Here is a 103544-nt window from a genome sequence, read left to right on the forward strand (position 1 = left end):
CAGATAAATATAGATTCTCCTGTCAAATAAACTGCATCTCACTCTGCGATGTAGGTTGCACTATAACCAGACTAGCACCGGTGCCATATAAATAACACCCATTCCACATTTGCAAGAACCTGATCATTTTAGTGTGGCAGTGCTACCACTTTGCCTATTGAGATCAAGCAGGCGCCTTCGCCGTACTCTTTTTGGCACCTGCTAAAAGCTACCCCTGTTTTGGACAAGTCTACCCAGATGCTTAGAAAGCTGAGGCAATTCTAATCTGCTCTAGTATTTTCAACTTTTGTTAATAGGATCATAGATTTGTAGAGTTGGAAGGGGCCACAAGGGATATCTAATACAATCCCCCTGCAATGCAAGAATCTTTTACCCAACACGGGGCTTGAACCCACATGTCTTATGTTTTACTGACCGAGTAAAGGTAAAGGGACGCCTGACCATTAGGTCCAGTCGTGGCCGACTCTGGGGTTGCGCCGCTCATCTCGCTTTACTGGCCGAGGGAGCTGGCGTACAGCGTCCGGGTCATGTGGCCAGCATGACTAAGCCGCTTCTGGCGAACCAGAGCAGCGCATGGAAACGCCGTTTACCTTCCCGCTGGAGTGGTACCTATTTATCTACTTGCACTTTGACGTGCTTTTGAACTGCTAGGTGGGCAGGAGCTGAGACCGGGCAACGGGAGCTCACCCCGTTGTGGGGATTCGAACCGCCGACCTCCTGATCGCAAGCCCTGGGCTCTGTGGTTTAACCCACAGCGCCACCCTGAGTAGGGTTGTTGTGGATTTTCACTTGGTTTTACTGCTTTATCTTTTCATAAGCCGCTTTTATGTTTGCTTTTAAACTACCAAGCTGTGTATAAATTTCATAAAATAAAGCAATACAAATATTTTGTGTGCTGTTGCCGCAAAGAGCAACTTTCACTGTACTCTTTTCGGTGCCTGATGAAAACCATCCCTGTTTTAGACAAGCTGAAGCAATTCCATTCCACTTTAGTATTTTCAACTTCCATTATGCCTTAAAAGTTGGGTTGAGGATTTTCCCTCGGTTTTGCTGCTTTACCTTTTCGCAAGCTGCTTTGGGCGGTGTTGTTGTTTTCAACTATCTTGCGATGTATACATTTTACGAAAGAAAAGCAGAATAAACCAGGGCGTGGCAGGAGGGGATGCCAAACGTGGTGGGAAGAAGATTCAAGGGCAATCCCAGAAACATTCAAACGTGCAGAGCCGCAGTGCCAGTTCACTTGCAGAATATTTTCAAAAAGAGCATCGGGTGAGATTGAGGACAATCCTAGTTAGCGATTAAAAAAACATCCGGTGCGGCGCGGAGAAATTTGCATTCTGAAATGGTGACCCAGAGTTGGGGGTCGGGAATTTGAGAACCACTGAAATAAACGAGATAAATTCCGTGGCGCCGCTTGCAAAGAGCAACCGCGAGCCGCTTCTTCTTCTTCCAGGGCGCCGCCTTCGCGCCAAAATTAATAAAAAAGAAACTGAGGCGGAGAAACGGTCGAGATGCCGCCGGGAGTCGGGGGCGGCTGAGGGGAGTCTCCTCGGGTCGCCTCAGGCGGAGGCGGAGCGGGGGGCGGCGAGGGACCGCAGCAGGCCGGCCGGGCGGGCCGAGGAGGCGAGGCGAGGAGCCCTGTGGGCCTTTGTCGGGCCTCGGAGCCTGCGGCGCCGGCGTCGGGCGGGGCGGAGCCGAGGAGGAGGAGAGGTAGGGAGGCGCGGGCGAGGGGAAGGCGCTGGAGGAGTCCGGCCGAAGGGGACGGGCCGCCCGGGGTGGCGGCGACAGAGAGAGGCTCGTTTCCCCGTGGCCCGGAGGAGGCCCCTCCAGCCCCGCCGAGCATTTGGCATCTGGTTCAGGGAAGCTTTTAAGGTTTAATAGGTTATTGTATTTTAGTGTTTGAGCCGCCCAGAGTGGCTGGGGGGACCACGCCAGATGGGCGGGGTATAATTAATTAATTAATTAATTAATTAATAAATATCTCTGCACATGGGACCGCGCCAGATGGGCGGGGTAAAATATCTATCTATCTATCTATCTATCTATCTATCTCTGCACATGGGGGCTTCTTCCCCCGCCCGCAAAACCCGGGGGGGGGGGTTCAGCAGACTTTACCCCACCCCGGGGGGAGGGGTTCACTTGGAGGCCTCCTCCTTTTAGCCCCCTGGGGTGCCCAGGAGTGGGGAAGGGGTGCTGGGGGTGGCTCAGCTTTTTTTGCTGCTCATTTTACTCCTCTGCACCCATTTCCCACCAAGCTCCACCCTGGTTCCCTGATACAGACCCTCCAGCATTTCTCCAATGAAAATGTTGTTGTTGTTGAGTCATTTAGTGGTGTCCGCCTCTTCGTGACCCCCTGGACCAGAGCACGCCAGGCACTCCTGTGCTCACAGAGCACACAGGAAATTCTCCCAAAGATGCACCATTGACGTGGATGTGCACTGTGCAAGAACGCAGTGATGCTCCCAAGGCGCATGGTTCATGCCAATGGGCCATGCGCAGAACGACTTCCAAGCACATAAGCTTTGTTAAGCTGTTTGCTTTAGCGTTTGGTAGAAGGATTGTTGTTGTTTAGTCGTTCAGTCGTGTCCGCCTCTTCGTGACCCCCTGGACCAGAGCACGCCAGGCACTCCTGTCTTCCACTGCCTCCCGCAGTTTGGTCAAACTCATGCTGGTAGCTTCGAGAACACCGTCCCACCATCCCGTCCTCTGTCGTCCCCTTCTCCTTGCGCCCTCCATCTTTCCCAGCATCAGGGTCTTTTCCAGGGAGTCTTCTCTTCTCAGGAGGTGGCCAAAGTACTGGGGCCTTAGCTTCAGGATCTGTCCTTCTAGTGAGCACTCAGGGCTGATTTCCTTCAGAATGGATCGGTTTGATCTTCTTGCAGTCCATGGGACTCTCAAGAGTCTCCTCCAGCACCATAACTCAAAAGCATCAATTCTTTGGCGATCAGCCTTCTTTATGGTCCAGCTCTCACTTCCATACATCACTACTGGGAAAACCATGGCTTGAACTAGACGGACCTTTGTTGGCAAGGTGATGTCTCTGCTTTTTAAGATGCTGTCAATAACGGGACACGGGTGGCGCTGTGGGTTAAACCACAGAGCCTAGGACTTGCCGATCAGAAGGTTGGCGGTTCGAATCCCCGCAACGGGGTGAGCTCCCGTTGCTCGATCCCTGCTCCTGCCAACCTAGCAGTTTGAAAGCACGTCAAAGTGCAAGTAGATAAATAGGTACCACTCCAGCGGGAAGGTAAACGGCGTTTCCATGCACTCTGGTTTCCGTCACAGTGTTCCATTGCGCCAGAAGTGCTTTAGTCATGCTGGCCACATGACCCGGAAAGCTGTCTGTGGACAAACACCGGCTCCCTCGGCCTGAAAGCAAGATGAGCATCACAACCCCATAGTCGCCTTTGACTGGACTTAACCATCAAGGGGTCCTTTACCGTTTCCTTTACTTTATGCATCCTGCCAACCTAGCAGTTCAAAAGCACGCCAAAGTGCAAGTAGATAAATAGGTACCGCTCCGGCGGGAAGGTAAACGGCGTTTCTGTGCGCTGCTCTGGTTCGCCAGAAGCGGCTTAGTCATGCTGGCCACATGACCCGGAAGCTGTACGCCGGCTCCCTCGGCCAATAAAGCGAGATGAGCGCCGCAACCCTAGAGTCGTCCGCGACTGGACCTAATGGTCAGGGGTCCCTTTACCTTTACTATTCAACAACAACAACAACAATAAGTGCTTTAAAAAAAATGTTTAGGGGCACTCTCATTTTGACTCAAGAAAATCATCATTATATAGTTCAAATCGGAGAAAATAAATGGACAGTAAATGGACAAAAAGTATAAAGACTCACAAAATGTTTAGGGGTATGTGTCCCCCCAGAAAAAAGCACTGATAATAATAATATTTATACCCCGCCCATCTGACTGGGTTGTTCCATCCACTCTGAGCAGCTTCTAACATGCATAAAAACATAATAAACATTAAGCATTAAAAAATTAACTTCCCTGTACAGGGCTGCCTTCAGATGCCTTCTAAAGGTTGTATAAGTTACTTCTCTCCTTGGCTTAGGGGTCACATAACTCAATACTGTCCAAATTTCCATACCCTCCACAACATTTCTCCAGTGAAAATAGGGACATCCTGTTCCAGAATAATGATAATAATACTCTTTGTGGCTTCCAACACATATAAAAACAGAATAAGACTATATAGGTCTGCCTTCAGATGCCTTCTAAAGGTTACTTATCTCCTTGGTTCAGGGGTCACATAACTCCCTGCTGTCCAACATTTCTCCATTGAAAATAGGGACGTCCTAAAGAAAAGCGGTACTTTCCGGGATCAAATCAGACACTGGGACGGCGCTTGTAAATCCAGGACTGCCCCTGGAAAATAGGGACACTTGGATCATCTGCTGTTCTCTCAGCCTGATCCAACAGGATAATGCACTACCACCAGCAGCAGCCATTTCATAAGGTTTTAGGCTGCACTTCTTGTGTCTCAAGACCAGGTCATTCAAACTATATTCATTTATTGCATTTATGTCCCCATTTTTCCTCCAAAGGAGCTCAAGGTGGCATAACAATCAGGAGGAGGCCGATTAGGGGCTGGTGGTTTCTCCTTCTTCAGCCATGGAGGGGAAAGAGGAGGGCAGTGGCAGTAGCAGGAGAGGAGCCACCAGCATTGAAGCTGTGCTGCCACTGCGTTCAGCTCTGTCCCCTGGTTCCTCCTGATATTCCTGTATCACACATATGCCATGTGTGCATCATCATACACACACACCATCTTCTGCTCAAGTTGGCACCTCTGCGCTGAACTGCCTATAATTATTCAATATTTGTCCCACAAGTAACAGTATCTGGTCACTCCTGTTCTACACCACACTTGAGGCTATTGCGTTGTGGGCCCTTCCTCTACAGCAGAGCTTTCCAAATTGTGTGTTGCAACACATTAGTGTGTCGGCTGCAGTGTGTAGGTGTGTTGCACGAATGCTCCCCGCGCTTCTCCCAGGTGTGGAAAGGGGTTAGTTTAACCTCCACTTTCCTAGTGAAACTGAATTACTGCATCGCGGAATGATGCATGTCTAAAAAGTGTGTCACCAACATGAAAAGTGTGGAAAGCTCTGATCTACAAGGAAGAGGGATGGTGATGATTTGCTTAATGCTGAAATTGCACAGTTGTGGGTTTGTATATACAGCAAAGAGTCTCATGGTACCTTTAATAATAACACATATATTTATTTATTTATGCATTTATTTATTTCGTAAGATTTATATACTGCTTATTGTGAAAACCAACCAACCAACCAACCGCAAGGTGGTTTCCAAAGAGATTTTAAAACCTTACTTCCCAACCACTGGAAATGACCACTGGGGGGGAGCACAAAGAGAAGAAACGAGTGAGGCATATGCACCAGCGAAACCAGATACCTTCATCTGCCCCACCTGCAATAAAACATGTCTCTCCTGTATTGGTCTCTACAGCCACAGTAGGTGCTGGAACTCTCCAGCGGTTTGACTGAAACAGATTAAAATTACCTCAGTTTTCTAAGGATCTGGGTAGGTTTCTAAACAAGAACGTTTATCATGGCATAAATATGTGGACGAGTGTCCCTTTTATCAGATACCTGAAATGCTGTCCTTACTTGGCAGACACAGAAGAAAAAATGTAAAAAGTGAGTTCTGAGGAAAAGGGAGGCGGGGACACCAGACTGTGACAATTACATTAAAACCTAAATGTATGTAAATAAGTACAGCGACCATTCAAAAATGAAAAATCCTGGCATTGGTAGATTGCAGCATAATCCATTCCTAACCATGTCTGCTCAGAAATAAATTATTTTGAATTCAATGAGGCTTAGGCTGAAGTAAATGAGATTACAATTGCAGTCTTAATTAGCACCTGTAATGGGATAAAAACCTGTTATCGTGATTCAGGCTGCACACACACACACACACACACACACACACAGTACCCATATCCGTTGTAAAAAAGTGCATTGTGTTTTGCGGGGCAGAAGGGAGGTGTGTTGAAGGGACTGAAAATTTAATAATCAAATTTGCATTATTTCTACTAGCAGATTCAATTAGCAAAATGTCCAGGCAATTGAGTGCAGTTCTTGTTCTCTGTCCCTCTCTCACACTTTTAAAAGAAAGCAATTGTGATACAAAAACTTGTACAATTCTGCACATACCTACCTGGGAGTAAGTCCCATTGAATTCAGTGGAACTTACTTCTGAGTAGACATGAACAGGATCCTGCTGTGAACAGGGATTTTTTAAAAAACGTGCTAGTATACCAGTGAATTCATTTATGATGAGAAATACACCGGATAATTATAAAACTGCTTTGTGGCCAGAGGAATACAGCTTTTTATTTGACAGAATGAATAAAATATGGAATTGGTGAATTGATGTCCACAGTATTTAATACATAAGAAACCCACAGTTTTCTTCATATTTGGACAAATGCAGGTTTTATCCAAAGAGCTCAAGGCGATATACATTGTTATCCTTCATCCATTTTATCCCCACCAGAACCCTGTGAGTTAGATCAGACTGGAGAAAGGAATAATAGGCCCATGGCAATTGCTATCGCATGGGGAAATGGTGATGTTAACCTAGGTCTTCCAGTTAAAGTAATGGATTACTTTGTGTGTGAACTTCAGCAGGTGGATCCATACAATCTTTTCTCACTGCAAAGTAATTTTTGCAGCCACCTTGTGGAGAATATCTGTATTAACATACCCTTTCTTCAGTGGATTGAGTTTACACGGGTTTAGCAGGAAATGGGATCTAAGTAAGGAATTGTTGACACTGTTGGGCAAATGCAGCCATAATCTTTGACTGTTGGTGATCTGTCTTCATGTTCTGCTACCCACACAGAGCTGCTTCAAACCAATAGATACAGTGGTACCTCGGGTTAAATACTTAATTTGTTCCGGAGGTCCGTTTTTAACCTGAAACTGTTCTTAACCTGAAGCACCGCTTTAGCTAATGGGGCTCCCGCTGCTGCCGTGCCGCCGGAGCACGATTTCTGTTCTCATCCTGAAGCAAAGTTCTTAACCCGAGGTAATATTTCTGGGTTAGTGGAGTCTGTAACCTGAAGCGTATGTAACCTGAAGCATATGTAACCCAAGGTACCACTGTATAGGGTGTAGTGTTTTCTACTCTGATGGTGGGCAGAGACTGCCGAGAGGGCTGGGTCTACAACTGCCTTCCCACAATGGAGAAAGATGGGCATCTGTCTGTCTTGGGAGACAACTGGATACAAACTCCACCTAAGTCCCAATATCCTTCAAGCTGCCAGGAATGCCCTTGGCAATAGAGGCTCTCACTTTCCTCCATTTAAATGCAAAACTCCTCAGGACCAGACTTCAGTGGAGTTAAATAATAATAATAATACGGTATTTTTATTTTTTGTATTTGTTCTCAAGACATGACCTGGATGGGAGTGGGATTTGAGTGAAGGGCAAAGAGCACAACAGTTTCAAGCCAAACCCCAGACAGCTTACCCTGGTTAGCCTCCTTGCCGCAACTGCTTTCTCCTACTGGAAACTAGGAGGAAGTGCTTTTTGGTGGGCTCTTTCCTAATCAAACCACTCTCTCAAAGGCACTTCCTCTCAGTTCAGGCATGCTGAGAGTAGGAGAAAATGCAACTGTGGGTAGCATGGATAGGGGGTGGGAGGGAAAAAAGGGAGGTGCTTCCTTCTTTCCTCTCTTATGTCCCTTCCACCCTGCTGTGGATTTTTGATGGACGCCACTAGTAAGTTACCATTGTCATTGTTAATCTCTTGATGTGCAGGGCGGCCTGTTCAATGATCCTGGAATGCAGAAGATGCACGTCGGCAAGACATCCTGACTGAAAACCTACGTGGTTTGCAACAGCAAAGTAAGTCAACCCGTAGACTTGATTAAAATTAAATTACCTGCTTATCCTGCCGCTGTTTCAGGGGACACAAGTCAGTATATACCGGTGTCCCACAACCTTCACAAATTGAGGGGAGCTGGGTGAAGAGAAAAATACTTACTTCTTTGTGGCTTTTATGTCCCACGTCTATCTCTAAGGAGCTCAAGGTGGCATGTGTGATTCTTTCTCCTCCTTATTTAATCCCCACAGCAACTGTCAGGGAACTGCCATCGGCTCAGGGGCGAGGGGGGAAAGACAGATGGATTATGGAGAGCCCCCAAAGATCTTGGGAAGCAGCATGTCCTCAGCAGAGGAAGGAAGCCACGCCTCTAGTGGAGAGGAGATGCAGCGCTCGGAGGATGCAAGGCGGTGCCAAGACACCTTGCCTGAGCAAAGCGGGGAGGAGGGAGGTCCCCCTTTACCCAAGCCTTTCCTGCGCAGTAGGCTTTCGCGCAGAGAGGGGAGGCGTAGGCTGGGGGTCAAGAGACTACTCTGCTGGGGAAGATTTAAGGACCGCCCACTCTCAGATTCTGCCAGTGAATGAGCAAGACGTGGAATAGAGGCACTCTGCATTGTAAAGGTTTTTAGCACCAATAATAAAGCTCTAGAACAGACCAGTGAGGCATCTTGCCTGATTGCTCTCGAGCAACCACCCAATAGTCATAACAGCAACCCTGTGAGGTAGGTTAGCTGAGACGAAGAAGAAGAAGAGTTTGGATTTGATATCCCGCCTTTCACTCCCCTTCAGGAGTCTCAAAGCGGCCAACATTCTTTCCCTTCTTCCCCCACAACAAACACTCTGTGAGGTGAGTGGGGCTGAGAGACTTCAAAGAAGTGTGACTGGCCCAAGGTCACCCAGCAGCTGCATGTGGAGGAGCGGAGACGCGAACCTGGTTCCCCAGATTGCAAGACTACCGCTCTTAACCACTACACCACACTGGCTCTTTGACCAGCCTAGGGTCACCCATTAAGCTTCATGGCCAAGTGGGGAGTTGAACAATGGTCTGTCAGGTCCTACTCTGACACTCTAACCACTACACCACACTGTGCACAGTTGCACAGTGAAGCTGTCGTCTGAGTGTGGATTTAAGCATTAGTATCAGATCAGCAAATGCAGCCGTCAAAGGTATAGTGTTTCTTCCTTCCACATCATTAGCATTCAATAGCTGAGGTTCGGCAATGATCAGCCCAGCTTGGAACCACATACTGAATGATGTATGACAATGAAACTGGGAGACTTGAGCACTCAGACCTTATCATAAGCAAGAGATGGTCGTGAGCTGAGAAGTGATATTGAATATATTATTCAATAGGGGAAACCAGCAGTCCAGTCCTGATTCTGCTAATCGCCACAATTTCAATTTTTTTTTAATCCAATGCAATAAATCATGAGTGGTTAGAACTCCACGGTCTTCTCTTCCTTGACCTCCAGTTCCTGCATCTTTCCAGATTAAATATGAGCTTTTACAAAGGAGAGAAGTAAGGCATCATGTCCCCATAGAACTGTCTTTAGACAGTTGCTTTTTAATGTGTTCATAAAATAAACTGGAATTCGGGCAGAGCAGTGAAGTGGCCAGCTTTGCAGAGGACATGAAACGATTTCTGTTACATAAAGCGAACAAACAATTCAGAAAGGTGACAAAGATTGCAAATGGTTAGCAATGGACTTTAGGCCAAAGAAATAATTTCTCCAGCTCAGTGGAATGAGAGCAGGAGGAGCCCCAAATTCAGGCCTAGCGGAAGCACGGTTCCATTTCTGCCCCCCCCTTTTCCGAAGGATATCTATATTTTAATAGCACATTTGTGTGAAGTGGGGGGGATTCTGTTAGCTCCTAGAACCATCTTGTTCTCGGCTCATTTCCTAAGTTTTTCTGAGTCATCCGGGAAAAGACTAAAACATTGCTGATTCATTTCCAGATGGCAAAAGTTGACGGTGTGATAAATGAGGACGCTGCCAGATTTGAAATTCTTTGGCACTGCTTGGTAAGATGTGTCCATTCCAACCTTGTACGCCTGTTATCATCAGATAAAGAATGTATGGTCTTTCCCTATGCATTACCCAAAGCTCTCTTGAAGTCTGGCACTTTGAAAAGGGCTTTGTGGTTTCCTAGGGTTCTAGGTGCCTAGGTAAAGGTAAAGGGACCCCTGACCATTAGGTCCAGTCGTGACCGACTCTGGGGTTGCGGCGCTCATCTTGCTTTATTGGCCAAGGGAGCCGGCGTACAGCTTCCGGGTCATGTGGCCAGCATGACTAAGCCACTTCTGGCGAACCAGAGCAGCGCACGGAAACGCCGTTTACCTTCCCACTGAAGCGGTACCTATTTATCTACTTGCACTTTGACGTGCTTTCGAACTGCTAGGTTGGCAGGAGCAGGGACCGAGCAATGGGAGCTCACCCCATTGCGGGGATTCGAACCGCCAACCTTCTGATCGGCAAGTCCTAGGCTCTGTGGTTTAACCCACAGCGCCACCTGCGTCCCTAGGTGCCTAGGATGTGGCAAAATGAGCCCAATGTGGACAAGAATAGGCCAAAGTTTTGACCTCTGCATGTAAATAGCATTGATTATAAAACAACATTTGGGAGAATATTGTTTTTAAAGGATAGAAAAGAGGTAATACCAGAAAAATCCAGTCTGCCTAAAAGCATTCTTGGTAATTATTGTAGAAGGTTAAACAAACCTTGTCTTTGCTTTCAAGTTTAAGCTGCAAAGGATGGATAACACCTAAACAATATATTGTCTCCTAGTGTCTAAATCCATTGCTACAAATGCTATATTGAATTCCACCCAAAGTATCTCCAGAAATGTATAGCTGAGGGTAAAAGGCATACAATAATATGTATAATATAATATATTTTCTGTGAACTGCCCTGAGATCTTCAGGTATAGGGCGGTATATAAATTCAATAAATATAATAATAATAATAATAATAATAATAATAATAATTAGATTTAACATTAAAAACCCATTTCCATCTTGTGAAAACAATGTTGGAAAGCTATGAGAAAGGTAAAAACAGAAGTAAGGAGGAGGCAAAGAAACTCATTTGTAAACCTTCTTTGAGAGACTGCTGTTAATTTATAATTTTGAGGCATAAAATGTTCGCATGTCTTGTGTTATTTTCTTTTTGGTTACTGTCTGCATTAATTTTGTATCGAACGAATCCTTGATGTTTACAGGGCCCATGACTTTAAAAATATATTCCTGTGGTAATGGCAGGACTGAAAAAGTGGATTTTGCAAGGCCTTATGCTTTCCAAGAGCCTGGAAGGACAAGCACCAGTTATCTATTACACAATGATTCAAGGACCTTGCTACATTTGAACGTATTTCTTATAAACATCAATTTTGTCTTGATATCTGTCAGGACATTTGGACGGTGTATATTGACTTATGGTTGTAGCCAAGGCAGCACTAAAGTAACCATCCTGTTAGCACAAGGATATCTGCTTGTACAAAAGGGTTTTCCTCTCTTCTCCCAGGCACTCCCTAGTCTGTTCTAGGGGGTCTCCCAACCTTCCAGAGCAAATCTGGGGAGGGCATGGGGTGCACATGGGACAGGCGCCATTGCCCAAGCAGAAATATTTGCACTAAAGGGGTGTGCTAATTGAATACTACTCATCGCATATATTAAAACTGAGATTGCTGTATTGATGGTTACTGGATTACTAATGTGAGCTGATGTTTTCTTTTTCTCTTTTGCCTTGTTTCCCCCCATTTGTTTATTTTTTGTTGTTAAATTTGCTATAAAAATATCCCATTAAATCTTTCATCATTATAAAGGTAGGCATTAATAGTATTCTATCTTATTTATTTGTTTGTTTGCTGGTTTGTTTGTTTGTTTGTTTATTACCAATGCCATATTGCAGATAAGCAGCTCCATAGAGCCATTACGGTGGTACCTTGGGTTACATACGCTTCAGGTTACAGACGCTTCAGGTTACAGACTCCACTAACCCAGAAATAGTACCTCAGGTTAAGAACTTTGCTTCAGGATGAGAACAGAAATCGCACAGCGGCAGCGCAGTGGCAGCGGGAGGCCCCATTAGCTAAAGTGGTACCTCAGGTTAAGAACGGACCTCCGGAACAAATTAAGTTCTTAACCTGAGGTACCGCTGTACACTAAACAAGGGTTTGCATAAACCGTTATTTCAAACCCAAATCATGGTTTGGGTTTACAGGCACATGAAATAACTATGATTGGGAGCTGCAAGCCTTCTCTTGCTTCCATCTGCTCAACAGTCGTAGTTTAAGAGGAAAAAAACCAATTTGGGATGGGGGTACAGGTGCCCTTATAGATTGAGCAATGCCTGTAATTAGTTTTTCAATTTCAACATTGCTGGACATATATGCACACCACACAAAGTGAAACCCATGGTTTAGTGGAAATGCACAATATATTACTTAACCTTCTAGAAAGGAGACTGCTGCGACATTGCTTCTTCACAGGCTTTTCAGCTCAGCACTGCTTAACTGCTTAGCAGTTAAGCAAAGGTTTTGCTTCATATGAGGCTGATTGTGGTTCAAGTCTCTCTTCCTCATCACAATCTGTAACTGAGCCAAAGTAAAAGGGAGCTGCTCTTAAGAAGCCAGTGCATTTATGTGGTCACAGTAAGCCATAAAAAGGTAAAGGGACCCCTGACCATTAGGTCCAGTCGTGACCGACGGTGGGGTTGCGCCACTCATCTCGCTTTATTGGCCAAGGGAGCCGGCGTACAGCTTCCGGGTCATGTGGCCAGCATGACTAAGCCGCTTCTGGCGAACCAGAGCAGCGTACGGAAACGCCGTTTACCTTCCCACTGGAGTGGTACCTATTTATCTACTTGCACTTTGACGTGCTTTTGAACTGCTAGGTCGGCGGGAGCTGGGACCGAGCAATGGGAGCTCACCCCATCGCGGGGATTCGAACCGCCGACCTTCTGATCGGCAAGTCCTAGGTTCTGTGGCTTAACCCACAGTGCCACCCGCGCACAGTAAGCCATACTCCGGCTTTTTGGGATGTGCAAACCGGGCCACAGCTAGCACCAGCTGTGGCTTGTAACTTCCTTTCAAACTGTGGTTACTGATACTGGTTTGCTCCTGGATTGCAAACCTTGATGTGTCCATTCAGACATCACAGCAAACAATGGCTTTGGTGTGATGCCTGAACATAGTTATAGTAGAACCACTTATATCATGTATTGTTTGACCTAGCTGTGTATACAAATCCTCATGCATTTCCATGCTCTTCATGTAGAACATTGATGGGGGAGAGGGGAGTGGCAGGAAAAGTATTTCTGAGGAGATTCTTGCAATCTACTCCCAAGCTTCTGCTGCTATGAAATGTAAAGATGCATAATAACATTTTTCATTTCCCCCCTTGTCCCTGTATTTTGTTTTAAACAGACTTTGGGGCAAAGTGGAGGAGATTCGAAAGCGGCGCACTCAGGGTCTTGAGTAATTTTCCAGTTTTTGCATGAAGGCACCAGGTGAAAGTTTAATTGTTTTCATGTGTAAATTGGATAAACGGATTATTTTCTCTCTCTGAAGATACGAGGTGAACCGCTCTTCATCTGAGGAAGCGTGTATAGGGATGGTGCCATATAAATACTGCTAACAATAATTTCAGAGAGGTGCATGTTGGAAATGGGTTTGCAGTGAGCTCAGATGGCCATGTTGAAGGTGGGTTCTGACCTGGGAGATGGATAAAGTCCCAGTAAAGTTTCTGTTACTGTGCTAGTGAAGGGGTTGTGTGGTTTGTTATGTTGATTAGTGTATTGCACTTGGAAGAGATTTTACAGACATTTGCAGTATCGTCTGCGTATCTTTCTATATGTCTTGCCGTGAACAGGATTCCTCAGCGTGACATCTGTGGATGGAACCAGTAGAAGAACTGTGTGCATCTGTGCTCTCCAGTTCTACAGAAAGAGAATTTATAGGTGAGATAGAACAGTCCAAAAAAAGATATTTCTATCAAATATCTCATCCTGGTCTCGCTTTATGCACGGTGTGGCTGGAAACACACTTTCTAGCTGGTCTTCACTAATCTTCATCACTAATGGCAGTACAGTGGATGCTCGCGTTGCAAACGTGATCCGTGCGGGAAGCACGTTCACAACCCGCAGCGTCCGCAACCTGCAGCGCTGCATCTACATACGCGCGGGTTGTGATTCGGTGCTTCTGTGCATGTGCAAAGCGTGATTTAGCGCTTCTGCGCACGCAAGCGCCGAAACCCAGAAGTAACCCATTCCGGTACTTCCGGGTTTGGCACGGTGCACAACCCGAAATCGTGCAGCCCAAAGTGTCTGTAACCCGAGTTATGACTGTATAGATGTCCTCACTTTCTCCTTCCTCCTCTCTTCTGCATCTTTGTCTCAGGTGGCCGATTGTGTAGTTGTGCTTTCCTTATGAGGCAACACTGGGGTGGGCGAGTGGCAGCACTGAGCAGCATACGCTTCCTGCCAGGCCCTTCCCTTGAGAAAGATTGGGCAGGGAGAAGACTGGGCAACTCCAGTTTCAAATCCATGTTTCTTTGGTGGGGAAGGATTAGCCCCCTCCTTTCCCACTTCTCACCTTCATGGGGTGATTGCCAGCATGAATTACCTCTCTCCTTGGCTGTTAACTTGCCTGTGCCTGCCTCACACCCATCTCCCCAAAGTCATGCCATGAAGTGTCTTCTAGTTATTCCGCCCTAGCCTGTAGGATTCTTAAAGTCCTCAGGGGGAATGTCATACTTACTTTTCAGGCTACTATTAATATTATTGGTCTAAATCCTCCTATCTGATGCTTCTGCTTTCTAGGAAACTCTGAGATCCCAAGTGTGTACGAGGAAGAGATTCCTCCTGGAGATGATGCAGAGAAGGTGCAGCAAGATGAGCTTCTACTGAGACAAAATGAAGAAAATGCTCCTCAAAGTCATGGAGGAGCCATTGAAGATGAACAGATGCAAGACAATTGTCCTGATCAGCAGCATAATGAATCTGCAGATCGAGGTGGTAGCCTGGGACTCCTCCAGGACATCGTGTCTCCACCTGGGATTCCCTTGGGAGTAGAACCTTTTCGTTACACCGAAGGTGGGGGGAGCGTCCAATATAATTCAAGCCTTAATGTCCAACCTGAGATCTCTCCAGTGGGAGAGAAGCCTCATAAGTGCACTGAATGTAGCAAGAGCTTCAGCTGGCGCTCTGACCTTATTAAACACCAGAGAATTCACACGGGGGAGAAGCCCTACATATGCAGTGAATGTGGGGAAAACTTCACGGTGAGCTCTCACCTTTTTACACATAGGAGAATCCATACCGGAGAGAAGCCTTTCCTTTGTCCCGAGTGTGGGAAATGCTTCAGTCGGAACTCGCACCTCGTGAACCACCAAAGAACCCACACGGGAGAGAAACCCTTTGAATGCAGCGAGTGCGGGAAAAGCTTCAGCGATTTCTCAACCCTGACTCAGCACCAGAGAACGCACACAGGGGAAAAGCCCTATATATGTGTTGAATGTGGAAAAGGCTTTATACAGAGTTCGCATCTCGCAAGGCACCGGAAAACCCACATGGGAGAGAAACCCTACAAGTGTGCCGAGTGCGGCAAAGGCTTCCGATACAAGACGCACCTCGTACAACACCACAGACTTCACATAGGATAGGGAAGCAGGGGGAGGACGACTGCCTTGTCTATAAAAGCTAATGAATGTTGTAAGTTTCATGGGGAAATGAAATAAAGAAGGAACCTTAAGAAACGTAGCGTTTTTAACTGTAGTGAACAGAGGCCAGAGCTGTACTTTAAGTAGGAAACATGTTTGCTGTGTGTAAACCATTGCTTGCCAAGTCAGTCTTTGAACTGTGGGCGGCGTGTGTGTCTGGAAAGCCTAGCCAAATTTATGTGGAAGGACTTGTGTGGCCCTGGGGGAACAGCCAGTAGGGTGGCGCTTCCCCAAGCAACAGAGAGGGAGGCTGGATGTTGCAAGTCAGGTAATTTGGGGAAGTGAGTGAGTATAGTTGATGGACTGATGAGCTGGGTTAGGGAAGCAGAGTTCAACAAAGAATGGGAACTTTGGACCTGTAGGGATACAGTCACCAAGACCTCAGCTGATGTGCAGTAAGTGAGAGGAACACTTTGTTTGTCCTTGTTTAGCGAGTGGAAAGCATGCTGTGTTGTGTAGTTGATTCCCAATGGTGAATTTGGAAACCCCTCCCTTTTTCATCTGCAGGTGGGAAAATTCCCCTTCGTCTTTCACGCAATATCTCCCCTGATTGCATTGATGTTTTCTTTAAAAAAATTATATGTATACGCATGCTGCTCTAGAGGCTCAGCTGAACCTGGTGGGGTGGGGAGAGGAAATGGAAGACCCTTTGAACATGTTAACAATGTTTACTTTTCTCTGAAATAAAACCTTGGGGTTTTTTTTAATATAAAAAAGAGTTACTTATTCTTCCATTTTTAACCTGTGCTTGGATTTCTGGTTGAAATTGCATTTGGGTATCTGGAAAGTGTTCAGATGCACTTAACGGGACAGTGAAAAGCTTGCACTGTATACAGTCCCCAGGGTGAAGAGGCACCGTAGGGTAGAAGGATTTGTTAGCTGGCATGACTTGGGGGCCAGAGTATAGAATCAGCAGGATCAGGTGGTAACTATTTTATGGACCATACTAGAGAAAAATAGGAAACTGAGACGAGAACCAGGCCAAGCCCTTCTTTGCACCATATTCTTTAAGAATGTATTTTTTCCTCACCCGCCCTTTTTTGGCAGCACACCTCATCACCCTTATCACAAAAACCATTGCCACTTGATCATGCTGATTCTATAAAATGGCCCTCAATTAAACTCAATTAAAAAAACCCCACACACAACACCTGTTGCACAGGTCACGCATGTCCTGCTGATTTTATATATGCATTGCTATTATTAACATTTCTCTGCTAGGTGCTTGCAAGTAACCTGTATGTGACAAATCACTGCTGTCCTTGCAGTTTTGAATGGTGACAGGAGCAGATGGCGGCCCATGAGAGCTGGTGAAGAACTCTGCGGGGATCTGCTTGATCATTAATGTCCACAGTGAACAAAAGGGTTCTTGTACTTCATTCAGGCATTACAGAAAGTGGGTTCCACACTTTGGCTGCTCTGTTGCCTCCCGGCTGACCCCCACCCTCCTTACTTCCTGCCTCCTCTTCATCCTGCCACAGAGGTCAACTTTAGAGGGTCTTGTTTTTCAGGTAGGCCCTTCTCAGTGGAGCTACTTTGGCAATCCACTGGCTTGTAAGCTCCTTGGCTTCTTCCCATTTGTAGCGAGGTGCATAGCCAAAATCCCATCGAGCTTTTCTGGAAGAAAAGCTAAAAGGGGTATTGACCAAGGTCACAAGGTGAGTATTGATGCGGGGAATGTATCTGGCAAAAGGCCGGAGTAAGAAACTCACAATCTCCAGCAGCAGACTATAGTAATAGAACATTGTCAAGGGCATTGGTAGTTTGGGTTCAATCCCAAACCCCAGCTCCTTGCTCAGCTCGTAATTTAAGTCCGAATAGCTCATGTGGGGAGTGTCATCTGTGATGTAATAGAATTTTCCTCGGATCCGCTTGACCTTTTCTGGATCCCTCATGGCTTTCGCCACTTGAATGTGAGCCGAAGCAATGTTCCCTACGTAGATGGGATTTACGAGAGCCTCCTTCCTAGATAGCCTTATAAAGACATTATTGTTTTGGATGCTTTCATCGAGATGGCCCAGAAGGAAAGGACTTCCTTCTCCAAAGATGTACGGGGACCTCAAAGCGCACGTCACAAGACTGCTGCCATCTTTCAGCGGCTGGCCATCCAGCTGCTGCACAAATTTCTCCGCTACTCTCTTTGATTCAGCGTAAGGAAATTTTCTGGTATCGTGGTACACTGTGTCTTCATCGCCATCAACAATGGGGTCCCCTCTTCTGTTTGGACCCATCACTTCAATGCTGCTGGTGAAGACAAAATACTGGACGTTGTTGTGGAAGCAGGCATCCAGGAGCAGCTGCGTACCTTTGCCAAAAAGAAAGACGTTAGCAAGGCTGGCTCAAGTTTTGCTGCCAGAGGTGGAAAAATGAAAAGAACATTTCCCTGCCCTCTCTCACACATGTGCCTTCTGCCATTTTTAGCGATGACCCAAACCCACCAGCTCACATTGCATTGTGCCAGGCCTGTAGAGAACTGCCTGCATGAAGTAAGGTGGCAGGTGTTCTCTATGAGAGGGGCACCTGCTAGGAAGTTGAAAGCCTCTGTAGCTCCTCCCCAGCTTATCCGTTAAAGTGGGTCTACTTACTACACAACATTTCTGGAAATTTTGACCTGAGGCTTAATTTGAGCCCCTTTTCAGTTCAGTGTTGTCCTACCACTCATTCTGCATAACGTACATCAGTGTGCATAAAAATCCCTCAACGTGTACTAAAACACACCAGGGAACGGCCTGTACTAAACCATTCTCCCTGATGCACTGGTCTTCTACATGCAGGGAGGTTTCTTTTTAAAGAAAAGTGGTTATTCAAACATGCAGTCCTGTCCAGAATCCACTGACTTCAGACTAGTCCCTCATTTTGTAACAGGAGACTCTTAGATAGACGGTGGGTTTATGGGATCATTTCATATCAACGTTTAAATGCAGAACATTGTGCACTAAGCATCTGCAGCTGAAACTGCAGTGTAAAGTGGAACAATCTATTCTATCTCAGGACTCTGCCTCTGCGTCCCTACCTCATTCTGCTCTGTGTCACTAGCTTCCCAAGAACAGCTCTGACAGGCTGGGGGGTGGCTGCGCATTCCTGACAGTGCCATGGAAAGGAGACAGCAGAGGCTATATTGTGTTGTAGTACATCAGCAGGTAGCTGAAGGGGGCCTAGGAAGCAGGAGGACTCATGGCAAAAGGTGGACACTGAATATTTGGCCTGTGTGTATTGCTTGTGATACCAGGCCACCCTCTCCCAGAGGTGGTTGTTGCTGCAACAGAAACCACCTTCCCTGCTCTGAATTTCAGCTCCCTGGGGACAGGCTGTGGTTGGTCAGCAGTGAAGGAAAGACATATTCAATAAGCAGAACATATGGTTCTTCATTGTGAACTATATGCTGATCTCCACCAGCAATTTCTAAATAATAATAATAATAATAATAATTTATTTATACTCCGCCCATCTGGTTGGCTTCCCCAGCCACTCTGGGCGGCTTCCAAAAAAAATATTAAAATACTGTAATACATCAAACATTAAAAGCTTCCCTAAACAGGGCTGCCTTCAGATGTCATCTAAAAGTCTGGTAGTTGTTGTTCTCTTTGACATCTGGTGGGAGGGTGTTCCACAGGGAGGGCGCCACTACCGAGAAGGCCCTCTGCCTGGCTTCTCACAGTGAGGGAACTGCCAGAAGGCCCTCGGTGCTGGACCTCAGTGTCCGGGCTTAACCATGGGGGTGGAGACACTCCTTCAGATATACTGGGCCGAGGCCGTTTAGGGCTTTAAAGGTCAGCACCAACACTTTGAATTGTGCTCGGAAACGTACTGGGAGCCAATGTAGGTCTTTCAAGACTAGTGTTATATGGTCTCGGCGGCCGCTCCCAGTCACCAGTCTAGCTGCCGCGTTCTGGATTAGTTGTAGTTTCCGGGTCACCTTCAAAGGTAGCCCCACGTAGAGCGCATTGCAGTAGTCCAAGCGGGAGATAACTAGAGCAAGCACCACTCTGGCGAGACAGTCCGCGGGCAGGTAGGGTCTCAGCCTACGTACCAGATGGAGCTGGTAAACAGCTGCCCTGGACACAGATTTGACCTGTGCCTCCATGGACAGCTGTGAGTCCAAAATGACTCCCAGGCTGCACACCTGGTCCTTCAGGGGCACAGTTACCCCATTCAGGACCAGGGAATCCTCCACACCTGCCCGCCTCCCATCCCCCCAAAACAGTACTTCTGTCTTGTCAGGATTCAACCTCAATCTGTTAGCCGCCATCCATCCTCCAATTGCCTCCAGACACTCACACAGGACCTTCACCGCCTTCACTGGTTCTGATTTGAAAGAGAGGTAGAGCTGGATATCATCCACATACTGATGAACACCCAGCCCAGACCCCATGATGATCTCTCCCAGCAGCTGCATGTAGATATTGAAAAGCATGGGGAAGAGGACAGAACCTTGAGGCACCCCACAAGTGAGAGCCCAGGGGTCTAAAAACTCATCCCCCCCCACCACTTTCTGAACACGGCCCAGGAGGAAGGAGTGGAACCACTGTATGACAGTGCCCCCAGCTCCCAGCCCCTCTAGACGGTCCAGAAGGATGTTATGGTCGATGGTATCAAACGCCGCTGAGAGATCCAGCAGAACTAGGAAACAGCTCTCACCTTTGTCCCTAGCCTGCCGGAGTTCATCAACCAGTGCGACCAAGGCAGTTTCAGTCCCATGATGAGGCCTGAATCCCGACTGGAAGGGATCCAAATGGTCCGCTTCTTCCAGGCGTGCCTGGAGTTGTTCAGCAACCACTCGCTCAATCACCTTGCCCAAGAATGGAAGATTTGAGACTGGGCGATAGTTGGCCATCATGGCCGCATCTAAAGATGGTTTTTTAAGAAGCGGTTTAATAACCGCTTCTTTCAGCGGGTCTGGGAAGGCTCCCTCACGGATCAACTCTGCATCCCCAAATGGAAACCAGAGTTGGAGGTCATACATTTTCTATTACTGGGGAATGATCAAGAGCTCACCAAGTTACTGGCTAAATATCTCTATTTGGTTTTTTTGTCGTCGAAATACACTGCAAACGTCTGATCTCCCTGGAGACCTAGAGATGTGACGATAGACTTCTCTGCCTCCTTTCTTGTAGCAAATGTTTTGTGCCACTGGGGAAGTGGTAATTCTGTATTGATTTGGTTTGGATGTTTGTATGTGATGCCAATAAAAGGTTTGGTGATGAATAAGCAGCACAAATCACCTTGCTGAGGTCATTTCAATCGTCTTGCCAACGTTCCTTTCCAAGTGTGTCCCACCCGGATTTCCCTTTGCACAACCCAGTCTTACCTTTCGTGTTGACATCCCAGAGTGTCTGTTTGTCTATATATCCCAAGACGTCGATGATGCAAGCCGTGTGGATGACAAGAGAGACACCTTGGGTAGCCGTGCGGAGGAACGCTGCATCCCGGATATCCCCTTCGATGATTGTCAGGGGAGTTGTAGTCTTCACTTCTGGAAATTATGACATCAGATAAAGGGGTGATCAGCTGTTTGCCTCCATGGGTTCACTAAAGAGCAGGAGAATCCCTACCGTTTAATCCAGGGGTCTGCAACCCGCGGCTCCGGAGCCGCATGTGGCTCTTTTACACCTTTGCCGCGGCTCCGGGGCGGATACTAGTGAGGGGAGGAGGCGCATTGTGCGCCCCGACACTCCCCACTGTGGCGGGCGCTGTACTGGCTGTGACGTCGCATGGGGGCGGTGCGTGCGTTAGTCACGCACCGTCCCGACGTCACTTTCCCGCCCGCCCGCCCGCTACATTGTAAGGGGCATGTACGCTGGTCACTGCATTGAAAGGGGCATGTACGCTGGTCACTGTTTTGAAGGGGAGTGAAGAACACACACACAAAAAAAGGTAACTTGTTAATTTAACGTTTATTTCTATGAGGAGGAGTAATTCTGAGGGGTCAAACAAAGAAATAATTTTAAAAAGTGCCAAAAAAGTTATTTTTATAATGACGAGTTTTGCGGCTCCCAGTTTTTTTTTCTTCGGAAACGGGTCCAAGTGGCTCTTTTTGTCTTAAAGGCTGCAGACCCCTGATTTAATCTATATCAAGGAGCAGCCAAAACGACATGTTTCTCAAGACTTTGGCTGTGTATATACTCAGGGTCGGATTTAGGTTTGATGAGGCCCTAAGCTACTGAAGGTAATGGGCTCCTTTATATGAGCAAACCAGTGATTTTTTAGGGAGCGGACTGGCAGGCAGGGCCCATTACTTACATCATAGGAGCCTACAACACAACACAAAACACTGTTGCTGTATGTAGGTTTTATTTTATTTGTTTCTTATATTTTGGAAATGTACATCCAGGTTTTTTTCCCTTTAAATTTTTTGGGGGCCCCCAAAAGAGTGGGGCCCTAAGCTATAGCTTGTTTAGCTTATATGTAAATCTGGCACTGTATATACTATACCTTGAAAGCACATTCTTTCCCTCAAAGAATTCTGGGTGCTGTAGTTTGTTAAAAGTTGCCGGGAATTGTCACTCTGCAAGAGCTAAACTACAGTGCCCAGAATTCCTTTAAAAAAAAAACTTTTATTTACACATTTCAATAATTTTACAATCATTTTAACATTTTTAAAACTCGACTTCCTTCCCCCTCTTTCTGTGGTTCCTAAAATTTTTTATATTTTCTGCATATTCTGAATTAACCATTTAGTTATCTACTTTAAATGTATACTCCTATAAAATGGCAGATTATTACAACAATCCTGCCAATGTTCTTATTGTTTAGTTTGTTTGTAAATATTCAACAAGCCATTTCCATTCATTTTTTTAAAGTTTGTTATCTTGATTTCTTATTTTTCTGGTAAGTTTTGCCATTTCTGCATATTCCATGAGTTTTTGTGTCCATTCTTCTTTTGCCAGGACTTCTTCTTTCCATTTTTGAGCAAATAAACATGATTGCTGCTGTAGTCACATACATAAATAAATTTCTATAAAGTTTGGGTAGTTCTGTGCCCAGAATTCTTTTGAGGGAAAAGATGTGTTTTAAAGGTATAGTGTATATGCAAACTGTATGTTAGAGCCAATAAGAAGTAAATGATTCTAGCCGACTTAAGCCTTTTCTAGACTACATGGAATTGGCGGAAATGACTGGCAGAATCCGAGACCAGGGAGAAGAGTCGGTGAATGAAGACTGGAAAAAATTTAAGGACTATTTACAGAAATATTGCAAAATTAAGGAACTTTAGAAGGATGTTGGATAGAAACTAAGAGGTTTTTAGCTGTAATGCTTTAAGAGACATGGGGAAAAAAAAAAGGTTAACAATTGGGTAAAAGATTAATGGTAAGGATTTGCTGAAGCAACAAATTGAATTGGAATACAAAGAAGGGAGGTATGAGGAGGTCTGGGGAAATAAGAGTAAGGAAGATAGGTTATGGAACATTATTGTGTTTTTAACTGTTTTATTTTGTACGTTTTTTCTTATTTTCTACTTTTTTGCTGTATTTTAAAATTTTATACTTTTTTCTTTGTTTTGTATTTTCGTGTATTTTTGTGAAACTTTAATAAATATCATTATAAAAAAAAAACAAAAAACTTAAGCCTTTTCTAAATCTGTGCTGGATTATGACACATCTCTCTTCAGTTCAATTGTATGTATTTTCAAAATGGGGTGTGTGTGTGTGTCTAATTGCCCACGATCAGTAAGAGATGCCCTTGTGGGCAATGTGTCCAAAAAAAAGGGGGGGGAGCAGAGTCCATGATGTCTCAGCATTCTGCTGCACACTGAAGAAGGCAGAAGGAAGCCTGCCTCTTTTTTGAATATTGGTCTTTTTCTTAAAAGCTCATTTTCCTTGCATGACTAACATGACCTTTGTGTAATCCCAAGGAGTCTGTGCCCACGCAGCTTTTCAGTTGCAAGCCATAGGGGCACTGAAAGCTGCCTCCCACAGCTCAATATTGACCAGTTACAAGATTTTTATTAAAGTTTTTCACAATACAGGTACAGTTGTACCTTGGAAGTTGAATGGAATCCATTGCGGAAGTTTGTTCAACTTCCAAAACATTCGGAAACCAAAGCGCGGCTTCTGATTGGCTGCAGGAAGCCCCCGTCAGACGTTCGGGTTCCAAAAAATGTTTGGAAACCGGAACACTCACTTCTGGGTTGGCAGTATTCAGGAGCCAGAATGTCCAAGTACCAAGGCATTCGGGATCCAAGGTACGACTGTACAATAAGATAAGGACTACCAAAAATACAGGCAACTCCCTATTTACATGGGGGTTGTGTTCTAGTATTTTGCATGTCAGCGGTTATGCATAAGCCCATTACACCCCCACCCTGTTCTGTCCCCTTTGGGGGCCAAAAGTGGCACACATATTAGCAGTCACACATCAATCAGACTCGCACAAAATGGTTGCCAGAGTCCTCTCCTAAAGGCAATTCTCAGCCCCCACCTCCCACGGAAGGTAGCAGCTGCCCCCCCCCCCAGCTCTTATCCGAAATCCTTCCTTTCACCCTCCCAGCCTTTCACCCTGGGAGACCGAGATTACCCTGTCCACCACCCGGAGCCCTCCATCAGCCATCTACCACCCCTTTGAGTACACAATCCCTGGATTTTAACAAACGTACGACTTCACAGAAAAGGAGAAAAGACACACAGAAATTGTCAACGCCCTGAACCTCAAATTGTCTACAACAAAAAGGTCTCAAACTGACCGTAATTGACCTGTATGGAGGATCTGGAAGAGACACTGAATGTTGCTTTTGTTAATTATAGAAAACCTTTTAATATTTCCTGAACTGTACTGCTAGGCATGTTGCTGCTGCTATCCTGGATATTCAGGGGACAATGGGAAACTAGTCTGCCAGTGCTCTGAAGTCACTCAATTAGTTTTTAAACTGAAGGTTTCTCTATAGAGAAATATATGAACAGCAGCCACAGGAGGTCCTTCCTGCTTTTCCTAGGACAATAACCAAAGGAACAGTTGTCCCTTATTTAAACCTAACTTCTGAGGTTTAAGTTTGTTGCCCTTACACCTAATGCCCCAGTTTTAATTTTTCGCTCTGGATTGGTGCCCACACATGCCTGCCATCTAGAGACCACCAGCCCTGCTCCCAGCACAGGCACACAGGCAGGAAAAACTCGCATAGCATCTGAACATTCAGCTGAGCATGTAAAAAGGGAGACATCATTCAATTCCAGTTGTGGAAGCCTGTTTCATTTGTTCATCTGAATACATGGAAGTTGTGGAGATACAGCCCACTCCCAATGAACATACATCTTATTTTAATGAATTGACTTTTGCACAACTTCGGAAAGCTTTTACAGAGTTACGACTAAATACAATAAACTCTGCTTATAGAGATGGGAGACACAGAGGCATACCAAAAAACGAATGTGTTTGCATTAGGGGATGTTCTGAAGTAGAGGACCTTATGCATTATATCTGGCGCTGCCCCTTATATAATGAAGCAAGAGAAAGATTTTTAGTACCTATAATGACAAGGTCCCCTGGCCAGAACCCCTCTCATATGATTTCATATCTCCTCGCAGACACAGATAAGTACAGCCCACTCAGGTATTTGCCGGAGACAATGTTTCTGACGAGGCTAAAGGCAGTCTGCGGGGAACGCCCAGGTTTGTGAAGAGACAATTGCAACCTTATGCCAAAGTATTCCTGTTCCACAGTACAACTGCTGCCCCGCTGCTACCCCATTCTACCATCACAGAGCAATATAAAACAGACAACGACCCTCACATTAAAAAAACCCACACCGTCAAAATATTAACATGAAACACATTTAACCATCCCCAAACAGAAAACTAAACCAGTGAAGAAATATCAGGCCTTTTGCCTTTTAAAGAGCCACCTCCTATGTCAACAGTTTAAGGACGGGGCCTGAGGCACCTTGCTTGGTGATGGGCAAACCCCCTGCTGCACAAAACACATTCCCTGCAGGTAGAAAAGTGGCCTGTCAGGGCAAAGGATCCCAGTACACTCCTTTCCTGAGCACGCTACTTTTCTATGTGCATCCTGCGAGCTCCCACCTGCGTTCTGAAATGTTTCAGCTCATGCAACACCTCAGTAAGTGAGGCCACTGTCCCGAAATGACACCCCCCCCATGAGATAACCCTACAATTTGGATCCCCGCACATCTTCTCTAAACTCCAGATCTTCCCCTCCCTTCAGAAAACAAACACAGAGGAACTTACTTCCAAAGCGCTGGAGCGTCTCAGGGCTGAGGGCTTTGTCCGTGGCGCGGACCTCGGCCAGTCCTTCCTCTTCCTCCAGCAACTGGCAGACGATCCTTTGACCAAGGAATCCACCAGCTCCGGTCACCAGGCATTTCGTTCCTGCCAAAGACATGGTGGAGAAGCTGCGGCAGTTGACCCAGGGCAGCTCTTCCTTCTGAGAGACGAGGAGGGGGGAACAGCAGAGCTTAAAAAATAACAAACTCAAAAGGGATGACCAGATTCAGGTACCACTATGACTTGAAACTCTAAGAAGTTAGCTGCTCAAAGAGACCGTAATGATTAATGATCCCTACAATCTCCTCCCTTGTCTGAATTCCTCAGGACAGAGTTGACAGCTCAGGGTTGTTGCTGTTACTGCCTTCTCATCTCACCCTCCTTTTATTCTCTCCCCCGCTTCTCTTTGCCTCCCTCAGATTGGGTAGCACACCCATGACGTTCCCTTTTGATGCACCCAGCTCTCCTCCCTCTTCCTCCACCCACTTTGGGGGGGTGTCCTCAAATTTATTTATTTATTTTTAGAAAAAGCTCACACAACTGGTATCGCTTGCGTCTGGGGGTTTTCCCCCATGCATTTGTCCCGTTCAAGAATTACCTGGTGGCCTCTTGAATGGACGGCAGAAGAGTTACCGTATTTTTTGCTCTATAAGACTCACCAAACAGTAAGGGGAAATGTGTGTGCGTCTTATGGAGCGAATGCAGGCTGCACAGCTATCCCAGAAGCCTGAACAGCAAGAGGGATTGCTGCTTTCACTGCGCAGCGATCCCTCTTGCTGTTCTGGCTTCTGAGATTCAGAATAGTTTTTTTCTTGTTTTCCTCCTCCAAAAACTAGGTGCGTCTTGTGGTCTGGTGCGTCTTATAGAGCGAAAAATACGGCACTTCCAGTCTTGCAGAAGAGGACCGGCACCCGATGAGAACAGATAACAACTCTGGCTTCATCAATTGGCTGAACAGAAAAATCGCACTGGGAAAAAGTTCACGCAACCTGCAGCAGAATCAGGCAGTAAAAGCCTTTCCATGGCAGCTTCCAGGATGGAATGCCTGAATATTTGCTCTTGTTTTTCAAACAGACAAATGAAAGCACTTGTTTAACTAGCATGTCCAGAAGAAAAGTTCATCCAAGCTTTCTCCCAGACATTTCCCCCCCCCCTCCAAGTGCATGGGATTTCCTTTAACCAAAAAACACACCAGAGTGTGTTTGCTACCCTCCACCTGACACACAGCTGCTGTTGTTTAAAATGGTATAATGCAGTAAACATTTTACCATTTCAGTTCAGCACATAGTATAAACGACCTTCTCATTTTAAAGACTACTCCTCAGTTGTTTTTTCGTCTGCTGCTTTGGCAAAATCAAAGCAATGCTAGCTTGTAGCTCCATTTGTAACAAACACTTTAAATAATACATTTAATTATTGACTTGCCCCACCCTCCGGCCCTAGGAGTCCTCATAAGGGAGCCGTCCTGGAGGAAGAACTGTGAGGGGAGAGACTCCATCAGGCAAGGCTTCCTCCCACCTGCCTTGCCCCAATACAATACAAAATAGAATACAAAAACAAGGAAAACAGTCTTACTATGCAAAATTAAGTAACAATTATAGAATCATAGGATTTTTTTAGAGTTGGAAGGGACCTTAAGAATCATCTAGTCCACCCCCCTGCAATGCAGGAATATGCAGCTGTCCCATAAGGTGATTGAACCTGCAACCTTGGTGTTATCAGCACCACACTCTGACCAACTGAGCTATGTTTGTTATAATCAAAGTTGCAGACCTGTGCCCTCGTTCATGGGAGCCAGGCCCATTAGGACTTACTTCTGAGGGGGTGGGCATGTGTAGGATTACATGGGTAATTTCAAAAATCCAATTTACGAACACCATATGTTTTTCCGCGAAACAAACCCCTCTCTAAATTTTGGCATCTTTGCAATATGCGCAATCTGGCAATACATTGGTTGTACAGTGTGGATGTGATCAGAAAAATAAAGTTCACTCTTATGGATATTTACTCTAAAGTAAGTGCCATTTACGCCGGCTCCCTCAGCCAACAAAGCGAGATGAGTGCTGCAACCCCAGAGTCGGTCACGACTGGACCTAATGGTCAGGGGTCCCCTTTACCTTTATGTGCCATTTTAGTGGGTCACGGGTGGCGCTGTGGGTTAAACCACAGAGCCTAGGACTTGCTGATCAGAAGGTCAGCGGTTCAAATCCCCGCGACGGGGTGAGCTCCCGTTGCTGGGTCCCTCCTCCTGCCAACCTAGCAGTTCGAAAGCACGTCAGAGTGCAAGTAGATAAATAGGAACCGCTCCGGCGGGAAGGTAAACGGCGTTTCCGTGCGCTGCTCTGCTTCACCAGAAGCGGCTTAGTCCTGCTGGCCACATGACCCGGAAGCTGTACGCCAGCTCCCTCGGCCAATAAAGTGAGATGAGCGCCGCAACCCTAGAGTCGTCCGCGACTGGACCTAATGGTCAGGGGTTCCTTTACCTTTAAGTGCCATTTTGTTCAGTGGGTTTACTCCCTTGGAAATGGGATTGTGGTTGTTGGGCTTATGGGCTTTGCTCCCCCCCCCTTGTGATGCTTTCTCTGCATCAACCTTGAACTGTCTGCTGGTGGCTTATCTGACAATTGTGGAAGACATCCAAAATTCCTCTTTGTTTACTGCCTTTCGGAATGAACATTTTCTCCCCCGCTTGAAAATACATGGAGTTGGGTGTCAGAGGGCACATTTTTTCTGACGTGTGCACCCGTTTGGCTCATTCCTACCACTGACACAATGTGACTCCAGCACCCGGATGCACAGTGCAATGTACCCAGAATTCCATGTCGACATTTCTGCAGTTTCCCAGTTTTCAGCTATTTTTTGTTGCTATGCTCTCTGCCTCTGTGCGTACGTGGTTTTAGAATTACATCTGCTTCAGAGGTGAAGGATATTGGGATATAAATACATTAGATAAATTGTATAGACCCTGAACTGCCCAAGATCAAACGAAAGCTAACAAGGCCTCTCCGCTCTTTGGAGCTAGTTAATTCGCAGAGCACACAGGAAATTCTCCCAAAGATTCTCTCTCCATTGACGTGGATGTGCACTGTGCAAGAACGCAGTGATGCTCCCAAGGGGCATGGTTCATGGCAATGGGGCATGCGCAGAATGACTTCCTAGCACATAAGCTTTGTTAAGCTGCTTGCTTTAGCGTTTGGTAGAAGGGTTGTTGTTATTTAGTCGTTTAGTCGTGTCTGACTTTGTGACCCCCTGGACCAGAGCACACCAGGCCCTCCTGTCTTCCACTGCCTCCCACAGCTTGGTCAAACTCATATTCGTAGCTTCGAGAACACTGTCCCACCATCTCGTCCTCTGTCGTCTCCTTCTCCTTGTGCCCTCCATCTTTCCCAACATCAGGGTCTTTTCCAGGGAGTCTTCTCTTCTCATGAGGTGGCCAAAATATTGGAGCCTCAGCTTCAGGATCTGTCCTTCCAGTGAGCACTCAGGGCTGATATCCTTATAAATGGAGAGGTTTGATCTTCTTGCAGTCCGTGGGACTCTCAAGAGTCTCCTCCAGCACCAGAATTCAAAAGCATCAATTCTTCGGCGATCAGCCTTCTTTATGGTCCAGCTCTTTATGGTCCTGGTAGAAGGGTTACCAAAATGAAAATGTGCTGGCCGCATGGAAATAATCAAGACTCATGTTGCTCAGCATAGATAATAATCAACCCCCACTGTTTTGGTCTTGCTTTCAGTATGGGCCATACAGCATGGATTGTGTTGGACAAATTTGCCCCCTCAGATCTTTTCCCAGATGGTCTCTAAGTAGGAGAGAGCCCTGATAGACATGACGGCCACATCTTTATACGAGTCAGGGCGGCTGTCCATCAACAGATAAGGCTTGGTGTCATCAGCATATTGATTACAACCCAGCCCAAAACTCCGGACAATCTGGGCAAGGGGGCGCATAAAGATATTGAAAAGCATCAGGGAAAGGATTGCGGCCTGTGGGACTCCACACACCAAGGAGTGCCGCAGCAACAACTCCCTCCCTAACGCCACCCTCTGTCCCCGACCTGAGATAAAGGAGCACAGCCATTGTCGGACTGTGCCCTGAATCCCCACGTCGGCAAGGCGGTGGTCCAAAAGTTCGTGATCGACCATATCAAAGGCTGCTGACAAATCTAAAAGAATCAGCAGTCCCGACCCACCTCGATCCAGCTGTCTACAGAGATCATAGGTTAGGGCAACCAAAGTCGTCTCGGTCCCATAACCGGGGCGAAAGCCGGACTGAAGCATTCTGTAAATCATTATAACCACACTATAAACGTGGGTAGATTTTGAACTTCTGTTGACTTTAAGGGCCCCACCCTCTTTTAGCCAATGGCCTACTTTGTACCAAGCGAAAATTGCGGTTACAGAAGCAGATGAGCAGATAAGCCGATAGCTTGCTCGTTTCTTATGTTTCATTGATCTGCATTGTTAGATTATTCATAGGAAGGGAATGGCTGTATGATTTATTATTTGTCAGCTTTGGCTATTGGCTTTCTGTTAGCCCTGTTTTTATGGGCCTATCACATTTTTCCTACAGATGGCAAGCCTCAGGAGAAGAACCTGAAACCCCCCTTTCCAGTTTTAGGATTGTGTTATGTGCTGCCATGGATGCAGCCAGGGTTTTTGTTGGGGGGCATGACTTTTGTTAGGGGGCGCAGAACTGTCATGATTGGTCAGTTAGTTAAGTATTTCTATTGTTTCAGTTGATGGGGGGGCTGCCCCCCCGGCTATGCCCATGTGTACTGCCATAGCCAGGCCTTACTAGTACATTCATAGCATGTTACAGAAAAAATGGGTTGAATGGCCTCATCTGATGTTCTGCTTCAGTGACCTGTGGTTTAGCCAGCAGGCAGTGAAAATTTGGCTCTTGAGAACTAGTTCATTTTGTACTTGAGCTTCTCTCTGAGATCACTCTTGTTTGTCCTGAGCTTCTATGTCCTTCCCTTGGGCCCTTTCTGCATGTACTGATCTTGTGGAGAGACTCATGGTCATGTAGATAAGACATGAAATAACACTACATCAGCCAGTAAGACAGCTTTCAAGGCCGTTCACTCAGCAGCGTAGCATATACTGCATCACAATGACGGAAGTTGCTTTCCTGGTTCAGCAGGGTTTCCTTAAGTCATGAGGGAACATGCTAGAGACTCTAAAAAGGAGCACAAATATCCCTTGTTTGGGCATCCGTCTGTTTCGAGAGACAATGGAGTGCGCCTCCAAGGTGAAGTCAAACCGCTGGATTAGCAGCGTCAGAGCGACCTCCCCAGGGCAGAAGCCTGGGCAGTGTGTGTGGAGGTCCTGGGCTGCCCAGATGACAAGACCACCCCTCTCAGCCTCACTGATGTGGCCCAAAGGAAAGCAGAGCAATGGTTTGACATCAGCTTGGCTGCAGGAGTTGCTGGAAGGAGGTTGTGATGGCCTGGGAATCTGATTCAGAGACCTAACCTGAAGAATCCCAGCCTGCACAGGAGTCCCCGCCTCCAGGGCCGGCTGAGCCAGGGCAGGGGCTTGAATCTGAAGGGCCTGCACCTGTGCCGGATCCTCAGGAGCAGACACCAGCTGAATCCACTCTGGCTCCGGAGGTGATTGAGGACCCATTGCCTGCAGGTGCTCCTCTCCCAGTCCTGTCAGGGGAAGGTGAGGCTGCCTCTGGGTCCAGTAACCCTCCAGCCTCTTCTGAGCTGCAGAGGCTCAGGGCAGAGAGGCGGAGGGAACTAAGTCCTCTCAGGAGGAGTGCTTGCCTTAAGGCCAGGAGAGGTGAATCACCTGTGGGCCGGGACCACCCTAGGCCCCAGAGGAGATAAGGCCAGTCAGCCCAGTCCCAGGTTGCAGGAGCAACATCGCTGGAAGCCTGTTCCTGCCAGCACCCTGACCTGCTCTTTTGGAATTCCTGACCACGCCCGGCTCCTTGCCTTGGACCCTGCTTTGCCCTTGACAGACAGCCTACTTACCCTCGACCTAGTACTGGACTCAGACCACGACGCACGGTAACCCCCTGGGACGAGCACAGAGGTGTACAAGGCGCCATCTAACCGTCTTAGGGACTCGACTCTGAATTTGTGTAGGGTTTATTCCATAGTCTTATCTTCTCCCAAAGATATCCCGCAAGGCAGTGGAGGTATAGGATCAGCGTGTTCCTTCTTCTAGGTGGGCTACCTTACCAGGTTGACGAGCCCCATCTGCCCCCCACTTCCCTCTGCAGCACGTGCAGACCTGAACTGAACCACACAATTACTTTTAACAAGGTCAGCGCACCCTGTACTCCTTTGGTTCAGCCTATACACAAACTGCCGGGGAAAGCAGGGCTTGCTTCCAACTGCCTTAGCAAAGTCCCAGGGTGAATCTACACTTGTGGTTTATAACGTTAAAAAAGTGTTATTGAAATGTGACCCCAGAGGGCGCTGCAGAGCAGTGAGCCACTGCCAATGGGAAACTGCCCTTAAATGTTAAAAAACATTTTACTTAATAATGTTTAAACAATCAATATAGATCCGCCCCAAGTTCAATTAGCTGGCTTATTTCTCTGGCAGCCCCCCCCCCCAAAAAAACGTTCGTGAAACCTAGGATCTAAGAAAACAAAGCACTCTGCATTTCACAGCTGAAGAAAACTTGTTTGCTTTCTTTTCTGAAGTATTTTTTTATTGGATTTTGCAACATACGCACAAATGAGAACAGCAATACCATCACAGGTCTTTCATTCCAAAATATAGACCTCAAAATAAAACCCTTAAAATAAGTATAATAAGAAAATGAAAACCATATCAAAGAGAATAGATTAAATACAATATGCCAGGTAAAAATCAGGCACCTGGTAAGAACAGAGTAAGTACTATAGAAATCAGGCTAAATTGGAAGTAAATTGGCTAGCTAATATATTCTGATTGTTCAAAGGTAAGTGTGGAAAGGAAAGTGTGCCTACAAATGAAAATAATTGTAAAACTGCTTGCAAAATGCATACATTGGTCAGAACTTCAAACAAAAATGTGTTTATTAGGAGGAATTGACATTAAATGCTGTTGAATTGTCATGGATGATTTTATTTTTTTCTTTCTTAAATGCAGATTGCTGCAGAAATGTGCAAAACTGAATTTAAGATTGGAAAAATGAGAAACAGAGAGGAGGGAAATTGCCGGATCCTTCCATCCCTTGTCATGTGACCAAACAGCCCCATCGCTGCATCAACTGCATTGGCCCCTTCTTCCCCTCTGGGCCCTCTGGTTGTCACTTTGGGGACCAGGGTATTTGAAGGACTGCCTCCTCCTTTACTTCCCACAAACATATAGGGGGCTGTAACGTTGCCAGAGATTGATTGGGGGGTGCGCGCATTTCTGACATGCAGCTGATTTGTTCTTTCCAGTTGCTCTGAGCCTGCTTGTCCAGGGCTGCAGTCACTTCCTGGAACTGATGAACAGGGCAGGAGGGTTCTTCACAACTTGGAATATTGAACAACGTGGCGGCCAATCTCTGAGACATTTCTACAGCCTGCATGTAATGAAAACAGGCAAACTGTTAAAAAAATGTGCTGTCGGCAAATAGAACCACAGAGTCCTCTACTCCAAAGCCTACCGATTTAGGAAACCCCCAACTTCAGCACCTCTGGGAGCAAAGGTTTGGCCAACATGGACGCATGTATGTGCTGGAGCGACCAGCTCAGAGTTCCTTACAAGCTGAAGTTCGCATAGAGAGAAAGAGATAACCAAGGCATGGTGACCGTATTTCCTCTCAAGGTGGGAAGTGATGACATAGGCCAGTGGTTTTCAACCAGTGTGCCATGGCACCGTGGGTCAGGGGTGCCACGGGCAAAGCTGTGTCACTGAAATTCTGCTCACTATTGATCCAGAGTAGATTCCAATGTATAGTTAGCAGAGTTAGAACTCAAACACGTTCCAGGATTCCCCCCAAAATAGACCAGAGGCAATTAGTATTTCATCCAGCAGAGCTTTACTGAAGGCAAATGAGCATAATGGTCACAAATCCAATACATTTAGGATTGGCACAGTCTGTAAGAAATCCAGTTGCAGCAGACTTAACTTAAACTTACAATAACTTATAATAAGTCTAAACCTTGACACTACATACAGAACACCACACCAGACGGAAAAGAGATAAAAAGAGAACGTGAAACCCAGGATCCTTCTGGCCTCACTATTATAATCAGCATGACCTGGACAGAAAGAGATAACAGAACCAGGTTAAGCCAGCTGTACTCAGCTTCTCAGAAGGAATAACCCAAATATCATGGACAGGAAAGATCTCTACACATCAGATCAATACTTTCTGCACTAAGAAATGCAAACTGACAAACTGGCCTCTGTCCCTCTTTCCTTCCCTCCTTCCTCTGATGCCCTCTTGTGTCTCTGCCTCCCAAAGGCTTGCACAGCTGTTTGTTGCAGCAGCCCTGGCTATAAGCTCCCCAGGTGAATGGCGCCTCTGGGGCTGGCTAGGGGGTGCTGGTTGCCAGGAGCTGAAGCGACCTCGGAGTAAGGAAGCAAGCGGGCAAGGGAGCCCAGCCAGCCAGTCCTCCAGCCCTTGCTGTTGGGAATGGACAGACAAGTCCCAGGCCCCTGTGGGACAGTGTGAGAAGGCACCTCTCTTTGGGGCAGAGGGGGCAGCTCAGAGACCAGGGGCAGCAGCAGTAGCTGCCCAAAGGATGCCCAAGGAGAGGGGAGATGAGAGGAGGCTGAGTCAACGCTCCACAAGGGAGGGTGTTTGAAAAAGGGTGAGAGAAGGGGGAGGATTTACCAGCAAGAGCCATCGACAAACGAAATTCCTCTTTCAAAATCTCCAGAACTTTCCGAAGTCCTTCTTCGCCCTGTTCCAAGAAACAGTGATATTGTAAAGTATGGATCCAGCATACACCGAATATGGACAACAGCTTTTGAGAGCTGAAAAGGATCTCAGAATTATTTTCCAACTAGGTTGTACGTATGCTATACTTTAGTCTCACTGTTGTCTCTGTTCAAACGGGTTTTGACGGCATCTGAAACGCTATGAAAGCCCGTACAGAAACTGTTTCAACAAAATGTTAGCAGGAAGGCTGTGGAATGGAAGGCAGGCTCCCACTTTCTCTTTTATGCCACCTTCAGTACTCTGAAACAAACCGTTGCATGGCTCCAGATATCTAGGCTTCAGACATATCAATTATGTTGACTGATATGACAAAATAGAGGGAACAAAATTCTACAAAGTCGTGAGCCTTGTATGTACATATCCATACAGTGGTACCTTGGGTTAAGAACTTAGTTCATTCTGAAGGTCCGTTCTTAACCCGAAACAGTTCTTAACCTGAGGTACCACTTTAGCTAATGGGGCCTCCCACTGCCGCTGCCACGTGATTTCTGTTCTCATCCTGAAGCGAAGTTCTTAACCCAAGGTACTATTTCTGGGTTAGCGGAGTCTGTAACCTGAAGCGTCTGTAACCTGAAGCGTCTGTAACCTGAAGCGTCTGAAACCCGAGGTACCACTGTATTGCTAAAGGCCAAAACAGACATAATCAGGAGATCTGTAAGAGCCACAATATCAGTATAATACCTCTTCCGTAGAGTAAAAGCTCTGGTTTTCCCAGTAGTGATGTATGGAAGTGAGAGCTGGACCATAAAGAAGGCTGATTGCCGAAGAATTGATGCTTTTGAATTCTGGTGCTGGAGGAGACACAAGAGTCCCATGGACTGCAAGAAGATCAAACCTCTCCATTCTGAAGGAAATCAGCCCTGAGTGCTCACTGGAAGGACAGATCCTGAAGCTGAGGCACCAAGACTTTGGCCACCTCATGAGAAGAGAAGACTCCCTGGAAAAGACCCTGATGTTGGGAAAGATGGAGGGCGCAAGGAGAAGGGGACGACAGAGGACGAGATGGTTGGACAGTGTTCTCGAAGCTACAAACATGGGTCTGACCAAACTGCGGGAGGCAGTGGAAGACAGGAGTGCCTGGCGTGCTCTGGTCCAGGGGGTCACAAAGAGGCGGACACGACTAAACGACTAAACAACAACAACAAAAACTTGTGTACAAACCACATTTTATTCTAGAATGGAGACCGAGTACGTACTTCTTTTTCTACATAGTTCACACACAGTCTAGAGCTAGTGCATATTTTAGCTTGAGAAGAGCTTCTTGAGAAACTAGTTTTGTTCTGAAAATAAAAGATCATTGCAGATTGATTCTGCATTGCCCACCAGTGTGTCCATTTGAAGACAAATTAAAACTGATGTGGGTTTTCCCAGCAATGGCTGCTCTAGCCATACCTGCCCAACGGCATTGTGGGTGGGTGCGAACCCAGATCACAACCACCGCTTCATTCTTCGCTCTCCTGGGTCATGTGCAGGGAGGAAAAGGCATGCAGAACCTAATCAAGGGGTTGGTTTTCAAATGTGGGTTAAGCGCAGACGCTCCAAGCGTCTCCATTTCCCAGGGAGAGTCCTGGATTTACAGAAGCCGTCCCAGTTTCTGATTTGATCCTGGAATGTCCTGCTTTTCCTTAGGACGTCCCTATTTCCATCAGAGAAATGTTGTAGGGTATGGAGTTATGTAACCCCCAAGCCAAGGAGATAAGTAACTGTACAATCTTTAGAAAACATCTGAAGGTAGCCCCATATACGTTAGTTTTTTAATGTTTATTTTTTTCTTAATTATGTTTTTATATGTGTTGGAAGCTGCCTGGAGTGGTTGGGCAAGCCAGTCAGACGGGTGGAGTATAAATAACAAAATGATGACGATGATGGAATAGGACGTCCCTAATTTCATCGGAAAAATGTTACAAGGTACGAGATGACCACACCTGGCCTTGTGGACGGCAGGATCTATACTCGATCTAGACTGGAAGCAGAATGTTGAGGATGAATCCTATTGGTTCTGGACTGAGAAAAGCCTTTGCACTACAAATGTGTTGGTGTGTATGCAGCCTTACCAGCAGAAATTCAAGCCAGCGTGGCAAAAGAAGGGAGGACAGTGAATTTCTAGTGTGCGAATAGTAGGGAGGTCCTGGGTAAAGACAAAATTCTGCCTATGGGCCACATATGCAAAAGATCAAATGCTCTTCTGTACAGTGTGCCGGACTCAACTAACTGGTCCTGCTAGCGCAAGCTCATGCAAGGACTTCCATAAGCACAATGGGGCCTCCTCTTCTCCCCTTGCATCCCCAAATTGCCAGGAGAGGGGTTCAGGAAAACCTCCAGGGCAGCGTGCGGGGGGAGAGGCGGTTGTTCCACCAGGCAAGAGGATGTGCTGGCGCCGACCGAATGTTCATAACAGGGCGACCTTGAATTCCTCCCACTGGTTCTTATCCTTCGCTGAAGGAACTATTAACGTTATCTTGGCTTTGAGAACAGCTTGTATGTCTGTCTCGCCCTCTTGCAGCTGGCTTTCCATTGCATTTTTTCCACAACTCCCGAAGATCAAGGAATCAGTGCAGCAAAACAATATTGCCACTTCTTTTGCTGAGGAAGAAAGCTAACTGCTCTGTTAAAAAAAAAGAAAAAGCAACAGAGAAGAGCTATGGCGCATAAGAGACCAGGGCTGCAACCTAGCAGGCCCTTTTGCATCGGTGCAAAAGGAATGAGAATCTACCTTAAGCCTCAGTTATTGTCTGCTGCCTCGTGCTTTGTCTTTACTGATGGCTAACATGTCAACAACCTCAGATATGCAGATGACACAACCTTGATGGCAGAAAGTGAGGAGGAATTAAAGAACCTTTTATTGAGGGTGAAAGAGGAGAGCGCAAAATATGGTCTGAAGCTCAACATCAAAAAAACGAAGATCATGGCCACTGGTCCCATCACCTCCTGGCAAATAGAAGGGGAAGAAATTGAGGCAGTGAGAGATTTCACTTTCTTGGGCTCCATGTTCACTGCAGATGGTGACAGCAGTCACGAAATTAAAAGACGCCTGCATCTTAGGAGAAAAGCAATGACAAACCTAGACAGCATCTTAAAAAGTAGAGACATCACGTTGCCAACAAAGGTCCGTATAGTTAAAGCTATGGTTTTCCCAGTAGTGATGTATGGAAGTGAAAGCTGGACCATAAAGAAGGCTGATCGCCAAAGAATTGATGCTTTTGAATTATGGTGCTGGAGGAGACTCTTGAGAGTCCCATGGACTGCAAGAAGATCAAACCTATCCATTCTGAAGGAAATTAGCCCTGAGTGCTCACTGGAAGGACAGATACTTTGGCCACCTCATGAGAAGAGAAGACTCCCTGGAAAAGACCCTGATGGTGGGAAGATGGAGGGCACAAGGAGAAGGGGACGACAGAGGACGAGATGGTTGGACAGTGTTCTCGAAGCTACCAGCATGAATTTGACCAAAATACGGGAGGCAGTGGAAGACAGAAGTGCCTGGCGTGCTCTGGTCTAGGGGGTCACGAAGAGTCGGACACGACTAAACGACCAAACAACAACAACAACAACATGTTGCTGCCCCTTTAAAGAAAAACAAAATGGAACCATGGGGAGGGGAGCAGCAGACTCCAGGGCGGTTGATGGGGGGGGCTCTGTCAAACAGCTTGGGGGGTTCTAGATCAACCATAGCTTGATTTGTTTGCATCTCCCTGGATAACCCATGTTCCAGGTGTCTATTACCGTCTGGAATGAATAAATGCAGTAGCTCTTGGGGGGGAAATAGCCTATGAGCCTAGTAAAATTATTAGCTAGGATTATGCTTTTATATATTTATCTATATCCCCATCTTTTTTCCTGACAGGAATTCAAGGCAGCTTACAGATAAGATAAGAACAATTAAAAACATAGAGGAAAATAATTCTATCACTACTGATGGTGATGGCTGTCCCCTCTGGTCCATAGACTGGAGTGTAGCCTACGTTGTTTTGCAAGTTGATTTGGAAGCTGCTATTTTGCAAACAGATCTCCCTCATAGATGGTAGCCACAGCCTTATGGGCTTTACAGTGGTACCTCGGGTTACATATGCTTCAGGTTACATACGCTTCAGGTTACACACTCCACTAAGCCAGAAATAGTGCTTCAGGTTAAGAACTTTGCTTCAGGATAAGAACAGAAATCGGGCTCCTGCGGCGCGGCAGCAGCAGGAGGCCCCATTAGCTAAAGTGGTGCTTCAGGTTAAGAACAGTTTCAGGTTAAGTACGGACCTCCAGAACGAATTAAGTACTTAACCCGAGGTATCACTGTATTGTGACATGTGGCTTCAGAGTAACAATCAGAATTATGAAGTGGATTGAGAAAGTGGTGTTATAGCGCACGTACCTGGACTGAAGCTTATTGGATAAATCAAGATTACACTGGCAGAACGATGCACCACGCTGGAGTCCAAAACATGCATGCATTATAAAACCAAAGGCAAGATGTGATGGACCATGTGCAAATGTAAAGGGCAACGTTTCGGTCACTTGTTTGAAAGGGACCGCTGTTCATTTGCAATTTCTTGCTATATCTTATAAGCCCTAAACAGTTGCTCAGGCATACAAACTCTATATTTACTCACCTTATAGGCCAGACCCCATATAGCAGGCCTTCCGATGAAGACGCATTTTGCTCCGAGCGCCAGCGCTTTCAATACATCACTTCCTGTTCGTATCCCGCCATCCAAATAAACGTCAATTTTGTTTTCAACTGTGGCTACAATTTCAACTAGAGCATCAATCTGCAAAGAAGCAAATGCGAAACACATAGATGGGAACTGAGGCATAAATGTTCGAGAACCAAGACTTGCCCTCTGTTATTTCACAGATATCCTTGGAACATGGATCTCTCTTGGAACTCCTATCAGCCACCATCATACCAATACACTGCCAAACATTAATGAAGGCTCCACTCCACCTAGTGTCTGCTCTTTCTATTTATTTTATTGATAGTCTGTCCAGCCAGGCTATTTAAAAGCCAAGAGTATTCTGTTTGGGGGCTGGTCCACACCAGTGTGTACTGTGTGTTTGCAGCTGTTTGTGTTGTCATTTAATTTGTGCAATCCACCCTACATTACCCTCAAACAACACCGATACTTCCCCCTGCAAAATTCAAGTTTGTGTGATATGAGGATAATCCAAAAGTCAGAGAAAATAGGGTTCCAAACTGCTCCACTCAGTGTCACAGATTATTATTATTCGTCAGTGTTTTTGGATGGGTGGATCAACCATCAGTTTCTGCTACTCCCTTTGCTGTGGCCATACACCTTCCCACACCTATCACATCCAAAGGTTGCTAAGCCCTGGAAAGATATAGGCTGCTTCTCTCTGCTGTGTTCAACATGGGGATATAATACATGCACTCCTTTATGCAGCCTTTGGGCAAGAAACCTCAGAACGCAGAATGGTCAGAGGTTGGAAGATATCTTCCCCTATTGAATATGCTGTTGATGGCAAGGAAAAAATAGGTATATAAAAGGGAGAATTCCCTGGCTGCCAGGATTCTGGTTTGGGGCAGGCATTCTTTGGTGAGAGAAGCCCAACAGAGATTTAAAATCACAAAATATGCAGCAAAGCAAACTGTGAAAATACAGGCCGTCAGATCTTTAAATGTGCCCTTCCAAGTTCCTTTCAAAGTCCCTCTCTTCTCCTAGCATAGAAAAAGACCATATGCTTGGTAAGTTTAAAAACTGTTTACTTACGAACTCTCCAAAGGTCAGGTTCATGTACATCAGCTAGAAAAGCTGCACAGGCAGCAAACTGTGGCTTAGTCACAAGTCTCTGAAAGAAGCAATGGGTCAGATTCTTATCTGATGAAAACAAGCAGTTAAAGCTTTGTTTTATGACGTCCAACACTGCCGAAGTGGTCCGCAAACAGACGTAGTGAACAGTGTTTCCGGACATCCCCACTGTTTCACAGAATTCTTCTTCAGCACAGCAGAAGGATACAGAAATGCTTCATAAACTGCAAATGAATTATTGAAATGATGTTCACTACGTCTGTTTCATCAGATAAGAATCTGACCCATTGCTTCTTTCAGAGACTTGCATAGTCTACAAAGACTTTCAGAGACTTACAAGGTTTATTTGGTTCTATATTTTCAAGAGAATCCATCAAGAGTGCACTTTAGTGACTTTCAGAGATTTATAAGATTTCTGTTTATTTGGTTTCTCATATTGTTCCATGTTCCGTATAGACTATATAAAGAGTTTATATTGATATTGCATTGTTGTACTTGGTCATTGTGTTGCCTTGGATATTACTGTTAATTGTTTGCAACACAGGGGTTTAATTGTTTGGTTATTCATTTATCTTTTGACTGATTCAGTTGATATCCTGCTCCTTTGCATCGGTGCACACAACCAAGTAAACCACAGCTGTGGACATGAACAGTTTTGCACATGTTAAGTGTGATAGATAATGACCTGTCCCTTACACTTGCAGGTGCCCCATCCAGCTGTCTTCCTCCATGGTTGGACACAATAATCCCTTGAACTCCACGGCTCACGGCCAGCTCTGCATCTTCCTTTGTCAGAATTCCCTTGATGATGAGAGGCAGGCGTGTCACTCTCCGTAGCCAGGAGATATCATTCCAAGTGACAGAGGGGTCTATACTGCCAGCAGGCACCCCATACTCTGAACAGTCTTTACCCTGAAGGAGAGGAGCAAAAGAGAGCGTCACTGTTGCTCACACGGTTGGTGCAACTCTTAAACAGATCCCTATCCTGCTAGGCTTTCTTATAAACATTTTGAGGTTTTGTTACAATCAAGCACTATGTAAAGGCTGTGAAACAAATATACAGTGCTACCTCGGGTTACAGACGCTTTGGGTTATGCGTTTTCAGGTTGCGGACTGCGGGAAACCCAGAAGTACCGGAAAGGGCTACTTCCGGGTTTCACCGCTTGCGCAGAAGCGCTAAATTGTGTCACGCGTGTGCGCAGACGCGGCGCTGCAGGTTACGATTGCTGCGGGTTGCGGATGTGCCTCCATTACGGATTATGTCCGCAACCCGAGGTTCCACTGTATACCATATTGGCCCGAATATAAGCCATACTTCCCCCAAATTCCGACCATGAAAAGTTAAAGTGTGGCTTATATTTGTGACCTTACGGTATACAGCCAGGAACACAGCAAAGCGGTGCCCGCCCTGCGTATTGTTCCCCACCCTCTCCTCTAAGGCTGAGAAGGGAGAGAGCGAGGAAGGGGAAAGGCCGATGGCAATACAGCGTCGCCCCCCCCCCCCCCGTATGAAGCCAGGAGCAGTGAGGAAGGGAGCAACTTGTATTTGGGTATTTTTTCTCCCCCCCCCTCCAGTTTTAAAGCTGTAGCTTATATTCAGGTATAACATATTTGGGCCAATATGGTATATATATATTGAACTATGGAGCTTTTTGCTGTATGGCCTCTTATTACCCCTCTGGTGGTGAGGTCAGGCTTGGCTATACAGGCATACCTTGGAAGTCGAATGGAATCTGTTCTGGAAGTCCTTTCGACTTCCACAATGTTCGGAAACCAAAGCGCGGCTTCTGATTGGCTGCAGCAAGCTCCTGCAGCCAATCGGAAGCCACGCCGGACATTCGGGTTCCAAAGAACGTTCGCAAACCAGAACACTCACTTCTGGGTTTGCGGCATTCGGGAGCTGAAACGTTTGACTCCCAAGGCGTTCAGCTTCCAGGGTACGACTGTATTCAATATTCTTTCCTTCGGCTGAATTTCTCATTGTACATCTGTTTTGCATGCAGAAGGCACCAGGTTCAATCCCTCGTATCTCCTGGTAGGGTCCCATCTGAAGCTCCGAAGGGCAGCTGCCAGTCAGTGTGAACAGTACTGAGCGATATGAACTGACTTGATCTATGGCAGCTTCCATTGTTGCCTTCATCCTGGGGTGGAGATTGGACGGACGGATGGGGGGGGGGCGAAGAAGAGCAGAGATTGGGGTGGGCGGATGGGATGGTGCAGGTGATGGGCAGAGTCCTGCTTTGCCCTCCCGAAATGTGGGAGGATATTGTGATAGGAATTCTGAGGTCTTAGATATATGTTAAATGTTCATAAGTGTACCAACCAAGCACATACATAGATCAGTACAGGAAGACTGACCTGGAACCATTTTGATTCCCAAACTGTCCCAAACTGACCAAATGTTTTCTCTGCAAGGTCAAAGGAAAATGGAAAAGCCTCCCCATTGTCTTTTCCTTCACAAATCCTGTCTTAAGGGTATGTCTGTGTTTGAATAGGGTGTGAGCCTGTGACCTGGCCCAGGAACTAAGTATTTATCATTACAAAAGACAGGCCAGGCTACCCAGGAAATCCAATCAAGTAACCTGCCAGACAGGAGATAAACAACATTCAAATTTCTGTTTTAAGACCGCCTTTTCTGTGATGTAGGTATGATGTATCTGAGAGTTGGTCTTAGGTTACACCCCTTCTGTGATGTGTGTATGATGTTTCTGTGGTTGGTATTGATCTACAGGGTGGGAATTTCAAAAGTCTTTATAAGGCCTTGCACGCCATTTTTCTGGGTTCCTCCTCTCTCCTGTGTGTGAGGGGAGCACCCTGTTGCAACAGATCAATAAAGATCAAGCTTACTAGCTGCTTTGCTTCTCAATATTCTCTGGTTGGCCTCTGTTATCTTCTCCTACCAATAGGGAACCTATGTAAGGACTCTATATGGGCTCTTGGATATTCCATAAGGGAAAAGGGCAATTTTTGTTTACAACAGTGTGTTATAAGGAACCTGCTCTGTTTGCTTTACAGGAGCAGGAGAGACTGCTATCCAAGACAGGCAGGAAGCTGAGAGCCCCTGAAAGCTGTGGAACACCCTCCCACCAGATGTCAAAGAGAATAACAACTACCAGACTTTCAGAAGACATCTGAAGGCAGCCCTGTTTAGGGAAGTTTTTAATATTTGATGTATTATAGTATTTTAATCTTTTTTGGGAAGCCGCCCAGAGTGGCTGGGGAAGCCCAGCCAGATGGGCGGGGTATAAATAAATTATTATTATTATTATTATTATTATTATTATTATTATTATTATTAACTGAGAAGGCCTCAGAGGCGTGAGCATCCATCCCACCGGGAGTGACAGAAATTTGAGCTGGGGGGAAGCAACGATCTCCCTTCCTCCAGGTTAGAAAATATTTGATTGTATTTCTGTCCCTTGTCCAGTGGACGCCAGCAAGAGTGCAGCAACTCCAAGGCCTCACAGAGCCAAGAAAGCTTCTGTTTGTTTTGGGTTGCATAACCCTTGCCTTGAGCAGATGAGACCAATAGTGGATCCAATGGTCCAAAAGGCAATTTCTGCATGTGGTGCAGAGGGAAGTGAGGGGCAGATGGGGCTTGTCAACTTTAGAAAGGTAGCCCATCTCAGAGAAGGAAAACTCTGATGCTCAACCTCTGCTGCCTTGCAGGGTATCTTCAGGAGAGGAAACGTCCCAGGAGCAAGCCCGGAGTGGAGTCCCTAAGACGGTTGGATGGTGCCCCTCTCGGCCTCCTTACTGCAACTCCTGCAGCCCAGCTGGTGCCAAAAATATTGGTCTGCTTTCCTTTGGACCAAATCAGTGAGGCCGAGAGGGGGAGTCGTATCATCTGGGCAGCCCAGGACTTCCATACTTGTGCCCCGGGGAGGTCACTTTGGTTCTGCTATTGCAGCAGTTTGACCTCATCCCAGGAGGCACACTCCATTATCTCTCCTCAAGCCACACAGAGGCCAACAAACCTCTGTTCCCCCCCCTTTACCACCGTTTTGCGCCATCCCAAACACACTTTGCTGCCTTGTCCCGATGTCCAGCCTGGCACTGCCCACACCTTGCTGGCTGTCTCTTCACAATGGTGTGGATGTCCCAAGTTACTCTGCCCATCCCCTAGACAGCTTTTGTATGGGATTCCGCTAAAGCTTTACAGACCTTGAAAGCAGGGGAAATTTGGGAAATGATCTACAATGAACTGAAGAAAATGTTCAAAATGACATTTGTTAAAAAACCAGAAGCATTTCTGTTAGGGATTGTAGGACAAGACCTGCCAAGGAAAATAAAGAATTTATTTATGTATGCAACAACAGCGGCAAGAGTCTTGATAGCACAAGGATGGAAGAATGAGGAAATCCTGACAAAAGAACAGTGGCAAGAAAAACTGATGGACTATGCAGAACTGGCTAAATTGACATATAAACTGCGAGATAAGGACAACTGTGGCTTTAAACAAAAATGGGAACTTTTCACAAATTAACTAAAAGGACAACAAAATGAATTTGACTCCTTGGCAGTTTTTAATGAAATCATTTTTTAATGAAATGATTTTAGAATGTTGTATTATTTTATTGTTGTTAGCTGCCCTGAGCCCGGCCTTGGCTGGGGAGGGCGGGATATAAATAAATTATTATTATTATTATTATTATTATTATTATTATTATTATTATTATTATTTTGAATAAACATACACAAATTTATTGATTGATAACATGGCAGACAGATAATGTAAGGATTTGTATAATTTTGTAACATGCAGAGAATAACATGTGTTGAGAAATCAGAGAGAGGAACTGAGGGAAGTGTTTGGGGGAGGGGAGGGAGGGTTTGAGGGGTGGGTGGGAAAAAGGGGAGGAAATAATGAATAGGATATGTTTTGACATGTTGTTGAATTGCTAATAAAAATATTTAAACAAACAAACAAACCTCGAAGGCGCCTTCAAAGTTTTTCGGCTTGACGGCGGACAAGAACCGGAAGTTGTTGCGGATGTCGTCGCGCCTCTTCCCCGTGTAGGGCACGTCAGCTGTGAGCACCAGGGCCCGGAAGCCAGCTGCCTCTGCCCTTCGTACCAGTTGCTCCGAGATGGTTCTGTCCCGGTGGATGTAGAGCTGGAACCACCGGAGAGCAGCAGGCGCAGCAGCAGCAATCTCATCCACGGAGCAAGAGGCATAGGAGCTGGCAATGTAGCATGTCTTCATAGCTTCTGCCGCTTTGGAAAAATATGGGGATGGGGGAAGGAAAATCTGAGCCTAGTATGCTGGGTTTGGCTGCTTTGGCTCATAGAATTATTGAACTGTTGAGTTGGAAGGGACCGCAAAGGTTTTCTAATCCAACCCCCTGCTATTCGGGAATCTCAGCTAAAGCTATGATTAGTGGGTCAGTTCACTAATTCCTGTTATTTGTTTATTTTATTTCCTTACAGAGCACGAATGGTGGAATGTTACCGTTGACAGAGAAAAGAGGGAATTTCAAAAAATGTTGTTTATGTATGCCACTAAAGTGGCCCGTGTTTTGTTAGCCCCAAAATGGAAAACGAGCGAGGTCCCAACTAAAGAAGAATGGCATCTTAAGTTGACAGAATATGCACAACTCACAGACTGAACATATAGAACAAGAAGAACATATGTTTAAAGAAGATTGGAAAACGTTTATTGATTATATATGGGAAATAATTGTGTCCAGCTGAAAACGCTGGCAGCATTAAGGTAAATTCAACAGCGTAAACAAGTTTTGATGGATGCAATAACGGAACACTGAATGGTATAGTTTTTGTAAAATATGCAGGGCTTTATGAAATGTAAAATGAACCATGGAAAGAGAAGGGAAGTCATTGATATCTTAAGGATGTAAAATGAGTATTTTAAACTGTAAAACAGAAAATTTAATAAAAATTATATATTAAAAAAGAGAGAGATAAGAGCGAATTAAATGTTCTCAGACATGCGGAAGTATTAGCAGCCAAGTCTCTGCTAAACGGCACTCACTCTGTCTTTTCCATCTTTTGTAATATGGCCTGTGAAAGGCCAAAATTTGGCTCCCCCAAATCGATCTTCTCCGTTATGGATCTTCTCAATTTTGTGCCCCCTTGGCTTGGTGACCTGTGCAGGGGAACCGCCCCACCCTAAATCTGGCGCTGTGGGTGCAATCTTTCTATTGCTGAAGAGAGCTACAGTCTTCCCTACAAGACTGAGCTGTACACATTCCTGACCGATTTCCCTGTTGTGCTCTGGCGAGGTCCTCTCCGGACCTCTCCAAAGTGTTATTTCAGGCTTGCCTTTTTGCAGAGTGTTTTAAAAGCCTTAATACGATCTGATAAACTTGAAAGGCACTTGATTCTAAGGCAAGGCATCTAGCTTGAGGGGAAGGGGAAACCAGGGTTGGATTCAGAGGCAAGTCCGTGTGTGGCACAGCTGCCGCTTGGATAAGGACTGTGCTGTGTGGATGACATGAAAAACATGCACGCACGGGATGATGCGCTAAATCCACTTTCAGCTGCCCTGTGTGCCCAACCATTGTTTCTCAGCAAGAAGGAGATTCCGGCATACCTCTCGCTGTGCTCAGTTCTCCATCTGGCCAAGCCAACCTATGGAAGCCGGTGGGAGCAATTCCCACAGGAAAGCTGATTTCAGTGCCGAGGATGGTGGTCCTTGTATCCATTGCAGACATGTCGCGCAGAACGCGTGGGCGGAAACGAATCCTGAAGGAAGAATTAGATGTGGGATGTAATCCACTGGGAGCAGTCAAGTACAACATTCCTCGTTTTGCTAGAGTGGACATGCAAGGGAATGTTTGGTCCAGCCAGTTGAAACCTCCTGTTCCTCCCAGCCTAGAGCATCCTTCCTTGCATGTGACTAGTGGGTGGGTGTGACCTTTCCAGACCTGGTAAAAGGACAAGTCATGCTGCCACCTTCCTTTCTTCAATCTTCTTTTTTGTTCTGCGAACATCCTGATTCACCTGCCAGCCAGCAGTCCCCCAGGTTATCTCCCATATGGGGTAAACCTGTTTGTACATGTTTGTAAATTTAAGCCTAAAGGCTGCCTTCGGGGATCACACTGTGCTCTGCCTGATCGTGAGTAAACTTACTTTTTATTGTTTATGAATAAGACTGTGGCGTCTTTATTATTTTAGGAGGGATTCAAGGGGTCTTACCAGGAAAATATTAGAACACCTTTCAGTCTGGACAAGCCATATTGAATTCCGTATTGTCTTAAGAAACTCACATGAGTTTGCAACTAGTTTCCTGCCGTGTAAAGGGGAATGCACTCTGCTGAGTAAAGGAACTTGCTAGCGCAAGTTAGGAAGGCTATTAATCAACATTATAGCCTCTCCTGCCACTCTGAACATTCCCACACTAGAAAGAGCTAGAAACAGCAGAGCTGGCAGGTGTTACTTCTGCAGGCGGAAGACCTGTCAGTCTAATCTAATTCAGCCATTCATCCTGACCACTAAACAACTCTGGTATCCCTTTCGATGGAGAATATCCTATATTGCCCTTCCCCTGTTGATGTGCATGCGCAGCCACTGCTCTTGGCTTTTCTTCTTTTGAAAAACTTGCAGCAGAGTTTCCTATTTAATTGAGTATCTTTATTATTTACAATAATTTACATGGGTCTAATACAACACGGGTGGCACTGTGGGTTAATCCACAGAGCCTAGGACTTGCCGATCAGAAGGTCTACAGTTCGAATCCCCGCAATGACGGGGTGAGCTCCCATTGCTCGGTCCCTGCTCCTGCCCACCTAGCAGTTCAAAAGCACGTCAAAGTGCAAGTAGATAAATAGGTACCGCTCCTGCGGGAAGGTAAACGGCATTTCCGTGCGCTGCTCTGGTTTGCCAGAAGCGGCTTAGTCATGCTGGCCACATGACCTGGAAGCTGTACGCTGGCTCCCTCAGCCAACAAAGCGAGATGAGCGCCACAACCCCAGAGTTGGTTACGACTGGACCTAATGGTCAGGGGTCCCTTTACCTTTAATACAAATAAAATAACATAACCCTTTCTTCTTCTAGCCATCTGGCCAGAGACCTAATGCTGACTCATGCTCATTTGCACACTGACTCTTTTCACTCTCTACACTCTGACCCTTGTTAATCATATGCCCTTAATATAGTCTCCTGTTGCTGGGCAGACTTTTCCTGTTGCCTAGCAACCTGCTGAAGACCAATTACCAAGTTTCTGGAATATTCCAACATCCCCCAAGTGAATATAAAACATATATAATAAGCTGGCTTATAATCAGTGCTCAAACAAGGACACTGTGCTCAAATATTTCTAGCATTGTCTTATGTTAAGTTCTACTGTTAATTTGTTAATGTAACTTTGTTTTTTCCCCTGTTTTGCATTCAATTATAAAATCCTCATTATAATTATTATTAAGAGTAATATAAATTAGATAACTTTGTGGAGATCTTTGGGTAACAAGTATAATAAATAACAAAAACGGGGGGAAATGTATTATTCAGGATACGTTCATGAAGATTTCCACATTAGCAAATGCACAAAACGCATGGCTGATTAAATAATGGACATTTTTTTTTTTTTCTATTGAAAAACCAGCAACAAACCATTCTTACGTGTTCTGCTCCACTTGGAAAATGGTGTGATAAGTATCAGTGTGGCAATAAGCATTAGAAAAAATAAGAAAAAAATAGCATTAGCCATTAATGCTTATTACTCCACTATATGTGTGTGTGTTTGTTTTTAGGGAGAATTCATGGAGACTCTGACTGAGGAGTCTCACTACTTGCACATTGCAGTCTTGATAGCAATTGTGTGTGGGGGGGCATCTGTAACAATTAAATACTACAGAGATTGCTAATTATATTGTTACTGTCACATGGAATTAGGTGCTTTGCTGAATGGCGAAAAAGCTATACTGGGGTCAGGGATGAATCTAATCTGTTATGTATTGAAGTTCTCCCCCTGGCCACCAGGGGTATTGTGTATATAGTTTTCACTCAGGTCCACGTAAGTTAATTTAGGCAGGAAACCCTGGCTTGTTGTTCTGACAATGTTGACAGCCGGCTGCCTATAAAAGCAGGCCAGCTGAGCTGTTTGCTGTTCAGTTCAGTTCCAGCTTACTATAAAGAACCACTTGGAGAAATCTCTGTGTCGACTGCTATGTCCAACCACAACTTAATAATAATAATAATAATAATAATAATAATAATAATAATAATTTATTATTTATACCCCGCCCATCTGGCTGGGCTTCCCCGGTCACTCTGGGCGGCTTCCAAAAGAATATTAAAATACTATAATACATCAAACATTAAAAGCTTCCCGAAACAGGGCTGCCTTCAGATGTCTTCTAAAAGCCTGGTAGTTGTTGTTCTCTTTGACATCTGGTGGGAGGGCGTTCCACAGGGCGGGCGCCACTACCGAGAAGGCCCTCTGCCTGGTTCCCTGTAACTTGGCTTCTCGCAGTGAGGGAACCGCCAGAAGGCCCTCAGAGCTGGACCTCAGTGTCTGGGTAGAACGATGGGGGTGGAGACGCTCCTTCAGATATACTGGACCAAGGCCGTTTAGGGCTTTAAAGGTCAGCACCAACACTTTGAATTGTGCTCGGAAACGTACTGGGAGCCAATGTAGGTCTTTCAAGACCGGTGTTATGTGGTCTCGGCGGCCGCTCCCAGTCACCAGTCTAGCTGCCGCGTTCTGGATTAGTTGTAGTTTCCGGGTCACCTTCAAAGGTAGCCCCACGTAGAGCGCATTGCAGTAATCCAAGCGGGAGATAACCAGAGCATGCACCACTCTGGCGAGGCAGTCCGCAGGCAGCTAGGGTCTCAGCCTGCGTACCAGATGGAGCTGGTAAACAGCTGCCCTGGACACAGATTTGACCTGTGCCTCCATGGACAGCTGTGAGTCCAAAATGACTCCCAGGCTGCGCACCTGGTCCTTCAGGGGCACAGTTACCCCATTCAGGACCAGGGAATCCTCCACACCTTGCGATCAAACAAGAGTTATTGAGAGTTCAGCCTTTTTGGAACTTCTCTCATGAGGACACAAAAGGCACAAGCCCTTTCATTGCACTGTGAAAAGGCCCTTTTCAATGTAAACACCATGATATTTCAGGGGTGGGGGGAGCAGTGGTGGAGCCAGCTGATCGGGTACCTGGGGTGGTGGCGGCGCCCCAGCCACCCACAGAACAGGCTGGGGCAGGACACTCCACAGGTCTTCGGAGGTGTCTGCCTGCCTCCCCCCACTCAGCTGCCCTATAGCTGGGGTGGGGGGAGGCAGAGGGCGGACCGTTTGGGGCAGCACGGAGTCTGTGGCCACCTAAGTCACTGCATCACTCCCAGGAGAGACGCGTGTCTCGGGCATGCTACAGGTGAGTGCCTCCCAACATTTTGTCACCTCCCGCAGTGGTGACACCTGGGGCGACCTGCCCCCACCGCCCCTCCCTTCCTCCGCCCCTGGGGGGGAGGCAACTGTCCCCAGAAAGCACCAGGCACTTGGAGAAAGCACTTGTGTAGGTGTTTAGAGGCTTGAAATGCTTGCTATTGTGTCCCCTCCCACCTTCTGCCCATTGGGTAGACGGTATGAGATTTCTTGGGTGTCTCGATGTCAGCGGCGTAGCGTGGGTTGTCAGCACCCGGGGCAAGGCAAGTAATTTGCGCCCCCTAACCGGGGGCAAGGCAAGTAATTTGCGCCCCCTAACCCCTAACCTGCCGCCGCTGCCAGCTTCTTGCTGCTGCCTGGTCTGGTCTGGTGTGGTTCTCTCCCGCGCTCAGCGCTGCGCTGGGTGGCCGCTGCACTGTCCCTCCCCCAGATAGTCCCTCGCTCTCTCTCTGCACCGCACGCCTGGCACCCACCCCCTCCACAGTGGGCGGCGACCCAGCGGCTCGGATCGGATTCGCACAGCCAGCACTGCAGTGAGAGAGAGTGAGTGAGCCAGATAGGGGCAGAGAGCTGCGAGTGTGAGTGCGCCCCCCCCAGATGTTGCGCCTGGTGCGGCCGGCCCCACCTGCACCCCCCACGCTACGCCACTGCTCGATGTGCTCAACACATTTTGTTGCCGTAGAAGTGGGATCTGGCTGCAAGGCGTGGAACAACTCTGACACATCTGCAAGTTCAGATCCAGCCACCCTCCTGCAATAGCTGCACTGTGGCACACAAGTGTGTGAGAACTGGAATGGAGCACTGAAAACAAAACTTTGTGGGATACAGAGGCATCAGTTCTTCCCAATTTTGCTGCAAACGATTCACTTTCCCAGATCAGACTTCTGTTTTGATAGATACCAGATCAGCCATTTGTGACTGAGTTTAACAAAGTCAGTCGGTGGAAAGAGATTCATGTGAATGCTTGCACCCAGTGCTGGATTTACATATAAGCTAAACAAGCTATAGCTTAGGGCCCCACTTTCTTGCCCCCCCCAAAAAAAAATTAAAGGAAAAAAACCCTGGATGTACATTTCCAAAATAAAGATAAAAAACAAATAAAATAAAACCTACATACAGCAACAGTGTTTTGTGTTGCGTAGGCTCCTATGATGTAAGTAATGGGCCCCGCCTGCTAGCCTGCTCCCTAAAGTATCACTGGTTTGCTCATTTCCATGCATAAAGCATATATTCAACACAAAAACAGTGACAATTTGTTGTTGACAAAGGATACCTGGACATATAAAGGGCCCCATTACCTTCAGTAGCTTAAAGGTAAAGGTAAAGGGACCCCTGACTATTAGATCCAGTCGTGGCCGACTCTGGGGTTGTGCGCTCATCGCGCTTTATTGGCCGAGGGAGCTGTACAGCTTCCGGGTCATGTGGCCAGCATGACTAAGCCGCTTCTGGCGAACCAGAGCAGCGCACGGAAACGCCGTTTACCTTCCCACTGGAGTGGTACCTATTTATCTACTTGCACTTTGACGTGCTTTCGAACTGCTAGGTTGGCAGGAGCTGGGACCGAGCAACGGGAGCTCACCCCGTCACAGGGATTCAAACCGCCAACCTTCTGATCGGCAAGTCCTAGGCTCTGTGGTTTAACCCACAGCCCACCCGTGTCAGTAGCTTAGGGCCTCATAAAATCTAAATCCGGACCTGCTTGCACCGCCAATGTCTGGCGTAAGATTTCAATCCAGCCCGATCTGCCCAGTCCACGATGCTTCATGTGAGCGACCATCTAAATAAGAATGCTAACGTTCCACTCGCCAAAGGTGAGCCTTTATCATACCTTTTGAATGCCTTGAGGTTTTCTTCCAGGGTACTACATTCATCAGCGCCAGCAGCAACAAAATCCCAGGCATCTTTGGGGAGATGCTGCTTAGCATATGCCTCAAAGTCTGACAAACAGACCAGGGCCATCTTAAATCAAAGCTGCAGTGGAGAGAAGACAACTATGACAAGTACAGGTTATAAATGAGAGTCATGAAGTTGGCTTGATGGGGAAATGTTCTTACAAACATGCACAGTCTTACAGTCCCCGCCCCTCTTCTCACCTGATCTGTGCAGATTAGCTGGAAGATACAGGATTCTATGTGCTTTCTGCCCGGAGGTGCTGCCAGGTTACAGGGGCCCAAGGCAGCGTACCTTCAGAGAACATTATTTATATCAGGGCAATGAATGGAATAACAAATCATCTATTCCAGCAAAATATTAAAACATAACAAAACATCAAACATTAAAAACTTCTCTATGAAGAGTTGCCTTCATATGTCTCCCAAAAGTCATATAATATAATTAGAACAGAGTCCACTTAGAATACCAAAATTAAAACCCACCTGAACCAAATGGTCTTTCTCTGATAAAACACTGAAATAATTTAAATTACAGCCTTGGAACAAATCACATATGGTGGCAAAGGCAAGGGAATAATTTGCATGTGTGGATGAGTCATATTGCACATCAATTCACACCCAAAATGTAGTGGTGTCTCTTCCACTGCAAATCAAATAATTATCGGGAGAAAGCAAGTGCTGAATCCAGCCATATATTTTTCAATAACAACCTTTATCCACCGCCCACTGCCCACAAACAACCTCAGGTAAAAAATTACTTGCCTTTAGTGTGAGCAACACCAGCTAGCTAGACCATTGCTTCAGTGCGGATTTCCAACTGAAGGTTGTTCTGTCCTTTTGTGAACACAGCCACGCCTTGATTTGTGTTTGGCTGAGGGGAGATAGGGACATTTCAAATTGAATACATCACCGCAAAAGTTTAAAGCTTAACTTTCTAGTAAACTTTGGACTGTTTGTGCTGGTCTGAATGTGCTCTCATAACAAAACAGTTCTGCCATGCCACACACCAGCCTCACATTCCATAGTTCTGGAATCCTTCTCAGATGGTAAATTGTCAAAATAATTCAGGCTGTAACAAAATTATTTACCACAGATATGTCCTTCCTTATTCTCCAAGGAGCTTGAGGTGGCTTATATGGTTCCCCCCATATCATTTAATGCCAACAACAGCCCTGTGAGGTAGGTTAGGCTGAGAGGAAGTGATTAGTCCAAGGTCACCCAGTGATCTTCATGGCCATGTGGGGATATGAGCCCAGGTCTCCCGGGGCCTAGTCTGACACTCTAACCACTGCACCAACACTGGAATGCAGTGCAAAGCACACTGATTTATTTAAACACAAGAATCAGCATAAGAATAGGAGCATAATTCCCCTATGATAATGCACTTTTGCATGTTATTTTCAGGAATATCTGCATTTCATTCCAGCATACACAATTTTGTACACATCACTCGACTTGCAAAATTCAGAGAAGGGCAGATTTCGAAGGATGGTTGTGTTTCGGTTCTCATATTGTTTTGTAAAGTAGGTTTGCCTATAAATGGGAAATGAATCAAAATTCTCCCCCATTGCTAGTCTGGTGTATGTAAATCTAACGGTTTATGCAACTGCTGGTGCATCTGAACTAAGTTTTCATTTCTCCACTACATTTTTATTCTTCCTCTGGCTTGTGGTCTGTGTCATTTGCCTGCCATGCAGCTTCGTTTAATTTCCTGCATCATTAAAGAGGGAATTATTAGGAAAATCCGGGTCTTGCATGCTGCCCCCACTAGATGCCAGTATAGCTCTATAAATCCTTTCATGAAACTGGCATGACCATGTTCCTTATTCTGGTAAGCACATGGGGAAGTTAACAGAGTGACCTTAACCTCAGAGTCTGCTTACACCCAGGGAAATCATCATCATGTACCTCTAGTTTAGTTCTTAAAATGGCTGGGGTGGGGAGTAGGTCATAGAATCGTAGAATTGTAGAGTTGGAAGGGACCCTGAGAGTCATCGAGTCCAACCTCCTGCAATGCAGAAATCTCAAATAAATCGCACAAGACAGATGGCCATCCAACCTCTGCTTAAAAGGAAGGAGAGTCCACTGCCTCTCATTTAAGTGTCTCACTTTCCAGTTGGGACACTCTGGTTTTAATTTTATCAAAAATTTGGGGAAGAAAAGGACAAAGAAAACCCTTATTTTAATACTCAGTCCCTATACACAATTAAATACTAGGGGTGTCACTTGTCTTAGTCGCAGAAGGATCAGTCCAGAGTGGGGACCTCCAAAGTAATTTGGGGAGATTCAGATGTTAAGAAAAGTGTGCAGACAGTGTGTCTGTAAATATTTCTCATCAAGGGAAATGCCAGGGTGGAGACAGGGGGGACGCTGTTGTTATTGATAGGTCTATCTTCTTCTGATCGCCAAAAAATTGATGCTTTTGAACTATGGTGCTGGAGGAGACTCTTGAGAGTCCCATGGACTGCAAGAAGATCAAACCTCTCCATTCTGAAGGAAATCAGCCCTGAGTGCTCACTGGAAGGACAGATCGTGAAGTTGAGGCTCCAATACTTTGGCCACCTCATGAGAAGAGAAGACTCCCTGGAAAAGACACTGATGTTGGGAAAGATGGAGGGCACAAGGAGAAGGGGACGACAGAGGACGAGATGGTGGGACGGTGTTCTCGAAGCTACAAACATGAGTCTGACCAAACTGCGGGAGGCAGTGGAAGACAGGAGTGCCTGGCGTGCTCCGGTCCAGGGGGTCACCAAGAGTCGGACACGACTAAACGACTAAACAATAACAACATCTTCTAACCAGAGGGAATGAATTGATCAGGGCTCACCAGTCACATTGTTCTTGTTTGCTCTGTTCACTTTGCTCCTTCTGCTAGTGGAAAATGCTGGACATTCTAGTTCATCTGCCTCTGTGTCAAATCAATTTTGCATTTATTTTCTGACTTTTGGTGCCAACTGAGCAGAAAAGAAATTTGAAGACCCCACCCCTAATTCACTATACTTCCCCAGCACCTGCACTTCGCTCAAGTACCTCTTTGATGTATGCAGTTTTCATAATAAAAACATTACCCACAAACCCACAGGGGAGGAAGAAGTGAATCCCTATGAATTCTCTCCTGCCACCTGCAAAATCAGCTTTGAATGTGCTTCACATACCCGTCTCCTTGAACTTATTTTTCTGTAATTTGGCAGGTTTTTTACCTCAGAATATTTCTATGGTGCGTTATTTTCATTCAGAGACTAATTCAGCCTACAATTTCCCTCTGCCCTCTTCTTCCTCTGTGTGTTCTGGGAGACCAGGGAGAAGGGGAACTGGTCACAGCAATTGGGGGATCCTCCCTAGATTCTTCAGCAGCCTACCTAATCTCTGTCTTCTCCTGCCTCTGAGTCTGAACTACCGTGTGCCACAGCCTCTTCCTGCTCACTAGACTCTGTTGCCTCTTCTGCTTCTGACACTTCCTCCTCCCAGTCTGCTCCCTCTTCTCCCTCTGACCATTCATCTTCATCCTACCACCAACCCCCTGGCTCTGAATCTTCTTCCCCTGGGGTTCTCTTGGGGGTTCCCCAGCTGCTGCCTCCTGCCACTCCCCTGCATTAAGCCAGTCTATGCCACATGCTTTGAAATGTATTCTGCATTCACATTTTTTTTTCAAAAGCTGGTGAAAGGAAAGACCATTCAAGTTTGTCAAATGCTTTTGTTGCATCAAGTGAAAATACCACAATCGTTGTTCTGGTTTTGACTCCCAAATGCATTACGTTTACTACTCCGCATATGGAGTCTGCTCTGGAGCATTCACAGATGATGTCCATCTGGCTTCCTGCATTTCCCCCAGCCATAGCAGGAAAGGCAGTGCCGGATTTATGTATAGGCTAAGTAGGCTGAAGCCTAGGGCCTAGGGCCTCTAAATCTAGGGGGCCTTGCCAACCCTTCCTCTCCCCAGCGGGCAGTCTCCCCCCCTCCCAAAATTGCAAACCCAAGACTTAATGCAAGGGCAGGGCAACTCACGCCCAGCAACTATTAGACTCAGGGCTAGCCAGTGGGGCGCATCTTGATTTTTTTTTTTTTATAGAGCCCCAGTTCGCAGCCAAAGTCTGCAAAATCTTATAGATATAAATAAAATCCATCTAGATTGCCCTGGTGCAGGGGCCCCCTTAGGAGCAGCCCATGGGGCCCAATTTGGCCCAATTGCCCCTGATGAGACTGTGCAGGGGTTGGACTGACAAGCCCTGCACCTTCTAGGTCCCTGGTGTCACCATTCAGAGTACAGACTCAAGGACTTGTTATGGAAATAAAGGGGGGCACTTATTGGAAATCAGTTTTCTCACCTCTTCCCCCCGCCAAACCCTGAGACAGTGAGCCCATCCACCTTTTATTCACAGTCACATAAGCAGTACACTACAGCATGGCCATAAACCTGTACGTTCAACCACTGAAACATACACCCAATATGTAGCAATGGAGATTTATATTACTGCTTTATGAATGGTTCTGCAACTTCCATGCACATGTCGTGTGATGCTAATTATTTCCCCCAAGAGTTAAATGATAACTACTCAGAGGCAGCTACAGGAGAGCTATGAGATTCAGGTGCGGGTCAGATGCCTTGTCAATCCCAGCAGGTATATAAGAGGACGACTCAGCCTGCTCACCATTCTCCTAAAGAGGAGAAGCCTAGCATGGAAGACTTGTGTACAGTACGCAGATCTGAAAGGGCTACAAAGGGTAAACCACCCAAAAGGTATGCTGAAGAGTTTGCTAAAACAGCCATAGCAGATACAGCTGTTGTTAGTAGCTCAGAGAAGCTTTCAAGAGGTCCAAAGTCCAAAGTTTAACCTCGGAGGATGCTGAGCCATGGTTAAATGCCATGAAGGCTGAACTTGATTCCTTAGAGAGGAACAAGACATGGGAACTAGTTCCAGGCCGGCCCAGGCTACAAAAGGTTTACCAAGTTCAGTTATTGCAAAAGTTTTTCAGTGTTCATTTTATGCATTTTTTTAAAATCACATGGTATTTAACAATAATATCTTATGTCCTTTAGAGGAGAAATTGTGAATTTTAGAATTTTAAATACCCGTCATCATCCCTGGCTTCACCCAATTTTGTTTATAACCCTCTTCCATTTCCTTCTAGTTGTGAAGGTGGGGGATGGGGAGGGGCCTCACAAGTGGAGTAGCCGAGGGCCTCTCTTCATCTAAATCCGGCCCTGAGGAAAGGGTTTAGTAACGTGCCAAATATTTTACAAAATCCCCCAGTATAACTGTCTTTCCCAGAAATTATAACAATTTTAAAATGTTTTACAACTGATTACAATTCCTTTAATGTAAAAGGGCTATTCAGAAAATATTTGTTATCCTGAGAAAGCACTTCCACACCTATTCCACCCAAATATTCTCATAGTTTGGTGGGGCTGGGGTTGAAAGGATTTTTGGAATACTTTGTTAGTATTGATTTTTATACATTTATTAGAAAAAGAAAAAGGAGAGATGTCTAAAGTGTTGAGTAACAGCTGTGCAACTGATTTTAAATTTTCTTTTAGTCCCTGTCCAATTTTTCAATTTAAACTTTCATTTATTTGCAAGGAGTGTAATGTTATTATTGTCATTTTCTTAATAACTTGGGGTGGGGGCTTGGACTGTAAATTGTTCAATATTTTGTTTCAATCCAACGCTTCCATTTAGGTACATTCGTGTTCTGGATCTCAATTTAGAAAATAGAGAAGCAAAGGGAACTCTGAATGAACAGGTTTACACGTAACTGGCATACATCCCATAAAGGCACACAAGGTGGGTGATTCCCCTATTATGTAAACTGATTAGAGGTTTTTGTTGATTAAGCAGTTTACAAATCTTGATAGAAAAATAGCTAAGTAGATAAATAAATTAAAATAAAATAAAATATCCATTCCAATTGTTGGTAGCCCACAGAAATTAGCAGGATTAGACAGGAGGCAGGACTACTCTGTGCAAGATTGCAATGGTAGTGTTAAGTTTTTATTTTCCTTTGTATGCCACCCTGATAATTTTATGAAACGGATGCCTAAATAGTAACATAAAAATATTTTAAATAAATAAACCAAGAATGGCTTTATCAAAGAGAAATTGCTTCATGCTTGCCCAGAGAACCATCCACCAACAGAGAAAGGATGCATTAAGCCATTTTCCCTCTGGAGGGAAAAGCACATTTGGTGTTCCACATGGAAGCTCCCTTAGCTTTGTATCTTACATTCCAGGGCTGTATCTGTGTAGTCTGTTTGTTGTAAATAAAAGGATCAGGCTGGAAGAAGCCCTTTCCAGTAAAGGTAAAGGTAAAGGGATCCCTGACCATTAGGTCCAGTCGTGACCGACTCTGGGGTTGCGCGTTCATCTCGCTTTACTGGCCGAGGGAGCTGGCGTACAGCTTCCGGGTCATGTGGCCAGCATGACTAAGCCGCTTCTGGCGAACCAGAGCAGCGCACAGAAACACTGTTTACCTTCCCGCCAGAGCGGTACCTATTTATCTACTTGCACTTTGACATGCTTTTGAACTGCTAGGTTGGCAGGAGCGGGGACCAAGCAACAGGAGCTCACCCCGTCGTGGGGATTCGAACCGCCGGCCTTCTGATCGGCAAGTCCTAGGCTCTGTGGTTTAACCCACAGCGCCACCTGCGTCCACCCGTAGCCCTTTCCAGTACTATCCATTTATTCTTGCTTATGCATTTCAAGGAATTATGTCATGGTCCAGCTTTCTCAACAGGAGGCCCAGGAGAAAATGCAAATAGCATCCCGTCCGGCTTGCAAGTGGTCTCCTATGTATTAACAACATACAGTCAAGGACGGGAGGTAGGAACTCTCCTCTGTTGCACCTTGAAATTAATCATGTTTACATCTGGCTTGAGACAATGTCAAGCAAAGATGTGTTTCTAGTTAAAAGTTTTAAGCTGCATCACAAAGGCAGAATGTCTATTAGTTAATAGCCGGTATCATTTTTCATGCCTTTTAAAGTCATAAATATTTTAAATATCAAAGCATTTTTCTTTGGTGTGTGTACGTATCTCTTTCTTCTAAGTGCCTTCCTGTAACGGCTTTCCTTTTTTCTCCTGCTTGACTCTGTTTGCCAGAGTTGATGCATGATGTAGTCTGAAACTTGCCATTTAGCTTTTACCTAGGCAAAATATTTCTGGCTACACCTACCCATATGTTTGATTGCTGTGGCTTTTATTTCCAATTTCTTCCCGTTCTTTAAAAGAGGAGACATTTTGCAAATTATATAGCAAACCGATCCTGTGTATGCTTACTTGGAAGTAAGGTAAAGGTAAAGGGACCCCCTGACCATTAGGTCCAGTCGTGGCCAACTCTGGGGTTGCGGTGCTCATCTCGCTTTATTGGCCAAGGAAGCCAGCGTACAGCTTCTAGGTCATGTGGCCAGCATGACTTAGCTGCTTCTGGTGAACCAGAGCAGCGCACAGAAACGCCGTTTACCTTTCCGCTGGAGCGGTACCTATTTATCTACTTGCACTTTGATGTGCTTTCGAACTGCTAGGTTGGCAGGAGCAGGGACCGAGCAACGGGAGCTCACCCCGTCGCGGGGATTCGAACCGCCCACCTTCTGATCAGCAAGTCCTAGGCTCTGTGGTTTAACCCACAGCGCCACCCACGGCCCACCTACTTGGAAGTAACTCTTGCTTATTCAGGGAAGCTTTACTTCCAAGTAACTGTCTATAGAGTGAAGCTTTAATCTATGTGTGATTATTATTTTTTAAAAAATGTTTCCAAGGGGCTATGTTTCCTTAACTACTTTCTAAAGATATGCATCCCTTCTTTGAAATTAAACTTCTTTGAAATTAAAGGGAAATGTCCATATTTAAGACAGACTAGCATGGATTGGGAGAAATTTGCCCCCACCCCCCAAACCCAAAATTGCTGGACTCCTGTAATAAACATATACTGTTATTTTTCTTTCAGAGATCTTAACACTTAGAACACAGCCACTTAGAAATATACCGTATTTTTGGCTCTATAAGACGCACCAGACCACAAGACGCACCTAGTTTTTGGAGGAGGAAAACAAGAAAAAAATATTCTGAATCTCAGAAGCCAGAACAGCAAGAGGGATCGCTGCGCAGTGAAAGCAGCAATCCCTCTTGCGGTTCTGGCTTCTGGGATTCAGAACAGTGAGAAACATGAGAGGTATCCATTGTAACTCTCTCCTACGATGGGATAAGATTTTTCACCCTTCTCCATATGAATTCCAGGGGAGGGAAAACAGAGAAGGATGTGTATTGAAATACAGGTTACAGCGGGACTCCTGTATCAAAGCAGTCTCGAGCCTCTGGGAGCCATTTTGAGTCATGAAACTCAGCACAAAAGGGCTGACTGATTTGTAGTATAAGTTCTAAATTCAGCCTAGTATGTAGCGATAGCACCCAGCCATCTGTTTACCACCTGATGACCACGATGTTGCTCTGTGTTTCCTCCACAAACTTCCATACTGGGCCAATTTGAAGCAGAATTGGTGACATGTAAACATGTACTGTAGCTGGTGCATGCATTGTAATTTTGCATAAGTATTAAAAACACCTAGTCATTGCCAGAGTTCCTGTGAGGAATATCGCGAGTTGGGCATGTGAAAATAATGGATAGGGGTTTGGTTAGTTGAGCAGGAGAGAGTATATCCTGACTGCTGCAGCCTGGCCCAAATGTGATCAGATTATCTGAGCAAGAGGATTGTGAACAATCTGGCACTGATAATCAAAAACATGATTGGGAAACAGATGTAGAGCACTTTGGAGACTCTCCTTGAATATTGAACACAATGGGAAAGGGCTCAAATAATAAAATGGAGAGGATTCTGGCAAGAAATATAGCGTGCTGACACTTTTACGGCCTGAGATGCTTACAATATACAGAAACGGCGTTTTGTTTGCTTTCCATACACAGCTTGATATCACATGCTCGGCTCTCTCCGCTGCCACTTGGAGTCAGGAAGGACAATATATTTTCTTTTCCAAATAGACCTAGTGATTCTAGTCAGGTGCAGAAAGCAAATAAATTACAGGAGACATTTTGTGTCTATTAATCAATTGGTTTGTCATCTTCCAACCCTTGATCCCCATGAAAGAAAGTGGCAAAGGGAAGGGGGAGGCAGGGAATAAGCAAGGAACCAAAGATGAGCTTATATTCGAGGAAAATAGGACTCCAGTTTAGTAACTTCCCTTTCAGGCATTGATGCTCCAGGAAGAAGCAGGACCCATGTGTGCATAACAGTTATCTTTCGTTGCCTTTTTTTTTTTTTAAATGAGATATTGATTATTGGATAGAGGAATAGATAAAACTGGTCACTGGTTTTAATAATGCATGTTAAATTTCAAGATCATATGGTATGGTATGTCAGTTGTGCCCCTGCTGCTTACAGGCAAGGCATCAGTGAGGTCAACACAGTGCTAGCACACTGATAGGAGCACCAGATTTTCTCTATTGGCACATTTGCACCGTGCCAACTTTGCCCCTCCTCCTCTACCTCCTGGTAAGCAGCAGCAACATGGCCCACTAGAGGTGAAGCATTTTCTAGCCTCATGATGGGCTGTGAAAAATGTCTTGTGTTTGGGTAGCAAGGAACAGGCAGACAACTTTTCTCTGGTGCTACATAACACTCCACCACTGAGTCACTGAAGTAGGTAAACTACAGGAGCTCAAGAGGTCCAAAAAGCCCTCTTAGCTAGCATTGTGTATTAATGGAGGGGTACCTTTTCATGAGGCTGCCTCTATGGTTTACTTGTGCATATGACTCCACTTCACTTGCTGGTGAGGGCACCTAGGAAGAATGATGGCTTCTTTCACTTAGAGCTTAACCCACACTTCCCCTTGTCCGAGTTCCGTGCGACACTGGGGAGGCTCGTCATGTACGCGTGACATCACACGTGCAACACACACATGTGATGTCACATATGTCATGAGGAGAGTGAGAGGCCCAACGAGGCCCTCCACTACTATGAGGAGGCCCAGCAGGGCCCACCCCTCAAGAATGGGGGGGGGCTCAGATCCGTGCCCACATACTTTGGAGGGCATAGAGCTGGCATGTATGCTCTTGTCCCACAGCTTTCACTTGGGGAAAACCACTCTTTAGTGCTCAACCAGAGAAAACAACAATGCAGGTCGGCCCCAGATTGCCCTTTGTTCCCATTTATCACCAAAGAGCAGGCTTTCCTTTGGAAAACAGCTGGGCAAGGGGGAAACCTCTTGGACCCATGCCTAGAAAAGGCAGGTCGAGCAGAAAACTGCAGAAGTGTGGACCAACCCTTAGTTGCTCTGGTAACTCAGTAGGAGGTGTATCAAGAACACAAGTGCCAGATCATTCAAGGGGAGGCGTTTCTGATGCTTCTGCTGTTATCAAATCACTCTGGGAGAAATGTCTTCTCAACTGACCATGGCAAAGCCATGCTGGCCAATCTGCACTCTGGATCTTATAAAGTAGGCCCAGCGGCTTCCATAAAAGCGGTCCTGATCCACAGTTCCTAACTAAAGCTCCTCCAGATTTTCTTTTTCACCATGTTTTCCAGGCACAGGCCTGCGCTTTAAAGTTTCTTGTTCAAGTGGTGTTTTTTTCTTGTCCTGGTGCTTTTCCTAGAAAAATAATAATCTTGTTTTACCACTGAATTGGAGCAAATGGCAACGTGGACAACCCAATTGCAGTCAGTGGTAAAATACAGGTTTTCCTGGGGAAAGCGCCAGGATCCCCCCCCCCCAAAAAAACCCATATGTGCTTGGGTGCAGTGTGTTGTTAAGGATATTGAGAAGCTGGAACATGTGCAGAGGAGAGAGGCCAAAATGACCAAAGGTCTGGAATCTAAGCCTTATGAGGAATAGTTGAGGGAGCTGGGTATGTTTAGCCTGGAAAAGAGGAGACTGAGAGGAGATATAATAACCATCTTCAAATATCTCAAGGGCCATCACATGGAAGATGGAGCAAGCTTGTTTTCTCCCGCTCTGGAGGGTAGGAATCGAACCAATGGCTTCAAGGTACAATAAATGAGATTTTATTGTTGTTGTTTTAAAATAATAAATTTTATTAGTATTTTCCACACAAAAACAACAACACGAAAAATATTAAAAAATAACAGTACACAAAACACAAAAACTAGCATACAAAAAAAACACAAATCCATATCTTACAAGTTAATAATATAAACACTAAAAAGAAAAACAAACATTGACTTCCACAGCACCTCCTTTACCTCTCATTGTATCTTCCTGTTTTCCTTATCATCTCTATCCTAGCATCTAGATATAAACCCCTCTTTCTTATCCTTTCACTTCACAAGGTTATTCCACTCAGCCAGATTTCTTTCCTCGAACCTTGGCTTTTAAGGTATTCATTTAGGCAAGAAATGAGATTTTGACTAAACATCAGGAAGAACTTTATTACAGTAAGAGCTGTACGACAGCGGAACAGTCTCCCTCGGGAGATTGCGGATGCCCTTCCTTGGAGGTTTTTAAGCAGAGGTTGGAGGACCATCTGTAGTGGATACTTCAGCTGAGATTCCTGCATTGCAGGGGGTTGGAATAGATGACCCTTGAGGTCCCTTCCAACTCCGATTCTATGAAAGCCCAGACCTGTACCTAGGAATGCAGCACAAAAGGCTATTTGGATGAGCCTCTCTTTCTTGTGCAAAAGAGCAAAGCATAGGTGCTGACAGTAGCATCCAGAGTCTGCTTTTGTTTGCCTTGTAAGTTCTCAGCTATGTCTGGATGAAGACAGTCAAGGCAAGTCTTGGGATGTCGTCCCATTAGTAGCTCAGCAGGAACGGCTCCTGTTACTGAACATGGAGTGAAATGTTGAGTTACGAGGAAGCTGGCAAGCCTGCTCCAATAATCGGCTTCGGGGCATCATTTGCTGTCTGCACCATATCATGTGCTTGAGATGATGAGGTGCAATGGTGACAGCTTGGATGAAGTTTCGGTCCACAAATTTCTTAAGCTCAGCTGACGTAAATGCAGACCCATCGTCAGAACTAGAATACCTGGCAATCTATGTGCTGCAGATAACTGGCTCGGTGCTGCAATTGTTGCAACAGATGTTTGCGATGGGACTACGACTACTTCAAGCCATAGTATTGTAGGAGTCATAGTACTGAGAAGGAACTACTATGTATATGTATCTATAAAAAAAGATCTGCTTTAAAATGGCAGGTCAATGGCACTGGACCACCTAGAAAAGCAAAATGATTAATAAAATAGTGAATGGCAAATGCTGGATTTGTCCATATGTGGTAGTCACGCAGAACGTCAAGAGATTTCCTGACAAATGGTTATTTCCTCCAGTAAAGAAATGTTCTGGGTAGAAATATGCATGAATCCATTACTAGGTATTATTAAATTATACACTAGGTAATACAAACATTGAAATATATCAAGTGCTAAAATTTATTATAATGACTTTTGCAAGAATATTATTTGCAAAGGCTTGGAATTTGAGAGTCATTAAGTTGACTGGTATGTTACAAGCTTCTAAAACAACATGAGGTGGAATGAATTAATGAAATCTACAGTTCAGTACATAAAAAGAACTAAATATATGGATTGATTGCATGTCGTAGGATGTAATTAATCTGAGGGAGAAATTTGGTATAATCAGAAAATATTTGAATGACTATATGAAGTTTCCCCCTTCCTTTGGTTGTTGTTTTCAAAATAACTTAATTGTTTTTTGTAAGTTTCTAAGAGTTTTCATGTTGTGCATTTAAAGAACTGAAAGAACATACATTTTGATATTTATCAGAGGGGGAGGAGAGATAGCTAATTGAATACATTAAAAATAATTAAAAATAAAAATACGTAATTCAATGTGGGTACCATGTTACACTGAAGTGTGGGCCCAGGCCAGGGAAAGTTTGAAATGATTTTTCTATGAGATGATGCCTTGTTCACTGCTAGAACTGCCACCTCCAGAATGGGGGTGGCTGACATCTGGGAGTTCCACAAGCAGGTTTTCCAGATGCTCTTAAATTCAAAACAGCATTGCTACATGTGGTGAGGCATCAAATGTGTGTGCATGCGCACGCCATTTTAATAGGTGTGCAGCAGCTGGCGGGGCATTATCTAAATAGAGTTGCTCTCTGTATTCTAACTCCAGATGAGGAAACAGTCACAGAATACAAGCTTGCTTGTTTAGATCAGAGGTAGCACAGTCCTGGCACCCGAAGCACTTTTAGGGGACCAGCAGTATCCCCGCAAAATTTTAGTAAAGATCTGCCACTGAAATGTAAATTAGTCTACAAGTGTACTTCATGTGGCTTGTACTGTTTTCTCGCCAGTAGTTTGGAAAGGCAACAGGCCGCTATAAATCTGCCTCTTGAGGAGGTCTTTCAGAAAAAAAGTACATTATTTCCTCAGCCAATTATCTCACGTCATCTTAGCACATATGTTCCATATCTTACTTCTAGGTGGTGGCAACTTTAGACCATCTCTACCCCCATTAATCTGCCCGGACACTGAGGTCCAGCTCCGAGGGCCTTCTGGTGGGTCCCTCACTGTGAGATGTGAAGCTACAGGGAGCCAGGCAGAGGGCCTTCTTGGTAGTGGTGCCCGCCCTGTGGAACATCCTCCCATCAGATGTCAAGGAAATAAACAACTACCTGATTTTTAGAAGACATCTGAAGGCAGCCCTATTTAGGGAAGTTATTAATATTTGATGTTTTATTGTGTTTTTAATATTCTGTTGGGAGCCGCCCAACGTGGCTGGGGCAACCCAATGAGATGGGTGACAAGTAGAGAGACAGATAGTCCACGAAGTGGTTGGGTTGTCCCCTGTCCTCAGGTAATGTCTGGATAATATAGTAGGCTCTGAGATTGTAAAAGTTGGTTGTCCTTGTTCTAGATCAAGAGAAAGCAGAAACTATATCAGGATGTGCTGGTGATCTCTGGGTAATTTGTAGTAGATCTTTCTGACTGAACAACCAAATGACTTTTTCTGTTTAAATTAGGCTGCTAAAATAAAGAAAGCTGGCCGGGAGTGGGCTTTTGTATGACAGGCCTATGAACTCAGGTCAGTTGTAGTTCTGAAACCAGTTCCTAGGCTCAGAAAGTTCACAGAGGTGCCCCATTATTTATTTTGAACTGTATGTCTTTTGCACCCAGTTCTATAGTTGGTGGATCTTTGGGTCCTGGTAAAGGACAAAGAAGGCTGATCGCCGAATAATGGATGCTTTTGAATTCTGGTGCTGGAGGAGACTCTTGAGAGTCCCATCAAACCTCTCCATTCTGAAGGAAATCAGCCCTGAGTGCTCACTGGAAGGACAGATCCTGAAGCTGAGGCTCCAAGACTTTGGCCACCTCATGAGAAGAGAAGACTCCCTGGAAAAGACCCTGATGTTGGGAAAGATGGAGGGCACAAGCAGAAGGGGACGACGGAGGACGAGATGGTTGGACAGTGTTCTTGAAGCTACAAACATGAGTCTGACCAAACTGCGGGAGGCAGTGGAAGACAGGAGTGCCTGGCGTGCTCTGGTCCAGGGGGTCACGAAGAGTCGGACACGACTAAACAACTAAACAACAACAACAAAAGACAAAGTAGACCAGACAAGCCCTGGTCTAGATGCTACCTGAGATATTTTATGTTCAGTATTGGCAATGGGCCAGCAAAGTCAGACACGGGTTCATTCCATTCGTTGCTCACTGAGAAGACTGTCCTCCAAACAGCTACACTGTACTTTTGCTGCCATCTTTCTATTCTATTCTATTATACCCAACTTTTTCCTCCTGGTAATCAAGGCTGGGTTCCTGCCGGTTAGCATTGCAACGGACCCTACTTTGAAATAAGATGCCTGAGAGTGGTTGACACCTGTGGTGCTTTGGCTCTTGGGGAAAAATGGTTAACCTTGAAGAGAAGTCTGGGAGAGGGGAACACTTTCATGTTTTACAGGATGGTGGAGTTCCCTTTGGTTCTTCTAAAAAGTATTAGCAAAGGTCAGATTAACAAGTCAACACTGAAACTGGAGATGAGCAAGATTCCTCCAACTGAGGCAGAAAAGAAAAGAAAGAGGGAGGGGATTGGGTGTGGGGATGAAAAGCTCGCAACGCAAGCTGGCTCTGATCCTTTCTCCTTGGTTGGGCCTGGGGCATACTTGATAAGGTGAAGGGAAATTGTAAAATTAGACCTGGCAACCTTCACAGAGAGGCCCAGCGCAAGCCCCTTGGCCTGAGGGAAGCTGAGAAAGTTGAGGAATTGTGGGGGAAAAGGATCTTGGCAGCCTAACTTCCTGTGGCGGCATCCAGGGCTAATTAGTTTTCAGTGTTCTGTGTGTGTTTGAATGGAAACGAGCCAGCACTGAGAGGCACTAGATGAGGAAATCAAAACCACATGGGCTGCAAAAGAATGAAGAAGAAGGAGGAGGAGGAAAAAGGGGGTGTCCTTTTTAGCTACATTTTCCTTTTTCAGGAGGGGGCGGAGGCGGGACTGGTTTCTTTTCATGAGCACTAAATCACCACCGTTCCCCTGTCTATCACATCTCACATCTGCCTCAGAACTCATTAAACATCAAAAGGCGGCTCTATCAGTTCTGCTTAGTTAGAAGTCTGAGTTACTAGAAGCCTAACCAGAGAAGATTTTGTATGTTTTTAATAATAGCTTAAGGAACTTCTTAGCACTCTATAAATTACTTAATGCAACAAACTCTTCCTGTGGACCAGCAAATGTTTTACAGAGAGGGTAAATGCTGCCTTAACACGCTTGTGGTGAGCCCACAGCCATAGATGGACCAGTTCAAATGAAGCTTTAATTCATAGTCATTTCCAGATACAGCATTTTATGCGCATGGGCACATGTGCGTGCGCATGCTCACATCCTTTTCAGAATCTCAGAGGCTGATTGTTATCCACGCTTATTATTATTGTTGTTGTTATTATTATTATTATTATTGGTTTACTTTTTCCTAACTACATGATGATGTTGCAGTTAACATCTTACCTCTCCCCATTCTTCTAAATGCTCAAAGGTAATCTGCAGAACGGGACACGGGTGGCACTGTGGGTTAAACCACAGAGCCTAGGACTTGCCAATCAGAAGGTTGGCGGATCGAATCCCCACGACGGGGTGAGCTCCTGTTGCTCGGTCCAGCTCCTGCCAACCTAGCAGTTCAAAAGCACCTCAAAGTGCAAGTAGATAAATAGGTACCACTCTGGCGGGAAGGTAAACGGCGTTTCTGTGCGCTGCTCTGGTTTGCCAGAAGCGGCTTAGTCATGCTGGCCACATGACCCAGAAGCTGTACGCCGGCTCCCTCGGCCAATAAAGCGAGATGAGCGCCGCAACCCCAGAGTCGGCCATGACTGGACCTAATGGTCAGGGGTCCCTTTACCTTTACCTTTAATCTGCAGAACAGAACTGCCATGATAACACAATGCAGTTACTTCTGCTGGTTAGCAGGCAGGCTAAGGCAGAAGTTACATGTAATACGCTGTTGCATAATCCCCCCCCCCCCCGAAGCTTTTATTCTAAGAGGCTCTAAACTGGGTAGGAGATCTGGGTGAGGAAGAGCTGCACCTTCTCCTTCAGGCATTTCCCCATTCAAGAAGGTTGTCCCACTCCAATCTGCTTTTCCACATTGAAGTGAAGAGATATGAATACCCCCTTGAGGAGCAGAGCAGCTGAGGGATTCAGAGTCAAAAAAATGGCCAGAGTTAAATAGGTAAAGCGGTTCCTCACCGCCACTGGTCCAAAGCTCAAGGCTTCAGCCTTCTGTGGCCACTGTTTATTTAAAAAGAAGTCGGGGGAAGCTTACACATGATTGCTTATCATGTGTAAGGCCAATGAGTATCTATAAATCATATATTAATAATTCTAATATAAAATAATATGTAATGATGTGCAGTGCATGAAAAAGAGAGAGCCTTGTGGCTGTTTAATGACATTGTATTGTTTTGTGTTGAATACAGGCCAGATGCTCATTTTAAAAGTCTAGGAAAGTATTCAGACAATTCAGTATGAATTTTCAGATCGCCCAGTGCCTCTTCTCACTGACGGCAATTTCCGTGACTAAATGCTCGCTTTCCAAACCACAGCTGTTCCTAACAGAGACACAAGAATCGTATTGTTATTTGCACTGACAGCCCACATGCAAACGCCATGGCAAGTTGAGGAAGGAGTCTGTGAATGCAATGCGAGCTCAGCGTCTCTACCATGCCTTATGACTTACCAAAAATGTAATGCAGAGCCAAACCTTGCTCACGTCTACAAAACTGAATTGCTTGATGTGTGTGTGGGGGGGGGGGAGATGTAGGAGAGTGACTTGGGGGCAGTTGCCAGATTATTATTATTATTATTATTAAGAAAATTATGACACAGGTCATTTTCTTTTCTTTTTTCTCACACATGCATGCATTGGGCCATCACTGGTAGGCACTTTACGGGAGATGGAGGCTGTAGAACAGGGGTCGGCAAACTAAGGTCTGAGGGCCGGATCAGGCCCAATTGCCTTCAGGATCAGGCCCGCAGACTGTCCGTGGATTGGTGTGGGGATTCTGTTTGTTCGGGCTGCAACATTTTTTCCTTACGCCATTCCATCCCCTTCCTCACATACACCGTGGCGGCGCCTCCTCCCTCCCTCCCTCCTGGCTTTTCCCTGCCCTGCCTAGAGGAGGAAGGGGGCTGGGCTGAGCTGGCTGAGCGCCATTTTAAGCAGCCCCTCTCCGGAGCCAGCCCTTTCGTGCCGCTCATCTTCCCGCCGCCGCCGCCACTACCCTGGTGCTCCCGTGGGCCAGAGAGCGGAGTGGATGAGCTCACTCTGCCTACCCACGAGGCAGCCCCAGGGAAGGTAAGCACAGCAGCTGGGGCTGGGGAGGAGGACTACTTGCCCCCCTCGCCTCTTCTTCCAGCTCCCTTCCTGGTGCTGCTTCTCCGGCCCGCCACAAGGTCTGAGGGACAGTGGACCGGCCCGCGGCTATTTTTTTTTTACTGACCCCTGCCCTAGAAGAATCCTGAGGGCATTGTGCTGAGTGTTGTACATACAAAATTAGAAAGATGAGGTCAAAGGAGAAGGTGGCTATGACCGAAGCTCCCTTGTGGTGGGTTACTGCACCTAGTTCTCACCGAGGTAGTAAAACTTTATATGCCGGTTGTATCAGTTCAAACTGCAAGTGACTGAATGTTCCTCATATGAAATTTCACCACAGAAAACTGGAATGTGCAGTATTTGATAAGCCCTTCTCCTCTCCTGAAGTGCGTGGCATTTTCCTTTAGCAGACTATTTCAAAGAATTTTAAAAGTTGCTCGAAGTTAGTGAGGTAAATTTTGATATATATATATACAGTAAGAAAAAATGTTTTGAGGAAAATGAAATATATGCAGTGCTTTCTTTCTTCTCAAAGTTAAACATGCTGTACTACTTCAAAACATGAAAGGTATCATATGTAACTCAGCCCAGGCGTGGTAACCGGGGAAGAGGAGAACACAGTTTCAGTCTTAGACAAGTATGTCCAGCGGACCCAAAATGGCCACCCCAAATAGCCATGTGACCCATCTGAGCAGAGGAAACATATACCTGGGGGAATGTACACAAAGTCTGGAGACCTTGAAGGAAATTGTGACATGCTGAGGAAGGCTGGAGCCTACCTGCTCACAAGGAATTCCAACAAGAAAATGTTACAATACTTCTTCAAATGGCACCTTTCTGAATAGTGCCTCATCTTTCTGAATCTGCCACAGGCATATGATGGACACTAAACTCCCTATCCTTACCCATCTCCTACAAGGAAAGCACCCAAGCAAGAAAAGTCCCCAAGTGTACCATCAACAGAGGAGTGAGGGAATGCATCACAGTAACCTGTCTTTCTTGGTCCCACCCTCAGCCCCCATAGATGACTGCAGACATCTTTAGGGAAACCCATATGAGCAAATTCCACCACGTTTGAGAAACACAGCAGGAAAGATAGGTTTGCTTTGGCTAAAGCATCATTTGGAAGGAGGATTCTTCAACACAAATTGCTTTTGGACATGCCTTCACCATCTGCTCTGCTTTCTCCCTGTAAGTAAGTAAGTATGTACCCAAACAATTTAACCCCTGTGTTGCAAACAGTAGTCAGTAATATCCAAGGCAACACGATGACCAAATACAATGATACGATATCAATATACAACTCTTTATATCATATGAAATATATGAAATCACATAAACAGAAAACTTATGAATCTCTGAAAGTCACAAAATATGCACTCTTAATGGATTCTCTTGAAAACATAAAACCGAATAAACATAAGTCTCTGAAAGTCTTTGAAGATTATGCAAGTCTCTGAAAGAAGCAATGTATCAGATTCTTATCTGGTAAAAACAGGCTGCAAAGCTTTGTTTATGGCATCCAGCGCTGCCGAAGTAGTTCGCAAACAGACGTGAACAGTGATTCCGCATATACCCACTGTTTTGTGGAATTCTTCTTCAGCACAGCAGAAGGATACAGAAATGCTTCATAAACCCATCAGTATGGTGAATGGGAAAGTATAACAACAATTGCTATGGAGCAGTGGTCATAAAGTTATGTAGTCACTGCTTTTTCCCTGGACAATATTGGAAAGTTGGACTTACAGCCCAACCAACCCCCAAGTAGATCTAGTTCAAGACTACTGCTAAAAGTCACGGCCTTCACTGGGATGTCCCCTTTCTCTACTGGTAGGACATAGGGATTCTTTCAAGTGAGGAGTTAGTGCTATCTAGTTTTCACTGACTAGAACACTTAATGGTCAGTCCAACTCTCCTTCCTTCCCCATAGCATAATCCCAACCTATCAGATTCAATGTGTGAGCAAATGAGGATTAGGAAAGAAATCCAATTCTGTTCACATTTAAATGAAACTCTATCAAATTCACACTTTCGAAACCATTCAAGAAGCGAAACACAGCCATAATTCAACATCTGTATGTACCCGACTCTTGCGATAGGGTTCTCCAATCCAATAATGTTTACAAAAAAGCATATATTGGGGGCAATGAGTATATTAGCAAAAATATTGTGCACAAATGCATTGTTTATGGAGAAATTGCTTGCAAAAATGTATGTCACTCAAAACTGCATATTTATTAGGAGAAATCTGCACTAAAACTTTGAAGAATTTTCATGAAGATTTAAAAGAAAATTACAGTTTGCTGCAGAGATGTGGAGAGCTAAATTGAAGACGGGGGGGATGAGAAAATGAGAGGACTGAAACTGACAAATCCTTCTATCCCTAGTCACAACCTTGAACAGTTCATCAAATTTAGTTACATGCTTTAAAAACTGTGGTCAGTGCCCTCACTGGGATGGGGAGGGATCCTATCCCTACACTGTTGTGATGCAATTGGGAAATGTTCCATTTTCTCCTGCACTGGGAAAGGCAATGACTCATCTCGTGTGAAATACTTTCACCCCTGTTTGTATATTCCCCAAAATAGCCAGAAGATGGAAGAAGCTTTCTAAGAAGTTTCCACCCACCCACATTTCAACTTAGAATACTCTGACTTTCTTAGAGCAGACCAGAGTCTACCCTTAGTTACATACCTTTCAATGGCCAAAGTTCCACAGATAAGATAGAGGCAACCATTGCTGCATTGTGCTTGCCACATCTGAAAACCTTTGGGCCAAAGAGTGGAGTGTAGATTAAAATAAAATGCACAGGGTCTCCTTGTTGAAGTTATAGTAGAGAAATCACGGCTAAGAAGCTCAAATCATATGTATGACTGACACCCTTCGTTGGAAATTACAGTAAATCAATATCCAGATTTTAACATTCAAAAACTTTACTTGTAGAAACGTATAGTTATAGATGAATTAAAGCATAATTTTTACAGTCACATGCTTCTCCAAGCATGGGCTTGCTGTCTTTTCTTCTAATTTCCAAGCAACTGTATTTTCATCTCTTTCCAGAGCTCAGCACTCAGCCATGCCTTGCAGCTTCTATGAGAGATTTCTACTTTTACCCTTTCCTCCACCTTTGCTCTTTCTTTCATGTAGAGTAGAAGCACTCCAACACTCTATTCAACTTAGCAGTGTTCACAGTGGATTTTGAAAGACAGTCATCTCGTTTCACATAAAATGGAGTCTCTCCTTCATTAGATGCCTCCCTTGTGACCAACGTTAGCCGATCACATGAAAAATGCATACAAGCATTTACAATTTCAGTGAATTAAATTATTATATTTAACACTCCTCCCACTAATGAAAATAGGCTTGGGAGAAGTGCTTCATTGTAGCCCAATCAAATAGGTTGTGTTGTGTGTTTGTTTGTTGCCATGTGTGTGTGAGAGTGTGTGTGTGGTACCCAAGACAGTTCCTCTGGTCTGCAAATGTGTCAATAGGCCAAAAAGATTGGCAACCCCTTGTGTAGATAGGTAAAGGGACCCCTGACCATTAGGTCCAGTCGTGGCCGACTCTGGGGTTGCGGTGCTCATCTCGCTTTACTGGCCGAGGGAGCCGGCGTACAGCTTCCAGATCATGTGGCCAGCATGACTAAGCCGCTTCTGGCGAACCAGAGCAGCGCACGGAAACGCCATTTACCTTCCCACCAGAGCAGTACCTATTTATCTACTTGCACTTGGACGTGCTTTTGAACTGCTAGGTTGGCAGGAGCAGGTACCAAGCAACGGGAGCTCACCACGTCATGGGGATTCGAACCGCCGACCTTCTGATCGGCAAGTCCTAGGCTCTGTGGTTTAATCCACAGCTCCACCCACATCCCCTTGTGTATATTCTATTCTATATTCCATATTCCAATATATTCCATATTCCATATTCTATATTCTACATTCTATATTCTACATTCCATATATTCCATATTCCATATTCTATATTCCATATTCTATATATTCCATATTCTATATTCTATTCTATATTCTATATTCCAAATATATCTTATGATCACATGTGATGGCTCTCTGTACTCCACCAGAGGGGGCTGCTATATATGACTGGCATCATTCTCTGTTATCTCAGGCGGGAGTGATTCTTTTACATCACCTGCTGCTACCTGATTATTTCAACCAGAGATACGGCCGATTAAACCTTGGATCTTCTGTAGACAAAAGCACAAACTTTGGCACTGAGCTATGGACCCTCCAGAGGAACAGCATGGGGTATGATGCTCTTTTCTTGGTAAATTAAGACCTGATTCTAAGTTTTGTATTGGTTATAAAAGCTGCTGAATCTTTACAATACCACAAAATATAATGTTTACATACGCTTGTGTCTCAGATCGATGGGGCTAGATCTGCTGCTTCTTCCACTGGCAGTGGAAATGGAACTTGCCATTGTTCACGTTTTCATCCCAGGTCTTGAATGAAAACAAATCAAGTGAATATGATCAGCATTTGCGCACAACATGTGTTTCTTTGAAAAAGCCGCGCATAGGGCTCATCCACACCTACCTTTTGGCCTGCGCTTTCTGGGCACAGCTCCCGGCTTTCCTGGTTTGTGTCAGAGGCTCCCCACCTCCACTTTTGTTTCACTCTGCCACTTTCCCCAGGAAAATCTGCTCTTTAATGCTGAATCGGAACAAATGGCAATTCGAGTTTTCCAGTGGTAAAGAGCAGGAAACTTGCCAGGGCAAAAAAAAAAAAAAGGGTTCAGAGAGGGAGCTTTAAAGTGCGGACCTGAGCCTAGAACGTAGCCCAAGGGCAAGTCTGGAAGCACCAGGTGTCAATGATTAAAAAAATAAATTATCAACTCTTGCTTTGATGTTTACATTGAAATGAAAGTTGCGGAAATAATGACATCATTGATTACTTAAAATTACTAACTTGTGTACATTATGGAACCGGTTATCTAAGTTGCCTTATGTGAGGCCGATGAGCTTGGCAGCATGGACACGGGACGGGGCTTTCTGGGTGGTGGCCCCATGCCTGTGGAATTCACACCAGCCTATCAAGCCTTTCAATGAGGCCTGAAGACCCATTTGTTTACCACTGTATGGTTGTATCGGTTTGGTGTTTTATATGGTGCTGCTGAGCTCATAATAATTTCATAGAGCTTACTGATCTTAAGAGTCTGGATTCTATTGGCGGCTAGTGTCATTGTTGGGTCTTATGCTTTTATTTATTTATACATACAAACATTTACATACAACCCTCTCATAAAATATCAGGGTGGTGTAGAGAGCACCCTGCCAGCAATAGAACAATGTTACGGTTGGTGTTTTATGGTTATAAATAGATAGTTTATTATATATTTACTCGCTAAAAGCCATCTTGAGAGAGTCTTATATTAAAATCTAGATAGATATATAATATCATAAAAATAATAATGTCAATAATAGGTCATTGGCTGACAAGTAAAGGGCCAACATGCCATGTCTTTCCCCCTAGGGGTCTACTAGGGAGTACCTTTCAGGAGGCTTATAATGGCTAATTTCCACAAGTACAGTGGTACCTTGTGTTACATACAATCCCCCTTACAAATGCTTTGCGTTACGCACTCCGCTAACCCGGAAGTAGATGCCCCTTGTTGCGAACTTTGCCTCGGGATGCGGGCAGAAGTCGTGCTCCAGCGGCGCAGCAGCAGCTGGAGGCGCCATTAGCGAAAGCGCGCCTCATGTTAGGAACGGTTTCCGGTTACGAATGGACCTCTGGAACCAATTAAGTTCATAACTGGAGGTACCACTGTATAATGGAGAGGGTTCGGAACTGTGTGGTGCAGGTTGGGGAGAGATGTTGTGTCTGCTGGGTGAAAATATTGCCCCATTTCTTCCCAGCTTTAGTGATTGTGGCCCATTTCATAATATTCCTTTTTCTGGTGATCTAATGGGGCAAATTCACTTCCTTGCCTTTCCTCATCTGCTCACAGGATTTTGCCACATGCATCCCAGATCACTGCAACGCAGAATATTGACACATCTCCTATCCCCCGCTTTCCCTCCCCATATGAAGTGCCTCACACAACTCACTCATTCAACTTGTGAGGATTGTCTCACTTGGTGTAATTCGTATCCATGACATCATCGCATGCATCATTTATTATGACATGCTTTTTAACCGTCTTTGTTTGTTCTTCGGCCTTCTTGCTTGTGCCCACAGATGATTTTCATATGATAATTCTTTCCTTATTTTCCCCATTCCCCTTTTCTGCTCAGAAATAACTCCCCTTTTCTACCACATCGATGGCACTGGGAGAACAAGCATGATTATTTGTCTTAAGCAGAAACAACAACTTTTGCTAAACCTCACATATACATCATTCATAATAATCATCCATCATAAGGTCTTTACATGTGTGCATGTCACCAGCTAATGATCATCCATGTTTTTTACCCCTCTTTTTTTTGGAAAAAGTGTGTGTACAGAGTCCGAAGTGAGATCATCCCACATGTGTTGTCCCCCAGGTATGTCTAAAATGGAAAGTGAGCTTCACTTGTAATTGTGAGTATATAGGAACAGGCTATTTAATTGTAGCTTGACAATCAACTTGGATGATGTTCTCGCTAAATCATCGCTGACAAAAATATTTTGCTGAAATCCCTAAAGCCAAAGCACAGCTACACAAATAAATACTGTAGCAGAGCCTGACAGAAAGACATCCAGGCCAATCTCTTCCAGATGGCACTGATGGATGGCTTTGTGCTTCTATTTATTTGGTTTCCCAGGCAATGGTGTCTTGCCTTCACTGTCCATCACTTGATTAGTTTTGATCTGGAGGCTGACCTTGCGGTCTTTACAACACTAGGTGGGCAATTTGGTAGGTTTACTTCATGGATTGAGTTGGGTACCAGAGGCCAGCATTTAAACCTTGATAGTTCATCCCCTTTATTGTCAGCATAAAGAGACTTTCTCCAGTTTGTGAGGTTTCTGAAGTGAATGGGACCTTACTGAACTTTGTCTAGATCATGGCCTGTTTTTAAAATTTAACTGATTTGTCAAGATTTTAAAAAATGGAGGGCTTTATTTATATGAATACATCTACACAGAAAGACATCCATGCCAAGTTTGGTGTTTTAAAATGATCGGGGGGGGGGGGGGGCTGAGATACCCAAAACAGTATTTCACAGTGATGGGTTGTATCACATACAGTGGTACCTCTGGTTACAAACTTAATTCGTTCCGGAGGTCCGTTCTTCACCTGAAACCGTTCTTAACCTGAGGTACCACTTTAGCTAATAGGGCCTCCTGCTGCCACCCTGCTGCCATCGGGATTTCTGTTCTCATCCTGAGGTAAAGTTCTTAACCCGAGGTATTACTTCCGGGTTAGCAGAGTCTGTAACCCGAAGTGTTTGTAACTCGAGGTACCACGGTGTACTTGAACTCAATTCATTCTGGAAGTCCGTTCGGCTTCTGATTGGCTGATTGGCCCTGGAAACAATGCTGACAGCCGAAACAGATGTTTGGCTTCCAAAAAACGTTCACAAACCGGAACACTTCCTTCAGGTTTGCTGCGTTCGGGAGCCAATTTGTTCGTCAACTAAGCTGCTTGGGAACCAAGGTACCACTGTACAAGTAGCTGGCAAACAGCCTCAGTTGAATAAAGGGCACCTCTACTACTGTTTATCATTCTCCCACTGTAGACCCTTAGCCCTAGAATAAACTTGCCTTATATTATTTTGAAAGATATGTGACGTGATGTTATGGGTAGGTCTTGTGTCACAACACAAAAAAGGTGGTGTAGACATGATGCTGATCATTTTCCTACCCAAAGTGATGCTAAGGCAGTCCCTCTCTCTCCCGCCACCATTATCCCATAAAGCATTTCTTAGTCGGCGGAGCAGGCACAGGAGAATTTCCAGATGTTGAGTTGTCACACACACACACACACACACACACACACACACACACACACACATTGTTCTTCCCCATGAAAAACCTGCATCCAGAACTTACTGCAGCTGGCATGTCAACAAAGTGGGCTTGTGGTCTGTGTCCACTGCAGTTTTCAAATCATTCAGAGCTCATGCCAGTTGATCGATAAGGAACAAGCAACTTTTCCGAGATCTCTGTCTGCAGTTTATAAAAATGTAAACAAATGAGAAGCAAAAACAACCCAGTGCCATTTGTATAAATCTCCCCGAATTAAGTGATTCTCCTGTCCCCAAATCCTTTTTATCTGGGGCCACAATATGCATAGTTCTGTTTGTTCTAGAAAATAGAAAGTATATTGGATCCGGTTTGTTAGAGATAAGTGTATGTGTAAAGGTATTATTTAAAAATGCAGGCTTCCTGCTTCCAGAGTATCAACGCCGGACTCATTTTAGTAAAGTATGATATTAACTCTGAAGTTAGGTGGGTACAACAGGAGTGAGGGTCTTTCCAGCAGTGGTCTGCTCTCCCAGCGAAGTCCCCCCCCCCCCCAGGCTTTTAAAAATGTCAAGTGACTCTTGATTATTTTGTGGTTGAAATTGTCTCTTTCTTGTTTTGCAATGCTGCTTTGTATGTTCTTCTAACATTATGGATTATCTCATTTTTTGGTAAGCTGATAGGACAGGGCATAATTATTTTAAAACAAATAAAGTAATTCCTTAATGATAAACATATAACATGATGACTGATGTAACAACAGAATTCTCACGAAATATGCTCAGGGATTTCAGATAGCATGAAACTTGAACAGTGTGCTACAGGGTATTTTCTGCATCATATACAGTGGTACCTCGGGCTAAGTACTTAATTCGTTCCGGAGGTCCGTTCTTAACTTGAAACTGTTCTTAACCTGAAGCACCACTTTAGCTAATGGGGCCTCCTGCTGCTGCCGCGCTGCCGGAGCATGATTTCTGTTCTCATCCTGAAGCAAAGTTCTAAACCCAAGTTAATATTTCTGGGTTAGTGGAGTCTGTAACCTGAAGTGTATGTAACCTGAAGCGTATGTAACCCAAAGTACCACTGTATTTCTAAACTGATAACTTGAAGAGCGGGAACATTTCTGTCAGGTCCTTTTCATAAATACAACTGGAATGTTGTATATGAATGAGTAATACCCGCATCATTTTTCTAAGCAGAGACACTTATCATAGAATCATAGAATTGTGGAGTCGGAAGGGACCCTGAGGATCATCTAGTCCAACCCCCCGCAAGGCAGGAATATACGGGGATTGAATCTTCAACTTTGGCATCATCAGCATCATGCTCTAATCCAGGCATGTCCAACAGGTAGATCGTGATCTACTGGTAGATCGCAGAAGCGGTTTAATCATGCTGGCCACATGACCTGTCTGTGGACAAATGCCGGCTCCCTCAGCCTGAAAGTGAGATGAGCGCCGCAACCCCATTGTCGTTCTTTGACTGGACTTATCCGTCCAGGGGTCCCTGACCTTTCACCTTTAGCTTTTTACAAGGCAGTGTATTATCCGCTCTATTTTATCTACAGTGTTTTACCTACTGTCATACTCTGTTGCTGGATTTTTATCTTTTAATTGCAAGATGCTCTGAAAATATTATGTGCTGAAGGTGCAGGATAAAATTTTATAAATAAAATTTGTGGTTCGAGGACCCGATCCCCGCTTTGTGAAATGAAGACACACGGACACGGAATATAAGGTTAATGGGCAAGAAAAGGCCACAATTTTATTGATTACAGCAAGTGAAAGGTATTGGCTTAGGCATTGGACCACGACAGATAGACTCCACCCACTCGGAGAGGGGGTGAGCCCGAAAGGCGGTTTATTCACCAGAAGGTGGAGCCTGTTGATGCTAATACAACTATAAACTCTCCCCTGATGTCACCGAGGGTCGTGCCATGGCCCCCCGCCACACAGGCATCGGACAGGATCCACGACCGCTGGATTCCTTTAACGGAATACCCAAAATTTAAGGGGTAGGCGATGGACACACCTAGCCCTTCCACACACCATGAACACATTCCAATGCCTAACCTACCCACCAATACCGAGAAAGTTGTGACGATTGCTACGAGGTAGGCGAAAAAACCACAAGGCCTAATGCCAGATGGAAAAATTCCTACCAGGCCCCCTGGACAACCTGGGAGACCAACCTAAGGTCCATAGCAAGGCCAAGAGAGAGAAATAAACCCTAAGCTCTAAGGTAGTGGAGGGTGGGTGACTCGCGACAGGAAGGCGGAAAATGAGGCAGAATGGCTGGCGCAGCAGTAAGTTAAACTGCAAACTACGCCCCTCCAAGCTGCCCGATTGGGCGCTTACCTGTGAGCGTGGTGCGCCAGCCAGGTGAGTGGGGGCAGGGGGCGTAACGCCCCCTGCATGAGGCAGAAATCGCGTCCCGCCCATAACACCTCCCCTCTTGCAGGAGGAGAGGCTTCACATGATGGCTGGGCTGAAAGCTCCTACACAGGGAAGTGGTCTGAGCTGTGAACTGGAAGGGGGAAATTAATACTGCTTTCTCAGAGAGATGGGATTCAGCCGGAGGCCAGTGGCTGCAACAGAAAATAATGGCGGTGGACCCAGAAGGGGCAAAGTATATTTCTATGTGGGTGAGCTGTTCCCATATGTTCTGAAACCAGCCCTGAGCACGCACCCTCTGCACAAACCACAGTGAAAAGACTACATTGCAGTTACTCGTGATAGTGCAACCGATTCAACCTTGTCAGGGACCAGAGTTTGGCAGTTGAATGGGGAGAGAGTAACTGATACTTTAAGAATGTTTAAAATCAGCATCATGGACTCTCCAACTTCCTGTGCGGGTGTGCATAATTCTGAAGACGACTTGCATAGTATTTGTTCAAAACAGGTAATATAAGTTCACAGGGGAGCCATTTGAAGTGGGGAGATATTCCAGGTGAAAAGAACTGAGGGATGCATTATTGCTGTTGTTGATATTTTGAGGAGCAGAACAACTTTCAGTATTGTAAGCATGAACACCGTTTTTGTACAGTGACACTGCCTGTTTTATTTTCAGTGTGGTAAAATGAGATCACAAGCAATGCTGGTATTTATTTGGATTTGAAGGCTTAACTGCATGGACAACCTTAGGTTAGCATTAGAGATGGGGAAACAGTTTGATTCAGGTTACCTTTAAAGCTGAATGGATCCATTTTTCACTCTCCCAAACAATCTGAGAACTAAAACATAACCATCCTTTGAAATTCACCCTTATCTGAATTTTGCAATGCTGTTCTTCAGCCAAAGAATGCTTACAAAAATGCAAATATTAGGTAAAAGTGTGCATAAAATGGATATATTACTGGATATAAAATACAAAATGCATTATTTTAGGAGAAATTGCTTCAAAAATATGTAGGTTACTCAAAACTGCATTAAAAATGTGTTTATTAAGAGAACTTCACAGTAAAATGCTGGAGAATTTTCATGAGGTTTTTTTTTTTAAAAAAAAGAAAACCCACAAATTGCTGCAGAAATGTGGAGAACCAAATCTGAGATTGGAAAAATGAGAAACTGAGAGGACTGAAGTGGGGAAATCCATCCACCCCTAATGAACATGAACATTTATTCTTGCCTTTATAATACAATAGACAATGAGTTTGTGTGATTTCCTTGCCTGCAGTTCTGTAATCAGGTGGCAGACTATTCTGCTCTTCAAAGGGGCAAACGTGATTGAAAAGCGATGTCTCCCTGAAGGGACATCCTATTCCCGCCACACTTCCCCAGGCTGGTATTGGCCATCTCAAGATTGTGCTCTGAAGGGCCTTGTGCTGTGAAAGCCCCCTTTCCAAACATGATACTAGAAAAATATAGCTTAGCAGCTCCTGCCTGCATATTTTTCAGATCCTAAATCTGAATTAAATTTCCTGCCACCTACAGCATGTGTGAAATTCAAAGCAGAGCCCTGCAGCTATATTGCTTTGCTCCCCCGTGCTGGAAATGTGAGATGAAATTTAAAACAACAACAACAAAATAGTAGCAATAATGGAGAAGAATAAAGGAGGAATCCGGGCATCAAGCTTTTATTTTTCCCAAACTCAGTGGAATCCAAAATACATACAAGAAAGGCTCAGGAGATGTTCATCTAATGAGGTTACCAAATGCAAACAAGTGCAGGGGGCAGAATTAAGGTTGCTTTCTCTTTGAACATAACTTTGTGGTGGCCAAATAGTTTTAAATCCCCACAACACACCTTTTGTGCTTTGGGGGGCATTTCGCTTGAATGTGCCCCTCCTGCTTTCCCTCGAAACTAAGGTCAGTAAAGAGGTGTTCAGAGGACAGGACCGGTAGGCAAAGTGAGTTAAATCAGGCAAACGAAAATACAGACTAAAATGTCAGCCTAGAAAGGAGCTGTATCAGCTTTCAGAAGGTTTTCTCTATTTACTTAATCAAGCTTTCAGAAGCAAAAAAAAATACAACCCACCTTATACCAGGGAATGGAATTTGCAACATCAGGAATGTATCTGATAATTAAGAAGTACCATCTAAGGCGAGGGTGAATAACCCCCAGTCGTGGACCCTGATCTAGACCCCCAAGCAAATTTTTTATTACCCCCACAACTGCACAGATTTGGGTGGCAGTAAAAAGACAAAAGACAAGAAGTAAGCAGAGAGGGTCTCTGCTCAGACCAGTGCCCTTTTGGGGGAGTAAATCGTGTTGATGTGTGAACTCCAACCCTTGGGTTCCTTTCTTCGTTTCAGCAGTTACCCAAAAAGTCTTCCTGTGTCTTCACAGCAGCAGCAGCAGCAGCAGCAGTAGCAGTCCAGCCCTCTCTTGGTGAATTCCCGTGACAGGCATAACAACCTCATCCATCCAGTTATTCTTTATTATTTGCGATACAGGTTGTATAACACTAAAAAAAAGGTAAAGGTAAAGGACCCCTGACAGTTAATTCCAGTCGCAGATGACTCTGGGGTTGCGCACGCATCTCGCTCTATAGGCCGAGGGAGCCGGCGTTTGTCTGCAGACAGCTTCCGGGTCATGTGGCCAGCATGACTAAGCTGCTTCTGGTGAACCGGAGCAGCGCATGGAAACGCCATTTACCTTCCCGCTGGAGCGGTACCTATTTATCTACTTGCACAGGCGTGCTTTCAAACCGCCAGGTTGGCAGCAGTAGGGACAGAGTGATGGGAGCTCACCCCATTGCCAGATTTGAACCGCTGACCTTCTGATCGGCAAGCCCAAGAGGCTCAGTGGTTTAGACCACAGCGCCACCCACATCCCTAACACTAATGGTCTACATATAAATAAGAAACATAATTATACACAGATCTCTGCTCCCTTCGGCCTTCCGGCCAGAAAGACAGGCTGAGAGACTTTCACATATTCTCGCAGCCACACTGACTACTTCACAGTCCGCCGCATCTCCTCCAGAAAGTCCCTGTTGCTGTGGAGAATTCTCCTTGCTAGGTGGATGTTGCAGTCGCGCCTCAAGGATGTACCTCCTTCAAGGCTGTGCTTCAGGTCTTGTTTCAAAAGCACCTGAAATGGGGCCTGAAAACAAACCAGAAGGATTCACAAGTGAGAAGAGACCTGTAAGATCTGCTTATGATTCATGTTCCCAGTTAACACCTTTGTAGCCATATTTTGCACCGGAAAGGGATGCTATTGGACCCATATTGCATAGCATGAGAGGTGGGCTTCAGTGCTCAAAAAGAGAGAGGTGGGACCATACAAGACTGTTAAAAATGTTCACTGTATATCTAATTCTACAGTTACGATGAAAAGGCTGGTGCACTTCTCCTGTATCTTTTTTTTTATGCTGAAATTACTGAAAAATGTAAAATAAAATGTTGTAAGCCTAAACACATAGGTACATTGTTAAAGTGATTATTACCATTATATTAACAGCGGTTACTTTAATTCTACTTAATATGGTTGGATATTTTATTGTTTTAATACGCTGCAGTCATATTGTATTAGGGTTTTACTGGTCACTGCTTAAACCACCTTGGAAGAAGAAAATATTTAAATGTGTGAGTGTGCATGTCGCAGTCTTGTCTACAAACCCTCCAAGTGTCCTTGATTTCGAGAAACTGTCCTGGTTTCTGAATTGACCCCCGAATGCTCCGCTTTTCCTTAGGACGTTCCTATTTTCATTGGAGAAATGTTGGAGAGTATGGAGTTATCTGACCCCTGAGCCGTCTGAAGGCAATCCTGAATAGGGAAGGGTTTTTTGTTTTTAAAAAAACATTTAACGTTTTATTATGTGATTGTATATGATGGAAGCTGCCCAGATTTGCTGGGTCAACCCAGTAAGATGTGTGGGGTATAAATAGTAAAATTATCATGATGGAACGGGACGTCCCTATTTTCATCGGAGAAATGTTGGAGGGTATGTGTCTATGATTCATTAGAAGTAAGCCCCTCTGTGTTTAAAGGGGTTTACACCATAGCAAGTGCTTTTAGGAGCTGGACTGAGAAATTGTTTGCAGCAGTTTGACAGGAAGTTGAGATATGCAGCCAGAAGGGCCTGTTTGGGACCTGCTTTCATCTGACATCTTTGGCCAGGCAGCTACACCCGCCATCAGACTTCCAGGACCCCTGGAGACCCTGTGTGTGCCCTGACTGCTTGTTCTCCTGATTTTGCTTGAGACGTCTGTTCCAGCATTTTGGCACCTCCCTCTCTCCTAATCTCCTTCCTAGTCATTGTCTTCCCCTGCCTCCCTGCTTCGTTTCTCCTCTCCCCTCTGAAATGGCCAACTCCCCCCCCCCGAAACCCAGCCACATACCGTCCAACATTTCTCAGATGAAAATAGGGATGTCCTATTCTAACAACTGGGATGCGGGTGGTGCTGTGGGTTAAACCACAGAGCCTAGGACTTGCCGATCAGAAGGTCGGCGGTTCAAATCCCCGCAATGACGGGGTGAGCTCCCGTTGCTCGGTCCCTGCTCCTGCCAACCTAGCAGTTCGAAGGCACGTCAAAGTGCAAGTAGATAAATAGGTACCGCTCCAGCGGGAAGGTAAACGGCGTTTCTGTGCACTGCTCTGGTTTCACCAGAAGGCTTAGTCATGCTGGCCACATGACCCGGAAGCTGTACGCCGGCTCCCTCGGCCAGTAAAGCGAGATGAGCGCCGCAAGTCTAGAGTCGGTCACGACTGGATCTAATGGTCAGGGGTCCCTTTACCTTTACCTTATTCTAACAACAACAACAACAACATCCTGTCCATCTGACAGGGTTGCCCCAGCCACTCTGGGCGGCTTCCAAACACATATAAAACATAATTAAACATTAAAAAACTTCCCCATGCAGGGCTGCCTTCAGATGTCTTCTAAAGGTTGTATAGTTACTTATATCCTTAGCTCAGGGTCTCTCAACTCCATACCCTCCAAATTTCCATACCCTTCAACATTTCTCTGATGAAAAGAGGGATGCCCTATTCCATCATCATCATCATCATCATCATCATACTCTGGGTGGCTTCCAACACATATAAAAACAATGAAACTATATAGGGCTGCCTTCAGATACCTTCTAAAGGTTGTAAAACACAGTTACAGTGGTACCTTGGGTTACAGACGCTTCAGGTTACAGACTCTGCTAACCCAGAAATATTACCTCAGGTTAAGAACTTTGCTTCAGGATGAGAACAGAAATCGCGCGGCAGCAGCAGGAGGCCCCATTAGCTAAAGTGGTGCTTCAGGTTAAGAACAGTTTCAGGTTAAGAATGGACCTCCGGAACAAATTAAGTACTTAACCCGAGGTACCACTGTACTTATCTCCTTTCGCTCAAAATCCAGCTATTACCCAGCTATGTGTATCACCTACAAGCATTAAGCACAAAGCAAAAATAATTCAGCTCCCAAACTGCATCTGGCTTTTAAAAAATGAATGTACAAATGAACACAACTTCATTTTCACGTCGTAGCACCAACATGTGTTAACCACATGTTGCCTGGTGCCTTTCCTTCTTTCTTTCCCTTTTTTTGTTTCTGTGTATAGATGTATTTCTGCATGACATTCCAGCGCATGTGTGGCATTTCGAGGTACACTGAAACACATGAGGGATTATGTGTCTCTGTATTATTTGTGCTGCCAGGACATTCAAGGTATATTACGCAGTGTTTGGGCAATTGATTGTGAATATCCCATCAAGGCATGACTTCATTGGTTCAGATTTTTTTTATTTCATACACCTTTTCATTGATATTTTACAGGCTTGATGCTGTAGCTGCTGCTTTTTTACAGCTTCTTTAAACAGTATTATTGCTTACCTATTTTTATGTGTTTCCCTGCAAAAGGCAGGGTCAAATAAATATGATACCCTACCTAAATAACAAGGGCACTGCTTCAGATTACCGGTAAATGGTGAAAACCCAGAGCAGCACAGAAACATTTTTCTTTGTTATTACACAACAATTCACATACAATGCTTAAGGATAATATTTTGCATGGTGAGGACAAGTGGACAGAAGGAAGTTTTTCTCCTTTTGTCGTAATACTATAAGCTTTTTAAGAATTAGTACACAAATTTTGCTGCTGGCCGTCAAAGGCACATCAGCTGTGACTAAAGCAGAACCCAGATAGGGAGGTGAAACCCTGGCAACCATTATAGATAATACTGAACTAGAAGACCCAGTGATCTGACTCAGCTTCATGAAAACCTAAGAAGCAGGGGCTCCATCTCCTAAGTGTCAGGGACTGTGCTGAGGAGGCTGCACTGAGGAAGAATGGTGGGAGCCACCCCCTCTCCCTGATCCTGATCTCAAACCTTCCTAGGAGCAGGAGGACAGTATAGATTTAGAACAGTGGTTTGCAGAGGGGCTTAGTTCAGAAGGAAGAAGCTGGGAAATACTGGATAGGGAACAGCTAGGAGAAGAAACGCTAGAAGAAAGAGGGCTAACAGATTCACAGTCTCTGGACAGCATTCACCCCCCTTCTCCAAAAACACAGAGAGTGTTAAAATAGAAAGTTCAGAAGGTACAAGCTTAGATTATAAGACGTAGGAGTGACGTAGATTAATAGGGACAGAAGGGGGGAGTGAGCCTTAACTGAGAGCACTGCCATTTCTAGGTAGAAGTGTTCTTTTATCTCTCACTGTGATTATTAAAGAATCTAACTGGTAAGACGTTCCTTTCGTTTGATCTTTTTATTTATTGCCACGGGGGAGGAAGCCGATTCCCCAAAGCCTGACACATATTTTTGGGAGGGGGCCAACTCTTCCCCCAATGTTCAAAAGTGGCGGAGGAGGACAAGCATGGAGTTGAGCGCAGTGTGGCTTCAGTGACCGGCTCCTTCTCCTCCTTGTCCTTGTCAGGTGTGTGTGCAGGAGCCAGGCCCTGTGACCAGGACTGGGGCCTTCCTAAGTTTGTTCTGAAGAGGCAAGGCACGGCCTCACAGGTGAGGCCAATTGGTAACTCACAGCACCTGGTGGCAAGAGCTGGGAAGGGATATAAGGTCAGCATGTCCCTTCAGCTCTTTGCCACAGCAACACGCTCCCTGCCTTGATGCATTTGGTTCCTTGACACCTTGCTCCTTGCTCCTCGGACCCTTGACTTCGTGACTCCTTGCTTCCTGACCCTTGGACCCTTGGCTTCTTGACTCCCAACTCTCTGACCCTCGGACTCTTGACTTCCCGACTTCTGGCTTCTGGGCTCCTGTTCCTGCTCCTACCCTGCCATCTAGCCCCCGGTCCTGACGTCCCCAGCTGGGACTTCAGTCGCCCGTGAACCAACCCGTGACAGTCCAGCTGAGGAGGAGAAGGATTGGGGAAGCAGCCCTCAGCCAGTGGCGGCAACAGGAAGAGGAGGAGCAGCAGCTGCAAGCCATTGAAGCTGCACTGCTGCACTGCTGCCACTGCATTTGGCTCCACCTCTGGCTCCTCCAACTTCATGATGTCACCCAACGTCAGCCCCTCTACTCTCCTTTGGAAGCTGGCACCTCTGTTAAGAAGGATCCTGCTGGATGAGGGCAAAGGCCTAGTCAGTCCACCATCTGGTTTCCCACAGTGTCCCATCAGATGTCCACAAGCAAGACATGGGGACAAAGCCCTCCTCACCTATTGTTGTGCTTCAGAGAAGCAGACAGCCTCTGTTGCTGTAGATAGAATATTGACACAACCATGAGTAGCGGTCATTGGTCGCCATGAATTTGTCAGGTGCTGTTCTAAACTGGTGACTGGGAGTGGCCACCGAGACCATATAACACTGGTCCTGAAAGACCTACATTGGCTCCCAGTACGTTTCCGAGCACAATTCAAAGTGTTGGTGCTGACCTTTAAAGCCCTAAATGGCCTTGCCCCAGTATACCTGAAGGAACATCTCCACCCCCATCATTCAGCTGAGGTCCAGCTCCAAGGGCCTTCTGGCAGTTCCCTCACTGCGAGAGGTGAGGTTACAGGGAACCAGGCAGGGGGCCTTCTCAGTAGTGGTGCCCACCCTGTGGAACGCCCTCCCATAAGATGTCAAGGAAATAAACAACTATCTGACTTTTAGAAGGTATCTGAAGGCAGCCCTGTTTAGGGAAGTTTTTAATGTTTGTAATATTCTGTTGGGAGCCACCCAGAGTGGCTGGGGAAACCCAGCCAGGTGGGTGGGATATAACTAATAAAATATTATTAAACCCATAGGGGTTGGTGGCCATCATCACATCTTTTGGAACCAAATTCCATAGTTCAGCTGTTGTATGAAGGAGTTCCTCTTGTTGCTTCAGAATAGGGATGATGAAAGGATCTGCCATTTTCCACTACCCTGAATAATTTGGAGTCATCAGCAAGCCCGGCCACCACACTGCTCACCTCTAAGTTCAGATCATTTAGAAATGAAATTTACAAGCACCAGTTTCTTGGGGAAATCCCATTTCTTGCACCTTTCCAATATGAGAGCTGTCCATTTATTCCTACTCTGTTTCCCGTTCTTTAACCAATTCAGCCAGCTTCCTGTGTCTGAGACCTGAACGGTTATTTGTGATGATTCTCTTAATAGTTCTGAACATTTTCCCAATGTTTCCCATAACCAAGTCTATCAGATGTTAACAAATACAAGGCTACATCACAGTGCTCTTTTGGTGCGGCTTGTCTTTCATAGTTTAGAAGAAATGCAATTGTCAAAAGTGCAGAATTTCATAAATGGTGCTTACCACCATGTATCAAGACCTTTGAGTTCTCAGACAACCCCATCAAACACATATAAAGTGTAATTTGGCACAATGAGAAAACTAATCTTGTCCATTAATTTTCACTACAAAAATGTAGTGGGCAAGCACATCAAAGTCAATACAGCAACAGTCCAGGGCCTGCTTTGTATTAAAAGGGAAATCTTGCATCTCAGTTCTGCTGCTTCAGTCTGCAAATGGGGATTCACATAACAGAATAATTTTCCATTTTTAAAAGAAAAACTTTTTTAAAAAATCCCTGCACATGGAAGACAAGCATGCCAGGGAGAACGCTAACCTCACTGCATACTAATTTTCTGGGCTGGGTGATTTTATTTATCTATTGCATGTGAGTCCTTTACCCTGAATGAACTTGTACAGCACAGAATGAACTTGTACAGCACAAAATTATAATCCAAGTGAGAGCTTGGTCAAAGACCCATTGGTTTAGAGAATGCAAACTTCATGCTCTCTAGGCGTTCAGTATTTATTCTTGGAATTACCCAATGGGGAGGGGGCAGAAAAGAAAAGAAAACCTTTGTTAAATGCTCTCAAAATTACAGAATCAGTGTCCATTTTATAAGGGCAAGTTCTTGGGGGGGGGGGGGCGACAAAAGATGCCAAAAGAAAAAATGACAAGGATTAAGGCCGTACATCTCCTCCCGGGCTGATTTCACACCTTGGCGTCACCCGGTTAGTAAATCCGTTTTATTTTGCTACACTTTTGGCAGAAGAATGTTCTAATAAGATTTCTGCTCTGAGAGCACCGACCACTGACACCCTCAGTATAAGATTACCTCCTCGCCTCCGACTCTTAAGAGCGCCGCATGTTAGCAGAGGTCAGGCACGCAGTCTTGCTACTGGCGAAGTCACAACGAAGGGGCATGGCTCCGAGGCACAATTGTAAAGCTCAAAAGCGTAGCCCCCCCCCAAAGGAAGGCTAGATAACCTATTTACTCAGCTGTCAATCCTACCTGCTTGGGGTAGAGATTGAGAAAATATGTTCAATTTACACCTCAATGAAAAATACGAACACAAATGTACATGTGCAGCACAGGATTTTTTTATGGCTCACGGGAAATCTTCCATCCTACGAAGGGCAGGGAATAAAACAAGGCAGCCTTGTATCTTACATTCCAGTCCTCTATTTGAACAGCTACCTGACTCAAGTATGGTTTAAGGATAAAGAACCAGAAAAGAGAGAGCACGAACCTTTAAGCTGCCCATCTACAGTTAACACCTGGGCAGCAGACAGAGACTACAGGTAACCTTGTCAGCTTTCCTCACTTTGGTGAGATGTATTGCATTTTAATTTAAATTACAATAATAATTTCTGCATTTTATACAGATCATTGTCCTCTTTCTTTTGGCAATATATTGTCAGAGGATAGATGCCCAACATGATTTATTTATTTTTACATTTCTTATGTGGGATCTTTGTTGTTGTTTAGTCATTCAGTCGTGTCCGACTCTTTGTGACCCCCTGGACCAGAGCACTCCAGGCACTCCCGTCTTCCACTGCCTCCAGCGGTTTGGTCAAACTCATGCTGGTAGCTTCGAAAACACTATCCAACCATCTCGTCCTCTGTCGTCCCTTCTCCTTGTGCCCTCCATCTTTCCCAACATCAGGGTCTTTTCCAGGGAGTCTTGTCTTCTCGTGAGGTGGCCAAAGTCTTGGAGCCTCAGCTTCAGGATCTGTCCTTCCAGTGAGCACTCAGGGCTGATTTCCTTCAGAATGGAGAGGTTTGATCTTCTTGCAGTCCATGGGACTCTCAAGAGTCTCCTCCAGCACCAGAATTCAAAAGCATCAATTCTTCTGTGGGAACTAGACAGGATTATTCCCAAAAGCAAATGCCTCAGGTTTCTCAAAACCTATAAAGATACTACTCAACAAGGAAGGTTCTCTTCAAAGCACACCGGAACAAAAGTGAGTTGGTTCTCAAAAGTTCGCTTTATAAAAATTTGTGGCTGTAAGTAAATCCAAGTGATAGCTGCCCTCCAAATCAAAAGTCAGCTATTATATAAAAACACGCAACACTAAATCCCACAGTTCATCTTCTCTGTCTCTCCATCTCTGGCAGGCAGGTGCTAAATCAAAATTCATATCCCAATTCTTATATCTTTTCTGCACAATTCCACCAACAACCTCTCTCTTCTTCAGCCTTTGGGTGTTATCAAAGCTGTCCTCTTCTCAAGGCCACACTGGGACCTTTGAAAAGCAGGAGTCTGGTTAGTTTCCACAGCTGGAGCATCTGGCCGGTTGCTATACAGTTTCCAGGCAATAAGGTTGCCTTGCTTGCTTCCGGCATGGAATATGGCACAACAGAACACAAGATCACCAAACCCAGCCACTTCATCTCATGCCAGTAACAGAATTGATCTTAGTGATGCATAAGTGATCGCCATACAGTGACAGAATTGAAGAGTTGGAATGGACCCTGAGGGCTATCAAGTCCAATCTTCTGCAATGCAGGAATCTCAACTAAACCGTTCATGTTCCAACTTCTGCTTAAAAACCTCCAAGAAAGGAGAGCCCACTTACCTCCAAGGGAGTTCATTCCACTGTCAAATAGCTCTTACCATCAGAAAATAATTCCTGTGGTTTAGCTGGAATCTCCTTTCTTGTAACTTGGATCCATTCATAGGAGCGAACTCTTGGGGGCCGAGGGGTCTTTGGGGGCCCCAATAAAATATTTGAGGGGGCTGCCCCACAAGTTGATGGACATTGCCATTCAAACAGTGTGTGTGTGTTGCATCATGTTATTGATTATGTGGGGCGGGGCTTGCCTGGGCCCCCCAATATTCTATTCAAGTTGGCGCCTCTGAATCCGTTGGTTCAGGTTCTAGCCTCCAAAGAAGGAGAAAACAAGCTTGCTCCATCTTCCATGTCCCAGCCTTTTAGATATTTGAAGATGGCTATCATATCTCCTCTCGGTCTCCTCTTATCCAAGCTAAACATATGCAACTCCCTCAACCATTCCTCATAAGTCTTGGTTTCCAGACCTTTGATCATCTTGGTTACCCTTCTCTGCACACATTCCAGGTTGTCAATATCCTTCTTAAATTTCTTCCCTTGATCTGGTCAGTAGACTTCTGCTGATGCAGCCTGGAATAACATCTGCTGTATCACACTGTTGATTCATGTTAAATTTGTTGTGTATTTATTATTATTATTATTATTACTAAATAAAATTTCTATCCCACCCTTCATCCAAAGATCATAGGTTGGTTTACAGTATAAAAAGACAAAAATACATACTATACTAACAAATGAAAACAATATTCGGACAGTATTATAATTTACTAAATAATACCAAGAACCCTAGATCCTTTTTCACATGTACTACTGGCAAACCAGTATGCTTGTGCAACTGGTTCTTCTTGCTTAAGCATAGAGCCTTACATTTGTCCCTGCTGAAATTAATTTTGTTAGTTTTGGCCCAGTCTCCAATCTCTTAACGTCATCTTGAATCCTAATTCTGTCTTCTGTGGCACTGCATGTCACAAAGCACGAGCTAAATATGCTCATTATTTACTGGTTTGCTGGATGAATGCAAACAGAAAGCATTTCCTTTCGATTCCAAAACACAAATCTCTCTGAAACATACCAGATTGTATTTTAATGGCTCTTTAGCCACTAGGGCGCAGTAATGCACAAACTACTTCCAGGCTTGCCGTATCCTTTGGCAGAAACTAAGGAGTTTATAATGTTGCACAGGTTCCACACACACACACTTTTTTTTTTTTAAATCATTATTTCATTTGTAGAAGAAGAAAATAGCTTGCAAGGAAAGTTGCTGACCAAACTTTGTGAGTGAGATTTGAAAAAAGTCTACAGCTATTCCATCCCCACCCCCACCCCCACAAAACCCACAATCAAACTTAAAAACAAAAGCACAACTTCTGGCATTTTAAAGACTTGCAGATTTATTGTCGCATCAGCTAGAACAACACACAAATCACAGCCATCCTTTCGTTTGTCAGTTTGTATTAAATTCATTTAAGGTCCAGCTCCCACCGCCTTATCTCTCATATCTATGGCCACGGACTTATTTGTTGTGACGTGTTTTGATCCTTTTCCATTTGTGTTACAAATACAGGATGTTAATTAAATATCTTAAGTTTATTCTTTGGTATCTATTGATTGGTCAGGGAATATATTCTTGAGGGAGATTCAGGAGAGCGGAAAAAGTGCTTCTTTGCACAATACAGTGGTACCTTGGTTTGCGAACAGTCTGGTTTGCATACGTTTTGGATTACAAACATGTCAAACCCGGAAGTGCGTGTCCTGGTATGCAGACTTTTTTTGGATTACAACCCCTTTTTTTGGATTACGAACAAATTTTTTTGGGAGGCCCCATTGGCGAAAGCGCGCCTTGGGTTACAACCTGTTTTGGTTTACAAACGGACCTCCGGATCAGATTGCGGTTGTAAACCAAGGCACCACTGTACACAGTTAAACTATGGAATTTTCTACAATAAAATGCATCGATGGCTGCCTACATGAACAGCTTCAAAAAAGAAAAGAAAAAGATGATTTGACAAGTTGTCGGAACATAAAGCTGCTAGGCACGTTGGTTATATATTGGCTCTAGTGTTATATGGTTGTATATAAGGTAAAGGTAAAGGGACCCCTGACCATTAGAATCAGTTGTGGCCAACTCTGGGGTTGCGGCGCTCATCTCGCTTTATTGGCTGAGGGAGCCGGCGTACAGCTTCCTGGTCATGTGGCCAGCATGGCTAAGCCACTTCTGGCGAAACAGAGCAGCGCACGGAAACGCTGTTTACCTCCCGCCGGAGCGGTACCTATTTATCTACTTGCACTTGGACGTGCTTTCAAACTGCTAGGTTGGCAGGAGCAGGGACCGAGCAACGCGAGCTCACCCCGGCATGGGGATTCGAACCGCCGACCTTCTGATTGGCAAGTCCTAGGCTCTGTGGTTTAACCGACAGTGCCACCCACGTCCCTCTGTATATAAGGTAGCACTGAATTAAAGTCACTCAGCGATATCTTTGTTCCTTTGGTAAAATATATTGTGCAAGTGAAGCATTGTTGCTCCCAGGAAATGCATAATAAGCAGATTGCTGGTAATTTTGTGGCACGACAGATTGCGGAATCTGTTGCGGAATGAGTTTCTCCCAGCACAACTGTCGCAAGGGTTTCCTCTGTTATCCACTAGCACAGGCGTAGGCAAACTCGGCCCACCAGATGTTTTGAGACTACAATTCCCATCATCCCTGACCACTGGTCCTGTTAGCTAGGGATGATGGGAGTTGTAGTCCCAAAACATCTGGAGGGCCGAGTTTGCCTATGCCTGCACCAGCACGAGCCCCTGTGCGAGTGGATGGAGAATGTCGGTGCACGTGTTGGAGATGCAAGGTGGTTAATGCAGATATTCTACATATCTTCTGGACTTGCCCTGAGGTAAGTAAGTTCTGGCTTGATGTTATAAAAGAACTTGAACGTCCTATATGACTTGAAAATGTTTAAAAATACTTTTGTTAAATAACCAGTAGCCTTTTTGCTGGGTATAGTGGGTTAAGAGATACCAGGGGAAGATAAAAGACTGTTTATGTATGCAACAACTGCAGCAAGAATTCCTTTAGCCCAGAAATGGAAAGAACAAGAAGTACCGATGAAAGAAGAGTGGCAGATGAAGATGGTGGACTTTGCAGAACTGGCGAAGCTGACAGGAAAAAATCCGAAACCAGCACAATAAAGTATTCTGAATGAATTGGAGTAAATTTATACGATGTCTGAAAGATTATTGTAAGCAATTAACATCACTAGCAGGGTTGTCTGAAGACTTGTAATGAGAAATTTTCTATCTTTCTATAATTATTTAAATTTTGAGCCATTTTGTAATGAGTGTAATTAGAATTGGGAAACGTACAACATGCAATGATATAAAGGTTAATTTTGAAAGACATGAGGTGGGAGGGAAGGAAATCGATAGTCTAAAGAGCCAGGGCGGTAAAGTGGATAATGATGATGTGAATGTATAATATTCAATGGAAAATGAATAAAAATTATATATTAATTAATTTATTTTTTTTAAAAAGAAAGTCCTATATGGGGTGTGTAGCCTATATGGTTCAGCTGATCAGGATGATCCAATTGAGAGAGGGTAGTGACGATTATGAATATGTTGTTTGAAAATTGATGGCTTTTATTATATATATATATATATAATATAATTTATATATATTGCTGCAATAAGGTACAAACACACATCAATTCGTATGTGTTGCCAGGAGCCCTTAGAGATTACTCATCTAACTGAATTTACTTAATTTTAATGGGATTAATGAAGTTTTGAAAAAAGCAATACCACCAAGTTAAAAGAACCAAATTTTGCAAACATCTTTCATCTTGTCACTCTATTTGTGTTAATGAAAATTGTTTTTTTTTCTTCATTTTCTCTCCCTTATTTCATTTTGTTGTTACTTTGACTATTAAAATACTATTGTGGTATTACTGTTTCGTCATGCTTAAAATGTTAAATACTGTACAGTGTCATCACTGATGTATAACGTTTAGAATCTTAAATAAATAAATGTGGGTTGTTGTGTTTTTTTAAAAAAGGAGGAACTGTACTTCCAGTTTTAGGCAATGAGACCTAACTAGGCTAATATATATTTTTATAAATATATAACCCTTTGGTTTTCATTCAGCCAACATAATAATATTATAAATAGATTTTGGCACATCTCGATCATGCATTCTGTTTTAAAGACATATAACGAATTACAATAATCCTGTATTTAAGGACATCTTCCTTGCAAAAGTTGGGAGAAATTGGTAGAATTATATTTGCAACCATCTCATATTTTCTTATTTTTAATTATATCCAGTCTTTTGAGGGTGAGGTACTACTTGTAAAATACTTTATGTTGTCTTTCTTTCAAGATTATAAAGGAGCCAACTAATTGCTTTCCATTCATATTCTGGAATCTCTTCCTCTCACAAGGCTCTCTGCATTTTTCCATGAAATTGTTGCATTAAAACCCAATTTTAAAAAATATATATATATAAACATCATATTCGGTTTTTATTGTGGAGATTAACAATGCACCCCCTCCCAAATTCTCTCAGTTTGTCATGGAAAGCAAATCTCTAGTCAGTACGATTATAATCAGGAAGAAGGGTGTGTCATCACCACCTGTAGCTTAAGGGAGATGATATCATTTCTGGATAAATTGGGGGGAAGAGCATCCTCTTACTCCTCCATTCTTGGCAAAGCCCCTTCCTTTCTTTCTAATTTCCCCCTACTTCCTGCCCCTTCCTACTCTGCTCTTTTCTGTTCCTTCCTTCCTGACTGTCTTTCTTTATTCATTCATTCATTCTCTTCTCTCTTTCCTGTTATCTTCCTTTCAGTAAGAAAAGGTTTGTGTGGGATGGGTGCCCCAACTGCTTGCCATATGCAGCATGAAGAAGTGCTTGGAACATAACCCAGATTTTTGTCACACTTTATCCTTTAGCATTTGAATTCTGGCGCCGGAGGAGACTCTTGAGAGTCCCATGGACTGCAAGAAGATCAAACCGATCCATTCTGAAGGAAATCAGCCCTGAGTGCTCACTGGAAGGACAGATCCTGAAGTTGAGGCCCCAATATTTTGGCCACCTCAGGAGAAGAGAAGACTCCCTGGAAAAGACCCTGATGTTGCGAAAGATGGAGGGCACAAGGAGAAGGGGACGGCAGAGGACGAGATGGTGGGACAGTGTTCTCGAAGCTACAAACATGAGTTTGACCAAACTGCGGGAGGCAGTGGAAGACAGGAGTACCTGGCGTGCTCTGGTCCAGGGGGTCACGAAGAGTCAGACATGACTAAACGACTAAACAACAACAACATCCTTGGGATGGGTAGAAAGGGACAGGATAGGGACTTAAGAGGTTGGTGAGAGAGCATCTTTAGGATGAGAGAACTCCTCCTGCAAAGGACGTTGAGCTCAAGACTCCCACTCTTCCTATGTGCAGAAAGCCTCCATTGCGCATCAATCCGAGGGTGTTGGCTGTAAGCCTCACCAGTTTCAATCTCTCAAACCATTCTACAGGAAAATATTTTATGAAATTCTTTATCATAGCAGCAGTGTACATACACAATCACTTTTCCTCAGCTGTGTACCAACCTGTAAGCAAAAGATTAGCACAGGATGGCAAGACATAGATTTTGGGCTTTTACGAAACTGAATTGGATGCTTCTTGAGCATCTTGCAATATAGTAATATTGCAACTGGTGGGGTAGGAGAGCTGAAAAGAATGCCAATATATTTCACATCTGGCAGCCAATGCACCAGCTCCACCTGGTACGCAGGCTGAGACCCTACCTGCCCGCAGACTGTCTCTACAGAGAGGTGCATGCTCTAGTTATCGCCCGCTTGGACTACTGCAATGCGCTCTATGTGGGGCTACCTTTGAAGGTGACCCGGAAACTACAACTAATCCAGAACGCGGCAGCTAGACTGGTGACTGGGAGCGGCCGCCAAGACCACATAACACTGGTCTTGAAAGACCTGCATTGGCTCCCAGTACGTTTCCGAGCACAATTCAAAGTGTTGGTGCTGACCTTTAAAGCCCTAAACGGCCTCGGCCCAGTATACCCGAAGGAGCGTCTCCACCCCCATCGTTCAGCCCACTGAGGTCCAGCTCCGAGGGCCTTCTGGCGGTTCCCTCACTGCGAGAAGCCAAGTTACAGGTAACCAGGCAAAGGGCCTTCTCAGTAATGGCGCCTGCCCTGTGGAACACCCTCCCATCAGGGAAATAAACAATTATCTGACTTTTAGAAGACGTCTGAAGGCAGCCCTGTTTAGGGAAGTTTTTAATGTTTGATGTTTTATTGTGTTTTTTATATTCTATTGGGAGCTGCCCAGAGTGGCTGGGGAAACCCAGTCAGATGGGTGGGGTAATAATAATAATAATAATAATAATAATCCCTTTGGTTTCAGATAGTACATGGGTAGACGAGTCTACAAAGCCTAGGAAACAAATTTTCATGGTCATCTAGTGGCTATGATGGCTCATTTACCAGAAGTAATATATTTGGCGTTAATTCTGGAAATGTATACTCAATTCTGAGCAAACTGAGCCTCTTAGAGCACAATAAATATCAGGAGGCTTAGTCTGGACAGAATCTAGTATAGTGGTACCTCGGGTTACAGATGCTTCAGGTTACAGACTCCACTAACCCAGAAAGAGTACCTCGGGTTAAGAACTTTGCTTCAGGATGTGAACAGAAATCGTGCGGCGGCAGCGCAGTGGCAGCGGGAAGCCCCATTAGCTAAAGTGGTACCTCAGGTTAAGAACAGTTTCAGGTTAAGAACGGACCTCCAGAACGAATTAAGTTCTTAACCTGAGGTACCACTGTATTCCAGAGTTACTGCTGAATACATTACTTCTGGTAAGTGAGCACCATAGCATATCTGGAACCAAAGGGGCACATTGGTTGCCAGATGTGAATCCCCCCTCCAGCTCTCCTATCCCACTAAACATGCTATTGCAGGCCTGGAGAACATTTGGCTCATGGGTTCCTGGGCTCAATTAGACCCAGCAGGGGTGCTAATTTGGATTGCAAGGCTGTTTCCCACAAGCCATGGCCATCTGACCTACATCTATTGTCATATGACATGCAAAGCACAGCAGCAAAGGAACAACCAGGAGTCTTAATGTGTGTTCCGTGTTGTTTCTTGGAATCGGGGCTTGCTGTCATTCACAATCAGCTGATAGGCATTGACAGCGGGTCCCGGTTGGGTTAGGTTCCAAGAGGGAGGAGTTACTTCTCCATGTACCATTAGGGTCCCTGGTGGTAGCTGGTAGCACCTAGACCTGGTGGGGTGGCCTATGACGATAGAAGTCTCATAGGCAGGACCAATAAGGTCACATGGGTGGGTTCTGGCTTGGACACTGACAACTGTAGTTGTGGAAGTACTTGATGCCCAACTAAACCGAAAAGTGTCTCACCTACTGCCACAATTTCTAGTGTGGGTCAATGTCACAATGACCATGCATTACTCAGAAATAAGCCCCAATAGATAGCATGGGGATGGCTCCCAGATGGGATTGGAACTTGGTTAGTCTTAAAGGTGCCACACAGAACTGCTAACAAGCCTCTCCCAAAAACCTTTCAACCCCATGGAAAAAAGCTTATCTCCACACTCCAACTTATTCCCTTCTGTGCCTCTCTTCCAGGATGTGGAGGGATGTTAAATGGACTAGGCCAGTGTTTCCCAAACTTGGGTCTCTAGATGTTTTGGGACTACAACTCCCATCATCCCTAGCTAGTCGGACCACTTGTCATGGATGATGGGAATTGTAGTCCGAAAGCAGGTGGAGACCCAATTTTGGGAAACACTGAACTAGGGTGTAGGAGACCAGGGTTAAAATCACCACTTATCTATGACTGACTAGGTTGGCGAATAAGGTTAAGCAGGCCTTTCCTGTGGTAGCAACCCCAGTTGTGTCTCCCATAGGAGGCTCATTTGACCTTCCTCTCTTTTTAGCTTCTGCTGCCTGGTGAAGACAACTTTGAAATTTTTCATGCTGGGTCCGATGTTTTACTGTTGAAGCTGGCTTTTACACTGTTGTCAAGTAAGCCACCTTGAGAGAGTTTTCCTCAAAGAGGTGGCCTATAAATATTTTAAAGTCATAAAATGAAAGGAATGTCTGCCATACTGTCTCTTTTGCGGCTCTTTAAAATGATGGTTTAAGAGTTTGAATAATTTGTGATGGCTTTATTGCATTACTTGATGTCTGAGCATCACTTTTATAGTGACAAGGCCACATGCATTTTACCAACAAGCAACATAAAATAAAATGTATACAGTGGTACCTCGGGTTAAGAACTTAATTCGTTCTGGAGGTCCGTTCTTAACCTGAAACTGTTCTTAACCTGAGGTACCACTTTAGCTAATCGGGCCTCCCACTGCCACTGCTGCCGCGCGATTTCTGTTCTCATCCTGAAGCAAAGTTCTTAACCCGAGGTACTCTTTCTGGGTTAGTGGAGTCTGTAACCTGAAGCGTCTGTAACCCGAGGTACCAATGTATTTTGGGGGTTTACATCAATAATCAAATAATAGATCTTATTCTAATTGCCCCCGCAAAAAACCTTGCAGTTTTTGTTGTCACCTGATCATCTTGATCTGCTCAAAGAAAGGGCACAGTAGCAAAGGCTGAGCAACCCGGAATGGACAATAATAGAGGGGTAATAACCTCACTCCTCAAATCTTTATAAAGAGTGCAGGCCAGAAGCACATGAGCCATGGACTCAATACTGCCATCTCCACAGAGGTGGCTATGCCTAAAGATCGACCCCTCTTGCTCTCCTTGCTTCAGCGAAAGCTGCACAGCCTGCATTCGCTCCATAAGACACACACACATTTCCCCTTACTTTTTAGGAGGGGAAAAGTGTGTCTTACAGAGCGAAAAATATGGTAGCTGGTTTTTTTTAATAGACCCTCAAGTACAGCTGAAGGCAGTATATTCAATCCTGCGAAAGTGAAAGCGCGTCTGTATTTTGGAATTGTTAAATTTTGCAGATAGGGTGCCCGAGTGTCAAAATGACTAGGTGGAAAATAATCATAGCATGGACAAAATTTCCTTACTGTGGCCAGATTATTCTGTCGCTCGATATCATATAGGCACTGTCTAATTAAATTATTTGCTCTACTGAAGCCCAGTGTTAGGAACTGTTGAGGTGATAAACCAGAAAAGTAAAGCTTTTGGTTGACAATTTTAGTCCAAGTGCTCTCATGAACCGTTATGTACTGAGTTGAATAGGATCCAAAATGCAGCCGTCTGATTGGTCCTAGAACAGTAGGATCCAAAATGCAGCAGTCTGATTGGTCCTAGAACAATAGGATTCAGAATGCAGCAGTCTGATTGGTCCTAGAACAATGCAGCAGTATGATTGGTCTTCAGGAGCCACCCAATCCAGCTCCAGATGGAAGTGAATCCACAACCTGATTGGCCTACAGGAGAATCCCGGAATTAGCCAATCACGTGCAGCCCATTGTGTAAATAATGTATATAAAGCAGATACTTTGGGGAAACTTTCATTCCTCCTCACCACTATGAGCTGAATAAAGAACATGAAATCCACTCTCGACTCCTAGTATATTTCATGAACTTACATATATGCACTTGGCCGAATTGCACTGGAGCCATTCATTTCCACTGCCCTGTGTTACAATACCTGACTAGATGTCCTAGATTATTTTCTTCTCTGCGTGCAGCTGTGAGTGCTAGTGGTGCCATTCCACACCCTCAGACGATTTCCCAACATCCGTGAGTGAGAGGCAGCTGCCATTCTCCTTGGCGGGAGCTGCAGAAGCTGGAACCGTGTGTGGAAAGGATGTCAGAGGTGTCAGAGCTTTGGGGGTAAAGAAGGCTAAGGGAGTGAAGTCACTGTAACAGGAACTGTTGTCTGCCTGTCCATCTGTCTGTCAGCATGAAGTTCTGAGTCAATAAATACCAGCCCAAAACGTGTGAGTCCTGCTGACCCACAATCCTGCTCTCTGTCTCTGGAGAAAATAAACAGGGATTTGGGAATGCTAAAGTGTAGTGCCGTCTTCAGAGCTGCCATTGTATTTGCGTTTCACTCAAATAATATTCAGTAATGTTAAGTCCCAAGATCTTTTGTGAGTTCCTTAGTTAGGCTGTAATCCTAAACAGACTTACTAGGGAGGAAGCCTCCCTGAACACAGTGGAAATTACTCTGGAGTAAACATGCATAGGACGGTGTAGTAGGAGAGTATAGGATAATAGCTTCACCCACTTTCAAGATGAAATAGGAAAAAGTTCCTTATCTATTCTGGAGGGGTATCTTTCCCCTCATGCTTACATTGTAGGCATGTACATCTCATTTGTGAAAATTAAACTGCAGCCACGCTGCTCTCTCTCCCTAGTATCTGGGGGCAAAATATAGGCTAGGTAGTTTGCTGTTGTTGGTACCACTTCCTTCCAAATGGAATGAAATTGTGACTGATACAGATGAGGAGGTAAAATCAGTTATGATTCCTTGGGCAAAAGACTTAGGATATAATATTCAGTTAAGTGATTGGGTCAAACTATGGAAAGAAGGTCTGAGATTTACTGCATGTAATACATTGAAAGAAAATGTGATGAAGATGATATATAGATGGTACATCACACCAGTTAAGTTAGCAAAAATGTATAAAGTCAGTAATAAATGTTGGAAATGTAAAGAAAAAGAAGGATTATTTTATCATATGTGGTGGGAATGTAAAAAGGTGAAATGCTTCTGGGAGATGATATATAATGAGTTGAAAAAAATGTTGAAATATACTTTTATTAAAAAACTGGAAGCATTTCTTTTAGGTATTGTTGGAAATGATATAAACAGGAAAGATTGTAAGTTGTTTTTATATGCAGTAACAGCAGCAAGAATATTATTGGCCCAAAAATGGAAGCAAGAAGAACTACCAACATTAGGATGAAATTGATGGACTACGCAGAATTAGACAAGCTAACAGGAAGGATCCGAGACCGGCAGGACCAGAGGTTTACCGAAGACTGGACTAAATTTACTGAGTATCTGAAAAGTATTTGTGATGATCAGATTACATTTGTAGGACTACAAGAAGTTCTGTGAGGAGTAATTTAAGAAAGATTGTAAAAATGGAAAGGAAGAAATGATTTGTTAGAAAAGGTAAAGGCAATATTAAGTTATGAATTGCAGGAGAAATAATCAATATGGAAGGCTATCAGAGATGCTGTGAAGTCCAAACAAGGACATATGTATAATAATTTGTGTGGTATGTCTTAAAATATTTGTATGCTAAAATTAATAACAAATATTATTAAAAAAAGAAAAGAAATTGTGACTGATACATAGCTTAACAGACCTATTTCATTATTTCCTATGTATGAAATGGACTTGTGGACCTCAACAACTCGAGGTATCTGGTTAGAGTAGCTCAACAAGCTATAGAAAACTGCCACGCACACATTCCACAATGCTCTACTTTCTAGTACAGTAAGGTCTGAAAATGGGACAATCATT

At 44.9% G+C, this 103544-nt stretch overlaps 3 protein-coding genes and 1 long non-coding RNA gene across 11 annotated transcripts; 1 reads left to right on the forward strand and 3 right to left on the reverse strand.

The window, feature by feature from the left end:
* Nucleotides 1-1611: 1611 nt before the first annotated feature.
* Nucleotides 1612-16596, forward strand: ZNF697 (zinc finger protein 697). 3 transcript variants are annotated; one of them, XM_080987232.1, is made up of 6 exons: nt 1612-1710; nt 7797-7883; nt 9819-9884; nt 13286-13368; nt 13731-13818; nt 14680-16596. In XM_080987232.1, the coding sequence occupies exons 5-6, from the start codon at nt 13755-13757 to the stop codon at nt 15519-15521; spliced, it is 906 nt and encodes a 301-aa protein (XP_080843358.1). In that variant the 5' UTR covers nt 1612-1710; nt 7797-7883; nt 9819-9884; nt 13286-13368; nt 13731-13754; the 3' UTR covers nt 15522-16596. The 3 variants fall into 3 exon arrangements, with proteins under 3 accessions (XP_080843358.1, XP_080843359.1, XP_080843360.1); XM_080987233.1 differs by lacking the exon at nt 1612-1710 and adding an exon at nt 1752-1872; XM_080987234.1 differs by lacking the exons at nt 1612-1710; nt 7797-7883; nt 9819-9884; nt 13286-13368 and having other exon boundaries at nt 13375-13818.
* A 134-nt stretch (nt 16597-16730) lies between these two features.
* Nucleotides 16731-26159, reverse strand: HSD3B2 (hydroxy-delta-5-steroid dehydrogenase, 3 beta- and steroid delta-isomerase 2). Its single transcript, XM_080987215.1, has 3 exons — nt 25757-26159; nt 20887-21051; nt 16731-17883 (listed from the first exon to the last, which is right to left on the reverse strand). Exons 1-3 carry the CDS (start codon nt 25908-25910, stop codon nt 17069-17071), a joined length of 1134 nt encoding a protein of 377 aa, XP_080843341.1. The 5' UTR covers nt 25911-26159; the 3' UTR covers nt 16731-17068.
* Nucleotides 26160-32838: 6679 nt separating this feature from the next.
* HAO2 (hydroxyacid oxidase 2) lies at nt 32839-53520 on the reverse strand. Of its 6 annotated transcripts, none has more exons than XM_080987209.1 (9): nt 53433-53486; nt 52872-52962; nt 52607-52749; nt 46984-47135; nt 45364-45647; nt 41128-41343; nt 39274-39432; nt 34565-34634; nt 33732-33986 (listed from the first exon to the last, which is right to left on the reverse strand). In XM_080987209.1, the coding sequence occupies exons 3-9, from the start codon at nt 52735-52737 to the stop codon at nt 33790-33792; spliced, it is 1209 nt and encodes a 402-aa protein (XP_080843335.1). In that variant the 5' UTR covers nt 52738-52749; nt 52872-52962; nt 53433-53486; the 3' UTR covers nt 33732-33789. The 6 variants fall into 6 exon arrangements, with proteins under 6 accessions (XP_080843339.1, XP_080843338.1, XP_080843335.1 ...); XM_080987210.1 differs by having other exon boundaries at nt 52872-53012; nt 53433-53471; XM_080987211.1 differs by having other exon boundaries at nt 52607-52769; nt 52872-53012; nt 53433-53471.
* A 21320-nt stretch (nt 53521-74840) lies between these two features.
* Nucleotides 74841-76484, reverse strand: LOC308466488. Its single transcript, XR_013980846.1, has 3 exons — nt 76439-76484; nt 75027-75195; nt 74841-74932 (listed from the first exon to the last, which is right to left on the reverse strand). It is a non-coding gene; the product is annotated as an uncharacterized lncRNA (long non-coding RNA).
* Nucleotides 76485-103544: the final 27060 nt, after the last annotated feature.

The sequence above is a fragment of the Podarcis pityusensis genome (assembly GCF_964106645.2).
Source record: "Podarcis pityusensis genome assembly, chromosome: 17".
Lineage (NCBI taxonomy): Eukaryota > Metazoa > Chordata > Lepidosauria > Squamata > Lacertidae > Podarcis > Podarcis pityusensis.

Excerpts from the sequence above, each read along its gene's own strand:
- HAO2 (XM_080987208.1), bottom strand. The coding sequence starts at position 52,737 with ATGGCCCTGGTCTGTTTGTCAGACTTTGAGGCATATGCTAAGCAGCAT. Across the intron at positions 47,136-52,606 it reads AACCTCAAGGCATTCAAAAG|GATTCGTTTCCGCCCACGCG; the intron begins GTATGATAAAGG and ends TTCTTCCTTCAG. Across the intron at positions 33,987-34,564 it reads TTTGTCGATGGCTCTTGCTG|GTCATGCTGATTATAATAGT; the intron begins GTAAATCCTCCC and ends CTTTCTGTCCAG.
- ZNF697 (XM_080987232.1), top strand. The coding sequence starts at position 13,755 with ATGGAACCAGTAGAAGAACTGTGTGCATCTGTGCTCTCCAGTTCTACA. Across the intron at positions 13,819-14,679 it reads TACAGAAAGAGAATTTATAG|GAAACTCTGAGATCCCAAGT; the intron begins GTGAGATAGAAC and ends TCTGCTTTCTAG.
- HSD3B2 (XM_080987215.1), bottom strand. The coding sequence starts at position 25,910 with ATGTCTTTGGCAGGAACGAAATGCCTGGTGACCGGAGCTGGTGGATTC. Across the intron at positions 21,052-25,756 it reads GACGCTCCAGCGCTTTGGAA|AAGTGAAGACTACAACTCCC; the intron begins GTAAGTTCCTCT and ends CATAATTTCCAG. Across the intron at positions 17,884-20,886 it reads CTGGGATGTCAACACGAAAG|GTACGCAGCTGCTCCTGGAT; the intron begins GTAAGACTGGGT and ends TTTTTGGCAAAG.